The sequence below is a fragment of the Rosa chinensis genome, chromosome 6 (assembly GCF_002994745.2).
Source record: "Rosa chinensis cultivar Old Blush chromosome 6, RchiOBHm-V2, whole genome shotgun sequence".
Lineage (NCBI taxonomy): Eukaryota > Viridiplantae > Streptophyta > Magnoliopsida > Rosales > Rosaceae > Rosa > Rosa chinensis.
In genome coordinates, this window is record NC_037093.1 from 2,397,707 (window position 1) to 2,516,564 (window position 118,858).

The 118,858-nt window shown below is 39.0% G+C and overlaps 4 protein-coding genes, 4 long non-coding RNA genes and 1 pseudogene across 15 annotated transcripts; 6 read left to right on the forward strand and 3 right to left on the reverse strand.

The window, feature by feature from the left end:
• Positions 1-9,101: 9,101 nt before the first annotated feature.
• LOC112169770 lies at positions 9,102-90,614 on the reverse strand (annotated as a pseudogene).
• On the forward strand, positions 24,273-28,890 carry LOC112170384 (TMV resistance protein N). 4 transcript variants are annotated; one of them, XM_024307646.2, is made up of 5 exons: positions 24,273-24,402; positions 24,703-25,201; positions 25,410-26,499; positions 26,611-26,889; positions 26,982-28,890. In XM_024307646.2, the coding sequence occupies exons 2-5, from the start codon at positions 24,726-24,728 to the stop codon at positions 28,737-28,739; spliced, it is 3,603 nt and encodes a 1,200-aa protein (XP_024163414.1). In that variant the 5' UTR covers positions 24,273-24,402; positions 24,703-24,725; the 3' UTR covers positions 28,740-28,890. The 4 variants fall into 4 exon arrangements, with proteins under 4 accessions (XP_024163414.1, XP_024163415.1, XP_040364253.1 ...); XM_024307647.2 differs by having other exon boundaries at positions 24,320-24,403; positions 24,707-25,201; XM_040508319.1 differs by having other exon boundaries at positions 24,345-24,402; positions 24,711-25,201.
• Positions 31,536-32,720, reverse strand: LOC121049908. Its single transcript, XR_005801612.1, has 2 exons — positions 32,144-32,720; positions 31,536-32,056 (listed from the first exon to the last, which is right to left on the reverse strand). It is a non-coding gene; the product is annotated as an uncharacterized LOC121049908 (long non-coding RNA).
• On the forward strand, positions 55,641-58,781 carry LOC112170387. Of its 2 annotated transcripts, none has more exons than XR_002925074.2 (5): positions 55,641-56,120; positions 56,243-56,335; positions 56,773-57,422; positions 57,901-58,123; positions 58,627-58,781. It is a non-coding gene; the product is annotated as an uncharacterized LOC112170387 (long non-coding RNA). The 2 variants fall into 2 exon arrangements; XR_005801609.1 differs by having other exon boundaries at positions 58,630-58,781.
• LOC112170385 (disease resistance protein RUN1-like) lies at positions 59,132-60,629 on the forward strand. Its single transcript, XM_024307648.2, has 2 exons — positions 59,132-59,271; positions 59,478-60,629. Exon 2 carries the CDS (start codon positions 59,549-59,551, stop codon positions 60,578-60,580), a length of 1,032 nt encoding a protein of 343 aa, XP_024163416.1. The 5' UTR covers positions 59,132-59,271; positions 59,478-59,548; the 3' UTR covers positions 60,581-60,629.
• On the forward strand, positions 66,321-71,414 carry LOC112170383 (TMV resistance protein N-like). Its single transcript, XM_024307645.2, has 5 exons — positions 66,321-66,419; positions 66,921-67,565; positions 67,772-68,861; positions 68,971-69,249; positions 69,364-71,414. Exons 2-5 carry the CDS (start codon positions 67,072-67,074, stop codon positions 71,314-71,316), a joined length of 3,816 nt encoding a protein of 1,271 aa, XP_024163413.1. The 5' UTR covers positions 66,321-66,419; positions 66,921-67,071; the 3' UTR covers positions 71,317-71,414.
• LOC112170388 lies at positions 80,652-82,621 on the forward strand. Of its 3 annotated transcripts, none has more exons than XR_005801610.1 (5): positions 80,652-80,903; positions 81,766-81,820; positions 81,910-82,026; positions 82,195-82,330; positions 82,457-82,621. It is a non-coding gene; the product is annotated as an uncharacterized LOC112170388 (long non-coding RNA). The 3 variants fall into 3 exon arrangements; XR_002925076.2 differs by having other exon boundaries at positions 82,195-82,326; positions 82,454-82,621; XR_005801611.1 differs by having other exon boundaries at positions 82,195-82,326.
• A 7,889-nt stretch (positions 90,615-98,503) lies between the features above and the next one.
• LOC112169774 lies at positions 98,504-99,100 on the forward strand. The gene has a single exon (XM_024306829.1). The coding sequence runs from the start codon at positions 98,504-98,506 to the stop codon at positions 99,098-99,100; it is 597 nt and encodes a 198-aa protein (XP_024162597.1).
• A 3,596-nt stretch (positions 99,101-102,696) lies between these two features.
• LOC112174675 lies at positions 102,697-104,627 on the reverse strand. Of its 2 annotated transcripts, XR_002926120.2 has the most exons (5): positions 104,466-104,627; positions 104,268-104,366; positions 103,422-103,510; positions 103,095-103,332; positions 102,697-102,943 (listed from the first exon to the last, which is right to left on the reverse strand). It is a non-coding gene; the product is annotated as an uncharacterized LOC112174675 (long non-coding RNA). The 2 variants fall into 2 exon arrangements; XR_002926119.2 differs by having other exon boundaries at positions 103,095-103,510.
• Between the last annotated feature and the right edge of the window lie 14,231 nt (positions 104,628-118,858).

A 118,858-nucleotide genomic window follows, 5' to 3' on the forward strand; every position in this document is an offset into this window, starting at 1 on the left:
CATCAGTTTGGCCGTTGTCCCCTGCATGGGCAGCTGCACTTGGTTTCTTACAAGAATGTCTTCTGCACCTTTTGTCTTTCTCAAGATAGTCGTGTGCCACATGTTTGAAATTATACATGCATGCATCAGATGAATACGGAGAGGGAAGAGAAAAATAATCAGCTTCCATTACTTTGTTTATCTTTCATGAAGGGTAATAAAGACATTCTATACTATCATTTGGTTATATTTCAACTCTTTTACAAAACAAGGCTATAAATCAAATTGATGACCAAAACTTGGTCATTTTTCAAAATTTCTCATAACTAAAAGGTCTTCAATTTGATTGATTTTTTATAGAGGTAATTTTTATATTACGTTATACAACATGAATGGTTGGATTAGAAAATTATAAAGTTATTATACGTTAATCGCAAGAGAGGGTGAATGAGCTCATTCACTCTAGGGGTGAACCTAAGAATTGTTCTATCAAGTTGGGTTCATGTTTGCCTATAGCAAATTGTGAGTTTAATTTGTGTTCCCTCTCTCCTCTATCATGTCTCTTAATTTCTTATGTATTGGATAATGTATTTGAGTATGGGTAGTGAGTAGTTCAATTTTGGGAGTTAGGGTTGTGAAGCCCTAACTCATCTTGTATAAATATTGATTCTTTAATTTTAATAAATGCAATTTCCATTGTGTATGCTTTAAATCCGAATTTATTGGTCCTTAGAAGCATGTTTCTAGGCTTTGTCACCCTTTGAAATTATGTTGTGGGCAATTGTGATGAATAAATTCATAAATTGACAACTTATTGGTCTTGTGGCATCTAGGATTTAAGTGTGGTGACCATTAGCTAGCTTAATTGTAGCTAAGCTGGTCTCTATTATCTTGCTCTCTAGGCCTCTAATTTTGGATATTGCGGCCTTAACCGGCATAATGCTCAAGTTAGAGAGTAGATTATGGCCTTAACCAGCATAATCAATACACCAAAAAAATAATTGGTTTAGTAGCCTTGACCGGTACTAAATACGGGACTCAACACATATAGGAAATGCATGCATTTGTGAAATTGGCATTGATATTTGCAAGGTAGTTAGTGTGAAACACCCGACACTCCCATGTTTCCATTAATTTGAAAATCCAAATTTAATTTCTTGCCTGATAATTAGTTGTTTGCTATTATTTTAGTTTGTATTTAATTTTGTTAATTCTCAATTCAAAACTTCCGAACAAAATTCTATCTTTCATTGTGCATAACTCATTTGGGCTACAAGTTAGTGGCTTTGATTAGGCTTAGGGTGAGCTAAGCCGAGCATTGCCGAGGTTTGGTGCCTTGTGAATATTATTTTGCTTTTAAGTTATTCTAGCACCAATTACCTCAGTTATGTCCAACACCTAATCCCAGAGGTACGATAATCAAGGTTCAAATACTTCCCTTACTTGACAACGATTCGTACGCTTGCGAGAGTATATGAGTTAAGTCAATGGCGCCGTTGCTGGGGATTAGGGTCTTCGGATCTTAATCCCTTGGTAATTAGCATTTAGGGTCACTTTTAGCATACTTTTGTTTTTATTTATTTTTATTTCTTGTTTCTTTGTTTAGTTGTTTAGCTTCTAATTTTAGTTTTCACTACTTGTTAAGTTTCCTTCTTTTCTCACCCTCTAATTAATTGTCAAATTTGTGGTTGGTAAACTTGGTGAATATTTTGTGTTTATTTGGTTATTGAGGTGCTTAATTTTCTAGTGGTTCTTTATAGGTGCATTAGCAACACGTTACTACCTATCAAGACTGGCCACATATGGCCAGCACCGCCCACCCTCTGCAGCTACAACATGGCATTGATGCCATGCACCCTAATTTATCTCCTTCTTTTACTTCTAAAGTCAATTGTGACTTCATGGCTTAACCAAAATCATCATTGGTTGCTTCTAAAGCCAATCTTTCATTCTGAAAAGCCAGCTCTTTAGCAAAACTAGGATCGAGACCATCCTATGAAAATGACCCAAAGGAAATAATTCTATTCCATTCTTACAAAGAGTCAAAGGGGATTCAGTGGACTGATTCAACCAACTTGCGGACTGTTTAGATGTTTTATGGTGTTGGTTGATGCATCGACACACTGGTCAAGTGTCGTGCTATTGTGCTCCTGCAATGCTACTAAAACTCCTGGCCCAAATCATATGGCTACTGGCTCACTACCCGGATCATCCCATTCAGTCAATTCGACTTGACAATGCTAGAGAGTTTCCATCAAAAACTTTCGATGATTATTGCATATCATTGGAGATTGATGTCGGACATCATTTTTCAATGTACACACCCAAATGGTCTCGCGGGAAAGCCACCATTAAATGACTACGATGGTAGCCCGGACATTGGTAATACGCACCAACATTTCCGCTTGGGGTTATGCAATATCGTATGCAGCTATGCTAATTCTTCCACGACCCATCGCCGCTCAACCTTTATTTCGTTACAGGTAGTGACTGGGTGCGAGTCCAATATCTCGTACTTATGCATATTTGAGTGGGCGGTTTATGTGCCAATCGCGTCGCCACAGAGCATCAAAATAGGTCGTTAGTAACGAATGCATATATATATATATATTTGTGTTTGGATATAAATCTCCAACTATAAGTCTGCTATGTAGAACCCTTGATAGACGCTTTCTTTACCACTAGATTTGCGGATTGTCACTTTAATGAGACAATCTTCTAGTTGTTAGAGGGAGATTAGAACGTCAACATTCAACAGGAACGACATGGATTGTTTTGGTCTGTCCCCACTATGTCTCATCTCGATCCCCAAAAGTGACGAGATCATATAGACCTGCTGTAAACATGCCTGCAAGGATAGACGTCCCCTCAAAAGGACACAGCGCTACCCAAAGGAGTTGGTTACGGCGCCGCCGCCATGGATGGTGGTATAGTGATGCCACAAGGTGGCATAATGGCTTCATAGGCCATGGGTTCCTCTAGAGGGCATAGGAGACCCATAGGTTCAATGGATTCTCGCCCTAGGAAGAGAGTGAGTTTGGCACAACTTGATCCATTATTGATCATTGATACTCAAAATTTGGCTCATGAGAATATTCTGGATTGTGGTCTTGTCCAAGAGACATTGTTGGGGGACGCCTCAATGTTAGAACCAATTCTTGTGAATATAGAGATCTCTACAAACTACACTAGTGTACATGAGGACGTGGGATTATTGAGACCAATGACATTGAACCTTGCTCTATTGAAGAATACCAACGTAGACAAAATTGGCCTAAATGGAAAGATGTGATCCAGGTTGAATTGGATTCACTAACAAAGAGGAAGGATTTCGGGCCTGAGATGCCAACACCTCATAACATAAAACTTGTTGACATTAATAAGTCTTCGTTAGATAGCGTGATGAGAAAAAGATATGGTGATCTCGCCTTATGGCACAAGGCTTCTCACAGAACGCCCTGGAATCTACTGCGAGAAGACATATGCTCTCGTAATGGATGTCATTGCACTCCACTACCTTGTCAGTTTAGTAGTTTCCGAATAACTGAACATGCAGCTTACGAATGTGGTCACTACGTATCTTTATAGGGATCTAGATACAGAATATAATAAAGGTTCTTGTGAACTTCATTTACCTAAGTAAAGTGGCTCTAGACCATGGAGCACGTTTGCAATGAGGTTGAAACGCTCACTAAAGTGACTACTTGATTAGGGAGGGATATGATAAGCTATGCCCACGCGTTTCCATGACAAGTTCCGCATTTGCAATTGTCGCGGTTTATGTTGATGAAAATAATTGGAACCCTAGATAAGTTAAGGGAAACCGCTGAATACCTGAAATCCGAGTTTGAGATGAAGGACCTTGGGAGAACACGGTTTTGTCTCAATTTAGACCTTGAATACTGTGTCAATGGATGCTTAGACATTTTTAATTAAGTCAAGAAGCACTCTTGTGGTCGTCCGTAGTCTTGCCCCTAAGAGGGATCTGCTTCATCCCAGGGGTGATAATGAAGATGTGTGTATGGCAGAAGTGCCCTACCTAAGTGCAATAGGTACATTATTGTACTTAACACAATACAAGACCGGACACCTCATTTGTTGTGAACTTGTTGGCTAGATATAGCCTTGTGCCAACGCAATGTCATTAGACTGGTGTAAAGACAATCTTTTGTTACTTAAAATGTACGATAGGTATAGGCTTGTTCTATCCCTGCAGAGAGAAAAGAATGATGGAAGAATGAGAACGGATCTCATTAGCCTTAGGTGCCATCCAAGACGCCGTGACCGGCAAAGCTGCCGCCGCCAAGGGTGGGCGGCGTCATCCTCCTCCTTACACCAAAACGATGGTGATGTTTGCTGATCCCGAGTATCTCTCTGACCCACACAAAGGTCGCTCCTGTAATACCCCGAAAAATCCAAATTAAATTCCGTGGATTTTTAGAATTGATTTTACGGTAATAGGAGCGAGTACGAAGCTTGGAGAAGTTGTGTAAGTAGTTCGAACGATTTTATTTTCGAAATCGAACGTTATTTTGGGGGGCATCAAAAAGTGACTTTTTATACGTACCGAATTTGGGAAAAATTCCTTCATGAAAGTTGTAGAGCTCGTCGATACGATCGCGTGCATATGTGGAACGTAATATTCGGAGTTCGTATGAATAAGTTATGAATATTTGAAATTTGGGATTTTTCTATAAATAGGTGGAAAACCTGATTTTTTCGGAAGGACGAAATTTTCTCAAAATTGCAATTTGGTCCCCCAAACTCTCCGTTCTCTCTCCTCCCTACGCAGCCGACCCGGTCGACCCGACCCGGCTGGAACTCGCTCTTCCGGCGTCCTCCGCCGCGGACCCGGCCCTCCCAGTGATCGATGCAAGCCGCCCAGTCGCCCTGTGACGTCGCCTTGCCCCGCCGCTGCCCACAGAGCTGGATCGAAGCCACCTCAGTCGTGCGAAACCCGACCCGGCCGGAAAACCTCGACGCCGGCGATGCACGGGCCGATCCTTCCCATTTTCGTGATCTTCTCCTCCCCCTGATCATCCCCATGGAAGTCTTTCATCACGATTTTGTGTGTAGAACGCTAGATCAAGGTTTGACTTTTTCGACGTCCCTGATTTGATCTAGGATCTGATCGTGCGGCCCAGATTAATCCAAACTTCAAAGCTTGATCTAGGACGATCTAGGCCGAACCAGACTTAGCTCCAGGTATGAAAGTTCATCAGCCCTTCATTTTGAAGAAGTTTGTAGTTGACAACTTTTGCATCGGAGGTGGTTGACCGCCGTGTTGACCGCCGCGTTGACCGCCGTCTGACCTCCGCTTGTGGCGGCGCGTCGGACCTTTTTTTGAGTTTTCATTATCTAGGCGATGATCTACGCATCCATACGAGCGTTTTGATATATTACAAGGTTATTTTTGAAAAAGTTGATAAATAGTGGATTTACGTTTTGACGTTACTATTTAACGTTTTTACGTTTTATCTTCGGTTTACGATCTGTGAAGATCAGACCATCGGTTTTACTTCAAATTTTAATATGTTGATCGTATGACTGTCCCGATGACTTTGTGTTGTCACGGGCGAAGATCCGACCGTTGGATCTTCGTATAATTGTGAAATAGTGATTCGGAAGGCGATTCGTGAGAATCCGACCGTCGGATTTTCATGAAATTTTGTGGAGATGTTTATAAGGACGATTCAGGAAGATCCGACCGTTGGATCTTCGTGATAATTTTGGAGGATGATCCTAAGGGCGATCCGTGAGGATCCGACCGTTGGATCATCATATAATTTCGATCCGACCGTTGGATCGTCTTTATTTTCTAATCCGACCGTTGGATCACCTTTATTTTTGAATCCGACCGTTGGATCATCTTTATTTTTGAATCCGACCGTTGGATCATCTTTATTTTTGAATCCGACCGTTGGTTCGTCTTTATTTTAGAATCCGACCGTTGGATCGTCGTTTAAGGTTATTTCGTGTTTCGTTTACTAAGCAAAGACCATACTTGATTAGGTACTTGACGGTTTGAGTTGACGAGCGTTCGGAATATTGATATATTCAACTTTTTAGAAGACGCAGCTGGATTAGAGGTGAGTAAACCTCACATGGTTCATATTACGAACCGAATAAATTTAATTACTTTATTTTTGTCTCAATTGTGTGAAAATATCTCAATTATGTGAAAATATTTATGGAATAAATATTTGTTTTAAATCATATGGACTTGATCAACTACGGTCCATAGGTAAGTAAAATGATTTCATTATACAAATGAATTTCACGGTTTTTATACTTGAACTATAGTTGGTATTAGTAGTCATTCCTGAGCGGATGATTACGTATATATATATTTACATGAAATATATATGTTGATTGGCGTGTGATTAGCATGATGAAATGATTGAGAATTGATTGGATATTATTCAAGCTATTAATCTCCCATTTAATTGTTGAATAATGAAATGTTGATCATGTGATGTGAAAGCTATTTTATATGGCCAATTGTGAATATGTGGAAATTATTTTAAGAAGTAAAGATCTGTCTTGAAATAATATGTCTCTTATGTGGGTGTACATATGCATAATTACAATCTAAAATTTATAAAGATTGTATGATGAGATTTTGATTATGTCTGAAAAGTACAATTGTGAAGCCGGGTGATTACAACAACCCCGTGCTTAAGTGAATTACTGGTAAAACTGTTTTGGGTGTTATGATGACGTTAAGCCTTGGGCCCTAGTCCCTACAGATAGTGCACTATTATACTCTTAGGAAGGGTGGTACTTTGAGTATACATACTTTGGAGAGTGGCCTTGGTATGCTGCGGCTTACCCATGCTTTGGTATTATGGATCCTAGCATGTGGTTTTCCCGTGCTTTGGGATTATGGCCCTAGCACGTGGATTTATGATTTGATACCAGTCAACCTGGTTTTCCCGTGCTTTGGGATTATGGCCCTAGCACGTGGATTTATGATTTGATACCAGTCAACCTGGTTTTCCCGTGTTTTGGTATTATGGACCCTAACACGTGGATTTATGATCTGATACCAGTTAATCTGAAAATTCACTAAAAAGAGAAATGTACTTATGTGAAATTGATCAAATATCTATCCATGATATATTTTGAATATGTGAAGGTGTTATGTGAAATTGATCAAATATCTATCCATGATATATTTTGAATATGTGAAGGTGTTTGTGAAAAGAAAATCAAGCATGTGTTGCTTTAATGTTATTTCACATATTAATGCTGCAATATTTGTTGATTGTTTACTTGAGTTATAAGAATTGTAATTTAATCAATCAACAGTTCTTTCTTGTTTACTCACGAGCTTTGCAAAAAGCTTACCGGGTTTTGTGTTGTTGCAATCCCGGTACACTATTCAAATTGTGTAGCGGGTAATCTCACAGGTCAGGAGAATCAGGGCAGTGATCGTGCGGTTTAGAGTATTAGTATTAGATTTACAACATTTGTTTCTGTGAGGAGAATTATACTCACTTTAGTTTTACAATTTAATTTGGTGAGAGTGTGCTGTAATAAGTAGCTTGAGGATTTGGTTTATGTAATATCAAGAGGTGTAACTAGTGGTTGTTTATGAGAGAAAAATTCAGAACGTTATTTGTATTGTTATTAGTCATGTTCCGGATTTGAATCCTTATTTCAAAATTCGGGGCGTGACAGCTCCCACATGAGTTATTTCTTTACCATGGGAAGCACTGCGATATCTTGGAGGTCTACAAAACAGATCCTTGTTGCTACTTCCTCGAATCATGTAGAGATTATTGCTCTACATGAAGCCGTGCTTGAATGCATATGGCTAAGGTATGTAATTAGACACATTCGAGGAACTTGTGGTTTGAAGTCTACCATAGATGAACCTACATGCATTTATGAAGATAATGCGGCTTGTATTGAGCAAATGAAATTAGATTTCATCAAGGGTGACAATACCAAGCACATATCGCTAAGTTCTTTTACAATCAGCAACAACAATCACTTCTAAAGATTGAAGTAAATCAAATCTGATTAGAGGATAATGTAGCGGACTTATTTACTAAGTCATTACCTAAATCCACCTTCGAGAAACATGTGAAGAGCATTGGATTCAAAAAGTTATCCGAACTCCCATGATTGTAGAAATTAGGGGGAGATGTCGACATCAGGGGGAGGCATGATGTCTACATGTTCGATCTCAAAGAGTGAATGACGTGTTGTGCTCTTTTTGTCCTTCGACCAGGGTTATTTTTGTCCCACTGGGTTTTTGTTACCTGGCAAGGTTTTTAGTGAGGCAACGATCAAAGCGTCATCACTAAGTTTGAGCGGCACAAGGGGCAGTGTTGAAGGATGTTGACATTTAGTATGCCTCTTCAAACTAGGGTTTAGTTTGAACAATTTGCACATGGGTTGTTTATCACAGAGATAATCAAAAGAACCTCCTTTCGAGCAATACACACTATCACTCACAGATCACAAAGTGAGAAATCGAACATGTAGTGGCTTTGTGGATGCAGCCGCAGAACAGTTGCATCAAAGTAATTTCAACATGTGTGTAATATATGAGATCTAGACAGTAGTGTAGTCGGAACCGTTTATCTACATACCACCCTATTTGTCTTGCATCATGGTTTGGTTTGGGCTAAAGTTGACAGCATAACATCAACAAAGAGGTATTATAACATACACAGGCTTGGCTTATTCAAAAATAATGTGAATAATAAGTGAGCACTTGGGAATACACACTTGTTCCTTTAGTAGAGAGAAGCGGAAGAAAGAACGTCAGCAAAAGCAGACCTTAATGTTTCCAAAGACCATAAACAAACAAAAATTGAGAATGTTAACAAGCAACTATATAAGCAATTGAAATTTAACTGATGCAATCCCCAGAAAAATGCATGACAAAATGCAAGCCAATAGTTTGCTAAAGGGTTTATGTCGTCGTACCTTTGAACATCATGTTTTGTATCAAAATTGTTGTTATCAGAACATCATGATCTTCTGAACAACTACATACCCTCCTTGTTATGTGCTCATGTAGCAAGCAATTCATAAGTGGCCCTACAATACAGAGTTAGTTATAAAAAAGCATGAATCTATTATCTACGAAAGATCATGAAGGGAATTTACGAACCATGTAGCTTCTTCCACCTTGCATACTCAAAAATAAGAAAGAAAACCAATACCAAAAATGCAGTAATACTTATAACAAAGAGCTGAAATATCCCTTTCTTTTCGTACAATACATAGGGAATGTTCATACCAAATATTCGAGAAATAAGTTCTCTACGGCTAGTGGAGGATCCAGGATTGAAAAATAGGGTGGGCTGGAATTTTTTTCTCTCTGACTACAGTGAAATAGATAATTTGGCACAACAGCAAGAAACTGAGCTGATAATTTGAAAACATTTAACTAAAATATATAGACGTATGTTGAAGAATGTTGACTTTTATTGTGCCTTGTCAAACTTAGTTTACTTTCTATCGTTGTAATAGGAGAGAAGGTTCTAGATTCCTAGTTCTAACTAGAATAGGTTTCCTTGTATCTCAAGACAATGTACTTTGTAATCCCTATATATAGGGCTCCTATTATCAATTATAGAACACATAATTCTCTCTACAATCTCTCTTGTATCGCATATTCTTAAACACATTATCAGCACGAGCCCTAACCTTGAAATCGAAAACCATTATTCTCCACCGGTTAGCCTAGCCACTAGCCTCGCCATTAGCCTCACTCCACTGCCCTACAGCCCCGCACCGTGCACCCCTGTGCCCATCAACTAGCCTCGCTAGCACGTTCCAGCAGCCAGGCCAACCTGGTGGCCAGCACCGGCCACAGATCAACCAGCCTTGGCCACGACTCAATGCAAACCTCCTACCAGACTTCCAACTGTCTCTGGCCATGCATAGCAAACTCCAGCCATCCTCCATTGCACGTGTGTGATCCAAGGTTTCAAGCTCCGATTAATCAAGTAAGTATTTACAATTAAAGTTCCTGCTTTCTACAATTTAAATCCCTCTTTCTTTTTCCTTGGGGACTTGCAACCTCCCTTCTTCTACATTCTCACATTTCTATAACGTAGGTTCGATTCTTTAAAGTGGAACCGTGGGGAGTTTCTACTACATACGAACTAAGAGCGTTCGTGAGCTAAGAACAAAGAGTGTTCGTTTAGCATTGATTTTGACCATATAAACATCATTGTTTCGATCTAATCCAAATATTCTTGGAAATCAATTTCTTGGTAGCATAGCTCAGAAATCTTAATATTAGTTGTCGTGGAAGCTTTGACTCTGAAACTAATTTATATCTCCTTTTGTTTTTTAGGATGTCAAATGATCAACAAAAGCTCGACTTTCCTAAGCTTGATTCGACAGGCAAAGGTTACCATAGTTGGGTAACGGACGTTGAGAACTATCTCACTGCAAAAGGGATCCTACCTATCATTTAAGCTCCGAATCCAGAAGTTTTGCTTGTGCGTTCGGCTACTAGAAAGGCCATAGCACTTATCTTGATGCGACGCCATATGGATGAATCACTCCGAATGGAGTACATGTCGATCAAGGATCCAAGAGATCTATGGGTAGTGCTAGAAGAGCATTTTGGCAACGTCTAAGATTCCCTCCTCCCTGATTTGAAAATACAATCGAACAATCTTTGATTAGCTGACTTCAAAACTGTCTTTGAACATAATTCAGAAGCTCTACGCCTCAAATCTATGTTGGAGTTCTGTGGAACAAACATCACAGACCAAGAGCTAATTTAGAAGACCCTCTCCACCTTCCCTGTCTCAGCACTTTTGGTATCCAAGCAATACAGAGGTAAGTACAATGCTGGACGGATCACGAGATTTCATCAGCTAATCAATGTTATGTCTGTAGCTGAGACATGACAGCATACTCGTGAAGAATTATAATTCAAGACCCGTTGGAACAAGGCCAATCTAGATTAGCTGCTAGAGACATCAATACTGGAACAATATTGATCTTTGCTACTGGAGCAAAGGTCTCCTCATAATCCACGCCATATGTTTGAGTATATCCCTTTGCAACAAGTCTTGCCTTATATATGTTCATTGAACCATCTGCATTGTGTTTGATAGTGAACACCCATCTACATCCAACAACTCTCTTTCCTTGGGGAGGTGGCACCAACTGCCAAGTATTATTCTTCTCCAATGCCTTCATCTCTTCATTCATCGCTTGAGACCATTTGGGATCCTTGAGATCATCCTGCACTTTACTGGGAACACATACAGAGGATATTTGATTCACAAAAGAAGCATGGGATTTGGATAACCGATGGGTGGATACAAAGTTAGCTATGGCATACTTAGACTTAACATCTAAATTTGGTTCATATTGACGAGGTGGTTTACCACGAGTGGACCTAGGAGGCAAAACATACACACTATCACCATTATCAGAGTTAGAAGAAACACCACTAGCCTCAAGATTGGGATGCTCCTCAGGGATTGGTTGACAAGGGTTATCTGTATCTAAGAAGGGTGGAGGAGCTACTAGAAGCTTCTGCCTCGCTGAACAATCGATCGCCAGGAATGGAACGATCGATCGTTTGCTACTATCTTTTTCGAACCTGTCTGGCGATCGGTCATTGGCATTTTGGCGATCGATTGTTGGACCTGAGATTACACGACCATCATCTTCAATTGGCTGAATTTTAATCCTACATGACTTATCTTCCAAAAAAGTGTGTTCCCCCCTGAAGTGAAGGATTGGTGAGAGAAAAATAACATGCATCCTCATAAAAGGTGACGTCCATGGTAACATAAACTTTCTGTGTAGGAGGATGAAAACACTTATAGCCCTTCTGATTAACACCATAGCCCACAAATACACACTTTAATGCCCTGGCATCGAGTTTGGACCTTTGATTCTTAGGGACATGGACGAACACAACACACCCAAAGACGCGAGTAGGAAGATTAGAAAATGAAGGGACATACACATGATTTGAAAGGGCAGCATAGGGGGTTTGACCATTGAGAACAGAGGAAGGTAGCCTATTGATGAGATGACAAGCAGTCAGAATTGCATCTCCCTAAAGATACTTGGGCATATGAGCACTAAATAGAAGAGACCGAGCTATGTCAAGAACAAGACGATTCTTTCTTCCTGACACCCTATTTTGTTCAGGGGTTTGAGGGCAAGTAGTTTGATGAATAATCCCATGGGAATGAAAGAATTGGTGAAACTGAGAATTGACAAACTCCCCCCCCCCTCCCTATTATCAGAACGAAAGACTTTAATATTAGCTCCAAATTGATTTTGAACAAGAGTGAAAAATTCTTGGAAAGCAGAGAAGACTTCATATTTGTGTTTCAATAAAGAAACCCAAGTAAGACGGGTATAATCATCAATAAACAAAACAAACCAATGTTTGCCAGACAGGGTTGACCCACGAGAATGTCCCCATACATCAGAATGAATAAGCTCAAAGGATAACTAATACAATGACTTTTAGCTAAGACACATGACTCACAATGCAACTTAGACTCATCAATGCCCAGAAACAAGGATGGCATAGATTTCTTCATAACACTAAAGGAAGGAAGTCACAATCTCCGATCCCATAGTCATAATTCTTCAACTTGATTAGTAACCCCAGTCGAAATCAAAGCCGCTTAGACTGCCTTCTCTGGCTTCATTCCGGCGAACATGCAATCCAGATGAAATAGTCAACCCCTCAGATAACCCCTGCTGATTATTTCCCTGGTGAGGAGGTCCTGAAAAATCACATACAAAGGAAAAAATGTTACAGAGCACCAAGATTGAGTATTAAGCTGAGGCACAGATATGAGATGATAAGAGAGATCAGGGACATAAAGAACATCATGTAGTGTCAAAGAAGGGGTGAGACAAACAGACCCTATGCCTAAAACAGGAAAATAATCACCATTGGCATTGACAACAGAGGAAATAGAGGGTGGATTGAGAAAAAGAAAGAAACTACGATCATAGGTCATATGGTCAGATGTTCCAGAATCAATTATCCAAGTATTGCCTCTAGTAAAGCTAGAAATTTTTAAAGCAACTCCAATCTTACCATCACCACCGTGACTTACTGATGCGGTATCCTTACTAGCAAAGTTGGTGTGATCTAATTCTATCACTGCATAGAAATCTTGGTCTTGAACAAGATGAATAGCAGCCTTTCCCTTGGGTTTGTTGTCTTGAGGTTGGGGCCTATCAAAGTAGCCTGATGGTAAACTAACCAACCTGTAACAACTTGCTTTGATGTGGCTTGGATTCTTGTAGTAGTTACAAGTCAGATTTGAGGAGAACCAGGGAGGAGGACCTTGAGGAGAGGGACGCAGAGAAGAAGGAGGCCGATTGCCTGAGAGTGACCAATTACTTGAGGGATTGGATGGCTTTGATTGTATTGCAAGGCCTGCAACTTCTGAAGTAACTGCTTTAGTTCCAGCCCTCTGGGTCTCATCTTTGCGAATATAAGTAAAGGCTTGCTGCAAGGTTGGTGTGGTAGTCCGGCGAAGAATTCGCTCGCATTCTCAAATATTGGATCTAGGCAAGCCAAAAAAACATGAACTCTCATGAGATCTTGCTCCTCCTTATAAATCTTGACATCATCCGGGCACTTCATGCGACATGGACGCATTTGATCAATTTCTTGCCAAAACCCCTTCAGTTTTGCAAAATACATGGCAAATGGTTTTCCATCTTATGTCATACGGGAGGCTTGAGTGCTCAACTCATAAACCTCTGCAAAATCTGTTCCATTAAAGTAGATCTCCTTGAGGCTTTCCCAGATTTCTTCAGCTGTATTACATCCCATAATCATCTGTGAAACATCCCATAAGCAAAAATTTAGTGATGATGAGACTTTGTTAGAAACAGATTTTGAGGAAACAACAGAATTTGGAGCTTTGGAAAACATTGATCTGCATACTTTGGAGCTTGATGGATTTGATGAAACTATGTATGAGTCTGTTGAATTATGAGATTGGGATAAGGGATCGTATCTTGGAAATAATGTCAGAAAAGCTGTTAAGAATGTGAATGAGAAAATGTCTGAAGCATTGGTTGGGATGGATCCTACGCTTCAATAACAACAAAAGAATGATAATGGTGATGGACTGGTTCATTTGGAATCTGACCAAAATGGGAAGATTGAACATAGTTTATCAGATACCAAAGATGTATGTATAATGCATTCAGGTACTGGAACTTGAATTGTGACGACGACTAAAAGTTCGTAAAAGAAAGCGACGAGAATCCTTATCAGGAATGTTGAATTGGGTAATCCATATGGCAACAGTACTACTCGGTGACGCTTCAATTAGAGTGATACCGGGGCCAGCTAAATGGAAGAAGCATGAGGGCAACGAGTTCTGGTTCCAGGAAATTAAAGCAAGGGAGGCATTGATGCAAATGAGTGATATTAATCCAAAGACTGAAGAGTTACTCTAGCAGAAGAAACTAAGGATGCATCTTGTGATGCATGAAGCTAATATTGCTGCTGGTCACCACTCCCCAAGGAGGTTAAGATGCATAAGAAGGCTTCCTCGTAAATCTGAGAATCCAAACACTTTGAATTCTGTGGTCAGTGATTAAGATTTGGCAGCTTATATTCTGAGAACCCAAACACATTGGAGGCATTGAGGGAACATCAAGAATTAGAACAATTGACAATGGAGCTCAAGAAAGTCAGAATTATGAGTAATTGTAGGAAAGCTTGTTAACCTATGGAGTTATGGCCATCACTTCCTCTTCTTCCTCCTGGTTGAAACAAACATTACTACCTGTCCAATTGTTAAGCTGAGGAGGGTAATTACAAATTATCTTTGCTACAGCTTGAAGAGCTTGTAAAAATCTAATTTTAATTACCCATACTCTTTTGGTCACCTTGCCATGACCCCATGACAGTATCTCGGCAAGATCTTAAGCCCTTCCGTACGAGATGCATGGCTTCTTGACATAATTTTGGTGCCTCCTTTACGGGATCGGTGCCTCATCGACGAGCCTCAGGCCCTCTCGTACTTGATACGTGGCCTCCTTGACATGATCTAGGTGCCTCTTCTATAGGATCGGTGCATCCTCTTCGAGATTCAAGCCCTTTAGCTCGAGATGCATAGCCTCCTTGGCATGATCTCGGTGCCTCCTCTACGGGATCGATGCTTCCTTTAAGAGATTCAGGCCCATGCATGGCTTCCTTGACATGATCCTAATGCCTCCTCTATGGGATCGGTTCCTCCTCTAAGGGATCGGTGCTTCCCTTACGAGATGAATGACTTATTTAACATGATCTCGGTATCTCCTCTACGAGATCCAAGCCCTCCCGCCTAAGATGCATGACCTCCTTGACATATCTCAGTGCCTCCTTTACGAGATTGGTGCCTCCTTTACGAGATTCAGGCCTATGCATGGCCTCCTTGACATATCTTAGTGCCTCATTTACGAGGTTCAGGCCTATGCATGGTCTCCTTGACATGATTCTGATACCTTCTCTATGAGATCTTATGGCCTTCTCACGGTGCCTCCTCTACGAGATCTTATGGCCAACTCTCGGTGCTTCCTTTCTGAGATCTTATGGCCTTTTCTCGATGCCTCCTCTACAAGATTTTTGGCCACCTCTCAGAGACTCCTCAACGAGATTATGTCCTCCTCTCGGTGTCTCCTCTACAGGATTCACCTTTACCTAATCCCGGTACATCTCTATCGGATCTATGGCCTCTTTTACGTTATCTCGATACCTCCTCTAGAAATATTTGCATTGGATATCATAAGTCCTTCGGGAACTTTCACATATATCTATGTATCAAGATCCCTATAGAGTTAAGTTGTGATCGTATCCATAAGCTGCATATTCATTTATTTTTCCTTTGAAACTACCAAACTAATGAAGTAGCAGAACATTTTGACGTCCATTATGGGAGAATACGTCTCCTCATAATCAATGCCAAGGTGTTAAGAAAATCCTTGCACTAGTATATGAGTCTTGTATCTCACAATCTCATTTGTCTTATTACGTACGTTTAATTCTACTAGTTAACATGGAGAATTTGAAAACAACAAGCCCAAACACCTTTTCCTTCGTCAAGGAGTCAAATTTGACCTAGATTGCTTCTTTCCATTTTGGCAAGTTGTCTCTGTTTACGCCAGAAATTCGCCTACTTTATCGACTTCTTTACCTGCACAATAAGAAAAGACAATCGAAACCCTTTGTGAGAAAGGACCGGTGTGGTACAGGTCAAAGAGACTCCGACGGTTGAATCAGTAAGAGTGTTTAGCGTTTTTGTATTTTGAATGCTTGTGTGATTTTGGACTGCTATCGCCTATGACTTAGGTGGGCCTGCAAACTATCCCACATCGGGTTGAAGGGAAACTAAACTCGCAGACTGTACTACAAAAGGGTCAGATACTTCCAAATCAAGTAAGTCCAACACTGTACCAATTCCGTACCGTTACTCTATCAATTTATCTCACTGGTATTGACTTAGGCATCGGAGGGTTTGAGACCGGCACCCCACAGTCTCCCTTCTGACCTATTCCTTTTGTGTACAGGTCTACAGAGCGAGGTACCAGTGATTCAGTCAACCATTCCTATTGCTGGGAGTATACTGAAACACTTGTTCTGAAGTCTTCTAATCCTGAATATATGGACGGATTCAAATGGGATTAGCTTATCCCGCATTGAGTGTTGGGTCTTAAAGTTGGGCTTATGTTAGTCCATATATGATGCGGCGTGCATTTGTTGGACTGGGTCCATATCCATTGCAGATTGGGCTTGAGCCGAAGCCCATATCTCTTGGAGATTGTTCCGGGGTGCTTCAATTCCCAGACTATCCGAACATGGCTTGGTGCCGTCACCTCGCTACCCTCTCACTAGAGCCTTGTTGATGCTTAGGCTGGGGAATGTACGTTTGCCATGACCAACGTGCAGAACCCTAGGTTTTGCTCTACAAGGTCGCTCCTTTTATTACTTTTTTTTTTTTTTTAATATATGCATTTAGGGTGTCTAGTACAAATGGTTCTCCTTCTCTCTAGATTCTGCTCTTTCTGGGTTGCCACTGTTGAGAGTCAGTAACTTGCTCCTCCAATCACTAGGGATTCCATCCAATGACTAAAATATTGAGTATCGAGGAAATATCGATGGTCCAAAAATGGAAATTTCGATATCGATAAATATTAAAAAAAAATGATGAAAATTGAGAGAAGATCATTGAAATTTTAAGTGAACTACTTATTTGATCAATTATCTATTATATTGGAAAAACAAAATGGTGAACAAGCTTCATTTCATAGTAAATTATAGTAATTTAGAGTAAATGTTGGATGTCACCTGTATAATATTTGGTATTTTCAATATAAATAATTCTAATTAGAGATTGTATAAAGTTGTAGAACTATTCAATCAAAAACAAACAATTTTTTGTTTTGAAGAAAGGAGAAAATTTTATTACTAGATACGAATAGAATCATACATGAAGGCATCCGAGATGAACTTTGGAGCATTAACAAACCAATCAACATGGACATTGGTCTCATAACTAAAACTAGCGAGTCTATGTGCGACAATATTAGCCTGTCTAGGGACAAAACATAGCTTAAACTCCGTACTTGCAGCTAGTAGAGACTTGAGGTCTGTGATCAAGGCACTCAAAGGAGAGAGGTCCACAACTATTGATCTTATAGCCTGCACTGTAAACAAACAGTCACTCTCCACGACAGCTCGTGTGATCTGCATAGCCTGTAGCAACTCCAATCCATTCTTCAAGGCAAGTAACTCGACGTGGAGCGGGGAGCTAACAAACTCCATTCTACGTGAGAAGCTAGCAATAAACTGACCATGCATGAGAGTTTCTAATTACACCTCCCGTACCACCATACTGAACCGAAGGCAGGAAAGAGCCATCCACATTCAATTTTACAAAACCATCATCTGGAGGACTCCACTGTTTTTAATTAGGTTTTGAACGGTCGTGTTGGGAAGTGACAGCAGACCGGTTAGCTTGCATATACTCATCATGCCATGCCATAGTAGTGGCCACTAGATTGGCACTAGTACTATTATGCTCTTTCCATAATATGTCGTTCCTATGCTTCCACATACTCTAGAGGAGGATCAAGAGTTGATCAAAAGATGTAGTTGCCAAAAAAGTTACCCGAGCTAGTATCCATTCTTTCCAACATAGAGTAGACGTAGGAATAGAGAACGGAGGAGCTCCAAGAATCTCTCTCGCAAAGCTGCACTCATAAAATAGATGTTCTAAGGTTTCCATACCTCTAGAGCAAACCACACACTATAGTGGACCGGAATATCCTTTGGAGGTTAAAGCAGCTCGAGTTGGGAGGAGATTGTGAACAGCTCTCCACCCAAAGATCGCCACTTTTCTAGGGACTTTAGCCCTCCATAAGGCTTTCCAAATGGGATCATTTGGGTCCCTAGTAGATGTAGAAGCTTAGATATTGCCAATAGAGAAATCACAAGTAACCCTATAAGTAGACTTGACAGAGAAGTGCCCTCTTTTCTCAAGCTTCCACGACAGTCGATCATTGCCAAAACGATGACTCAATGGAATAGAAAGAACTTGGTCTACCACCTAAGGCTCAAAGCAAGCATGAACAGCTGCATGGTCCCAAGTCAAGGAATCACCATTAATCAAATCAGAAACTCTAACAAAAATACAGTCTTCCGGTCGAGATAAAGAATGATGAGGGACATTTGGGATCCACTCATCATCCCAAATGTTAACTAGCTACCCATCACCAACCCTCTATGACAACCCTGCTTGTAAAACCGGTTGAGCCTCCATTAAACTCCTCCATGAATATGAAGGGCGCTCACCCATATATGCTGTGAGAAAGGATCCAAATGGATAGTAAACTGCTTTAAACACTCTGGCCACAAGTGACTCAGGTTTAGAGAGCATCCTCCAACCCTGTTTTGAAAGCATGGCCAAGTTATGAGCATGTAGATGTTTGAATCCCATGCCTCCCTGAGTTTTAGGTAGGCACATTCTTTCCCATGATCTACAATGTATTCTTTTTTTCTCTTCTATACTACCCCAAAAGAATTGGCAACACAGCTGTTCTAGCTCATCACACATAGACTTAGCCAGAGCATAATAGTTCATGACATAATTAGGTAAAGTTTGAGCAACCGCCTTAATCAACAATTCGTTACCTCCAGAACTCAGAATCTTGGATCGCCAACTAATGTGCTTCTTTGACAGTCTCTCTTTCAGATAAGCAAAGATAGCTTTCTTGTTGTGCCCAACATGAATAGGCAAGCCAAGGTATAAACCATGTTCTTTAACACACTGCACCCCAAGAATAGCTGCAATATTATTCTTGTTTTGCAAACTAACATTACCACTAAACACCACACTAGATTTCTGCAAATTAATATGTTGTCCAGAGGCTCGAGCATACACTGAGAGTATCTGTTTAAAAGCTTGACATTCCTGGACTGAGGCTTCCCCAAAGAGAAAAATATCATCTGCAAAAAGTAGATGGTGAATGGTGGGAGCACTAGGGGCCATGGTTAAGCCTCTGATAGTGCCATTCTTAAAAGAAGATGAAATCAAGGCTAAGAGTCCTTCTGCGCACAAAATAAACAAGTATGGAGATAGGGGGTCTCCCTGTCGGATACCCCTGGTGGGCAATATAAAACCTGTGGGAGCACCATTTATCAAAATAGAGTAACTGACAAATTTCACAGTGGCTAATACAATAGATACCCAACTTCTACAAAAACCCAACCTGAGAAGGACAGCTTCAAGATACTGCCACTCTAAACGATCATACGCTTTTGAAATGTCCAGTTTTAGAGGAAAAAAACACTCAGCCTGCCTACGAAGCTTTTCATAAAGTGAGCAATCTCCGTAGCAACCAAAGTATTATCCGAAATTAATCTACCTAGAACAAAAGCACTCTGTAACGGGAAAATACTGTGAGGCAGCATGGTCTTAGAGTCTGTTGGCCAAGACCTTGGAAGCTATCTTATACACCACGTTACATAACGCAATCGGTCTCAAATCATAAGGAAGTTTCAGTTCCTTGATCTTCGATATATGAGTAAGATGTGTAAAATTTGATTCCTGGGAGATATTACCGTAGTCAATACTTCCCTAACTGCACAACAGAAGTCATGTCCTACCACGTTCCAAAATTTCTGGAAGAAACATGGGGACATCCCGTCAGGACCTGGTGATTTTGAGGGATGCATTTGAAACAAAGCCTTCTTGATCTCATCATCAGAGTATGGGGCTATAAGACTAGAGTTCATCTCTTCTGATACTTTGGGTTGCAAGCAATCCAACACAACTTTAAGTGCTTCCGGTTCTGAGGTATCTGCCCTAAATATAGATTCATAGTAGTGGAGCAATATCTCCGAGACCTCTCCTGATGTAGAAGTCCATTACCCCGATGCATTAGTGAGACCCTTAATACAGTTTCTGCATTTGCAATTCGAAGCCCGTCGATGAAAAAAACCAGTATTACGGTCGCCTTCCTTTAACCATTGAATCCTGGAACGTTGTCTCCAATAAGTTTCATTAGCAGTAAGTAATTCATTCAACCTGAATTGGAGAGCTCTTTGCTCATCAAAATGACTCGACTCAAAATTCTTCCTCATCAAGTCATCTAACTTGCCTTGAATCAATCGCATCTCGGTCTGTCTCTGTTGGTAGACTCCAGAATGCCATTTCACGAATAGTTGTCCTGGCTTGATTAGAGCATGGGATCCCCAATAGTTAGGAGCATCCAACCCTATTCAACAATGTTAGTACAATCTGCATGAGCCAACCACATCTCCTCAGAACAAAAAGCCTTAGGGTTTCGGTTCAATAAGGCTGGTTCAAGATTCACCTCGATCAAGATAAGGCAGTGATCAGATTGACTGAGAGGAAGGGTGATAACTCGGGAGAAAGGATAGAGGTCTCTCCATTCCACTGTTTGGCAGGCCCGATCAAGCCTCTCCTTAGTGAAACGATTAGACCACGTAAAACGTGATCCAACAAACCCCATATCGATCAAAATACTATCAACCAGTACTTGTCTAAATCTGTATATTTGTGCTACAGGCCTAGGAGGACCTCCTGACTTATCTGCATGACATAGTATCTCATTGAAATCGTTGGTAACCAACCAAGGCAGATGGGACTGAGAAGCTAACAACCGGAGGAGATTCCATGTGATGTCCCTATTCGCTGTAGTAGCAACTCCATAAATACTAGTGAATCGAAAGACTCCTGCAGAACCTACAACATCGACCTCAGCATCAATATGGTTGGCTAAAGAGGTTCTGAAATGGACCGAGATCTCATTGCGCCAGAAGAGAGCCAGGCCACAACAATCATCCTCCTTAGCGGCACAAACGAAACCATCAAAGCCTATCCGGTGTTGAACAGCCGTCAACAGATCCGGAGAAGCCAATGTTTCGGAGAGGAAGATAAGACTAGGGTTTTGTTGTCGAACAATATTGACAAGAGCATCTTGTGTTTCTGTGTTGTTGAGGCCCCTATAGTTCCAAGCCAGAACTTTGAAGCGCTGCATAAGACCGGGGAAGGTGAGTTCCAGCCGCCGGCTGATCTAGAGTATCGCTAGGGATAAGAGGGTTGCCTCCTAGGTTTTTTTTTTTTTTTTTCCGAATATCAAAAACAAACAAATTAATATTACTATAACGTGGCAAAAGTAATTAGGAATGTTAGAGTAAAAAAAACTAAAAGTTATAATGGCTAGAAATTGTATCTTAGAAGGAAGTTAAAGGGATAATTAATATATTGTCTAAAAAAATTAGTAACCAATTTCATGAAAAAACATTTTACTAATAGAAAAAAAAAAACTAGAACCAAAATCAACTAACTTGATTTTGAAAGCGAACAGGTTCAAATCCTGATTCTGTCAAGTTCTTCCTTGCATTTTATTTAAGGAATATTCTCTAAAATTTTGGAAATAGGTTTGAATCCTGATTCTGTCAAGTTCTTCATTGCATTTCATTTAAGGTGTATTCCCTAAAATTTTGGAAATATCGCACATTTTTGAAAATATCGAAATAACGCACGAAATATTGTTGGTAGGCATCGAAAATTTTCAAGTCTTGAAAAAAGAAAATTTCACCTAAATATCGATATTTTAATTATTGGCTTCATCCACCCTCTCACGGGGTCGTCCGTTCTCTTAACGACTCCATCTGTCTTATTGGTGGGAGACCTGCCTTTCTCTTTGTTTTTCATTTTTTTCTCTTCATCTCTCCAGATATGTCCTCAATCTATCTTCTTGAAAACCTCTTAATCAAGCTTTTTACATGTCTCAGCATACTTCTTCGTCCCCATCATTAAATCTACACTATTTTTCATCAGTAAAAATACACTCGAGAACTAATGGCCCACAAAAAAGAGAAAAGAAAAAAAAAGAGTTATTCCTTTCCGTGCTTGGACCTCGTGTATAACCGTATAAAGAAAAAGATGCACAAAGAAAATATAAGCTTTAACTTTGATTCATAAATGCACTGCTTGCAGAAAACAAAGATAGCCCAAAAATAACTCACTCCAATTTATAGATAAGGATCAACAAGACACCATAGAGTCTTGTGAAAGATTCAATGAAGGAGAAACCATCAATATCAGTGGAATTATGCAAAAGTGGGTCATGTTAAAGAAATTGTTATCAAAAATCCACCAGGAGAATCGTGCAGAGGTGGATCATGTTGAAGTAATTGGTGTTGAAGACCCTATTATGATAATCATGGGAACGCGAATTACCTGAAGACAAGTGATGTAAATTCTCACATAGTAATGATGTTGGCGAATGTTGACAACGAGTGCAATAAATTTTTCCTTCCCGCACTCTGAATTAATGCGGAAGAAAAAAAAAGGAGTAGTGTGAGTGTAAAATATTGAAATGGGTTCCTAACCAATAGATGGACAAGAAGAGAAGTAGCCCGACCTATTCAAGAAATTCTCTCGAGGACGAATCCACTCGGAATCAATCCGGGTAAGGAAGAATTGATTAGCTTGACTAATTCTTAACAAGCGGGAGGACCTCCCCCACGTCATTTTAAGAGTGGCGTTATAGACTTACTAACAGGTGACTTGCAAAAATTGCACATCACTACGCACACTAACCAAGATATTTGCTCAGGCTCACCTATAAATACTTGGTATGGTGAACAATTACAGGAAGCAATTGATTTCTACTTCACTCATTACAACTTAAACACTCACTGACCTATGCATCAGAAAGTCTTTTGCAGGTACCTCATTTTCAAAATTTGACTTACTAATGCCAATCGAATCCAAAAGATATCTTTAAAAACAACTTCTTAACTAAGAAGTCTTCACTTTTACTACAGTCAGCAAAGTAGATGAGGAAATATTCCAACGAATTTTTTCATGCCAACATAATGTAAATAAACAATAATTATTCAAAATACTATTCACTAAAAAAAAAAAATCTTTTTCCATGACACTATTTATTTATTTTTATTAATTTATTTATTGTAAATGGGAAAGACATAATATAAATACTTCATAAAAAAAAAAAATATATATATATATATATAATATAAATATAATAATGAACATTTCAAAAACCTTATGTAAGCGATTGACATGGGTTCGAGCCTGCTTGCAACAACAAAACAAATGAGTGGGCCCCAGCTGACTTGGATCGCACTAACTGACTATTTATTTTTATTAATTTATTTATTGTAAATGGGAAAGATATAATATAAATACTTGATAAAAATATATATATATATATATATAATATAAATATAATAATGAACATTTCAAAAACCATATGTAAGCGATTGACATGGGTTCGAGCAACAACAGAACAAATGAGTGGGCCCCAGCTGACTTGGATCGCACTAACAGACTATTTATTTTTATTAATTTATTTATTGTAAATGGGAAAGATATAATATAAATACTTGATAAAAAAAATATATATATATATAATATAAATATAATAATGAACATTTCAAAAACCTTATGTAAGCGATTGACATGGGTTCGAGCCTGCTTGCAACAACAAAACAAATGAGTGGGCCCCAGCTGACTTGGATCGCATTAACTGACCATTTATTTTTATTAATTTATTTATTGTAAATGGGTAAGATATAATATAAATACTTGATAAAAAATATATATATATAATATAAATATAATAATGAACATTTCAAAAACCTTATGTAAGCGATTGACATGGGTTCGAGCCTGCTTGGAACAACAAAACAAATGAGTGGGCCCCAGCTGACTTGGATCGCACTAACTGACTGGTAAAGTCTGAAGACCCCGGAGTCTCACCCATTTCTTTCAACTAAATCTACACTAGTCGATCTCAGTCTCAGCTGACTTATATTTTCTGTTCAAGTACTGCTGCTACGTGATTCCCATATTTGAATACTGAACCGCAACTTCAAATTGACCCCAAACTCAGGTTAGAGCTCCATTAATCTCTCCTTATTTACGTTGTTTTGCTATATATCTATTATTCGTTTCAGTATAATATTTGGCGTTTAATTTTTTTTCCCTAGTATTTCTGCAGCTTTGTTTGCAAAAGAGGCTTTAATGCCGACTGTTTATGAATTGCTATTCAAAATTACTTGTGATCAAATTAGTTTCCCACCAAAAAGCAAAGCAACTAATGTTTACCGCTTCATACTCGATTCATTTATTAGAATGAACGTTTATACATAGTGGATTTACAAATCCATCATTATTTCTATTTTCTATGCAGCAAGACAGTAGGTTCAATTGGAAATGAGCACAGAGAGCTCTTCACCTCCTCGGTGGAAATATGATGTCTTTTTGAGTTTTAGAGGCGAGGATACTCGAAAGGCTTTTACAGACCATCTATACACTGCATTGGATGATAAAGGAATCACAACTTTCAAGGATGATCCTGAACTTCACAAAGGGGAAGCTATTTCTCCAGCACTTTTTGCTGCAATTGAAGAATCGAGATTTGCCCTCATTGTTCTCTCACAAAATTATGCATCTTCGACATGGTGCTTGGATGAACTTGTGAGAATTCTTAAATGCATGAAAGCAAGAAAAACTGTGCTGCCAATTTTTTATGATGTTGATCCCTCTGTTGTACGAAAGCAAACAGGGAGTTTTGGTGAAGCCTTTGCTAATCATGAAGAAAGGTTTAGCGATGACAAGGAGAAAGTGTGGAGGTGGAGATCTGCATTAACTGAAGTGGCTAGTTTTTCAGGGTGGAATTCAAAGGAATGGTATGCATATACTCTTTTGTCTAATTTACATGTACAAGTTAAGTATTGCGTTCATTATGTTATTCACAAATAATATAGGCAGATAATCATTTAGCTTATGAGGCTTTTTAAATACCATTACAAGAATATAAAAGAAATCAAGTCCAATGCAGAGACATTTTCAGAAACTAAATTCCTGATGATAAGTTTAGTCTATTCTATGTTGCAGGTATGAATCAAAGCTCATAAGAGATATTGTTGAAGTTATATGGACAAAATTGCAACCTATATTATTCAGTTTTGCAGAAAATCTAGTTGGAATTTACTCAAGATTGCAGCCAGTCAATTTCCTTTTAGATGTAGGGGTGGATGACGTCCGCTTCATTGGTATATGGGGAATGGGCGGGATTGGTAAGACTACTATGGTAAGAGCAGTGTATGAGAGAATCTCTTGTGAATTTGAATTTAGTTTCCTTGTTACCGATGTTAGAAACTCTGTTGAAAAAAGTGGTCTACTTAATTTACAAAAGCAACTTCTCTATGGGATCTTGAAAAAGAAGGCCAACATATCAGACCTTCATGAAGGAGCCACGATTATAAGGAGGTTGTTAGGTGACAAAAAAGTTCTTCTCATTCTTGATGATGTGAACCATTCAAGTCATTTAGAATATTTGGCTGGAAACCTAGAGTGGTTTGGTTCAGGAAGCAGAGTTCTAATCACAACTAGAAATGAGCATTTATTGATTAGACATGGAGTGGAGAGAAGATTGAAGGTTGAAGAATTAAATGATGTTGATTCTCTTCAGCTTTTTAGCTGGAAAGCATTCAAAAGAGGTCACCCTGAAGAAGATTTTCTTGGTTTGTCAGAATCTTTTATCAGTTATGCCAAAGGTCTTCCTTTAGCTCTAGAAGTACTGGGTTCATTTTTGCATGGAAGAGATCTTAGTGAATGGAACAGTGCACTGAGAAAACTGGGAAGAGTTTGTAACTTGGAAATTTTTGGCATACTTGAAATAAGTTACAATGATCTAGACTCTGAAGAGAAGAAAATTTTCCTAGACATTGCATGTTTCTTTAATGGAGAGGACAAAGATCGAGTGACAGGAGTACTAAACAGTTGCGATTTTTCTGCAATTATTGGAATAAAAGTTCTTATCGAAAGATCTCTCTTGACTGTTTTGCATGGAAGACTAAGGATGCACGATTTGCTCCAAGAAATGGGATGGGAAATTGTCCACCGGGAATCTCCTAACGAGCCGGGCAGGTGGAGTAGGTTGTGGCTTCTTAAAGATGTCGAAGATGTCATGACCAAAAATACTGTAAGAAATTTAGTACATGAATAATTTTAACTGTTATTATTTGCTTGTAAATTATATGACAAGGCAGTCTAATAATCTGCTTTTTATGGTATGATAAAATTTGGTTGATAGGGAACTGAAGCAGTAGAAGGCATATATGTGGACTCAACAGAGTCAGGAGTGGACATGGATGTGACTCCAAGATCATTTTCAATGATGAACAAATTGAGATACCTGAAGATTGAGAATGGGAACCTGCCGAAGGGGCTTGAATATCTTCCCAATAGTTTACGGATTCTTGATTGGACGAGGTATCCGTTAAAATCCCTGCCATCACATTTCAACCCTCAGAAGCTGCTCGAACTAAGCTTGTCTCATAGTTGTATTAAACATGTTCGGATAGGAACGGAGGTATACTATAATCACTATTATCGTTCTGTTATAATAATTGTTGAATATATCAAGGAACCTAATTTTTTCTTTGGTTTTTACTTGTCATGCAGCCTTTATGCAACTTGAAAACCATTAATCTGAGTCACTCTTTGAATCTTGTCAGCACCCCAAACTTTAAAGGTATGCCATATCTCGAGTTTTTGTATCTTGAAGGTTGTATAAGATTGTATGAGGTTGACCCGACAATTGAAGTGCTTGAAAGACTTACTGTGCTGAACTTGAAAGATTGCAAGAATCTTGTGCATTTTGTAAGCAGTGTAGGTGGATTCAAGTCTCTCAAAGTTCTTAATCTTTCTGGTTGTTCAAAGGTTAACAAACTACCTAATGACACGTGTCATTTGGAGTGTTTGGAGGAGCTTTATCTGAATGGCACTGGCATAAAAGAACTACCTACATCTACTGAAGTGCTTGAAAGACTTACTGTGCTGAACTTGAAAGACTGCAAGAATCTTGTGCGTCTTCCAAGCAGTGTAGATGGCTTAAAATCTCTCAAATCTCTCAATCTTTCTGGTTGCTCAAAGCTTGACAAATTGCCAGATGAGTTGGGCCATGTTGCTTGTTTGCAGAAGCTTGATGTGAGTGGAACTGGCATAAGAGAAGTGCCCTCCTCTATTGGTCTTTTAAAAAACCTCAAAGAATTATCGCTTGCTGGATGTAAAGCACGGTCACCTAAATCATGGAATATGATGTTCGACCCCTTTCAGTTATTGCGAAAAAGAAGTCACATTCCAGCGGGATTGTCGTTGCCTTGTTTGTCTGGTTTGCATTCATTAACTGAATTGGATCTAAGTGACTGCAATCTTTCTGAAGAAGCAATGCCCAGTGATTTTGGATGCTTGTCTTCATTAAAAAAATTCAATCTCAGCAGAAATCAATTTGTTAGACTACCTGAGAGCTTCGGCCAACTCTCTAGACTTCAATATCTTTACTTGAATTGGTGTTGCAAGCTTCAGACATTACCAGAGCTTCCATCTCATGTATTTGTAAGCGCTGGCGACTGCAGTTCATTAGATACATTGGCCAATCAAATAAGACAATACCATTCGGTGCTAAAAGGAAGGTTTGTTAACTGTTTCAAAATGGTGGAGAATGAGAGCTGTAAGAGTATAGCACTTCCATTGCTAACCCGCTACCTTGAGAGTAAAGCATTTTTTGATCGTGAAACATTTCAATTTGTTGGTCCTGGAAATGAAATTCCAGAGTGGTACAATCACCAAAGTGTGGGGTCTTCAATAACTATAGAGCTGCATCCAGGTTGGTTTAGTAACAAGTGGATGGGATTGGCCGGCTGTTTCGTTTTTAGACTCCTCAAACCACTCCCACCTTCTGTTCCGTGGTACATTCATTGCGAATTTAGGGCCAGTGGGGAACTACCCCAGTATTGCTGTAGTCCAGTGTTTGGGAAAGAATGGGGTCAACCTGTATTGGATCACATTTCGTTCTTCTATAAACCCCGTCATCAATTCTACTTAAAAAATAAGTGGTCAGATATCTACGGTCCGCTTGTATTCTCATTTCAACCTCGCTACTGTGATGGTAACAAAATAATGAGTGAGGAAACTGTGCAAGTGAAGAAGTGTGCGGTCCGTATGGTATATGAGGAAGATGTGGAGGAGCTTGGGGAAACACTACTGAAGCAGCACAATGTTCGCATTAATACCAAACGAGGCCTTCAACACTATGATGACGATGATGTTGCAGCATCTAGTAGTGCAAATTTGGCTCATCCAAAGAGAATTAAACATCACCACTTTGACGGCGCAGGACCCAGTGGAATCTCTTATATTGATGACCCGAAACATGGTTGATGCTTTTTATTTTTCCTTCTTCTTTTTTTCTTTTTTTTTTTGTGAAAAAAAAAAAAAAGAATTCTTGTATTTGCACGTGCATTTTCTTTCCCGGTAGTTGATTATGCCTATTGGTGGCTCAATGAAGCAGTAATATTTTGTAAATTTTGAATGTCTCTTTTATTTTATTGTCATATATCTTGAAAAACAAATTGGCACAGAATTTGTAATTACAATAAACGAAAAGTCCACTCATCTTGCTTTACGAGAAAAAGGAGGAGCGATCAAATTTCTAAGTGCATTGCACATTTTTTTATGTCTTCCGATCTTGGGAATCAAATTATCTACCTTGCTTGGAATTTGGTCAATTTTTGTTTTGTACTTATTAATGTTTGGTGGAAACATTTAAAATGTCGTTATGCTCCTTTGCCTCGTATGTATTCCATTAAAGTCAATGATTATTCTGATAGTCCAATTATTCCAGTTTCATGAACTAAAATCCCTTGCTGTTAATCCCATTCCAATTCTAGCTATTTACATATGTAAGTTGTCACAAGCAAGCAATCAACTGAGATCTTGCATTCCCAACTCAATATTACCAACTCAATATTAATGGTGTCCATAGCATCATTGTGTTTTGACCAATTATATTAAAATCCAAAGGAGCAACAATTCCAACATCATGTTTTATCACAGAATGGTTCCATGTCATAACATAACCGCTCAACAATTCTTCGCTCGATTCTCAAGTAGTCACACTCGGTCCTTAACTACAACTTATAGTTCGGTTCATTCTCCAATTAGTCAAAAACTAATTAACAAGCCATGATAAATTCTATACCCGTCACTTTACAACTACAAAGCTCATTTCACATACGACACAGGTCCTTGAACTTATTGTTACTTCGTCTTGTCCTTTAATTGAAGTCATGTCCGAAATTCTTTTAACAATCTGCTCATGAAATTAAGCATCCTCCCACTTTGATTTATTTCCGGTCTCACAATATAACTATGGATTGGATTAATTTCAGTTTATCTACTCTAACTTTGGATCAATCTTCATGTTAGTCTCTATTCTTCTAATTTCATCAAAGTTACTCTTGCACTCTCAATTTTAATCAGCTGTGTCCAATTCCCGAAACTCCATCCAATTCTTCCGTTAAGTAATGACACGGCAAGAGAGAGAATTATTAAATTCCTATAATACCCCTTAACAAACCTAAGTGGAAAAAAAAAAAAAAAAAAAAAACTAATCTTTTTCTTTTCAATTTTCTATGAGCTTCACCAAACCTGTCCAAGTTCCCTTGGGGGGCGGAGTGATGGAGGATCACTCGTACGACGTCGCGCCGTGCTCTTCCGATGCCGTTTATTCAATGGTTTGGGGTTTATGCTCCGCTCCCCACGATGCTCGTTTATTCAATGGAATAGATCGTGCTGGTTGTGGCAAACTGGGTTGCGAGGTGTACCTTGCAATTTGCATTTATTGCATTTATTGCTACTTCTGCACACTGGAATTCAAAGATATCGAGGAAAGGATGATTGGGTGAATGGTTTGGTTTTTGGGGCAATGGCAGGGGGAACCGCTGCTGCTCTATGAAAAATTGGAAACGGGTGATTCCTTCAGCTTGTCTGATTCTGCCTTGAAAATTGCCGCTGACTATGGTAGAAAAAAATCTGAATACTTCTTGATGGAAGACTAGAGGAGCAAGGTTGTTCATTCCCTAAATTTGTGTCCTAATTAGCATTCATGATCAGCAAGTGATCATTGTATGACAATTACGTTCTTTGTGATCTAGTTCTCATTCTCTTCATGAAAATAGTAGCTGGAACCAAAAAGATTAAAAAACAAAAAAAGAGTTTAAAGGTAAGGTGGGATTGGATTTGTATAGTCTTGGGATAGTTATAAAAAGTTGCTGCTGCGAAGGTGGTGAATTGGATAGGGGGTCTTGGGGTTTTTGATGAGTTGGAGGAAATGGGTTGGTCTCCGAATGTGGTTACATACACATATGGGTGTTGCAAGAATGGTAATTTAGAGAGGGCAACGAAGATGTTTTGTAAAATGGGGGAGCTGGGTTTTTTTTGCTAATCAGTATACATATGCTGTATTGATTGATGGGCTTTTCAAGAAATGTCGGAATAAAGAAGGATTTGAGTTGTATGAGAAGATGAAGATTAATGAGGTTGTTCCTAATATGCGTACTTATACTTGTTTGATCAGTGGCTGTTGCATGGATGGAAAAATAGTGCCTTGAACCTGTTCGATGAAATGCGTGAGAGAGGAATGGCCTGCAATGCGATCACAGACAACATCCTAATTGGTGGGTTGTGCCGAGAAATGAGGGTATGGGAAGCTGAGAAGTTTGTGAGAAATGAAGAGGGATGGTATTAGTCCAAGTATAGTAACTTTCAACACTCTGATTGAAGGGTTTTGTGCTCTTGGAAAGTTGGACAGGGCATTGAGTTTTCGTTTGATCAGTTGAAGTCGAGTGGACAATATCTCCGTCTCTGGTGGAATTACTGATTTGGTGAGAATGAAGGAGAACAGAGGTATGGCTCCTCTAAAGTGACGTATACACTTGTAATTGATGCCTTGGTTCGATCCGATGACACGGAAAGCTTTTCATGTGTTCTGTTCCTTTTTTTTTTTTTTTTTTGAAAGGGGCATGTTCTCTTCCTTTATATTGAGAAAATTGAAGAGATATATATATATTTTCATAATTCTGTCTCCTGCCACGTCATCATTTAACAGAAGAATTGAATAGAGATTCAAGAATTAGACACGATCGATTAAAATTGAGAAATTAGAAGAATAAGAACTAATATGAAGATGAAGATTGACCTAAAATTGAAATAAGTAACCTGAAATTAATCCTATAACTATCTACACCATTTCCAATTATCCAATCCACATTTAATTGAAGTCATGTCCGAAATTCTTTTAACAATTTGCTCATGAAATTAAGCATCCTTCCACTTTGATTTATTTAGTTCCAACAACCAAACTCTTATTCTTCTGATGATACGTTCACACATCCCAACTTACATCCATTCAATAATAAATCACTAGAATTTACCATCACCACATCAAAGCCAGCGGCTTGGTAGAGATCAACACCATTTCTTCTTTCCAAATTAGAGACCAATCTGTCCTCATTGCATTCCGCTACCATCCACCATTCGAAACCCCAGAATCATAGCAAAGACTAACAATCAACCCTCAACCAATTTGTATCCAATACAAAATTCTGTACATCATCCTTACCTTAGTCGATTGCAATCGAAACTGACTAAATAGCTTCCCCTTCTCCAAATCTCCAAAACGGAGAAGATCACCAATCCTCTCATTCCAAATTAAACACAATAGATTAGGTTTTCATTCCACATCAACTAGAAGCTCCAACAGAAGATAAAGGACGATAAGTTACCTAATAAAGGTTGTCTGGAAATCTGGCAACGGAGCCACGGTGCTCCACGCGCCAGCGGCGGCGCGTGCGGCATTTCTAGCCGGAATTGGAGGTCGGAACCAGAGGGTTTTGGTGAAAAGGGAGATGCTGATCCCATTAATGGTGGTTGTGTAGCACAGATATCGCCGGAGACGACGAATTGATCCTTGCAGAATCCCAGTTTCCGGCGACGGCGAGTACAGCCTCGCTCGGCATCAGTGGGTAACGGAACCTCTGGGTTTTGCTCCTCCTTGTCTGCTGAGTTGTTCCAAGGTGGCGGTGTGTTGAAAAGAAGGCCGGAAGCTGACGAAGATCGAAGAACAAGGCGGCGAAAATTGTGATGCTCGCGTCCAGTGGTTGCAGGCGGGCCCCGGCCACAGTGAGGTTCCGGTTTTGATCGGATTTGTGTTGTGGTTCAATTGGTGGTGGCGGTGTCAATAAATGGTGGCCGGATGGAGTCTTTTCCAGCAATAATAGGGATGACGAGAGGAAGGAGAGAAAGAAGAGAGAGAGGCCCGTGCGGCCGAGAATGAGAGAACTCAGAGAAGGGGAAAATAAGAAAAAGGCTAGGGTATTCTCCCTTTAATTACTAACGAAGTGAATTGTCAAATTTGCCCTTAGAAAAGTTTCCGAAATAAATTTCTGTAGACCGTAACCTATTCTTACGAATTCTGATTTCAGCTTGCCATATGTCCACGAACTTAGTTCAATGTACTCTACAACTGTCCAGAAGAAAGTTTCCTTAAAAACTGAACACAAAAAGTCAACTTTTGGTCCGGTAAATGATTTTAAACAGAAGTAAAAAGTAAGAAACTTAATTATTTACCATCCAAATGACTGATAAATGGATAAGTTTAGACAGGGGAGTAATAGTAAAGTATTGGAATAGGTTCCTAATCAATAAATGGACCGGAAGAGAAGCAGCCCAACCTATTTAAGAAATTTCCTCTAGGACGAATCCACTCGGAATCAACCTAGGTAAGAAAGAATTGTTTAGCTCAACTAATCTGCGATAAGCGAGAGGACCTCCCTCACGTCATTTTAAGAGTGACGTTATGGACCCACTAATAGGTGACTTGCGAAAATTGCATATCACTACACACATTAACCAAGATATCCGCTCATGCTCACATATAAATACTTAGTATGGTGAACAATTAAGGGAAGCAGTCAATTTCTACTTCACTCATTAAAACTTAAACACTCACTAACCTATGCATCAAAGAGTCAATTGCAGGTATCCCCTTATCAAAACTTGACTTGCTAATGCCAATCGAATCCAGAAGATATCTTTAAAAGCAACTTCTTGACTAAGAAATCTTCATTCTTACTACAGTCAGCAAAGTATGTGAAGAGATGTTCTATCAAATTTTTCCACACCAACATAATGTAAATAAACAATAATTATTTAAAATACTATTCACTCACTTTTTACATTTACTTCCACCCGTTAGATTAGGGTTTCTGTAGTATGACACCATTAACTAATTCTCTTTATTATTTTATTTATTATAAATTTGAAATATATAATGTAAATATAATAATGAAGATTAAAAAAAGCTGATTGACATGAGTATAATAATGAAGATTTAAAAAAACCTAATGTGAACAATTGACATGGGTTGCAAATATAATAATGAACCTGAAGATTTCAAAAACCTAACGTGAAACGATTAACATGGGTTGCAAACAAAATGATGAAGATTTTGGAAAACCTTTTTTTTTTTTGATCAAGAGAGAACTTCATTAATATAAACTGCTTACAACGATTTAAGGATCAATCACCTGTGCAAACAACCATGATGGTTGCAAAACACTAGATCAACCACACTATACTCCACACTGGAAATCTTTACTAATCGACTCATGGAGCCACAACAGCCCTGACTCCAAACAAAGCAAAGGAGAACTGACTTTTAAAGCATCCTTTGCCAAACGGTGGGCAACCTGATTGCCAACACGTTTCACAAAGTGACTACTACAAATAAATAAAGACTGAACTAAAGACTTAACTTCATCAATAATATGACCTTCAAAACTAAGAACCTCCAAATTATCATGCAACGTGTTGATGACTGAGAGAGCATCACCTTCGATTTCGATATTGGAGAAGCCAACATGATCAGCAAAACGAAGCCCGTGGAGAAGTGCTAGAGCTTCTACCGACCTAGGAGAGAGATTTCCTACTTGTGGGACAGCCAATGCACCTTTCAAACCACCTAGGTGGTCTCTGAAGACAACGCCCAGGCCACATATCCCATTCTTCTAGTCACAAGCTCCATCAAAATTCATCTTAATATGTCCCTGTTGTGGTGGGTTCCAGACAACTTTATTTTGGTCAGTCACAACTTTTCCCCCTGACTTGGTGCAACTCAAGCTTGCATACTCGTTTTGCCATTCAGACGCCAATTGTGCAACTTCAGCTGGTTTCATAATTTTCTCACCATGTCTACCAAGGTTTCTGTTACGCCAAATCCACCAAGCAGTAATGTAAAAGGACTCAAACTCTGTTTCATTTGCTGTAGTGTACACGTGGTGAACAAGGTCCAAGAAAGTAGGCATCTGCCACACCTTACACACCCCACTCAAAAAAGTCTTTTTCCATGTCTTCTTGGCTTTTGGGCAGTCCCACAAAACATGCAAAGCTGTTTCGAGAGGGCCCCTACAAAACCAACAGCTAGGGTCATCAAGAATCCTTCTTTGCTTTAAATTTGTTGCACATGGGAGAAAGCCATGTATTGCTCTCCACATGAATACCCTGATTTTTTGCGGTGCATTTATTCCCCAGATTTTCTCCCATATTCCTTTACTGCCATTGTAACTAGACCCAGCTCCATAACCACTCTGACGCATCTGAAGATCTCTAGCTACCCAATAACCAGACTTCACGCTATAAACTCCATTCTTTGTGTAGTGCCAAACCAATTTGTCAGGGACGCTTCTAAGTCCCAGTGGCATTCCTAGTATCATATCAGCTTCATGTGTGAGAAACAGAGACTTTACTAGTGGTACATTCAAAGCTCCTGAGTCTGTGAATAACGATTCTACCTTCTGCTGAGCTGGTATTTGCAAGGGAGTCACAACCTTGAAATTAACCGGGCATGGCAACCATTTATCCGACATGATACTCACTCTCCTACCATCTCCGATTCTCCATCTAGTTCCCAACTCAATCACCTGTCTACCCTACAATATGCCTCTCCAAATAGCCGAAGGGGTTCGTCCTAGACTTGCATTAAGAAAACAAGTATCCGGGAAATACTTGGCTTGGAGTAAAGAGCTGACTAAAGAACGTTTCCCCCAGAAGATCCTCCACACAGTTTTAGCCAACATAGCTTGATTAAAAGCTTGCAAGTCTCGAAACCCAAGTCCTCCCTCATCTTTTCTTTTACAGAGCTTATCCCAACTACAGCAATGAATGCCTCATTTCCCCCACCAAAACCTGCTAACCTTGGATTGAAATTTCTTGCACACCCCGACAGGTAGCTGCAAAACACTTATAGAATAAGTGGGAATTGCTTGAGCAACCTCTTTGATCAACACAAGTTTACCCGCTTTTGAGAGGAACTTTCCTTGCCATCCCTGTAAGCGTACATCAAGCCTTTCGTTCAACTTCTTGAAGGCATCAATCTTGTTTCTTCCAATTGTTGTTAGCAAACAAAGATATTTTTCATGGAAATCAACCACTGGCACATCCAAAATAACTTTGACGTCATCTTTCAACCGTTCAGGAACATTCGGGCCAAAGGAAAGGGAAGGTTTCTGAAAGTTTATGCGCTGTCCAGCCGCACACTCATAGAGGAGGAGACATTGTTTCAAAGACACACATTCTTCTACAGTTGCATTCACAAATAAAAGACTATCATCGGCGAAAAGTAGGTGGGAAATTGAAGGTGCAGTAGGAGCAACCCGCACTCCATGAATCAGACCTGAGTAATCAGCATGGTGAAGTAGACCTGAAAGCCCTTTAGAGACAAACAAAAATAGATACGGAGACAAAGGATCCCCCTGACGAATGCCTTTGGTTAGCCTGAATTGTCCAACCGGTTGTCCTCTCCATAAAACCGAAAAGGAAGTGGAATTGACACACTTCATGATTAATTCAATCCATCTCTCCCCAAACCCAAGCTTCCGCATGACATTTTCCAGAAACCCTCACTCTACCCTATCATAAGCTTTGCTGATATCTAACTTGAGAACCATCTTTGGTGATGCCGTGGTCTTCTGTACTAGGATTGTATGGACAGTTTCAAAAGCCGCAATCACATTATCTTGAATATTTCTTCCTGGTACAAATGCACTCTGAGTACAGGAAATGATGTCGGGAAGATACTTCTTTAGTCTATTTGCCACAGTCTTCGAAATTAGCTTGTAGATAATGGAACGTAAGCTGATTGGTCGAAACTCAGATACATTTTTGGGACTCAGACATTTAGGAATAAGAGAATGAGAATATGGTTGAAATCCTCAATAGCTTGCCCATCGTTGAGGACCCCAAGACAAAAATCACAAACCGAATCACCCACAATAGGCCAATAAGTTTTAAAGAATAATGCAGGCATACCATCGAATCCCGGCGATTTTTGTGCTGCCATATGCTTCAAAGAAAACTCAATCTCCCATCTTTCAAACTTCTTCAATAGTTTCACATTTACCTCATTAGAGACCCGGCGAGGGATTTTATCCAAAATCAGATCAAGGTTGGCACATCCCTCCGTAGCGTAAAGATTGGAGAAATATGAAACAAAAGCATCCTGAACTTCTTGCAGATCTTCGCACCACTTACCATGTTCATCAAAGATTTTGGTGACTTTATTTTGCTTTCCACGACCCTTTGCATATGCATGAAAAAATTTAGTATTTTTATCCCCCTCCTGTAGCCAATAGATCCTGGATTTTTGCTTCCACATGACTTCTTCAAACTCTACAAACTTTTCCAACTCAGATTTAATTAAAGCACGTTGTGTTCTGTCTTCAGCATTTTGGACATCAATCGGGTACTTCTGCGGAGAATCTTTCAAAGCTGCAATCTACTTTGGCACATGGCCTATGACATTCCTATTCCACCTAGAAAGCTCCTCAGCACACTTATTAAGCTTTGTGACTAGATTAGTGTGCACATTTGCTTCGTCCTCCCAAATCTCTTTGACAATTTCCCCACACCTTTGTTCTTTAATCCAAAACCCTTAAAAAAGAAATCGTCTTTGTCCCATATTCTTCTTTGGAAGCCCGCGCCCAACTAAATCAAAGATTAGTGGCAAATGATCACTAGCTCCAACTTCCAAATGATATTCATGCACCTTTGGGAAATCATCAGCAGCTTTATTATTCATCAACGCTCGATCCAACCTCTCATGCACACTACCATTACTCCAGGTAAACAAAGGCCTTGAAAAATCAACACCTTGTAAAAGGCAATCATCAATGACCTGGTTAAATCTGTCAATTTGAGATGCTGGTCGCAGCCTACCCCCACTCTTCTCCTCATTGTTAATAATCTCATTAAAGTCACCGAAAACGAACTAAGCAACATGAGGGTATAAGTGTGACAAGCGACGTAAAGCTTCCCAAGAGTGATGTCTCTCCCCAGTTTCTGGGTTACCATAAAAACCCGTCAATCTCACTTGATTTCCTTCAATTAACACCAGAACATCAATAAAACTTATCGTAACGTCAATCACATGAACTGTCCAGTTGTCCTTCCAGCAAAACACCAAACCCCCTCCTTGTTTCCCCGTTCTTTCTACCACTTTATAATTCACATACCCTAGTGACCCACAAATCTTCTCCATTGCAGCCTTCTTCTTTTTTGTCTCCATAAGGAAGACAAAATTGGGATCTTGTACCCTCAAAAGTTTCTTAAGGGCGTTGAATGTGGACGGGTTCCCAAGCCCGTGCACATTCCAACTTAGTTGACTCATTGTTTGTGGTGGGTCCGAGTGTCGGAACCCACCACTTTCGTCCCCATCCCGGAACTAGAGCTCTTAGTAATTCCATTCTTTTTCTTCAAAAGTTTTTTCGGAGAACCAAGTACAAGCCTCTTACTTGGGGAACAGGAAAGTGCAAAGCCTTTACCTTTCTTTCCTTTCCCTGGGGAAGAAGTTCATGCTCTTTTTAAAGTCTACAGGATCTTCCGATATCTTCTTACCCTTCCCTCGGCCTTTCTTCTTTGGGGATGAACCAAGGTGCTCCCCATCTTGAATATTTTCCCCACCTCTAACACCCTTCTCTCCAGTAGTAGACTTGCTAATACTATTCAACCCAAAGCGACAGGTCGAGATTGGAACATTAAACAAAAAATTGTCTGCCAGATTCTTTTCTGAACTCCTACCAACCTCCTCACCATCTTTCTGTGAGTTCTCCAAAGTGGTATCAATCATTGTCACTTCCTCTACATGATTCTCCCATATAAGTTTCCGATGCTTCTTGATATAACAAGACTCCCTTGGCTTCGTACCCCGCTTTCATCCACCTCATCCACCCCATCTTCTGCTTCCTCCCTAACACGTACTGACCCACTCATAGTGATCTCAAGGGCTCTTACTAACCACCCCTTATTGCTTGGTAGTAGGCCAAAGGATCGCCCATGTAGCTGACCATACAAATCAATTGAGTAGACATCTTTAGACAGCGTCTTCCACCTACCGTATTTTTCCTCAGTTATCCTTCCCTCTATTCTTGCATTGCACGTAGCACCCACATGATCCAATAGTCCACAAAATAGACAGAAGTGAGGCAGGTGCTCATATTCGAATGTGAGCTTGCTTAACTGTGTATGTCTCGGGTTCAACTGAAGACGCATGCCTTTCCTCAGAGGATCAGAAAGACGAAGTTTCACCCTCAACCGTAGAAAGCTCCCACTTCCATCTCCAGTAACAGTAGAATCCGCCAACACAAAGTTCCCAATACTACTGCCAATTTTCCTTCCCATGTTATCTGTCAACAGCGCAGAAGGCAACCCTTTTACTCTTATCCAAAAGTCTTGGCTTGTTAGGTCAACAACCCCCGGATCGACCATTGCATCTAAAGATACCAAAGCCAGCAAAGAATTATCAAACGACCATGGACTTCCTTGTAAAACTCGGAGTCGATCCCCATCAGACTTGAAGGAGAAGACAAATAGCTCCGAGCTCTCCCACTCCAAAATGGAAAACTCCTCATTCGTCAACCAAATCTTCCTAATAATCCGTTTGAATGATTCCACGTTAATCTTCTTGCTAGTGAGGACATTCCCCAGAAGCCAAAATCTCTCAGCAATCAAAGATTTGGGATCATCCACTGTTATGACTTCCAGATCGTCGTCGTCCTGAATGGCAAGGCACCTAGAAAAGTCACCCACTACTTCCTCCATTCTGAGCAAAACTATCCCAAAAGCCGATCACACCCACTGCAGAACGAGAAGGAACCCCCACATGCACCGTGGTTGACCTGAGATTCTATGTTATGCAGATGCGGCGGAACTTTGTGATCGAACTTCAACAAAACCCCCGTGTACTCTCAAATCCTAACTCTGAAAGAGAAGGGACTCAAGATTTCAGAAAACCAAATGTGAATGATTGACATATGTTGCAAATATAATAATGAACCTGAAGATTTTTTTTTTTTTTTGACAACGGTAACCTTATAGGAAAGAAGAAAATTAAAAGAAAATAGAAAACAGAGCTAAACAATGCTCTCAAGGTGGAGCTGCCACCGCATCTGATTGAAGTACATGAAGCAAGGAAGGAGGTGGGTATGCTACAAATATAATATGCAATCCTTTACATTTTTCTTAGCTATTTTCTTTAAAAAGTCAGTTTTAACTTTGTTTTCTTTTTAGGTAGTTCGTGGAGTGATTTAAGAGAAATAAGAGCTGAAAGGGAGCAACGAAGCCATGGATCATGAAATACTGATGCAAAGGGCCAAGTTTGATCAACCTTTTGGCCAGAAATTACAAGGGAATTCCACGGAATTCATTGTGAAAAACAGTTGCTGCAAAGCATAAACTGCAGTTTCAGAATCAGCTTTCTGGGAACGGTTTTGAGGAGCAATTCTTGCACTCTTCTAGATGCAACTTTGCAGAAAGGGCCAGGGATCCTTGAATACATGATGTTATACTTCAACTAAAAATAAATAACTGGTCATAAGGGTCAATGAGATAGCAGGAAATCAAAGTCAAAGTAGGCTTCCCGATAAGGCAGAAACTGTTAGCTTTTCACGAAGCTTTTTGGGAGATCTTTTCCAGCGATTTTCTTGGAGTTTTTCCAGAATGTTGTTGATAAATATAGAATATGGGATTCATAGAACACGTGGGAGTCAAGAACTATCCAGAAAAATGGCGAGACGAAGTCGTTCCTTGTCCAACAATGAAGCTTCAGAGTCAGAAATTGAATCCTAGTCAAAACAGGACAGTTTGGCTGAAATCTTCTTTGGACGGATTTTGGGTGAATTTTTGGAAGGTTATTGCTGCTGCAAATATGAAGGAGAGTCCTAGAATGATTCCTCAAGATTTTGGGAAGATTACTAAGGCTTGAAAATCATATAATTGTGCACCAATTCGAGTAATCCTCAAGCAACTAGGGGAGGTTTTCGAAGCAGAATTGGAAAAGGAAACTTGGGCTGTGTATTCTACATATATAAAGGCTCTGAACACGTTGAAAATCAGGATGCTACAGCGCCATCTTCTGCTCCCAAACCCTAGTACACAAAGTCTAAAATTCCCAAGTCTTTAAGAAGGAAAACCGTGCAATCCATCATCCATCTTCCATCAAGCTTAGCCGTGACCCATCTTGAAGGAGTTCTTGCATCTAAGGCTGCCTAAAAGTGAATTCGTGGCTCTCATACTCTCCCTTTTACGGTTTTTATCATCTTGTAATCTAATACTTATGTTATTTTTTGTTGAATTTCAGACGATGTGTAGCTAGTCAATTTTTGTTAGGGCCTAGGTTTGAAGCCCCAATTATGTAGAACATATGTTTGTTTAAATTTAGTTTCTTGATCTTTGGTGTGAATTGGTTGTTTATTTCTGCTTGATTGAAAATTTTTATGTGTTTATGTTCTTTGGTCGACACTTAGCATGTAATTGGAGCTAGGATTTAGAAAATAATTCATCTAATCGTCTTGTTTTCTAATCCACAAGTACGCAAGGCTTTGGACAAAAGCTGATGTTTAATCAACTAGAAGAGCATGCTAGGTAGGCGTTCCACACTAGACTGCAACTCTATAATCAATCGTTTCCATGAGATCTTAATGCTTCAAATGTGTTGACACTATATGTGTTGTTGATAGGATAGCGTTCTATACCTTGATTGCATGTTTGATAGGCTTAGCTATTGTGCGTTCACGTAGACTAAGTATTTAGGGAAACATTAATAAGGGACATGATCTGCTCCGACTTGTTTCTTGATTGGTTTCTGTTCACACCTTGGTAATTGAATCTAGGTTAACTTAACATTGTTTGAAAGTAATTGGTGGTGGATTTCCAAGTCTCTAACATGTTCTCCATCTTATTTTCTCAAAACCTAAAATCAAAATCGCTTTCCTTTTGTATTTTCTTTTATTTTCGTTAAAAACCAAAAACCCCAAAATATTGTTCTTGTTTAGGATTGCAGACCACCTTTCTATCCCCTTCTGTTTCCTGCCATATTTTTCTCTCTTTTCTAGTATTTGACTTTTTTGTTTTGTTATTTGTTTTGTGCTTTAGTTAGTTTAGTTTAGTTTTTTTTTTGTGTGAATTATAAAGTTACCCTCAATCCCCGGCTTGAACGATCCCTGCTTACTCTATATTGCTAACGACAACATCTTGCAGGGTTAAGTTGAGCGTCTATTTTGGGCATATCAATCTAATTGAAGTACATGAAGCAAGGAAGGAGGTGGGTTCAGAAACCAATCCAACACACTCTCCAGCCGTGTTGCAAGGTGAGCAGCAACATCTGCTGCCACATTTGCTTCCCTACTGATCTAAGACCAGTTTACAGAAGAGAAAGAATCAGCTACATCCGATATTTCTTGGATAGCATTGATTGACCGCTAAAACTTTTAAAGTCTGAAGAGCGGAGTCTCCTCCTGTTGAAGCAATGGTGGAGCTAGGATTTTAAAATAGGGTGGGCTAAAAAAATTTTTTAATAAAAGTTTACTAATGCTTTAATTTATTTATTTTCCTAAGTTTTACTAATAACATGTTTTATTCTTTCCTTACATTAAACCACACCATATATTAATTACATATTAATATAATCAAATAGCTAACTGATAAAAAAAAAATCAACATTATAACGTTTGATAGAAATTCGATAACAAAAGTCTAAGACAAAAGAACATATCTACTCAAGTTGTGCTCTTGAATAGAACCAAAAATCTTTAATTATTGAATTTGTATCATAACTCTCAGCCAACTCTTATTCTGACCTAATTTACCTAAAAAAAACAAACTTTTTATGCGAATATGTCTCTTAAAGTAGAATAGAAAATAAAACACAATCAAATACTTCAAGCAAAGAAATTACATAGATATGACCCTAAAAAAATTAACATATGGGCTAACTTTAGAAATTTGAAGTGGGCTACTTTTTAATATTTAGTTTTTTTTTTTAATATTAAGCTATAAATTAATGTTTTTTCAAATTTGGGGTGGGCTGTAGCCCAACGGAGCCCATGTGTAGCTACGCCTTTGTGCTGAAATCTTCACGGTCTATATCTACTTCTCTCTAGAGTCAAGTTCCTCACCACATTACTCCTATTCATTCTTGATATTTTATTTTGAAGTCGATTTTCATCCCAACTTCAAATTCCCACGAAACCCAGGTTAAGCTCCAATTGATTCTAACTCCTATTTTTGTGTTTGTTTTTACAATTTTAATTTGCTTGCATGTGTTGCTATGTTTCTGTTATCTGTTTCAACATCAACTTTTTTTTTGTCATCTTTTTCTCTGGTTAGTATTTCTGCAGCTATGCTCATGATTTATTATTGTAAAAGAGGCACCAGTTCCTAATTGATCATGGATTTATATTCAGAAGTTCTTATGTAATTTTGGAACATATATACTTGCATAACTTAGGCACTCACTAATTTTAATCATAACTTTTAGTCAAATAAAGTGTATGGAGAAGTGTTATGGAATAGTATATGCATTTGCAGCTGCTTCTAGAGTGTTTCACTGTTTTGTGTCTCTGTTTATTTAGATACCTGAACAAGAGAAAGCAGAGGAATAAACAACCACTTAAACCAAACCAGTTAATGTTTGCTGCTTCCCTAGTTAATTATACAACTCTTTTGGAATGAATATTTATTTATAGTGGATTGACTAGGAAATTATTCATCTCTTCTATGTTTTATGCAGTAGGGAAGGGAAACCAAGAAACACAATTGCATGTTTTCCATGATAGTTAATTCCAAGCCTTGAAATTGTGTTGAAAGCTTCTCGGGTTACTCCTCTATAAGTCCTTGGACATGTACTCTTCCACAAGTAAGAAAGTAGGTTTTATCGGAAATGAGTGCAGAAAGAACCTCTTCATCTTCCCCCCTTCAACTCCTCAGTTGAAATATGATGTTTTTCTGAGCTTTAGAGGTGATGACACTTGCAAGGCTTTTACAGACCACTTATACACTACATTGGAACATCAAGGAATCAACACTTTCAGGGATGATCCTGAACTTCGAAAAGGGGAGGCTATTTCTCCGGCACTTTTTGTTGCAATTGGAGAATCAAGATTTGCCCTCATTGTTCTCTCACAAAATTATGCATCGTCAACATGGTGCATGGATGAACTTGTAAAAATTCTTGAGTGCATGAAAGCAAGAGGAACTGTGCTGCCAATTTTTTATGACGTTGTTCCCTCTGTTGTACGAAAGCAAACAGGGAGTTTTGGAGAAGCCTTCACTAATCATGAAGAAGGGTTTAGCGATGACAAAGAGAAAGTGCAGAGGTGGAGATCTGCATTAACTGAAGTGGCAAGTTTCTCAGGGTGGAATTCAAAGGAATGGTATGCATATACTCTTTTCTCTAATTTACACATAGTTAAGTTTTGCGCTCTTCATTATGTTATTCACAAATAATATAGGCAGATAATCATTTAGCTTATGAGGCTTTTTAAATGTCATTACAAGTATATACAGAAATCAAGTCCAATGCAGAGACATTTTCATAAACTAAATTCCTGATATGTTTGGTCTATTCTATGTTGTAGGTATGAATCAAAGCTCATAAGAGATATTGTTGAAGTTATATGGACAAAATCGCAACCTACATCTTTCAGTTATGCAGAAAATCTAGTTGGAATTTACTCAATTGCAGCCAGTCAATTTCCTTTTAGATGTAGGGGTGGATGACGTTTGCTTCATTGGTATATGGGGAATGGGCGGGATTGGTAAGACTTCTATGGTAAGAGCAGTGTATGAGAGAATCTCTCGTGAATTCGAATTCAGTTTCCTTCTTACCGATGTTAGAAACTCTGTTGAAAAAAGTGGTCTACTTAATTTACAAAAGCAACTTCTCTCTGTGATTTGGACAAAGGATGGCAACATATCAGACCTTCATGAAGGAGCCACGATTATAAGGAGGTTGTTAGGCCACAAAAAAGTTCTTCTCATTCTTGATGATGTGAATGATTCAAGTCATTTAAAATATTTGGTAGGAAATGGCGAGTGGTTTGGTTCAGGCAGTAGAGTTCTTATCACAACTAGAAATGAGCATTTGTTAATTGAACATGGAGTGGAGAGAAGATTGAAGGTTGAAGAATTAAATGATGATGATTCTCTTCAGCTTTTTAGCTGGAAAGCATTCAAAAGTGGTTACCCTGAAGAAGATTTTCTTATTTTGTCAGAATCTTTTATAAGTTATATGCCAAAGGTCTTCCTTTAGCTCTTGAAGTACTGGGTTCGTTTTTGCATGGAAGAGATCTTAGTGAATGGAACAGTGCACTGAGAAAATTGGGAAGAGTTTGTCATTTGAAAATTTTGGGTTATTATCACAAATGGTACCTGAACTTATCCTCTATTTTATCGATGGTACCTAAACTTCAATTTTGATCACCACCGGTACCTGAACTTTTCTATTTCATTTTAAATGGTACCTAAGACCACCTTCGGTCACTATTCCGGCCAAAAAAGCCAAATCTAAGAGAAAAAAATAATAATAATAAAACAAGTTCAAGGCAAGTCTATTACCAAAAAATCATCACTATATATGATCGCAACCCTTGAAATCATCAAAAATCATCACTATGATCACCTCCCATGTCGTTTTTAGTCAGAATAGTGACCGGAGGTGACTCTAGGTACCATTTAAAATGAAATCGAAAAGTTCAGGTACTAGTTGTGATCAAAATTGAAGCTCAGGTACCATCGATAAAATTGAGGTATAGTTCAGGTACCATTTGTGATAATAACCCGAAAATGTTTGACATACTTAAAATAAGTTACAATGACCTAGATTCCAAAGAGAAGAAAATATTCCTAGACATTGCATGTTTTTTTTAACGGACAGGACAAGGATCGAGTAACAAAAATTCTAAATAGTTGCGATTTTTCTGCAATTATTGGAATAAAAGTGCTCATGGAAAGTCCTCTCTTGACTGTTTCGCATGGAACACTAAGTGTAAGGAAATTAATCCCCTGTCACGCAAGTACTACTAGTAGAGATGGAAAGAAGAAATAAGCAAGCCAAGAAGACAACAAGTTTTAACGAGGTTTGACCAAAATCCATGCCTACGTCCTCAGAGAGTTTTCATCTTCACTATGAGAGAATAACACAAGTACAAGATACAGCACTCAAGTTTATACACAACTAGAGCACTCAAGTTTATACCCAACCCAAGCCTTGTATCCAATCGGATACCCTTTGTACACCCTCTCTCAATCCTAGAAGATTACTCTACCCCAAGAGCTATACACACCCTTGAACACAACTCACTTTGCTTCTATACATGAAGACCCTTAGAGTTGCTCTTTTCTCTCCCTATCTGGAGTTTGGGCTTTCTGCCTTCTCTCTCTTCTTGCTGCAACCTTTCATGCCAATATATAGGCAGTGCACTTCATGCACATGCAGCACATCACATGCAAGTGGAAGCAAAGTCAAGCTTGTAGGTATGAACACATGAAAAGCAAAGTCATGCTTTTCCATTTCTTACGGTGTGTTTGCATGCCACAATGTTTGCATGTTTCCTTTATCAATTAATGACAAAGACTTCAACCACCATACTATTTGTTCCTTCCTACCGACAAGGTGTTTCAGCATAACCAAATCAACAAACCATGGTTTCTCACCTCCACTTTTCCTTCTTTTATGCTTTCACTTTCCTTGTCTTCTACATGTTTTCCAGCCACTTTGTCTTCCACATGCATTCATCTTTCTTCTTTCTTTATCTCCTCCATTTAAGGAGGGATTTGCCCAACACTAAGGATGCATGATTTGCTCCAAGAAATGGGATGGGAAATTGTCCACCGGGAATCTCCTAACGAGCCGGGGAAGTGCAGTAGGTTATGGCTTCTTGAAGACATCAAACATGTCTTGACCAAAAATACTGTAAGAAATTTAGTACAAGAATAATTTTAACTGGTATTTGCCAATACATTATATGACAATTCAGTCTACTAAATCTGCTTTTTATGGTATGATAAAATTTGGTTGATAGGGAACTGAAGCAATAGAAGGCATAGTTGTGGAGTAAGCCAAATCAGGAATCGAGGTGGAAATGACTCCGAAATCATTTTCTATGATGAACAAATTGAGATACCTGAAGATTAAGAATGGGAACCTGCCTAAAGGGCTTGAATATCTTCCCAATAGTTTACGGATTCTTGATTGGATAAGGTATCCGTCAAAATCTCTACCATCACATTTCAACCCTCAGAAGCTGCTTAAACTTAGCTTCTGTCATAGTTGTATTAAACATGTTCAGATAGGAACTGAGGTACACTATATCATTCTTTTATTACTTATACTAATTGTGGAATATATCATGGAAGCTAATTTTTTTCTATGCTTTTTACTTGACATGCAGCCTTTATACAATTTGAAAACCATGAATCTGAGTCACTCTCTGAATCTTGTCAACACAACAAACTTCAAAGGTATGCCATATCTCGAGTTTCTGTTTCTTGAAGGTTGTATAAGATTGAATGAGGTTGACCCGACAATCGAAGTGCTTGAAAGACTTACTGTGCTGAACTTGAAAGATTGCAAGAATCTTGTGTGTCTTCCAAGCAGTGTAGGTGGCTTAAAATCTCTCAAAGATCTCAATCTTTCTGGTTGCTCAAAGGTTAACAAATTGCCGGATGAGTTGGGTCATGCTGACTGTTGGGAGAAGCTTGATGCGAGTGGAACTGGCATAAGAGATGTGTCGTCCTCTATTGGTCTTTTGAAAAACCTCAAAGTATTATCTCTTGGTGGATGTAAAGGACAATCGCCTAAATCATGGAATATGATCTTCCATCTTTTTCAGGTATTGCGAAGAAATCGCATTCCGACAGGATTGTCGTTGGCTTGTTTGCCTGGTTTACATTCATTAACCAAACTGGATCTGAGTGACTGCAATCTTTATGAAGAAACAATGCCCAATAATTTAGGATGCTTGTCTTTATTAAGAGAATTAATTCTCAGCAGAAATCAATTCATTAGACTACTCGAGAGCATCAGCCAACTCTCTAGACTTGAAGTACTTGAGTTGAATTGGTGCGTCAAACTTCAGACATTACCAGAGCTTCCATCTCATGTATGGGTAAACGCTGACAACTACATTTCATTAGATACATTGGCTAATCAAATAGGACATGATGTAATTCGGTGCTAGTAGGAAGATTTGTTAACTGTTTCCAAATGGGGGAGAATGAAAGCTATAAGAGTATAACACTTTCATTGCTAACACGCTACCTTAAAAGTGAAGCATTTTTAGACCATAAAGGATTTCAATTTATTGTCCCTGGGAATGAAATTCCAGAGTCGTACAATCACCAAAGTGTGGGGTCTTTGACAAATGTAGAGCTGCAGCCAGGTTGGTTTAGTGAAAAGTTGATGGGATTCACCTTCTGTTTCGTTTTTAGATTCCTCCAACCAGACCCGCCTTTGAATGTCATTGGCATTTTTTGCGAAATGACGACCAACAGAATACCCTTCGGTGGCGGGGTACATTTGTTTGATAGGAACGGGGGTTAACCAATGTCGGATCACATTTGGTTCTTCTATGTGCCCCCCTCCACCCCCCCCCCCCCCCCCACCCCCAACAACATGAGTGGCAGGCAAGATATCTACTATCAGCTTGTATTCTCATTTGTACCCATCAACATTTTGTCTGGTGAAGTAGTGGAAAATGTGCAAGTGAAGAAGTGTGGGGTCTGTGTGGTATATGAGGAAGATGTGGAGGAGCTTTGGGAAACATTATTGAAGCAGAGCAATACCAAGCGAGGTCTTCAACACTCTAATGATGAATATGATGATACAGCATCTAGTAGTGCAAGTCAGGCTCATCCAAAAAGAATTAAACAAAGTCCACCTTCATGGCGCAGGACCTAGTGGAAGCCCTTTTATTCATGACCAAAATGGTCCAGAAACATGGTTAATGCTTTTTTTTTTCTTCCCTTTTTTGTGAAAAATAATTATTGTCTTCGAATGAACACATGTGTCTTGTGTCCTGATAGTTAATTATGCCTACTGGTGGCTCGATGAAGCAGCAATATTTATTTTATTGCAATATATTTGAAAAACAAATTAGCATATAGATGGCAATTACAATAAATGAAAATGTCACTCATCTTCAAGAAGGATAATACTTAGCTGACTATTCTTAACCAACCTCTCTCATTGTGCAACACGTGTACTTTTTGGTTTTTGTTTTTTTTTTTGTTTTTTGTTTTAACTTAAGCATCTGATAAATGTACTCTTCTTCTCTCTATCAGTTCCACTTCTACGATGTAGTTCCACAATCCAATTAAACCTTCAATTGAAGAACCGATCAATTGAAGCAACACAAACCAAAAAAAGCTCTAGGCTTCGTCTCTCTCAAGCAACACTGAAACTGCCTTCATTGGCGAGGGTGTAGAAAGATAGGTATCTGCCTTCTTCGGCGACGAGGAGGAGCTCTTTGTCTTCACCTGTAGTGGGTCATCAGGGAGGTCCACATATATTGAAGGATCAATGGAAAAGAGGCATGGCTTCTAAGAAATTGAAGAATTGGAAGTAGTTGATGGGAAAGAAAGGAACACAATGAGATGTTTAGAAAAGAGAAGGAAAAAAAAAATAGACACGTGTTGAGCGGTTGGAAAGACACGATAGGGTTGGATACGAATTGCTAACCATATATGGTCAGTTAAGTATTATCCCTCCAAGAAAATGAGGGCCAAAAAAATTTCTACGACATTTTACATTTTCCAACGTCTTACAATCCTGGAAATCAAATTTTCCACCTGGCTTGGAATTTGATCAGTTTATGTGATAAGCAATGAATATGATTCACCTTGATTTCTTTTACTATATTGATTGTACATTGATCTTTGATTGTATTGATTGTACATTGCTTGATCCTTAAGGTTTAATTGCAAATCTCCAGGATCTATACTGATCAGCAATCCTTTATTGTATTTATTGTAATAGCTGATCTCCAGGATCGAAACTGATCAGCAATCTTGTATATAAGATTGAAATACATCAATGAGGAAGTGTGAAAAACACTTTACTCAAATATGCTTTATGGTATCAAAGGCCTCTGTCTAAACGACAACCTCTTTCCTTATCTCTTTCTTGTTTCTTCCCCTCCCATGGCTACCCCCACCAACACCACCACCACCACCACATCAAACTTTCTCACCATCAAACTAGAATGAAACAACTATTCCTTATGGTTTGCTCAGATAACTCCTCTCCTGAAAAGCCGAAATCTCATGGGTTTTGTTGACGGAACAAAGCCTTGTCCTTCGGGCTTTCTTTGGAATGAGGCTGGTGAGCTAACTAACACCGTGAACCCAGCAGATGAGGAATGGATAGCTACTAATCAAATGATCCTAGGATGGATCAATGGCTCCCTCACACCTTTTGTCCTAGTCACCGTTTCTCGGTCCATTGATTCACACACCACCTGGACCTCTCTTACATGGCGATATGCTTCCTAGAATCACAATTGTATTCTCCAACTTCGTGGCAACCTCCTCCGTACTACTAGAGGTGATCTTTCCATCTCTGATTGCTTGGATAAAGTTAATCAGATTGCTGGTACACTTGCTTTATTTGGGCACCCGGTTGATGACTCCGACTTGATTTCTATCATTATGAACAATGTTGGCCCTCTATATGAGAACACTATTAGCTCTGCCCAAGCTCGTGACATACCAATTACTTATGATGCTCTTGAAGTATTGCTTTTGGGAGCTGAAGGTTGTCTGAAAAATTAGGCTTTTGTTGGTCTGGAGTCAACTCCCATTGCACTTCTAACTCACAAACATCAGATTAGTGGCTCTTGTGGATGTGGCACATTCTTTGGATCTCAAAGAGGCCACCGAAACACCTATGGTTGTGGATCCTTTTCTGGTCCCTCCACCTATAGCCGTGGTTCCAGCTCTCGGTTTCCATATCATGGACGTTCTATTCTTAGTTCAGCTCTATCTACTCAACCTCCTTCTACCTGTGGCCCATGCCAAATCTGCAAACGCAATGGTCATACGACAATTGATTGCTTCCATAGACTCAACATGGCTTATGAAGGTCGAACACCAAGCACCCGTTTGTCTGCCTGTTGATACCCAAAAAAGCATAAAGCATGCCCTACGCACATTTCAACCTTGATAAGGAAATACACATGCAAACCGCATTCGAAAATACAAAAATTACATATCTTCTCTAACCATCATGCCACGCATGTGGACCCAAGCCACAACTACTCTCTTGGGGCTTGCAGAAGTGGGTGTGGTGTGGAAGGTTACGGAAATACATAATGCTCATCTATTGATTTAGCGTTGTTGGTGATCTCGATCTTGGACCTGAGATCGAAGCCCAATGACTTAAATTGATAGCGAATTGGTGTATATGAGATTTGGGCCAACCTTTCTCCTAAACAGAAATCCCAAGACAGAAAGCCTAGCTTTCTTCCTCTTTATTCTAATATTGCCTTCTTCCCCCGCAGCAATTGCCTATACATAGATCGAACTAAAATCCTCAAGAACAACCAATTCCTTCTGCTAGGTAGTGAAAGGCAAACCTTGTGACCAGTTAAAGAATATTATCTTCTTCCTTAAACCATGAGGGCACAATTCTCAAACTTCCTCATCAGCCTCGTTCCAGGTTTTGTGCCACCGCAGCTGTTTTTGCTGCAATCTTTGTCGACGGCGACAATGTCCTTCTCCCTCTCCTAAAGCTTCATCTCTCAAGTAAGCTTTCTTTTCCCAGATTTTAAGGCATAAATCGTGTCTAGGTTGAAGAAGAAATGCTTTATCCAGAAATCATGTGTTCCCAATAAAGCCTATATAAAGGGAGATTTGGGACTGTAATGAGGAAGAGAGGTTTGCCAATGTAAAGAAACAATCCTGCATAATCGAGCAATACCCAAAATACTTAGAAACACAAAATAAAGCTCTCAAGCCTTTAAGAACACCCAACTCTTAGCCATTTTCTCCCAAAAACCACCTTCAAACCCATCTTCCAGAAACCCAAATCCAGAAAACCCCCAAATTCTCTCACCGTAGTGTGTTTCTAGCTCCCACACCATGCTTCATGCTACCAAGCCCCATTCATTATCTGAATCGGATTATTGGGTCAATTTTGGCCTAGTCAATGTTTAATTCAAAAAGGACCCTCACACTGCCATGGCTGCTGCCACAACTTCTTGCCATGATCCCTCTGCTTGGCTTCTTGACACCGGCTCCAACACCCACATCACCAATGATCCTCATACATTAACCGATCCTAGAGAATACCATGGTTCCAACATAATTGGCGGTGTTGTCTCAGGTCAAGGTTGGCATATTTCAAAAATTAGAAATACATCCTTACCTTCTTCCCACTCTCCTATCACTCTTTATGATATTCTTTATTGCCCACACATGCTTCTGCCAATATCTTATCTACTCATAAATTACTTTTTGATAACTCCTGCTATATTCTAATGTTTCCCAATGCTTTTTATGTCAAGGATCTGAGCTCAGGGAGGACGCTTTTGGAGGCTCGAAGTAAAAATGGATTTTATCCCGTCAATAATGGTCCATCATCATCCAATAAATCGAGTCTTTTTCATACTTTATCAGCAGATAAAGTTGCTGCGGATGTGTGGCACTCTCGCTTGGGGCATCCATCGACACAAATTCTTTGTTGTCTTGCATCTAGGATTTCTTTGTTAGACACTCATCATTCATGACACTGTCATTCGTGTCCATTAGGCAAGTCCACTAAATTGCCCTTTAATTTGTCTAAGTCTGTTACTACATTTCCTTTTGAATTAATTCATAGTGATGTATGGTCCTCTCCCACTCATCTTGAATTGATATTCAAATATTATGTTGTGTTTGTAGATGATTTTACATGATATGCGTGGTTGTTTCCCATGAAAACCAAATATGAAGTACTTACCACTAGAGGTGGCAAACAGGCCACAAAGCACGAGCACGGCACGGGCCCGACACGCTTAAAAGAGGCCCGGCACGGCCCAAGCCCGTTAGTGGCCCGGCACGACCCGAGCACGTTAGAATAACGGGTCGGGCTGGGCCTAAGAATATTGGCCCATTGGCCCGGCCCGGCCCGAGCCCATAATGGGCCCGGCACGGCCCGAGCACGACATATTGTGGGCCGGCCCGTTACAAACACAAAATTTCATTTTAAAAAAAAAAAATATATTAAAAAACTATAATGATGAGATTTGAGTATGAGATTTTTTATTTAAAATCTCATGACAATTCCACCAATACTTTCTTTTATATTGTCAAAATAATGAAACAAAACATTATATCATTGTTTTGACATAAGTATTTTTTCTAAATATTAAATATATGTTTATTAATAAAGACTAATATCATAATAATACAACTATAGAATGAAGGAAAAAATAATATATACTAAATCTTCATTATATTAATAAAGATTAATCTCACAATAATATACTAAAAACAATATATTTTGAGTTTTTTTTTCTTTCTTTCTTATAGTGAAATATAAAAATTATTAGAAATCTAATCTTAAATAGCTAAGATTAAGAAAAACGTTGTAGAACTTAATTTATTTTAATTTTCTAAATAGTTAAATAAAATTAATTTTTATTTGTTCAAATTAAGATTTTAAAATCGTGCTTTATAGTGGGTAGGCACGAGCCCGGCCCGTTATTGACCCGGCACGAGCACGGCCCGACATGATATGGGCTTGGGCCATGGGCCGGGCCGGGCTTAATGTTTAAGTAAATGGGCCGGCACGAGCCCGGCACGATAATAAATGGGCCGGCCCAAGCACGGCACGAAGCACGACTAGGCCCGCTTAAAATGGGCCGGGCCGGCCCGTTTGCCACCTCTACTTACCACCTTTGGCGCATTTATCACCTACATTGAAAATCAATTCTCCACAAAAATAAAAACTATCCAAACAGACGCTGGAGGTGAATACACTAGTCGTGCCTTCAAATAATTTTGGGATTTTGTCCATTTACCCCATTTCTAGGGATTTTTTTCCCACTTACCCCATTAAGTTTTTTTAATTCTCTCTTACCCAATACACTCTAAGGGAGTCTTCCCTAATACCTTTTTTTTTGTTTTTAATTTTTTTTTAATACCATTTTACCCTCACTCCCTTGTTACTTAGAGAGAGAGAGAGAGAAAAAATAGAAGAGAGAGAAACCATGGGAGACTTCGCCGGAGCCCGTCACCGGCCGCCGGAATCCGGTCACCGGCCGCCGGATTCCGGTCACCGGCCGCCGGATTCCGGCCAACGTTCGCCGGATTCCGGCCAACTTTCGCCGGATTCCGGCCAACTTTCGCCGGATTCCGGTCACCGGTCGCCGGATTTCGGTCACCTACTGCCGCCCACCGGAATTTGCTGAAAATCTCACCGGAAAGTTTTTTTGGCCCCAATAGACATCTATTGCCCCTAGTAGATGGGCAATAAACCTCTATTGCCCCCCAATAGACGTCTATTGCCCCCTAATAGACGTCTATTACCCTCCAATAGACGACTATCAGCCATGTATTGCCCCCCAATAGACGACCATCAGCCATGTATTGCCCCCCAATAGACGTCTATTACCCCCCAATAGGACTTTCAGTTGCTAAAATGAGAACTAATCTCCAAAAATTTAGACAAATAAAACTTTGATTACAGAAAAAAACAAGGAGATTACATAAATTCAAAACGTCTATTGCCCCCCAATAGCCGTCTATTGCCCTCCAATAGATGTGTAATAGACGTCAATTAGAGAGCAATAGACATTCAAAACGTCTATTGCCCCTCAATAGACGTCTATTGCCCCCCAATACAACTTTCGATCGCCGGAATGAAAACTAATTTTTCTACATTAAACAAATAAAACTTCTATTGCCTCCCAATAGACGTCTATTGGGAGGCAATAGACCAACAACTCAGCCATTTTTGTTAAATTTGCATTATCATCATCAATGTACCATTCGTGCAAAACAAACCTCCATGTACCATTAACTCTTTCTAATTATGACAAGAAACACCCAGTTTAGTTCTAGATTATATCACCAATGTCAACATAGTTGAGGCACATCCGATAGTGCTACAGCAGATGTGGCGAAGTTCCAATCAACATTATTATAATGAACTACTACCACTAAATGCATTGCTCTTTTAAAATTTGATTCGTCAGATGGAGAGAACTTGGTCAATGCTTCCCATGATAGATACACAGAGCCCAGGCTCTGCCCAATCATAGTCAATCTAGGGTACGTTGCTTCCTCGATCCATTTCCGCTTGTACAGATAGACCACCTAATCAATTGGATTAGGTATCAATGGAAATTGAATTAGGGATATTGATAGAGTATGAAAGAGAGCACTGTACCTTTGGTGGGTGAAGTAGTTTGACTCCAAAGAGATCGACGGCTCGGGAAGTGAGTGAATCAGGGGAGGAGTCGTGGTCACCGGTGAAGACGACGCAGTCAAGGTTGGGGTTTTCATCCTGGATGGCTTTGACGGCGCACTAGAGCACTCTCTTGCTCCGCCGCCGTCGTTGGTGTAGGGGTGGAAGAATGCGACGGCAGTTGTTTCCGGCGGTGGAAGAGAGAGAGCGTTGCCGGAGTGAAGAGAGAGATCTGAGAGAGCGTTGCCGGAGTGAAGAGAGAGATCTGAGAGAGCGCTGCCGGAGTGAAGAGAGAGAGGGAGGAAAGAGAAGATGCATCATGCGGCTGGAGAGAGGAGTTGAGTGGCAATGCTGTAGTTTGTTAATTAAGTTGAGGGTAAAGTTATCATTTTACTTTAAATGGGGTTACTGGGAATAAAATCTGTTGCTGGGGTAAGTGGGATAACTTTGGTTTATTTTGGGGCTTTTGGTCAAAGACCCAATAATTTTTGCTTCAAAAAGTCATTCATCGTAGACTCTCTTATACACACCATCCTGAGCAGAATGGTTTAGCAGAACGTAAATATCGCCATCCTGTTGAAACAACATTCACTCTTCTTGCCCAAACATTAGCAGCAGCACCACTTCAACCAAACCCAAATCCTCTTTCACCCGATCTCTCCAATACGGCCATCTCGTCATCTTCACAACCCTTGCCGCCGCCGGCTCTCTCACCAAATGACGCTCCCCAAATGCCCCCCCCCCTCCAGCTCGCCAACTCCCAACCCCATTCTTCCTCCTCTCAACTGGTTTGGTTCGGTGGAGCGGTACAATGCTCGCCTAGTTGCCAAATTCTCTATCAAGAGTCGAGTCTCTCACCGCTATACTTTTATTCATTCTTGATCTTTTTTGTTACTGGCACGAATGACATGAACATCCATTGATCAAAAACTGCTATATTTGAAGTCGATCCGATCCCAACTTCAAATTCCCACGAACCCCAGGTTAAGCTCCAGCTGATTTCTATCTCATTTTTGTTCTTGTTTTTACAATTTTAATTTGCTTACATATGTTGCTCTGTTTCTATTCTCTGTTTTTCTTTTTTTTTTGGTTGTCTTTTTTTTAGGTTAGTATTTTTGCAGCTCTGCTCATGATTTATTCTAAAAGAGGCATCACTCCCTAATTGATCATGGATTTATATGCCGAATTTCTTATGAAGGTATGGAAGATACAGTATAGTTGGCACTCATTAGTTTTAATCATAACTTTTGGTCAAATAGGATGTATGGAGATCTGTTATGGAAGAGTATATGCATTTGCTGCTGCTGCTAATCTTTAACTGTCTATTGCTCTGTCGAGGGGTTTCAGCCAAAAATAAGAAAAAGAAGAATTTGTTTAACTGTCTGTCAATGAATCATTCTGACACCAATCGTTTTCTCAATTATATTTCTTTCTAGTTTAAAAGGAGCTAGTGTTTTGTGTCTCTGTATTTAGATACCTGAGCAACAGAAAACAAAGGAATAAAAATCGACCACAGAAACCAAACCAGCCAATTTTTTGTTGCTTCATAGTCAATTGCACAACTCCTGTTAGAATGAATATTTATTTATAGTCGATTGACTAGGAAATTATTAATCTTTTCTACGTTTTATGCAGTAGGGAAGAGAAACCAGAAAACACAAATGCATGTTTTCCATGATAGTTTATTCCAAGCCTTGAAATAGCAAGTGTTGAAAGCTTCTTGGGTTACTCATATCTGTTGTACTTGGACGCTTACTCTTCTATAAGTAGAATAAGTAGGTTTCATTGGAAATGAGCATACAAAGAATCTCTACATCTTTCCCCCCTTCAACTCCTCAGTGGAAATATGATGTTTTTCTGAGCTTTGGAGGCGATGACGCTCACTAGGCTTTTATAGACCACTTATACACTGCATTGGAACATCAAGGAATCATAACTTTCAAGGACGATCCTGAACTTCAAAAAGGGGAAGCTATTTCTCCAGCACTTTTTGCTGCAATTGAAGAATCGAGATTTGCTCTCATTGTTCTCTCATAAAATTATGCATCGTCAACATGGTGCTTGTATGAACTTGTGAGGATTCTTGAATGCATGAAAGCAAGAAAAACTGTGCTGCCAATTTTCTATGATGTTGATCCATCTGATGTTCGAAAGCAAACAGGGAGTTTTAGAGAAGCCTTTGCTAATCATGAAGAAAGGTTTAGGGATGACAAAGAGAAAGTGCGAAGGTGGAGATATGCTTTAACTGAAGTGGCAAGTTTCTCAGGGTGGAATTCAAAGCAATGGTATGCATATACTCTTTTTTTTTTCTCTTTCCATTGCTTTACAACAGTTAATTTTGCTCTAGCTCTTCATTATGTTATTCACAAATAATATAGGCAGCTAATAAATTGAGCATCTGATGCTTTTTAAATGACATTACAAGAAAATGAAAGAAATCGAGTGCAATGCAGAGACATTTCATAAACTAAAGCTCATTTTCCATAGCCAACTCCCAAGTTCATATGCCAACAGACCAATACGTCCATCATACCTGCCTAACCCCTAATCATCAGCTGATTTTAAGTAAAGAGTCTCATGCCCATCTCGCAAATCTTGGCCATGACCTATACCATCTACAGAACCAAAATCTTGGTTACTCCCACTGCCATCATCCTATGCAAGCCTCTCTGATCCCAAATAAGAAAACCCTCAAATGCGTGGCACCCAGCTAACATTGACTGGGCTCTTTTCAACTGCTGAAATTAACTTTTTTTTTTGTAGACTTTTAGGCAGGAATGGTGTGGCGGCCGGGCTGAAAAGGCAACGGTGGAGTTGCTCTTATAATTTTCCTCCTGCTAAAGTCTTCACCCACCAAATGATGAAAATTTATTTCCCTCTCAAGATTCAAGTCTCTCACCACTTTGCTTCTCTTCATTCTTGATCTTTTCAAACTGCTATATTTGAAGTTGATCTGATCCCAGCTTCAAATTCCCACAAAACCCAGGTTAGGCTCCAACTCATTTCTATCCCATTTTTGTGTTGCTATGTTTCTGTTCTCTGTTTCAACATCAACTTTCTTCTTCTTCTTTTTTTGGTCTTTTTCTCTAGTTAGTATTTCTGCAGCTTTGCTCATGATTTATTATTGTAAAAGAGGCACCAGTTTCTAATAGATATGGATTTAATTCACAATTTCTTATGAACTTTTGGAACATACATGCATAACTTGGCCACTCATCAATTTTGATCATTACTTTCGTCAAATAGGATATATGGATGTGTGTTATGGAATAGAATATGCATTTGCAGCTGCTGCTAGTGTTTCACTGTTTTGTGACTCTGTTTATTTAGATACCTGAACAAGAGAAAGCAGAGTAATAAACAACCACTGAAACCAAACCAGCTAATGTTTGCTGCTTCCCTAGTCAATTATACAACTATTTTTAGAATGCATATTTATTTATTGTGGATTGACTAGGAAAGTATTCATCTTTTCAATGTTTTATGTAGTAGGGAAGGCACACCAGGAAACACAATTGCATGTTTTCCATGATAGTAACTTCCAAGCCTTGAAATTGTGTTGAAAGCTTCTCGGGTTATTCATATCGATAGTCCTTGGACATGTACTCTTCTACAAGTAGGAAAGTAGGTTTCATCGGAAATGAGCATACAAAGAACCTCTACATCTTTGCCCCCTTTAACTCGTCAGTGGAAATATGATGTTTTTCTGAGCTTTAAAGGCGATGACACTCGCAAGGCTTTTACAGACCACTTATACACTGCATTGAAACATAAAGGAGTCATAACTTTTAGGGATGATCCTGAACTTCAAAAAGGGAAAGCTATTTCTCCAGAACTTTTTGCTGCAATTGAAGAATCGAGATTTGCTCTCATTGTTCTCTCACAAAATTATGCATCGTCAACATGGTGCTTGGAAGAACTTGTGAGAATTCTTGAATGCATGAAAGCAAGAAAAACTGTGCTGCCAATTTTCTATGATGTTGATCCCTCTGTTGTACGAAAGCAAACAGGGAGTTTTAGAGAAGTCTTTGCTAATCATGAAGAAAGGTTTAGGGATGACAAAGAGAAAGTGAGAAGGTGGAGATATGCTTTAACCGAAGTGGCAAGTTTCTCAGGGTGGAATTCAAAGGAATGGTATGCATGTACTCTTTTGTCTAATTTACACATAGTTAAGTTTTGCTCTCTTCATTATGTTATTCACAAATAATAAAAGTAGATAATCAATTGAGCTTATGAGGCTTTTTAAATGCCATTACAAGAATATAAAAGAAATCAAGTACAATGCAGAGACATTTTCATAAACTAAATGCCTGATAAGTTTAATCTATTCTATGTTGTAGGTACGAATCAAAGCTGATAAGATATATTATTGAAGTTATATGGACGAAATTGCAACCTGTATCATTCAGTTATGCAGAAAATCTACTCAAGATTGCAGCCAGTCAATTTGCTTTTAGATGTAGTGGTGGATGACGTCCGCTTCATTGGTATATGGGGAATGGGCGGGATTGGTAAGACTACTATGGTAAGAGCAGTGTATGAGAGAATCTCTCGTGAATTTGAATTTAGTTTCCTTCTTACTGATGTTAGAAACTTTGTTGAAAAAAGTGGTCTACTTAATTTACAAAAGCAACTTCTCTCTGGGATTTGGACAAAGAAGGCCAACATATCAGACCTTCATGAAGGAGCCATGATTATAAGGAGGTTGTTTGGTGACAAAAAAGTTCTTCTCATTCTTGATGATGTGAACCATTCAAGTCATTTAGAATATTTGGCAGGAAACCCAGAGTGGTTTGGTTCATGGAGTAGAGTTCTTATCACAACTAGAAATGAGCATTTGTTGATTGGACATGGAGTGGAGAGAAGATTGAAGGTCGAAGAATTAAATGATGCTGATTCTCTTCAGGTTTTTAGCCGGAAAGCATTCAAAAGAGTTTACCCTGAAGGAGATTTTCTTGGTTTGTCAGAATATGTTATAAGTTATGCAAAAGGTGTTCCTTTAGCTCTTGAAGTACTGGGTTCTTTTTTGCATGGAAGAGATCTAAGTGAATGGAGAACTACACTGAGAAAACTGGGAAGAGTTTGTAACTTGGAAATTTTTGACATACTTAAAATAAGTTACAATGATCTGGATTCTGAAGAGAAGAAAATATTCCTAGACATTGCATGTTTCTTTAATGGACAGGACAAAGATCGAGTAACAGAAGTACTAAACAGTTGCGATTTTTCTGTAATTATTGGAATAAAAGTTCTCATGGAAAGATCCCTCCTAAATCTTTCAGATGGAAGACTATGGATGCATGATTTCCTCAGGGAAATGGGTCACGAAATTGTCCGCCTGGAATCTCCTACTGAGCACGGCAGGTGCGGTAGGTTGTGGCTTCTTGAAGATGTCAAACATGTCTTGACCAAAAATACTGTAAGAAATTTAGTACAAGAATAATTTTAATTGTTATTTGCTAGTACATTATATGACAAGTCAGTCTACTAAATCTGCTTTTTATGGTATGATAAAATTTGGTTGATAGGGAACTGAAGCAATAGAAGACATATTTAAAAATTTAGGTATCATTTTGATCACTTTTAAAAATTTAAGTATCATTTTGATCACTTTTGAAAGTTGGTTATTATTTTGTCCGGTGGAGAAAATTTTTGACCCTAGCGGTGGGTTTAACTCTTCTATACATGATAGATTTGACTTTATTGCTCCTAGAAATGAAATACCAGAGTGGTACAATAACCAAAGTGAGGGATCTTTGATAACTGTAGAGCTGCATCCAGGTTGGTTTAGTAACAAGTTTATGGGATTTGCCTTCTGTGTAGTTTTTAGACTCCTCAAACCACTCCCGCCTGGGGTTGAGATTGATCTTAGTTGTGAACCAAGAGCCAATGGACAATACTTTGGTTCATCCCCTGTTCTATTGTTTAGGGAAAACATCACAAATGGTGTATGAACTTTAGGTATTTCTACACTTTGGTGTACCAACTTTCATAACTATCAGAATGATGTATCAAGTTTGCTCCAATATTTCATTTTTGTGTACGCCGTTAAATTTTCAGTTATATTTCCGTTATCTTTACAAAAAAAAAAAAAAAAAACTGATAAAGCTAAAGGAAAGATAACGAATTTTTTTTTTTTTTTGCAAAGATAACGGAAAATTTAACGGCGTACACCAAAATGAAAGATTGGAGCAAACTTGATACACCATTCTGATAGTTATGAAAGTTGGTACACCAAAATGTAGAAATGCCTAAAGTTCATACACTATTTGTGAAGATATCCTTATTGTTTAATAAAAAGTGGGGTCAATCACATTTGGTTCTTCTATGTGGGGTCAACCTGGGGGTAGAGTCTCTGAAGAATGGCAGGACATCTACTATGAGCTTGTATTCTCATTTGAATCATATGGAATCGATGAGGAAATTTTGCTAGTGAAGAAGTGTGGGGTCCGTTTGGTATATGATGAAGATGCAAAGGAGCTTTGGGAAACATTGTTGAAGCAGAGCAATGTTAGCATTAATACCAAGCGCGGCCTTCAACATTATGATGATGATGATGCATCATCTAGTAGTACAAGTCAGGCTCATACAAAAAGAATTAAACAACTCCACCTTGACGGTGTAGGACCTAGTAGAACCCCTTATTCATAACCAGAAACATGGTTAATGCTTTTTTTTTTGGTTATAAAGAACGGAAACCTAATTGTAAATTCATGGTTTATGCCTGCTGGTGGCTCGATGAAGTAGCAATATTGTTTTTTGAATAAAAAGTAGCAATATTTAGTTAGTTCAAACTTTGAATGCCTCTTTTATTTTATTGCTATATATCATGAAAAATAAATTGGTATAGAATTAGTAATTACGATAAACAAAAAACCTACTCATTTTGCTTTGCAAGAAAATAAGGGCTACTCAAATTTCTGAGTACATTTACATTTTTAGATGTCTTCCGATCTTGGGAATCAAATTATCTACCCAACTTGGAATTTAGCCGATTTTTTTTTTTGTACTTGTTAACTTTTGGTGGAACGTTTAAAATCTCATTAAGCTCATACGCTTCGTATGTGTTTCCATAAAGTCAATAATTATTCCGCCAATCCAATTATTCCAGTTTCATGAACCAGAATCCCTTCCACAGTGTTAATCCCATTGCAGTTCTAGCTATTTACATATATAAATTGTTATAAGCAAGCAATCAATTGAGGTCTTGCATTCCCAACTCAATTTTTATGGTGTCCATAGCATCATGGTATATTGACCTATTGTATTAAAATCCAAAGGAGCAATTCCAACATCCTATTTTATGACAGAATGAAATATGGTTCCATGTCATAACATAATGGTATTTTAAAGTACTATATTTAAAATCCAAAAGAAATAATATTCTTTGACTAGCTTATTTTAATTGGAAAGGAAAAACACATCAACAATGATGCCTATTTACACGACATACTACCATAACTGCATTATCTCACTATTATGTTTTGTAATATCCAATAAAATGAAAAACCCTAGCGAGAGCAAAAACTCTTGACTTCTAAGCGCCGCCGGCACCAGGCGTCACCAATGGGATTCCCTAGCACCTTCCCACCATAGGTCGCTCCAGCGGCCGACCACGGTGGAGGCTGCTATCCGGCCTACCAGTTTCGAGCCATTTTCAAGCCTTAATCAATCTGTTCTCCGATGCGGGGATTTTTTGCTGCAGTGGTTGAAGATGATGATTGGGCTGGGTGACTTCTGGCCACGGCCTAAGCGTGGACGTCTCCGGCGGCGTCCTCGTTTTCTGGTGAGTTTGTTCTGGATCGGGTGGATCTTGGCCTCAGTTTTGGGACTGCTGGCATTGCTCACAGCTATGGGGATGAGCGGCGTTAGTCTCCTACCGCTGGGGCTGGCGAAGGTGTTTCAGGGAGGTGGTGGATCTCTGAGTTGGCGGTCTGGAAGATCGAAGACCGCGCCGTGCGGGAGGCTGCCGCGATGGGTGTCTAGATCTTTCTGGGCTACCTGGCTTTCAGACTATCTTCAGGCCCATCTCAGTGATTTGGTAGGCCAGCTCTATCCATGGGTGTGGATTTGGGACCCAAGGGACCTTTTACTGGGTCTTTTGCTGAACTGTGCCATTTTCATTCCTCTGGGTGTGCCTGTTATTACTCGCAGGTAGACTGTTCATTCCTAAATTCTACAAGAAGTCTCAGTATAATTACATTGTGAGTACCACAATTGAGTGCCTTGGCGAGCAATGTTCTTTATGCTGGGATGAGTCTAGTATTGATTGGTCTGCCGATCCTTTACATGACCAGATTGCGGATTCTGATGCTTGGATCTACAGATCTCAAGGTCGTGACAATAGTTTTGTTGTTGGTAATTATCTTGAGGAGGCTGGAGAGATTTACCTTCAGTTTATGCTAGGTTCTCTAGGAAAGTTTTAGAGCATTGTTTTATTGTACAAGGACAATTGGTTGGTGTAGTACACTTTCTGGTTTGTCCTACCTTAGCTCTGGGGTCAAGCAATTTCTGGCCTTTGTATGCTCCCTATTGGGATGCCCTCATGAGCGATTTCAATTGCTAATTCAATGAATTTTCCTTCCTTAAAAAAAAAAAAAAAGTGCATTATCTCACTAAAAAGCACAAAGTGCAAGGTTCTACACCAAAGCTCATTTTCCATAGCTAACTCCCCAAGTTCATATGCCAACAGACCAGTATGTCCATCATACTTACCCGCCTCATAATCATTAGCTGATTTCAAGTGAAGAGTCTCAACCCCATCTCGCAAATGCAGAACCAATATCTTTAGGAAAGGAAAAACACATCAACAATGATACCTATTTACACGACAAACTACAATAACTGCATTATCTCACTAAAAAGCACAAAGTGCAAGGTTCTACACCAAAACTAATTTTCCGTAACTAACTCCCCAAGTTCATATGCCAACAAACCAATATGTCCATCATACTTACCTGGCTCTCATAATCATTAGCTGATTTCAAGTGAAGTGTCTCAACCCCATCTCGCAAATCATCGCCATGGCTTCTAGGACTCCCGCTCAACCATCAGCAGAACCAATATCTTTAGGAAAGAAAAAACACATCAACAATGATACCTATTTACACAACATACTACCATAACTGCATTATCTCACTAAAAAGCACAAAGGGCAAGGTTCTACACCAAAGCTCATTTTCGGTAGCTAACTCCCCAAGTTCATATGCCAACAGACGAGTATGTCCATCATACTTACCTGGCTCATAATCATTAGCTGATTTCAAGTGAAGAGTCTCAACCCCATCTCGCAAATCATCGCCATGGCTCGTAGGACTCCCGCTCAACCATCAGTAGAACCAATAACCTGCTTACTTCCATTGCCATCAACCTATGAAAGCCTCACCAATCCAAAATAAGAAAACCCTCCGGCCTCAAGTTGCGCATTGCCTCTGCATTGTTTGCCTCATTCGATGTGGAGCATCAGACTAGGAGATCCACTTGATTATTGTGATACTTTCACATCTGTAACATTAATAGTATCAAAATTGGATACTTGGAGCCTCTATGTAGTCCACAACAACATTTCACTGATTTTCAAAACAGCCACATCTCTATCAGATCCTAGTCCTTTTCTGCGGCAGACAGGTCAAGATTTATAAATGCCCATGATGCTGACCTTAACAGAATTTGAAACTGATATATGATCCGCATCACTTTCTATAAATGTCCTTCCGGATCATGATGGAGCAATGGTTTCGTCTTGGCCTTATTTTTATTTCAAGTTATATACTTACATTTGGTTGATCTTCACAAGATTCAACACCAGCAATGGATTAAACATGCAAAAATCCTAGAGTGGGAAAGAACAGAAGATGACTGTCCATGCCAATACTCAAGCAAGTCTCTTTCAACAGGAGGAATCTTTGCATACATCATTTCTGAGTTGCTTAGGCTCCTTACTTATCGTGACTATTGAGGCAAAGTCAGAGAAGAGGCATACAATTTTTTGAAAGTTAGAAGCACTTAACTTGTAAGTTTGTTCCAGTAGATTACATCACTTATGGTTCGGACCTCTAATCACTGCTGAAATATTCTTTAGGCCAGAAGTTGAGAGCAGTTTCATTCCCTGGACTTGAAAGAGAGCATGATGAAGCATATTCACTTGTGATTTGTCTATTCAAGGCTTCAATTGGTTGCTTTTCACCCTCTCTAATTCACCCCATGCTTGCTTCAACTCAGATCTTAGGTCAGCTATGGTTTCCTCCATGACTTGAAGGTATTGATTTTTAAAAGCTATTCCATCTTTATTTCTTGTTTCAAGGATATCAACTGTGCTTCACTTGTCTGTATCAATTGAAATCTCCATCAGTTACATATAAAGACCAAAGCTTTTGCCACGACCCTATGCTTTGGCACGGCAACATTTTTGGGTTTGGAATTATCCGGACTTCACTCCTCCGATGTTCAAGTCATAGTGAACATCATAGCAAAGCAAAGTGGAAGCCATCTTTTAGAGAAGCGTGGATGGGAAATGATCAATACCTCCAGAATGGGGAGCGAAGTCCCCTTTTATAGGCGTCAACGATCACTAAGGTCTAGACTCTAGATCAGCTGTCAAACCAACTTGACTAGGATAATCACATCCGTCTACGTCTACAGATGCGCGCTATTCTCTCTGGGATCGTTATCTTTCTTACGTGGGGGACACTCAGAGCCTCCGCACGAGCGCAAGCCCGCACGCTTGGTAAGTGGACCCACCAACAACAACGGGTGCAAGAACTTTTCCTTATCGTACTGAATTCATGAGGAAAGGGAAAACCGGGCATTGTGAGGGTGTAAAATATTGGAATGGGTTCCTAATAAAAAAATAGGCTAGAAGAGAAGCAGCCTAAACTATTCAAGAAATTCCCTCAAGGACGAATCCACTCGGAGTCAATCTGAGTAAGGACGAATTGATAAGCTCGAATAATCCGTAACAAGTAAGAAGACCTCACCTCCCTCTCCCACGTTATTTTAAGAGTGGCATTAGAGATCCACTAATAGGTGACTTGCTGAAATTGCATAGCACTACAAAAGTTGCACGAGGATTCCTGTGGTCAATTTTTTCAACAACTCATCACTAAGGAGAGGTTTTTTTTTTTTGTTGGTAAAGAGAGTTATTTTAAATTAGAACTTTAGAAGCATCTATTTTGTGGATACTTCTGGATTGGAATGATGTGGCGGCCGGAATAAACTCATTTATAAACTCATCTATATTTGAAGTTGATCTGATCCCAGCTTCAAATTCCCACGAAACCCAGGTTAAGCTCCAACTCATTTCTATCCCATTTTTGTGTTGCTATGTTTCTGTTCTCTGTTTCAACATCAACTTTCTTCTTCTTCTTTTGGTCTTATTCTCTAGTTAGTATTTCTGCAGCTTTGCTCATGATTTATTATTGTAAAAGAGGCACCAGTTTCTAATTGATATGGATTTAATTCACAATTTCTTATGAAATTTTGGAACATACATGCATAACTTGGCCACTCATCAATTTTGATCATTACTTTTCGTCAAATAGGATATTTGGAGATGTGTTATGGAATAGAATATGCATTTGCAGCTGCTGCTAGTGTTTCACTGTTTTGTGTCTCTGTTTATTTAGATACCTGAACAAGAGAAAGCAGAGTAATAAACAAACACTGAAACCAAACCAGCTAATGTTTGCTGCTTCCCTAGTCAATTATACAACTATTTTTAGAATGCATATTTATTTATAGTGGATTGACTAGGAAATTATTCATCTTTTCAATGTTTTATGCAGTAGGGAAGGCAAACCAGGAAACACAATTGCATGTTTTCCATGATAGTATCTTCCACGCCTTGAAATTGTGTTGAAAGCTTCTCAGGTTATTCATATAGATAGTCCTTGGACACGTACTCTTCTACAAGTAGGAAAGTAGGTTTCATCGGAAATGAGCATACAAAGAACCTCTACATCTTTGCTCCCTTTAACTCGTCAGTGGAAATATGATGTTTTTCTGAGCTTTAAAGGCAATGACACTCGCAAGGCTTTTACAGACCACTTATACACAGCATTGAAACATCAAGGAGTCATAACTTTTAGGGATGATCCTGAACTTCAAAAAGGGAAAGCTATTTCTCCAGAACTTTTTGCTGCAATTGAAGAATCGAGATTTGCTCTCATTGTTCTCTCACAAAATTATGCATCGTCAACATGGTGCTTGGATGAACTTGTGAGAATTCTTGAATGCATGAAAGCAAGAAAAACTGTGCTGCCAATTTTCTATGATGTTGATCCCTCTGTTGTACGAAAGCAAGCAGGGAGTTTTAGAGAAGTCTTTGCTAATCATGAAGAAAGGTTTAGGGATGACAAAGAGAAAGTGAGAAGGTGGAGATATGCTTTAACCGAAGTGGCAAGTTTCTCAGGGTGGAATTCAAAGGAATGGTATGCATGTACTCTTTTGTCTAATTTACACATAGTTAAGTTTTGCGCTCTTCATTATGTTATTCACAAATAATATAAGTAGATAATCAATTGAGCTTATGAGGCTTTTTAAATGCCATTACAAGAATATAAAAGAAATCAAGTACAGTGCAGAGACATTTTCATAAACTAAATGCCTGATAAGTTTAATCTATTCTATGTTGTAGGTACGAATCAAAGCTGATAAGAGATATTATTGAAGTTATATGGACAAAATTGCAACCTACATCATTCAGTTATGCAGAAAATCTAGTTGGAATTTACTCAAGATTGCAGCCAGTCAATTTGCTTTTAGATGTAGGGGTGGATGACGTCCGCTTCATTGGTATATGGGGAATGGGCGGGATTGGTAAGACTACTATGGTAAGAGCAGTGTATGAGAGAATCTCTCGTGAATTTGAATTTAGTTTCCTTCTTACTGATGTTAGAAACTTTGTTGAAAAAAGTGGTCTACTTAATTTACAAAAGCAACTTCTCTCTGGGATTTGGACAAAGAAGGCCAACATATCAGACCTCCATGAAGGAGCCATGATTATAAGGAGGTTGTTTGGTGACAAAAAAGTTCTTCTCATTCTTGATGATGTGAACCATTCAAGTCATTTAGAATATTTGGCAGGAAACCCAGAGTGGTTTGGTTCAGGGAGTAGAGTTCTTATCACAACTAGAAATGAGCATTTGTTGATTGGACATGGAGTGGAGAGAAGATTGAAGGTTGAAGAATTAAATGATGCTGATTCTCTTCAGGTTTTTAGCCGGAAAGCATTCAAAAGAGTTTACCCTGAAGGAGATTTTCTTGGTTTGTCAGAATATGTTATAAGTTATGCAAAAGGTGTTCCTTTAGCTCTTGAAGTACTGGGTTCTTTTTTGCATGGAAGAGATCTAAGTGAATGGAAAAGTGCACTGAGAAAACTGGGAAGAGTTTGTAACTTGGAAATTTTTGACATACTTAAAATAAGTTACAACGATCTAGATTCTGAAGAGAAGAAAATATTCCTAGACATTGCATGTTTCTTTAATGGACAGGACAAAGATCGAGTAACAGAAATACTAAATAGTTGCGGTTTTTCTGCAATTATTGGAATCAAAGTTCTCATGGAAAGATCCCTCCTAACTCTTTCAGATGGAAGACTATGGATGCATGATTTGCTCAGAGAAATGGGCCACGAAATTGTCCGCCTGGAATCTCCTACTAAGCAGGGCAGGTGCAGTAGGTTGTGGCTTCTTGAAGATGTCAAACATGTCTTGACCAAAAATACTGTAAGAAATTTAGTACAAGATTAATTTTAATTGTTATTTGCTAGTACATTATATGGCAAGTCAGTCTACTAAATCTGCTTTTTATGGTATGATAAAATTTGGTTGATAGGGAACTGAAGCAATAGAAGGCATATTTGTGGACTCAGCCGAATCAGGAATGGAGGTGGACGTGGCTCCAAAATCATTTTCAATGATGAACAAATTGAGATACCTGAAGATTAAGAATGGGAACCTGCCTAAGGGGCTTGAATATCTTCCCAATAGTTTACGGATTCTTGATTGGATGAGGTATCCGTCAAAATATCTGCCATCACATTTCAACCCTCAGAAGCTGCTCGAACTTAGCTTGTGTCATAGTTGTATTAAACATGTTCAGATAGGAACTGAGGTACACTATAATCACCATATCATTCTTTTATTACTTATACTAATTGTTAAATATATGGGCCCTAAATATATCATGGAAGCTAATTTTTTTCTTTGCTTTTTACTTGTCATGCAGCCTTTATACAATTTGAAAACCATTAATCTGAGTCACTCTCTGAATCTTGTCAACACCCCAAACTTTGAAGGTATGCCACATCTCAAGTTTCTGTTTCTTGCGGGTTGTATAAGATTGTATGAGGTTGACCGGACAATTGAAGTGCTTGAAAGACTTACTGTGCTGAACTTGAAAGATTGCAAGAATCTTGTGCTTTTTGCAAGCAGTGTGGGTGGCTTAAAATCTCTCAAAGTTCTTAATCTTTCTGGTTGCTCAAAGCTTAAAAAACTACCGAATGACATGGGTCATTTAGAAAGTTTGGAGGAGCTTCATGTGAACGGCACCGCCATAAGAGAACTACCTTCCTCTATTGGAATGCTCGAAAGACTTCCTCTGCTGAAAATGAAAGATTGCAGAGATCTTGTGTCTCTTCCAATTAGTGTCCGTGGCTTAAAATCTCTCAAAGTTGTTAATATTTCTGGTTGCTCAAAGCTTGACACGTTGCCAGAGGATTTGGGCCACATAGAGTGTTTGGTAGAGGTTGATGTGAGTGGAACTTCTATACAAGAACTACCTTGCTCTATTGGGATGCTTGAAAGACTTGTTTCTATGTCCTTGAGAGATTGCAAACATCTTGTGTGTCTTCCAAGCAGTGTGGGTGGCTTAAAATCTCTCAAAGATCTCAATCTTTCTGGTTGCTCAAAGCTTGACAAATTGCCGGATGAGTTGGGTCATGTTGCATGTTTGGAGAAGCTTGATGTGAGTGGAAGTGGCATGAGAGAACTCCCCTCCTCTATTGGTCTTTTGAAGAACCTTAAACACTTATCTCTTGCTAGATGTAAAGCGCAGGCCCCTAAATCATGGAATATGATGTTCAACCCCTTTCAGTTATTGCGAAAAAGAAGTCACATTCCGGCAGGATTGTCGTTGCCTTGTTTATCTGGTTTGCATTCATTAACCGAACTGGATCTAAGTGACTGCAATCTTTCTCAAGAAGCAATGCCTAGTGATTTTGGATGCTTGTCTTCATTAAGAGAATTAAATCTCAGCAGAAATCAATTCATTAGACTACCCGAGAGCATCGGCCAACTCTCTAGACTTGAAGTACTTGAGTTGAATTTGTGCGGCAAACTTCAGACATTACCAGAGTTTCTCCAAGAGAACAATGTATGGGTAGAGGCTAGCAACTGCATTTCATTAGATACATTGGCCAATCAAAGAGAGCATTGCAATTCGGTACTAGAAGGATATTTTGTCAACTGTTTCAAAATGGTGGAGAATGAAAGCTGTCAGAGGATAGCAATTTCATTGCTAACACGCTTCCTGAAGTTTCAACATTCTATACATGATAGATTTGACTTTATTGCTCCTGGAAATGAAATACCAGAGTGGTACAATAACCAAAGTGAGGGGTCTGTGATAACTGTAGAGCTGCATCCAGGTTGGTTTAGTAACAAGTTTATGGGATTTGCCTTTTGTGTCATTTTTAGACTCCTCAAACCACTCCCACCTGGGGTTGAGATTGACATTAGTTTGGAACCAAGGGCCAATGGACAATACTTTGGTTCATCCCCTGTTCTATTGTTTAATAAAAAGTGGGGTCAACCTGTGTCAGATCACATTTGGTTCTTCTATGTGGGGTCAACCTGGGGTAGAGTCACTGAAGAATGGCAGGACATCTACTATCAACTTGTATTCTCATTTGAATCTTACGGAATCGATAAGGAAATTTTGCAAGTGAAGAAGTGTGGGGTCCGTATGGTATATGAGGAAGATGCAAAGGAACTTTGGGAAACATTGTTGAAGCAGAGCAATGTTAGCATTAATACCAAGCGAGGCCTTCAACACTATGATGGTGATGATGCATCATCTGGTAGTACAAGTCAGGCTCATCCAAAAAGAATGAAACAACTCCACCTTGATGGTGCAGGACCCAGTCGAACCCCTTATATTCATGACCAGAAACATGGTTAATGGTTTTTTTTTTTGTTATGATTTTTTTTGGTTATAAAGAATGGAAACCTGATTGTAAATTCATGGTTTATGCCTGCTGGTGGCTCGATGAAGCTAGTTAGTTCAAAATTTTGAATGTGTCTTTTATTTTATTGCTATATATCATGAAAAATAAGTTGGCACAGAATTAGTAATTACGATAAACAAAAAAGTTACTCATCTTGCTTTACAAGAAAAGAAGGGCCGATCAAATATTTAAGTACGCTGTACATTTTTTGGTGTCTTCTGATCTTGGGAGTATAGCACTTTCATTGTTAACATTGAAACATAAATAGGATTGTTAGTGGTTGATTCTGAGACCCTAGGTTTTATTATTATTTGTTTGTTTCTTTAATTCTCAAATTATTTGTTTATTGAAAAACCCAAAAATCAATATCTTCTTTTACTTGATTGTTTATGTAATTTTGTGTTTGGATTAATTGAGTTAAGGTTTAAATTATTTATCAATCCTCAGTTAGAACGACCTCGTACTTGCACACTATACTAACGACGATTCGTGCGCTTGCGAGTTTTAATTAAAATTTCACAACAAGTTTTTGGCGCCATTGCCGGGGATCGACGATTGATTTTGATTCTAACTTGATTACCATTTTTTTTTTGTTATATTATTTCTCTATTTTATGTGATTTTCAGTTTTGAATTTGCTAACATTAAATTTCTTTTTAACTTTTCAGGTTCTCTACCTGCCTTTTGACATAGATTTTGGACTGCTTCCTGCTCATTTTAATAGGCTTATTGCATATCACCGGAAAGCTATGCGAGTCTAGTTTCCAACGCACCAAGCAGATCATCATTCGGAGCTGTGAGCTAAGAGATATTTGAGAAATACCGAACAGTACTCAATCTGCGCGGAAATTTTTTTCCGATGAGTTGGGCGATCTTTTTGACTTCAACATCGGCTTTGTGCTATTCTTCAATAAATCCCAGGGAGCTCTAAACTCTTCCCTTTACTTTCTTGTTGTTATTTTTCACTTATCTCTTTTCCACGCTTTTATGTGCATTGCATGCTTTAATTCTTTCAACATTGAGGACAATGTTAGATTTAAGTGTGGGGAAGGGATTTTAATTTTTGTTTCTATTAGGTTGTTAGTTTAAAATTTTGTTTTCTGTGTTCTTTTTGTGTCTTTGTTTTTTTTTTTTTTTTTTTCTTGAGTCTTAAGATGCCTTTCAACAACTATGATGAGTATATATTTCAAAAATCATGGCTTAAGAGGATCATAAAATTGAGATGATGTTTGACTTTATTCTTTGGTTAATAAGGATGTATGATTGTCATATGTATGTGTAGTGGATGTGGTCTTGCTTACATGGTACAGAAAAGAGCATGTTAGGATAAGTTTTTGATTCATACATAACCTATGTGAGATATTTGAGCCTATATGCCTTTTCTTTGTTGAGTGTTAAATGAAAAAATATATGTCATCTTATTTTCTTGGCGATGATTTTGTTGATCTCATTATTCTTTCATCTTGATTGATTGCTTGCCATAGATTAAGTTTAATGGACCATAGAATGCTAGAATTCACTCTTATACTTGTTGAGACTTTTAGCAATATATGCTTGGACCTTGCTTGGACCTTGGAAAGGATAAAGACACCCTAGAAAATTACCACCATTGCCAAATAGCCATGTGTTCCTATTTGTGTGCACAAGATGTACAACCCCTAGATAAAACCATTTGAGCCTACATTAAGAGCATCTCCAATGGGTAAGTTAAAAACTTGTGTCAAATTTGAATTTGAAGGATGATGTGTTATGGTCATTTTTGGTCCAATGGATTAGTTATATTTAAATATTATTTTATTATTTTAAAAAAAAAATTATAACAAAAAAATTCTCTTTCTTCTCTCTCCTGTTCGTGTTCAGCACTTCAACCCAACCATTTTGGGTCTGGTTCAGAAGCTTCTCTCTCTCTGTCTTCCCACCCCCCCCCCCCCCCCCCCCCCCGAGCAAACCAACCCAAAACTAAAATTTTCCCCTTTTTATGCTCAGACCAACATCTGCAAAAAGCATCAAAACAAAGAAAGAAAGATCAAACCGAGAAAGAAAGATCAAAGTTTGAGTCTTGACCAGGAAAGAGCTTAGCTTGACTTTGCAATGAGGAGGGACACAAGCAAAGCCCAATTAATAGAAGATCTGCTTGCTTCTTATTCCCGTGTTCGATCTCTTCCATCTCTGCCCCGCTCGTTGTCACCTATGTTGAAGAAAGGCGATCTGCTTTTGGGTGTAAGATGTTCTTGATTTTGCTTAATCTCCATTAAATCACCAACCCCAAATCTCATATCTAAATTGGATTTTGCGAATATTTGCCATAATTATTTATGGTATGGTAGGAAGAAATTGAGAGATGAAAATCAGAGAATGATTCATGAAAGGTTTGTCATAAGTGGCTTTGTCCTGGGTAAGACGAAAGAGAGAGAGAGAGTGAGAACAAAGAAGCAAAGAGCGAGAAAAGAAAAAATTTGACAAAGTTGGGGAGAACTGTCAAATTTGACAGATTGGTTTGATATGACAAATCCACATAGGATTTGACAGATCTGTTGGAGTTAGGTTGCGATATCATTTCTTACCGTTGCCTTGTCCATCTGGCAAATGACCTCTCCGTTGGAGATGGTCTAAGCCTTTTGTTTCATCACCCTCATAATCCTTAACCCCTAAACCTTAGTATAGTTACAACTTTATCTCATGTTCTAAAGACTTAGTGGAGCTAACTTTTGAGACATACAAGAGGTTTTTTTTTTTGTGTCAAGAATGAAGATGGAGGAGAGAAGGAAGTTCAAGTGTGGAGGGAAGACTTGTCCGTAGAAAAAAAATTTGTATGTATGTGTCGTGAAAAGAAAACAAAGAAAAAAAATTGAAAAAAAAAGGGATAAATTTCAGTTTAGTACCCTGTGGTTTGGGGGTAACATCATGTCAGTCCGTGCTCTTTCAATTTGATCAGCAACACCCCTGTGCTTTCAATTTCAATCAGCCGTGCCCAAATTGTACTGTTCCGTCCAATTTGAACGTTAACTTTGACTGGATTGACAAAGTAAAATTTAGAGGGAATAGTAAAAATTGGGCACGGCTGATTGAAATTGAAAGCATAGGGGTGTTGCTGATCAAATTGAAAGAGCAGGGACTGACATGATGTTACCCTCAAACCACAGGGTACTAAACTGAAATTAATCCAAAAAAAAATTATATGTGACGGCAAAAGAAATGAAAAATATGATAAGTGTTTATGGATTTTTTATGGATTTTAGTCCCCCTATTGTGGATTTGGAGTTTGCTTTGAAGTGAAGGTCTATTCAAGAAAAATTTGGTCTTTGTCCAATTCACAAATGTTCAAAGGATGTTTAGAATGAAGCATGAGCCCAACAATGATGATATTTGACCGTTTATAAAGACTTTGAAAGAGTCTATGACGTTTCTATTGGGTGGAATTTCAAGATTGTCTCTCTACATCAACAAGAGCTCTTCTAGGTTTTTAGGATACTTTGTGATTTTTCTTTCCCTTCGTTTCTATAAACCCTAAGTCTTGGCCCCGTTACAACCTTAATTATAAAACCTCTTTGATCCTTGAAAAAATCAGCCTTTGATCTGTGGAGATGAGTTATAAGAGTTGAACTTATGGCTTGGGTCCATTTGTGCAAGTAGTTGATATCCTTCATGAGATCATACTTGAAAAATATTTTCAGAAAAAGCTTTTTCTTTCTATTATATGTGAGCTATTTCTATGTCTTATATATTATCTCTCTCACATATAACTTGAGTGAATATATGCTTATGCATGAGCCAATGAATTTGAGAGAAGAAAGAGGGTAAACCGGTGAGGATTTGAGTCATAACTTGTTTGAAGCATGCTGAGATTAATATCACCAATGTTGCCCCCGTGTCCTACATGTTTATATGTTTTTATTGACTCTTGAATAAATGTTGGATTGATTCTTGGTTGTTTGCTAATCTTGATGCCATGAAAGTATGAGATTTTTGAGAAAAATGTTGAAAGGGTTAGTGTGTTTTTGTTTGTTTTGTTTTGTGTCTTTGAGGTTTTAGTTTTCGTTGTTTTGCTCGAGGACTAGCAAAGTTTAAGTGTGGGGGTATTTGATGTGCTCATATTTTCCTATATTTCTATGTCTCGTAATCTTGTTTTTTTATGTTTAATCCTCCTTATGTATGATTCATTTACATCTTTTATTGTTTTTGTTGGTTTGTTACATAGAAAGTAGAAAAGAAGCCAAAATGAGCTAAGTAGGATTGATAGGCAATGTGCAATCTGAGGTCCTAGAATATGTCTGTGCAGGACACCCAACTTCGCCGAATCACTGGGAAATTCTAAGATCTAATCAGACAATGAGCCTTATATGCATGGAAAGCTACGAATGTCTATTTTCTGCAGAATTTTACAGATCTTGATTTCGATTCTTCTGGAGAAAGTTATGATTATTTGAGTGAAGATAGGTCTGACAGGAAACTTGCTCGGGAATTTACAACCATTCGTGGAGAACTCAAGTTCCATGGCACAAGATGGTCAATCCTAATGTTTCAAGGAAGTTAATTCAGATGAGGATTCAGTGAGGAACTTATTCCTACTTCTATAGTTACAAGGTTTTCCCATTCCAAATGAAGAAAGGAATCTAAACCCAAGTTTTACAAGGAAACTTGAAGCCAAAGATGAGCAGAAATCTTCCCTATATAAGGGAGCACGAATTTTACATGAGGAGAGTCTCAGGAGCACAATGTAGACGCCTAAGGAGCGGAGACGGCTCACCTATCTTCCCGTTCTTTTCCCTTTCCATTCTTTTTATGTTTATCCTATGTTTTACTTAGGTATCTTTTGTTAAACCTTTTCTAGGGTTAGGATGATGCCCTATCATGATTGTTTATGTACTTTGATATTTTATTGATGGATCTATAGTTTTTTTATATGATGAATGCTTAATCACTATTTGAATTGATTGATCACCTTAGGGCTTTGCATATAGTAATTGGAAGACAAATTTGAAGCAGAGATGCAACATAATTTGATTAGCTTCTTGTGATTAAGTGTGGTAAATTACATTATTACTTGAGAAAAACTAATGGTTTGCTTGATTCCCTTGTTTTCTAAAGCGTAATGAGTTTTGCATGTTAAATTTGTACATGAGAAGGACTCAGATACGGGAATTATCATCTAGAGGAACAAAAGAATCTGTTAATTACATTGAAACATAAATAGGATTGTTAGTGGTTGATTCTGAAACCCTAGGTTTTATCATTATTTGTTTGTTTCTTTAATTCTCAAATTATTTGTTTATTGAAAAACCCAAAAATCAATATCTTCTTTTGCTTGATTGTTTATGTGATTTTGTGTTTGGATTAATTGAGTTGGGGTTTAAATTGATTATCAATGCTTAGTTGGAACGACCTCGTACTTGCACACTATATTAACGACGATTAGTGCGCTTGCGTATTTTAATTAAAATTTCACAACAGCATGTTGACGCAGAACTGTGTCGAGCTTACAAGTTCACTGCAAATGAGATATTTGGTCTTGTGCATTGAGCTAAGTACAATAATGCGCCTATTGCACTTAGATAGGGCACTTCAGCCTCTAATAAGTCTTCGTCCTCATTCCTTGGAAGAAATGGATCTTTTCCAGGCTCAAGACTACGGCCGATCATGGGAGTACTCACAGGCTTCACTTTATCTTCATTAAAGAGCCTTAGTAATTTTTGAGTATATGCTGACTGATGGATCATAATCCCATCACTACTGTGCTCGAGTTCTAATCCGAGACAAAACCGTGTTTTCCCAAGATCTTTTATCTCAAATTCGGATTTCAAGTATTTAGCAGTTTCCTTTAACTCATCTAGAGTACCAATTAGGTTCATGTCATCGACATAAACTGCTAAAATTGCAAATCTAAAACTTGTCCTTTTTATAAACACGCATGAGCATATTTTATTGTTGACATATCCCTTCCCAATCAAGTAGTCACTTAGACGGTTATACCACATCCGTCCGGATTGTTTCAATCCATATAGTGAGCGTCTCAATCTTATTGAAAACGCGCTCCGTGGTTTAGAGCCACTTGATTTGGGTAATTGAAGTCCATCTGGAACCTTTATATATATATATATATATATATATATATCTCTGAATCTAGATCCCCATAGAGATATGCTGTAACCACATCCATAAGCTGCATGTCAAGTTTTTCATAAACTACCAAACTGACAAGGTAGCAGAATGTTATAACATGCATTACGGGAGAATATATCTCCTAGTAGTCGATTCCAGGGCGTTGTGAGAAACCTTGCGCCACAAGGCGGGCTTTGTATCTAACAACCTCATTTTTCTCATTACGCTTTCTAACAAAGACCCATTTATGGCCAACAGGCTTTATACTTGGAGGTGTCAGCGATATGGGCCCATATACCTATCTCTTTGTTAGTGAATCCAATTCAACCTGGATCACATCTTTCCATTTAGGCCAATTCGCTCTTCGTTGACATTTTTTAACGGAGCGAGGTTCGATATCATCGTGTTCTATAATTCCTTGAGCAATAGAATATGAAAACACATCATCAAGGATAATAGAATCTCTATTCAACGTTTCATGTACACTAGTGTAATTCATGGAGATCTCTCTATTCTCTGGAATTGGTTCTGACATTGGAGCGTCCCCCAATGATGTCTCTTGGACATAACCATAATCCGGAATATCTTCATGAGACGGGTTATTTATGTCGATGATTAATGGATCGTGCCAAACTCGCTTTCTTTCTCGGGTGAGAATCCATCGAACCTTTGGGCCTCCCATGTTTCCTTGCTGGGAGCCCGGCCTGAGCCACATTGCCATCACCATTAGTGGTGGCGACATGTCCATGATTTTTAGGGACATCAATCCTTACAGGCACTTTTGCAGCAGGTATATGTGATCTTGTCACTTTAGCGATATCAGAAAATGCATCAGGCATAGAGTCTGCTACATTATGAAGATCGAGAATTCTCTGCACCTCAGTTTCAGACTGTGCGGTTCGGGGATCAACATGAGACAAAGTGGGGACAGACCACGACAATTCCTATCGTTCCTGTTGAAGATTTTTGTTCTTATCTCCCCCTAACAACGGGAAGACTGTCTCATCAAAGTGACAATCCGCAAATCTTGCGGTAAATAGATCTCCTGTCAAGGGTTCTAAGTAGCGGAAAATGGTTGGAGAGTCATATCCAACATGAATGCCTAATCGTCTTTGAGGACCCATTTTGGTGAGCTATGGCGGCGCAATTGGCACATAAACTGCGCACCCAAATATGCGTAAGTGTGAGACATCGGGCTCATATCCAGTAACCAGCTGGGACGCAGAAAAAGGTTGAGTGGCAGTAGGCCTCAGACGAATGAGCACAGCTGCATGCAATATTGCATAGCCCCAAGCAGAAACAGGGAGATGGGTGCGCATAACCAATGCTCTAGCGACCATTTGAAGTCTTTTAATGGCAGCTTCTGCGAGACCATTTTGGGTGTGAACATATGGAACAGGGTGTTCAACCTCAATCCCAATGGACATGTAATAGTCATCAAACGTTTTTGATGTAAACTCTCCAGCATTGTCAAGACGAATTGACTTAATGGGATGATCAGAGTGGTGAGCCCTTAATTTAATGATTTGTGCTAGGAGTTTAGCAAATGCAGCATTTCTTGTGGACAAGAGCATGACATGTGACCAGCGTGTCGATGCATCAACCAACACCATAAAATATCTAAATGGTCCGCAAGTTGGTTGAATAGGTCCACAAATATCACCTTGGATTCTTTGCAAGAATGGAATATTTTCCTCTGTGTCCTTTACATAGGATGGTCTAGATCCTAATTTTGCTAAAGAGCAGGCTTTGCAAAACAAAAGATGGGTTTTAGAAGTAACCAGGGAAGAATCCGGTTGAGCCACGAAGTCACAATTGACTTTAGAAGTAGAAAAAGGAACCAATGAGGCATTAGTTGCGTCAATACCACTTTTGGGCCGCAGGGGGTAGGTGGCACCAGCCCTACCTTGGACCGGATATCGGTTCTGACTTCTTTTTGTTTTGAAAAATGGATGTCCGTGTGAAGTCTTTAATATACGGATCATCATATCACGACCTGGATGTCCCAAACGGTCATGCCAAAGCCTATATGTGTCAGAATCCCATAAGTCATCTCTCATGACATGGTTGGATTCAATAATTTGAATAGTGGTTGCATACAACCCACTAGAGCGACACATATGTTTCTCTAATACTCGTTTATGTCTGTAGTCATTAGAGGTGATGCAAAGGAACTCTTGTCCATTCTCACAATGTGTTTCCACATGAAAACCATTGGCTCTTATATCTTTAAAGCTCAATAGGGTTCTTCGAGCATGAATCAATTGTGATGGTCCAGCCATCGTAGTCACAGAAGATCGACTAGGCGTCATCCATATAAATAGTTGCCTATGTCGCAATATAGTATGTGTGGTGCCACTATCAACAAGGCATTCCAACTCTCCAGGAAACATACTGAAAAATAATAAAGTTCGAAATTAAAACATGTCCATGACATCGAATAATAATACGATACTTTATTAATAAAAGTAGCCAATGATAACATCAAAGCTTCCAAAAAGTCTAATCCAGAATAAACAAAATCAAACGGAGACACATTGTAGTCACTCTATCCGTTTGGTAACTCTAATCAAATATGACCAGGAAACTAGAGAGATGTTGGTGGAGCGAGGCTCTCTTAAGTACTAATGATCTCAATGACTTTCCTAGACATCATATTTTATTGGGTGCGCCACATGAGAAAGAGTTAATACAATTGTCACTTATTGACTAAGGCATATTGCCATTACAAAATTCTTGGAAAATAAAAGGACTATTCTAATCAAAGTCTGCAGCATCCTTGTGCACTTCATTTTTAGCTTTGAAGTCCTCTATGGCACTACTGCAAAGATAGCCTTTAATGACAGTTTTTTTATGACATTTTGACAAAAACGTCATCAAAAAACGTTTTAATGACGTTTTCAGACTGAAACGTCATGAATAATTTGATAGTAAAAGATTTGTGATACTTTCGAAACGTCATAAAATTTTTTATACAACATGACGTTTCATAAACGCCATAAAAAAAAATACACGGCGTTTGTTAAACGCCATAATCATAGACTAATCCATGACGTTTATAAACGTCATACACTCATACTAACAAATAATAAACGGCGTCCGTTAGACGCCATAATTATAGGCTAATCCATGACGTTTGTAACGAAAATTAATTTTTTTTTAAATTGCCCGCCCGCACCCAGCCTATTTTCTTCTTCACACATTCCAATCAACTTTAATTTTCTTCTCTGTTCTCTCTCCGTCCCTCCCTCCCTTGACCCTTTTCTTCTCGATCTGGAGCAAGAAGCAGAAACAACTCGAGTTTCATCCTCGGTCTCAATCCATCGTCTCTTGCTTCCTGAAGATGTTTCGGCGAGGCCGATCCCCATATCAAGTCACTGTTCTCTTGCATCAAGCAACCAGAAGAAGAAGAGGCTGACTAGCTCTCTGTCAAAATTTCACAGGTTAAATCTGAAATATCTCTTGGGTTTTATTCCTATTGAGTATTTTCTGTGATTGGGTCTATTTGATTGAAGATTTCTCACATTTTCTTCACATTGAAAATCCCTATGTGATTGTGTCTATTTGATATCTCGTTTGGTATTTTCGAACTGTGATTCTATTAAGGATTTCGATGGGTTCCAGGTTCAGACAATTTTCAGGTTGTAGAGGTTTTGATTTGGAGTATAATTGGTTTTGGGTATACCATATTTTAAGGTAATTTTGTCCAGTGACTCCATTAGGATGATTAGGACTGGGAAGGATCAAGTTCAATTACTGCACACCATGTGTTTGAAGTTATGCCTCAAAGACAGCACCCAAGCTGAACCAGTGGGCTATTCCATGATTTTCGAAAACCCTATACTTCTTGTTTTACTCTCAGTTTTTGATAGCTTAAAATAGACTCTTCAATGATCATTTTGAGCTAGGTTTCATGAAAAACGGAGTTAAAATGAAATACTTATGCCATTTTGAAATTGCTGCACTGTTTCAGAATTTCTGCAGAAATCAGTCTTTTCTGCTACTTTGGATTCTTGTTTGACCACTCATTTGAACTGCGAATGACCTGAAATTTTGCAAAATAATAGCTTTACATGTCTACTTCAAATCTGGAGAGTTTTGCATGAAATAACTGAAGAGTAGTTGTTGGTGAATTTTTCTTTCTTGCTACCAGTCTTATGAAATTTTCTCAAATTTGCAGCAACCTTGTTACGAAACAATCTGTTTGACAGGCCTTCACACCTTTGTCAGTCCTTGAATTTTAGTATATTAAAATAGACTGAATATTAACATTCTTATCTGGATTTCTTGTTAACACTTGAGCAGGTTTGTAGAGAAAACAACAACCATGGGTCTAGAAGAATGCTATTCACATCGATATGTAAGTCTAATATCACGAAGATATGGCTTATTCTTTTTTCCCTTGTGGTTTATTTCTGCTCTTTATTCTAGTTTTGTTGCTTGCTGCAGTTACTTTAAAGTCAGTGCAAGAGAATGATAACTATATATGCTGCAATGAGAGAAAAGCCCAAAGATTTTGCAAGTGAAAGCATAGCAAGAGCTTAAGTTGGTTTGGGTCAAACTGAGGTAAAACATCTTTACTGTTGATTACAATGAAGTTAGAATGACAATTACATTGTATATCATATTTCCAAGTTATATATGCAGTCTCGTATTTATTAAAATATTGATTTGCCCTATGTGAATTCAAATGATGCATTGGTTTTTACTAAAATATAACTTTTCAAATGTCAGATTTAAGTTGAAATTTGCTTTGAATGTGGTAGGCACATATGTGCGCCATGATTGAACTATTGTTGCCATTGCTGAAGAAAGCTACCCCTGATACACCAGAGTAACAAGCCTCCACAAAGAAGGTTGAACATGGTATGTTTTATGAGTAAAGTTACTGTGGAAGTAGGTTGTATGAGTAAAATTACCACAAAGTGAAGACAGTCTTATATGTTGAGTTCTGATTACTATTTTTTTTTTCTTTCCTATTTCTATCTTAAAGTAGATGCAAAAGTATGGAACAACTGCAAGTTGGAGACCAGTGGAGTGGAGCGGGTCAGCCTAGTTTTTCAACTTTTGGTCTTCCTTTTGGGTACTCTTATGATGTAGTGGAACTAAATGATGAAACAATTGTGATGATTTCTTAATGAAACTAGCAGTATTATGTCTCCATTGTGATATGTGTAAATAAAAAGATAATTGATTTCTGAATTTAACCAGAAATCAAATTTTTTTTTTTAAAAATATGAAATAAATTTAATGGCGTTTGGAAAACGTCATGAAAGATCTTTCAATGACGTTTCACAAATGCAGTTAATCTTCTTCTATGACATTTCAAAAATGTCATGGAAGAATCTTTCCATGACGTCTTGAAAACGTCATTGAAACACTTTCTATGGCGTTTTTCAAACGTCATTAAAGATTTTTAATGACGTTTATCAAACGTCATCGAAGCAGTTTGGAAAAGATGGCACCAGTAGAGACGACGTTCGTTATAGCGTTTGAAAAACGTCATTGAATCTTTTTCATGACGTTTTTCAAACGTCATAAAAAGTATTCTGTGTAGTAGTGTGGTGAGATTGACATCTCCACCATCTTCTTCTTCTTCTGCAAGGTACACTTCTTGCTCCCTCAGGTCCCTGTATGCCCTGTATCTAGCAGCTAGTTGCTCGCTCTCCTTGCATTGCTTGAACCAATTCTCACTTGATCCACATCGATGACACACATCATTGTGGTTGCCTCCCTTCAATTGAGGTGCACGTTGTGGGCATTCCCTAGGAGGGTTGGTGCCACCACCACGACCCATGGGGCCTCCACCACGAGCCATGGCGCCACCACCACGGCCAGGGATACCACGACCACCTCTCCCACGTGTGGCATTGCCACCACATGTATCCGCACCAAACTTGCTGTTTCTTTCCTTGTTAGGGCGGTTATATGGACTCATACGTCCCTCATGCCCCTTATTAGGGTTCTGCTCCTTGCGCCCTCCTTTGGGTGCATTATAATTCGCCTCATGAACGCTCTTAGTTCTAATGGGCCTTGAATTATAATTCCTCACGAGTATGTTATCATGTTTCTCAACTATAGATATGATATTGATAAGCTGATGAAACCTCGTGATCCGTCCAATATTGACCTCAGTACGATATTGCTTTGATACCACAATGGCTGAAACGGGGAAGGTGGAGAGAGTTTTCTCAATTAGCTCTTGCTCTGTGACAGGTTGTCCACAAAATCTCAACATGGATTGTAAGCAAAGAGCTTCTAAATTATATTCAGCAACAGACTTGAAGTCAGCAAAGCGCAGATTGTTCCATTGAATCTTCAAGTCAGGGAGGAGGGAATCTTGGACATTTCCAAAGCGCTCTTCTAGCGCTACCCATAGCTCTCTTGCATCCTTGATCGACATATACTCCAACCTAAGTGCTTTGTCCATATGACGTCGCACCAAGATAACTGCTTGAGCATGCTTTGTAGGTGTTCGGACAAACACAAGATCCGGGTTAGGTGCCTGGATTATGGGTAATATTCCCTTTGAAGTGAAATGGTTCTCAACATCAGTTACCCAACTATGGTAATCCGAGCCTGTTGAGTCAAGCATGGGAAAGTCGAGTCTAGGTTCATTCGACATCCTGAAAATAAGAAGAGAAGATATATTAGTTTCGGAGCTAAACTTCCACGAAAACTAAAATAATAAGATTTTCGAGCTATATATGCACCAAGAAATCAATTTCCAAGAAATTTGGATTAGACCAAACAATGATGTTTTAATATGGTCACAAATTTGATGCTTGCGGATGCTCTTAGTCCGATTGAACACTCTTAGTTCATTGATTACGAACGCTCTTAGTTCGTTAATTATGAACACTCTTAGTTCATTTGTTACGAATGCTCTTAGTTCGTTAAGCGTGAATCCCCACAATTCCGCTTATTAAATATTCAAAACCATATTCATATATTTCAAAATTCTGCAGCAAATAAAAGAATTTAAAATACATGAAAGCAGCAACTTTAATTCACAAAAACTTACGTGATGGTTTGGGGCTTGAGAACACGAGCGTGTTGAAGCAGGCGTGTTTTGGGGCAGCAGCAACAAGTGGCAACAACAGCAAGCAGGGACGCAGGCAGCAGCAGGGATGTAGGTAGCAGCGCGCAGGAAAGCCTGCGGATTGGTGTGCAGGTTGCAGTGGGGGAGGCTAGGGCTTGCACGAGCTGTAGGCTGCAGCTTGGGCTGCAGGGGTGCGCGTAGATGTGCAGGCTACAGTGCGGGCTGCTGTAGGTTGGCAGGCTGCGGTGCTTGCAGCGGCTGTTTGCAGGGGGCTGCGGTGCTTGGGCTACAGGTAAGTTTTGCGGCTAGGGCTGCAGGAAGGGTTTGCGGCAGATGGCGAGCAGTAGCAGGGACTTGGTGAGAAGGTAGGTTGGAGGACTAGCAGGTGCGCAGCAGGGGTAGGAGGGGCTGTAGAGCTTGCGGCAGGAGGCTTGCGGCTAGGGTTGCAGCTATGGTTTTCAGCAAGTTGAGGGAAGCTTTTAGGGTTTTGGTTTTAAGGTTTTTTCTTTTCGGCTAGGGTTAAAGCTCGTGCTGATAACGTGTTATAGAGAATTCTAATTGTGTGTTTATTATTGATAATAGGAGCCCTTTATATAGGGAGTTACAAAGTACACAAAAGGTAATAGAATCCGAATACATTGAATACCTAGAACCTTCTCCTATTACAACTCTAAACCCTAGTTTGTAGAGGCACACATGATGTCGACATCCTTCAACATTTTAAAATGTCGTTAAGCTCCTATGCCTTGTATGTGTCTCCATAAAGTCAATAATTATTCCAGCAGTCCAATTGTTCCAGTTTCATGAACCAGAATCCTTTGTACAGTGTTAATCCCATTGCAATTCTAGCTACATTTATAAGTTGTTATAAGCAAGAAATCAACTGAGGTCTTGCATTCCCAACTCAACGTTTATGGTGTCCGTAGCATCATGGTGTATTGATCAATTGTATTAAAATCCAAATGAGCAATTCCAACATCATATTTTATCACAGAATGGTTCCATGTCATAAAATAATGGTCTTTTAAAGTACTATATTTAAAATCCAAAAGAAATAATATTCTTCGACTAGCTTATTTTAAATGGAAAGGAAAAGCACATCAACAATGATACCTATTTATACGACATAGTACATACTACCATAATTGCATTATCTCACTAAAAAGCACAAAGTGCAAGGTTCTGCACCAAAGCTCATTTTGGATAGGTGACTCCCCAAGTTCATATGTCAACCGACCAGTATGTCAATCATACATAACCAGCTCATAATCATTAGATGATTTCAAGTGAAGAGTCTCAACCCGTGTCATCACCATGGCTCCTAGGACTCCCGCTTAACCATCAGCATAACCAATATCTTGCTTACTCCCAATGCCATCATCCTATGCAAGCCTCACCTATCCAAAATAAGAAAACCCTCAGGCCTTAAGTTGCGCCCTGCCTCTACCTTGTTTGCCTCATTCAATTCGGACCATTCGACTAGGAGATCCACTTGATTATTGTGATACTTTCACATCTGTAACATTAACAGTATCAAGATTGGATGCTTGGAGCCTCTATGTAGTCTGCAACATCATTTCCTTGATTTTCAAAACAGCTACATCTATTTCAGCTCCATGTCTTTTTATGCGGCAGACAGGTCTAGATTTATTAATCCGCATGATGCTAACCTTTACAGAAGTTGAAACTGATATAGGATCCACATCACTTTCTATAAATGTCCTTCCCGATCCAGATGGAGAGATGGTTTCATCTTGACCTTATTTTTATTTTCAGTTATACACTTACATTTGGTCATTCTTCACAAGATTCAACCCACCACCAGTGATTAAACATGCGAAAATCATGGAGTGGGAAAGAACAGAAGATGATTGTCCAGTACTCAAGCAAGTCTCTTTCAACAGCAGGAATCTCTATGTACATCATTTCTGAGTTGCTCAGGGTACTTACTTATCATGACTATTGAGGCAAAGTCAGAGAAAGGGACATACAATTTGTTGAAAGCAGAAGCACTTAACTTGAAAGTTTGTTTCAGTAGATTACAACACTTATGGTTTGGACCTCTAATCACTACTGGGATATTCTTCAGGCCAGAAGTTGAGAGCAGTTTCATTCCCTAGACCTGAAAGAGAGCATGAGGAAGCATATTCACTTGTGATTTGTCTATTCAAGGCTGCACTTGGTTGCTTTTCACTCTCTCCAATTCACCCCTTGCTTGCTTCAACTCAGATCTTAGGTCAGCAATGATTTCCTTCAGGACTTGAAGCTACTTATTTAAAAGCTATTCCATCTTCATTTCCTGTTTCAAGGATGTCAATTGTGCTTCACTTGTCTGTATCGATTGAAATCTCCATCAGTTACATTTAAATATAAAATTATACGAAAGAAGGTACTGATAGTAAATACAACGAGTTACTCAAAATGTGGCACAAGAATGAGTAAACCAGTTTTTCAGGATCTCCCAAAAACAGTTTTAGTTGTTAACTAGATTTATCCATTCAAAGCAACGAACTGCATAACCAATATTCCATAGAGAGAAGGGGCCAGAATTCAACAGATTTTTTTTTACGGAAAATGAAACAAGGAACAGTTTCAGACGAAGGTTTATTGAAATTCAAATAAACTTTGACACTACTTTAATAACTAGAAATTCCATAGACCATGGATATGTAAGTTAAGTTATCTATCATCAAATTGTAGTATTATAGTATCATACAATTTGCACATGGGTAGTTTATCACAGAGAGAATCAAAAGAACCTTCTTTCTAGCAGACTAGCAGTACACACTATCACTCACACATCAGAAAGTGAGAAATCGAACGTGTAGTGGCTCTGTGGCTGCAGCCGCATAATAGTTGCATAAAAGTAAATTCAACATGCATGTGTCTAATATATGAGATGTAGACAGTAGTGTAGTTGGCAAACAGAACCCTTAATCTACAGAGACCACCCTATTTGTCTTGCATCATCGTTTGGTTTGGTCTAAAGTTGACAGCATAGCATCAACAAATTAAGAGGTATTATAACATACACAGGCTTGGCTTATTCAAAAGTAATGTTAACAATAAGTGAGCACTTGGGAATACACACTTTCTTCCTTCAATAGTGAGAAGCAGATGAAAGAACGTCAGCAAAAGGAGACCTTAATGTTTCCAAAGACCATAAACAAACAAAAATTGAGAATGTTAACAAGCAACTATATAAGCATTTTGAATCAGAGAAAATATATATCCATCACAAGCCATAATAAGACGTTACATACACTTCTGCTGTCATTTAAGGGCATAGACAGACAAAAAGCTAGTGGCAGTACCCATAAGTGGTACGTACATACAGTCCTACTCATTATACAATCAAATACACAGAGGTAGCGAAGACCCTCCTTTGGTACTACTCTAGAGGCGCTAATGATACATAGAGTGCACGTACACTGGTGCCTTACTTCCTAAATACAAGAAATTTATTGTAATTAGACAAACTAAAAACATAGGGATGGGCCTAGGGCAAACACCCCAGCCCACCATAGAAGCCCAAAAAACGCAACCCAGAGAGGAGTGACCCAACCAAGGCCTATCAAGGTAGCCTTGACTCGATCCGGCAACCGACGTCGTACCAGAAGCCATGATGCACCACCGCACTCCGCCTTGACGCTGTCACGACCGACATCACATGCCGCCATGACCAACAACGCACACCGTCACGACCCATCCCGCACGCCGCCTTGACGCTGCCACCGGATCGCTCTACCCAACAACACACGACCTCTGCCTTCATAGAAACCACAAGCCGATGCTGTCAAAAAGAGTTTCCTCTGTCCCGGGCAACACGGCTTCCCGAGTACAAAGTCAACCACCGGAATCACTGCCAAGAAACAGATCCTGCAAAAACCTTGATCCAAACCACTCCATCCCAAGAACCACATAGGCAGTCATTCAAATCCTGCTTGGAAGCAAAGCCATGCGGCTTCGGCTAAGCCAAGAGGCCAGGGCCGCGGCCGAACGAGAATGCTCACAGGTCTTGAAGCCACCTCCTTAGGGTTTTCTGAGAGAGAGAAAACGTCTTTCCTGATTTTTTCAATAGTCTATAAGCAATTTAAATTGAACTGATGCAATCCCTAGAAAAATGCATGACAAAATGCAAGCCACTAGTTTGCTAAAGGGTTTATGCCGTCATTCCTTTGAACATCATGTTTTATATCCAGATTATTATTATCAGAACATTAATGTCTTTTGAACAACTACATATCCTCTCTCTTATGTGCTCGTCTAGCAAGCAATTCATAACTGGCCCTACACTATAGAGTCGGTTATAAACAAGTTTGTGAATCTATTATATTTACGAAAGATCATGAAGGGGAATCAAGAACCAAGCAGCTTCTTCCAAGTTCCACCTTGCATACCCAAAAATAAGGAAGAATAGCAATATCGAAAATGCAGTAGTATTTCCAACAAAGAGCTCAAATATAATACACTACAGAAATCACAGTGAATGTTCATTCCAAATATTCCAAAAATCAAGTCTCTACGACTATAGCAAATGATGCAATGGTCAATGTTAGTTGGAGCTGAATGAGTTCATTTTGCTGGTTGATATGTTGAATGTTGACATAGTTCTCTGTGTCATCTATATACTCCCGCAGAGACAATATCTTGTTACGATCGAGTTCCATCAAGTTGCATAAAATAAGCCTCAAGCAACATTTCTAGATCCTCCACATCATCTTGACCCATGTTGTTGCTACTTACCAAACTAGCACTTGCATTAGAACTTAGCCAACGATGACTGGGGCAGTGGGCTGATGCTATTTGAGCCAGAACGCGCCAACAAAGCCTCAGATTGTTGATTCTGAATCCACTTTCTTGTCAAATATAAATGTGCCATGTCTTCATTGTCATCCAATAAATGTTCAATTTCATCCCTCACCTGTTGTACTCGTGCAAGCAAACGGGTGAGAGTGCTTTTCAAACTGCATGTGAACAAGTTCAAGATTCTTGGTGGTAACATTTCTGGCCAGTTCATCGAGCACATGGTAAGCTTCCATCTTAAGGTCTGCCACATTGGAATCAAAGTATGTGTTGAGAATATATACCATCCCACATGGGAAAAATGGGACTTTGCTTACGGGTTTATAAGGGTTTGGGCCACTTTATCCATTGCCAATTAGTTTTGGATGTGAACCCTACATTACTTTATCATGGTATCAGAGCCAGGTTACGCACATATGCATGCCTAATGGCCACACGGGCTCCACGTCACCCAAAAGTTGTCCACGTGTATGGCTTAAAAATTCGCCACACGTGCGGGGGCGTGTTGAGAATATATACATCCCACATGAGAAAAATGAGACCTTGCCTATGGGTTTATAAGGGTTTGGGCCACTCCATCCAGTTGCCAACATGTATGGCTTGAAAATTCACCACACGTGCGGGGGCATGTTGAGAATATATACATCCCATGTGGGAAAAATTGGACCTTGCATATGAGTTTATAAGGGTTTGGGCCACTCCATCCATTACCAATTGGTTTTGGATGTGAACCCCAGATTACTTTATCAGTATGTACAGACAACTTTTAGAGCAATCTCCAGAACCTGAAACTCAAATGGGAGATCACATTGCAAACCTTCAACGACCTCTGAAACAGGTAACCATTGCCCTGATTGGGTTTTATGTTCTAGAGCAATCTCCAGAACCTGAAACTCAAATGGGAGATCACATTGTAAACCTTCAACGACCTCTAGAACAGGTAACCATTGCCCTGATTGGGTTTTATGAGAAAGCAGTTGTTGTCTTAGCTGATCCGGAAATGGGAGAACCTCCTGCCGCAGAGGATCAAGCAATATAACCTCTTAGACCATAACTACAGCCTTTATAAACTCTAGATTGACCACCACGGCCTTCTCCCCGGGAAGAATGCTGGACGAATGGTTGAAAACAGGGCCAAAATTCTCAAGTCACAAGGGGAAATGGCAGCACATCGGATGATAGCATTCTTGTCACACTCGACTAGCTCGGAACGGCGACAGCAATCTAAGCGCATCCACAGCCTGGCTCCCCCAGCCTTCTTCTTGCCATTCACAGCCAAACTGTTGTTCCAAGGACCCTTCCCCATTCTCAATCCGCTCTTTGAGGAGGATTATGACTTTAGGGTGAGGATATCTCTTTATCAATCTCTTCTACTTGTTGTGACTGTGCCGCCTCCGAAATTAGTTGTTGTCTTGTTGTTGGGATCATTGATAGATTTCATCTGCAGCTTCTCTACATGTATGTATCATAAAATATTTATCGTTTCCTTTCTATATGAAGTGCATATTTATCTGCAAAAATGAGTGTACTGATATATCACTTTTTTTGAAATATATTGATATATCAATTTGTTGATGCTTTATAAGCTAGAGAAGCTAAGATACATACAATTGGTATTGACAGCTAGCCTCCCAAAACATGCATATGTGTCCATGATCAAGTAAAGGTGGAGCATGCGGCCAATAGACTAGCACTAAATGTAAGATATTTGGCTAGCATGTATATCCAACACCTAGCATATGAAGAAGTAAGTTGATTGACGACATATATAGATAGCATACTATTGTTTTGATAAATAGCATTTGACTACATTTATCAGAATAGCATTTGAGTACATTGACCTATATAGATTCGATATAGATATTATCAATTCTTAACTGCACTTTAACCCTTGTTAGCAGAAGGCTAAAACCCTAGGTTTCGGGCAGAAGTACGACGGCGGCTCTGAGGATCCTCCCGCTGTGACAAGGACGCTCCGACATCGAGGATCCAGTGACAACGACTTGTGTGGTGGTGTTGGTGGTAGTGATCGAACTCGGATTCGGATTTGGTTTTAGACTCAACTTCGGGTGAGAGATCGCCGAAGACCTTCTCTAAGAAGACCAGTTCCGATCGTCGTGTGGCGGTAGTGTTGAGAGCTGAGAGCTGTGCCGGTCTTCCCGAGGAGGCGAGCAGATCCTTGACTTGGAGGAGGTCGTCTACTTGTAGCGGTAGAATACCAGCACGTTGGTGCGCGGTATGGAGGCCATGGCTGTTCGGGTAGGGCGGCCACCAGACTGAGTCAGCGGCAGCGGCGAACCTGTTAGGGTTCTGGTTTCATACTGGTCTAGTGCTGGAACGAGGGTGGGGTAGTGGGTTGGGCTTTGTGTTTCAGCCCACTTCGCCTCTTTTTTTTTGTTTGGGCTGGACCTCTTGCTGTGTTTGGTATGGGCTGGCCTGTTTTTGTGTCTACCTTTGTTTTAGAGTCTGATGCGATGTAAGTTAGCTCCTCTACTCGTACACCAATTAAGGTCTTTAGGCGAGTAGAGTTGCTAAAGCAAGAGCCTAGATAGTCTTGGGTTTTTTCTCATTTGGTTAGACACTTTAATAAGTGTGCGTATTTTATAGTGAGGGTCACTTGTCCTTTGTTTGGCTGTTTGTGCCATATAGTACAGTTGGTATGAAACAACATGTGATGTATGTGCCTTCTAGCCATGGATAAATTAATGAAGTTATCTATTTCTCAAAAAAAAATTCTTAACTGCACTTTGGGAGAATAGCAAACCATAAATCGTTCAAATATAGTTTTGAAAATGAACATGATACTGCCATATATCATGCTTAACCATATGCTATTGGAAACAAGCAGTAATTATAGAGATATGGCATAAGCTGTTATGAACAAGCAATAATTATAGATACGGAGCCTGGCTCTCTGTCGCGACAATTGAAATTTGAAAACTTATCTTGCTGTTGACTTACCGAAAGCCCGGAGCAATTCGTTTGGCTCTCTGAAAGGACATGCTGGGTGTCCAGAAAAGATACACGGGTGCCCAAAGTAGATGATAGTAAGGCATGACCCAGACCAGGAATGACGGACCGCGTTAGCTTGTAACATGGTGATGGTGCTAGACGATGGATGGGAAGGAGTTTGTGTTGACGATCATTGACGGCCCAAGCAGGTGTTTGTTGTGTCATGAATGTTCGTTGTTCACTGCAATTGGATCCATTAAACATCAGGGTGACGACCAAGTGATCGATCTGACTCACAGGTGTGGTGAAGAGCTGATGAGCTGGGGACTTGCGTCAAGGAGAGAATTGAGCGTTAAGGAGAGCAACGTCAAGGAGAGGAGTTTTGACGAAGAAGGCTGCTGTGCAGGTGCAAGACTTGGCTTGATGCATTTAGCGGGTCTGCTGGTGTGCATGCGTTGCGCTTGACGCTTCATGCTAGACGTTCTGATCCTTGACGGACTGATCCCGACGGACCGATCCTTGACGGACGAGCTGATGATGATAAGAGGATGACCAGTGAGCTTGAGTTTGACGAACGTACAAATTGAGTGCTAGGCGGTCAGAGTTGTCATCATGGGTCTGCGGCAAGATCATTATGATGGTTCGTCAAGATAGCAATGTTCGACTGTTTGACGGAGCTTCTCATGGATGACTTGACGAACTCGATAGGTGCAGTTGATGGCGTGACCCCAGTGCTGGATTTAGCACTGACGTAATGACGTTGTTCATTGATACTTACATCCTGCCATGATTTTTCAAGAGATTAGCTGCAGAGATGGCCCCTGATTTTTTACCACAAGGATTTATTAAAGTGGATGAGTGTGCGAGCGCCGTTGGTGCGTCAAGATTCGTGTTTGACGGAAGGCTAGTGCATCAAGTGTAGTTGGGCCTTTGCTTGGCGGCAGAATGCACCAAAGAAGAAATCTGGGTGCAGAGGAAAAAAGAAGGCTGGTGCTAAGAGCACATTCCTGGGTGTCCAGAGTAAATAGGCAACCAATTTTTTTCTTTTTCTTTTTTTTGTTACCGCTGAGGATGGGATTGTGAAAGTGGTTTTAGATTCTTTTGTGTGTTACGGCCAAGGATGGGATGACATTAGGTGTGGTACTTGATGTAACGAAGGAAGCTACTGGGAGCTGATGATCATCCAAAACTGATGATCATCCAAAAAAAAGAAGAGAAGAGTAATGATGATGATCAAAGAAAGATGGGTACCAAGTGAGCTGATAATTCAAAGAAGAAAAGAAAAGAAATTTCTTTGAGCCCCGAGCCCCGTCAAGCTGTCTTAAATATTTTTAGGGAGAAGAATACAGTTGTTCATCACTTAGCTAGGTGGGCACTTCGTTCAAAAGCTTTTTCTTCTTTTACTTCTCCTCCAAGCTTCTTGGTGGACTTGTTATCAACTGATTGTACTTAAGTCTGATCAATAAGGTGTTTACGTTGCTTCTAAAAAAAAAAAAATTATAGGTATTGAATATAATGACAGATCACCGGAAACCCAAGAGGTACAAATATCTTTAGTTTATTGTTGTTTTACAACAAATGTATTGATTTTTTTTTTTGAAGAGAAAGGAATTTTATTAATGAGTATGATGAATATCATACATGAGGGCATCCAGAACTAAGTCTGGCGCATTTACAAACCATTCATAATGAACATTAGAATCAAAGCTATGACTGGCAAGCCTATGAGCTACTGTATTAGCTTGACGAGAGGCATACCCAATACGGACATCGTCACTAGACCGAACCAGATCTTTAACCTCTGCAATTAAAGCACTAAGAGGAGATAGGTCATCCACCTCATTGTTAATATCCCCCATTGCTACTAGACAGTCTCTTTCAACCACAACTTTTGTTACTTGCATGTCTTGCAGGAATGACAAACCGTGTTTTAAGGCCAGCAGCTCGGAGTGTAATGGAGGGCTAACAAAATTCACCCTGTGAAAGAAAGAAGCAATAAACAACCCTTGAGAATTCCTGAGAACACTACCAATGCCGCCATATGGAACATAGGGCATAAAAGCTCCATCTACGTTCAGTTTCAACGTGTCACCAACAAGAGGGGTCCATTTTTTATCTAGCCTCTATCTACCCGGAGAAGAACTCACAGACAAGTTAGCTTGCAAATGTTCCTCATACCAAGCCAAGGAAGAGGCCACCAGACTTGAGCTAGTTTGTGAGTGATTCCGCCACAACACATCATTTCGATTCCGCCAAATACTCCATAGGAGAATTAGCAACTTATCGAAAAAAGTTGAGGATAGAGAGTTGGTCCTCTCCAGGAACCATTCCTTACACAGTAAATTCAATGGCTGAATGGAGAAAGGTGGGGCACTCAATATAGCATGAGCAATAGGGTAATCATAGAACAAATGTTCAAGTGTTTCAGCTACCTGTGAACACACAATGCATTGCAACTCACCCATGTAGCCCTTTAAAGTTAGAGCCACCCTAGTGGGAAGAAGATTGTGAGCTGTTCGCCAACCAAAAATAGCCACCTTGTTTGGAACCTTAGCTTTCCACAGAGCCTTTCATAGTGGGGCATAAGGGTCCCCTATTGATGAAGAAGCAAAGATATTACCAATGACAAAATCTCGGGCGACCGTGCATGCTGACTTAACCGAGAAGAAACCTCTCTTGTCGAGCTTCCATGCAACCCTATCAGATGCAAAGCGCTACTCAAGGGAATACTCGTAGCTACATCATTGTCAAAACAAGCATGCATTGCAATAGGATCCCAAGACCATGAACTCATATCCAACAAGTCTGAAACTATCTCAAACACAGTGTCAGGCGGTCTATCTAGTGAGTGAGCCGCAACATTTGGAATCTACTCATTATCCCAAATCTTCAAAGAAGAACTATTACCAATTATCCAAAATAAGCCAGCTTGGAGTATTAGTCTAGCCTCCATTATACTACGCCAAGAATAAGAAGGCCTATCCCCCATATTAGTAGTAAGGAAGGACCCATTAGGATAGTAGATTGCTTTGAAAACCCTAGCTACAAGTGAATCAGGATGGGACAAAAGTCGCCTAGATTATGGGCAAAAAGATGTTTAAAACCCAAACCACCCTGTTCCTTGGGAAGGCACATTTTTTCCCAAAACCTCCAATGAATCTTCTTTTTTTCATCAGTACTTCCCCAAAAAAATTGAGAGCAAAGCTACTGAAGATCATCACAGAGAGATTTGGGAAGCAAATAACAATTCATAACATAATTAGGTAAAGCCTGAGCAACAACTTTAATGAGAAGTTCTTTACCTCCTGCACTTAGAATTTTTGATCTCCAACTAATCAGTTTCTTGGTGAGCCGTTCCATCAAATAGGCAAAAATGGCTGTTTTGTTATGTCCAACATGTATAGGAAGTCCCAAGTACAGACCATGCTCCTTAACACATTTGACACCAAGAAATGCGGCTAAGTGATTTCTAGTCTACAATACCACATTACCACTGAAAACCACACTAGATTTCTCCAGATTAATCTTTTGACCCGAAGCCCTACCATAGATAGAAAGAATATTCTTATAGGCTTGACATTCTCAAACTGAAGCTTCCCCAAACAGAAAGCTCTCATCTGCAAACAATAGATGATGTATAGTTGGAGCAGAAGGTGACATAGTAAGGTCTCTGCTGCTTCCATGCTGAACATATGAAGAAATCAAAGCAGAGAGACCCTTAGGCACAGAGAATAAAAAGGTAAGGGGATAAAGGGTCCCCTTGTCTGATACCCCTTGTTGGCAAAATAAGACCAGTAGGAGAACCATTGATTAGAATAAAGTAGCTTACAAACTTAACAGCTGCCGAGATCCCAACCACCCATGCTCTATAGAAGCCAAGCTTCACTAGAATAGCTTCCAAGTAATTCAAGATGTCCAACATCAAAGAGAAACAGCTGTCTACTTGTCTTCGAAGTTTCTTCATAAAATGTGCTACCTCAATAGCTATTAGAGTATTGTCAGAGATAAGTTGTCCTGGGACAAAAGCACTTTGTAAAGGAGAGATTATGTCAGGGAGTATCCTTTTCAACCTGTTAGCCAAAACCTTAGAGGCTATCTTATAGACTACATTGCATAAAGCAATGGGCCTTAAATCTGAAACTAATTTTGGCTCTTTTATTTTCTGAATCAGAGTCAAATGAGTAAAGTTTGATTCTTGGGAAATATGTCCTGTGCTGAGCACCTGTTGTGCTGCCCTACATACATTAAGCTCTACAACATTCTAAAACTTCTGAAAGAAACAAGGAGACATACCGTCCGGTCCAGGAGATTTTGAGGGATGCATTTGAAATAAGGCTCGTTTGATTTCTTCATTAGAGTAGGGAGCCAAGAGCTCATCATTCATACTACCTGTAACTCGAGCTGGTATACAATCAAGTATTATTTCTATAGCCAAAGGATCAGACTGTTCTGACTGAAAAATAGATTCATAATACCGGATTAAAACAGTAGCCACTCCAACTGGTTTACTAATCCATTGTCCATCTTCAGACATCCAACCCTTCACACGGTTACGACTTCTTCTGTTCGACACTCTCCTGTGAAAGAAGGCTGTATTGCGATCTCCCTCCCTGAGCCATTGAACTTTAGAGCATTGCCTCCAAGAAGTCTCATTCATGGAAAGCAGCTCATTTAGTCTATACTGCAATGCTTTTTGCTTATCAAAATGTGAGTCATGATGGTCTTTCTTCATCAAATCATCCAACTTACCTTGAATTAGTCACATCTCAACCTGCCTTTGCTGAAACACTCCTTCATGCCAATCAAAAATAGGTTTCCCATGTGTTTAATCTTTCTGCTGACCTGTAGCATGGAATCCCCAGTAGATGGCAACATCCAACCTTATTGCACGACATTATCACAGTCAGAATGGTGTAGCCACATATCTTCAATGTGAAAACGTCTGGAGTCACAATGAAATGCAGGTAACTCAGGATTAACCTCGATAAGTAGTGGACAATGATCGGACCTGCTTAGAGGTAAAGTGATAACGCAGGAGAAAGGGTACATCTCCCTCAATTATACATTCTGACAAGCTCTGTTAAGCCTTTCCTTTGTAAATCGATTGACCCAAGTAAAACGAGAACCAACAAAACCTATGTCCATCAGTTCACAATCAACCAGGGCTTGATGAAATCTAGTCATCTGGGCTACACACCTAGCCGGACCACCAGACTTGTTAGCCAGACACAAGATTTCATTAAAATCACCAGCGACTAACCAAGGGAGGTTGATCTGTGCTGCTAGGGTTCTTAGCAGATTCCACATAATATTCCGTTTTGAAGTTGTAGCCACCCCGTAGATCCCTGTGAATGGAAATACACCTTCAGAACCGATTGCTCCTACTTCTACATCAATATGATTTGCAGAATAATTCCGGAGATGCATCAGAATCTCGTTCTGCAAAAAGAGTTCCAAACCACTACAATCATCATCTCTCAGAGAACAGAGAACCCCATCAAACCCTATGCGACGACGAACATCATTTAGTAAGTCTGGTGTGGCTAGGGTTTCGGATAGGAAAACAATGCTAGGGTTTTGTTGTTGAACAATATTGGCAAGGGCATCTTGTGTCTCTATGTTATTAAGGCCACGACAGTTCCACATTAGGATTTTGAATCACTGCATGGAGTAACAAAGGGCGTTGTGAAATTCCGGAGATCGGAATCAAAGAACACTGATAAGGTTCTCGGATCTAGCTAGGGTTTCTAGGGTCAAGAGGGAGGCTCTCTCTCTTTTTACCTAAAAATATACAGTCGACAATTATTTGTTGAATGTACAACAAATGTATTGATAGGAGCATGAAATGTGACAAATATAGTGCAATCCTTTACACTTTTCTTAGTTATTTCCTTCAAGAAGTCAGTTTTAACTTTGTTTTCGTTTTTTTTAAAACCCTTCTCTTCGTAATCACCACAAGCGAGATTTTCTCTCGAAACCTAAGGGCTCTCTCCCAAAATCCTAGCTACCTAGTGGGCAAACTTTGCCGTCTTCTCTTCTACTTTCTCCATGGATTCAATCGACGCTGTCACTACCAACTTTGCTGCCTCTTTGGCTCTAGCTGAAGGAGGTAACGCCTCGGATTTGGGAAAGATTGGAGGAGGTCCTGTTCGTCGATCTTCTTAGTCTTTTCTTTTGGGGAAACCTCTTACTCGTAAACCTATTGACTCTAATGCCTTCAAATCGCATCTCTTCCGGACTTGGATGGTGGAGAAGGATTTCAGGATTCAAGAGAAGACTGACAACAGGTTTCTGATTTCCTTCGATTTAGTCCGTGATCGGTACAAGGTGCTTAGAGGCGGGGTGTGGTGTTTTAACAGATCCCCAATCTGTTTAGAGGAGTATGATGGTGTTCTTCCCATCGCTGAAGTGCCTATGAAGCATGTTAGGATGTGGGTTAGGGTTTCTGACATCCCTCCTCTCTACGAGGAACCCGGCAACTTCATCCTCATTGGAAACTTGCTGGGTGGTTATCTGGACTACGATAAGAGAGAGTTTCGTAAAGGTATTGTTCTAATTCTCTTCTCCCATGACATCTCTAAACCGATTATTCTTGAGCGAAGAGTTTTCTTGGCCCCTAGCATAGAGCCTATTTTGCAGTTCCAGTTTGAACATCTCAAAGGGAGATGCCCTCAGTGTGGATTGATTACACATTCTGGGGCTAAGTGTGAGGAGCCAAATACGGCCGTTTATGCTCCTAGGGTTTTGAAGTTTGTGGTGGCCCCTCTACCTCCGGTGGTGCCTTCTCCTTATCTGCTCAGACTACTCGAGATCTACCTATGCCTTCTTCCTCACTGCTGAAAAAGAAGAAGCCAGTTATCCGTCGGCTTTAGCGATCAACTTCAGGCATTGATTCTCAAGATCCTGTGCATACCACGCCAGAGATGGAAGGCATGGATCAAGAGGTTTCGGTGCAGGTCAAGGCTAATGGGTTGTCCTCGGTGGAACCTTCTGACTCGGGTTCTCAAGATCTTACTATTACTCCTGCCATGCAAACTGGTCAGAAGCAAACCTTGATTTACAAGAAAAGAGGTCAAGAAGAGGTAACTGTCCCTTCCCCTAAGAAATTCAAAACCATTTTGGGTGGTAAGCTTCTCACTCTCCATGTGGAAGCTCTTGGTTTGAATGAAGCTGAGGATGATTTCGCCTTGGTGACACTGAAGAATAGGTCGAGAAGACTGTTGGGAAGAAAGAACAAGGGTCCCCGGTCTCAAAAGAAGGTTGGTTTGACCCCTTTGCGTCTTACCTATCCTGCTACTACTACTGCTCAGGAGGTTGGCCCTAAAGCTAAGGGCAAGGGGAAACTCTAGGTTTTCCTGTTTCTGTGCCTACCTTTGTTTTAGAGTCTGATGCTATGTAAGTTAGCTCCTCTACCCGTACACCAATTGAGGTCTCTAGGCGAGTAGAGTTGCTAAAGCAAGAGCTTAGATAGTCTTGGGTTTTTTCTCATTTGGTTAGGCACTTTAATAAGTGTGTGTATTCTACAATGAGGGTCACTTGTCATTTGTTTGGCGGTTTATGCCATCTAGTACGGTTTGTATGAAACAACATGTGATGTATGTGCCTTCTGGCCATGGATAAATTAATGAAGTTATCTATTTCTCAAAAAAAACTTTGTTTTCATTTTAGGTAGTTCGTGAAGCAATTCAAGAGAAATAGGAGCTGAAAGGGAGGAATGGAGCCATGGATCATGAAGTATTGATGCAAATGACTAAGTTTGACCAACCTTTTGGCCGAAAATTACTAGGGAAGTCCACGAAAATCGTTGTGCAAAAAAGTTGCTGCAAAGCAGAAAACTGCAGTTTCAGAATCAGCTTTCTGGGAACAGTTTTAGGAGCAATTCTTGCATCCTTCCAGCTGCACCTATGAATAAAGAGCCAGCGGTCCTTAAAGACATGATGTTAGACTTCAATAAAGCCAAAGAACTGGTCAGAAGTGTCAACGAGGCAGCAAGAAATCAAGCTCAAAAGAGGCTTCCCGATAAGGTAGAAACTGTCAGCTTTTCACGAAGCTTTTGGGAGATCTTTTCCGGGGACATACTTGGAGTTTTTCCAGAAGGTTATTAATCAATATAGAAGATATAATGTCATAGAATACGTAGGAGTCAAGAACCATCCAGAAATGTAGCAAGAAGAAGGCGTTCCTTGTCCAAGAAATAAGCTTCAGAGACAGAAATTGAGTCTCAGTCAAAACAAGACAGTTTGGTGGAAATCGTCTATGGATGGATTTTGGGTACATTTTTGGAAGGTTATTGCTGCTAAAAATATCAAGGAGAGTCCTAGAATGATTCCTCAAGATTTTGGGAAGATTACTAAGACTTGATGGCAATTTAATTGTGCACCGATCAAAGGAATCCTCAAGCAACTAGGGAAAGTCTTTAAAGCAGAATTGGAGAAGGAAACTTGGGCTGTGTTCCTCATACATATAAGGCATCTGCAAACGTGAAAAAAAGAACACACCCTCTACCTTCTCTTCTATCTCTCTTTCTTATTCATCCGCCACCATCTTTTTCTCTATTTGTTTTATTTTGGTTTTCAAAACAATGTGTAACTAACATTCTTTTTGTTAGGGGCAAGGTTTGAAGCCCCAATTATGTAGAACATATGTTTTGTTTAATCTAGTTTCTTGAATTTTGGGGTGAATTGGTTGTTTAATTCTAATTGATTGAAAACTTTTGCATGTGTTTGTTTTGTGGTTGCGAACATAGGATTTATGCATGTAATTGGAGCTAGGATTTAGAAAATAATTCACCTAATCATCTTGTTTTCTAATCCACAAGTATGCAAGCTTTGGTGCTTTTGAACAACTAGAAGAGCATGCTACGTACGTAGGCGTTCCACACTAGACTGCAACTCTATAGCCAATCATTTCCATGAGATCTTAATGCTTCAAATGTTGACACTAAATGTGTTGTTGATAGGATAGCCTATTTAGCTCAATTGTGTGTTCACGTAGACTAAGTACTTAGGGAAACAATAATAAGGGACATGATCTGCTCCGACTTGTTTCTTGGTTGGTTTCTGTTCACACCTTAGTAATTGAAACTGGGTTAACTTAACATTGTTCGAAAGTAATTGGTGGTGGATTTCCGAGTCTCTAACATCTTCTCCATATTATCTTTCAACTCTAAAATTTATTTTGCTTCCTTATTTTTCCTTTTATTTTAGTAGAAATTTAAAATCCCAAATCAGTTTCAACTTAGGATTGCAACGCACCCTTCTATCCCCATCTTGTCCTGCCATCTCTTTCCCTCTTGACCTTTTTCTTTTTCTTATTTTTGTTATTTGTTTTGTGTACATGTTAGTTAGTTTAAATTAGTTAGTTTTTATTTTGTGTGATAAATTGGTTACCCTCAATCTCTGACATCGAACGATCTTTGCTTACTTTATGTTACTAATGACTACATTTTGTAGGGTTAAGTTGAACACTTGATTTTAGCGTATCATGTATATATGCTTGTAGTTTTTAATATACGGGGGTTGGTTTTATGTTCCCTCCGTTGTATGTTTTGATTGAAAATAATAAAGACGTGAGGATGAGCCTCCCATTGGGTTCCAAATCTCAAAAAAAAAAAAAAAATAATAAATAAATAAATAAATTAGTGTATTTCTTTTTCTTTTTTTGAAATAAAATTAGTGTATTTCTAATTAGCCTAGACAAGTCTCGGATCCTGGATCTGAATTGGATCCTAATCCCTCATCCTCATGAAAATTGCTAAAAAAACAAGTCTTATGAGCTTCATTTTAAAAACTAATATAAATGAGCTGTAGAGCAACAAATTCTAGGTCCATCATAAGTTCAAGTTTATTTATTTATCCATATAATGCATTCAAATGCATATGCTCTACTGTAGTTAGAACTTAGGTCTCTCTACTTTTTTCTTATTTTCAAGAAAAAAAGGTGATCATGTGTTTCCCGTCCTCCACATTTGCTGATATGCTACCAGGGATATTGGTAGAAGAAACATTCACGTAGCCAAAAAATATTTTTGGTCCCTTATATCTATGATGTACGTTATTGACTTGGCTTTTCTTGTTTGATTTAGGTTTTGTGGAATTTGCTTTCAAATTGAGAATTGATGGCTTTTATACTCCATATATGTAACACCCCAATTTGCACCACACCAAATTGGAAGTGTTACAGCGCCACAAATCTTTAAGAACACAAGCTAAGAGGGCTTAACTCATGTCATAAAGAAACGCAAGGCAATTTAGTTTAAAAATTTGAATGGTAAGATTTGGCGGAAAGCGTAAAGAAGTTCCAAGTGTGGTGATATTGACCACGTTAGGTCCGTTAGAATGGCAACTCAAGGAATACTAAAAATAATGGGTTTTAGTTCCAGCCATCACTTTTGTGAAAGAACATAATAACAAAGTTATCAATCTAGAACAATGGAGAATAAGACTCATGAAACTCAAGTTGGTCTCGAACACTTGGTACACCAAATAAAAATTAACGGAAGGAAATAAGCAAAGATTGAGGTCATTACAATCAAACTGTCACCTCAAAGAAACAATGACAATTAAAACAGAGGTGATTAAATATGTGAATGCAATTATACCGAAAGGTTTAAGGTGATAACACAACACCCAGCTCAGTCCCGAAGTCCTCCTCAATCCTCGTGCACAGTACCTACAAGACCAACTATAGTAGGGGTGAGCTTTTGTCCTCGCTGCTCAAACATCAACCCTAGCTAGGTTTGAAAACCAAATAGTAATTGGCGCCAGTTGAGTAAAATGAAATAAAATCGATAGAAGCTTTTCCAATGTAAAATAAAATGGAAATCCAAGAGTACCTTGGTAAAATTCAAACCTGATGACCGGTGTAATGCTAGCCAACTACATCCTCACAAAAGATACAAATCTTCAACCATTGGTGAAGAGTAGCGAGAGTGTCCATTTATGCCATACCACCTAGATCTAGTGTCACACCTCAAAGGATGTCAGACACTATCATGTCCGTACAGCCCCTTCGGAGGTTTAGGGGATTGAAACCCAAGGAAGTTGCTATGCCCCGCTCACTCTCAAGTCATCCTCATCAACTCAAACAAGAAAATTTTATAAAGCATTTACAAACAATTACAGAATTCAGAAAAGCTGCTAACTAGGGTGAACCTCCCTACCTCGATTGTTAATTCATGGTGACATATCGATGCACATGAACTTCCTTTATGGTCCTCCATTGATTTCAGTCCAAAGCTTGGCCAAAGTCCTAGTATAACAGAAATCACAGATTTTCAGTCTCATGCTCCATTTTATGTGCAACCTTTACGATATCTAAACTCTCAATTCACTCATAACTCATAAGGACAGTAGTGACATATCAAGAAGTAGGATGAAGATAAGGTTTGAAATGAATATCTTAAAACTATGTACATTTGGGAACTCAGTGGAAGGATTTAGACCAAGTGTACAAGAACAAAGGTTGGAATGAGAGGAACTACTCAGGTTTGGAAAATTATTAAAATTTCAATTTCAAACCAATGGCCATGAAACTTTCCAGATTTAAAGGTAACAGGTTAAGGTAGATCATACTAAAATTTCATGCCATTTAGAGTTTGGGAAGTGAGGAAAAGATGAATACAAACTGACTGAACTGTTAGACTTTATAAAAATCTCAGCAGCATAGTTTACTTTGAAAATCACCAAGAATTCAATCTAACTCCAACTGAAAAGAAATCCATCTTAAAAAGACAATTTAGGTGTCTATTTTGAAACAAGTTCAACTCAAAGGGTGAATCCAACAATATCAAGGACAATTTATAAAACAGTCTACAAGGCAGATTGTAAAAGATGATCTTGTCAAAAAATTGAAACAGAGTAAGCTAATATTTCACAAGAGAATGAGATAAGATTTTGAGTGAGCTTAGAGGCACATGATATCTAATGATCACTATGTTATTGAACTTGAAACAATATATAGAAATTGAACAAGAAGGAAGATATTCGATATACGTCATGAAACTTACCAATTAGCACTCTTGTAAGTTTCGAAGCAAGATTAAGGTGAAGATCTCATGGGTTAAACTAAACATCACTGTAGGAACATGACCCATTGCGAGGATGAACTGAATTTGGAAGAAAATAGGACATGCAAACACAAATTAGAACCAAAATGGCAACTATATATCAAAACAGGATTTTCCCTGAACAATACGCGGTTTTACCTTGATTGAGAACAATCCAACCGTTGCATTGTTATGATTTACGAGCACAGCATAGAAGACATGATTTTGAACAAGTTTCATCAAGAAATCTTGATGAAAAGAATCCCAGATGTAGTACTAATCATCCATCGAAGTCGACTGACAGCAATAGTAACGAAACAGGATGTCACCCATGCAGCTTCCTCAATTTTGGTTCAAAAGGTCAAAAGGAAACAGAACAATAAGGTAGGCACGAGCGAACTCGTGGCTAAAGTCTAGGCTTTTCCCTTCTTTGAATGCCCCAGAATAGGCCACGTGCCCTAGTAAATATATATACAATTCTAGCTCTTTCAATGTCCTTCAGAAGTGCAGTAAAACAGTTTAGGAGTACCGAAAAAGTAAAGGGTAAATTACCAATAACTAACATTTCATAGGAGTAGTTCCCATGCGATCAATATTTTCCTATAAAGACGAAAATGGTATTATCATGTGCTATTCCTTGGTTTTCCACTTACTTGTTAACCTTTTTAAAAAAAAAAAAAAAAAAAAAAACTTTATCTCAAGCTTTTGAAAAAAAAAAACAAAACTAGCAAGCCTTCAACATGCCCAAGTTTTTCACCTAACGGTTACTTTAACAGGCTGAATCACTGCTGCTTGTTTCTTAATTCTAGGCTTAAAACTGGTTTTTTTTTTTTTTTTTGGTAAACGGTAAATTTAAAACTTCAGAACTTAACAGGATAATACACTATTGGATACAAATATTTAAGTAGATAACAAATAGGTGGGAATCTGACTTTATTTCTTCAAACATAAATACATGCTAGAAATTCAGAGCCTCATTCTCAGGTAAACAGCAAAAGGCTGTTTAGCTATCCATAAGAATGGGAATAGATATTTACTTGAATTGAAAGCACACTGCTACTCTACTTGAGAGAAGACTCTTCTGCTCTGTATTCTAATTTTTCTAGAACTTCTATCGAATATTTTTCGAATTTAGAACTGCTCTCTCCTTATTCTAATCTAGAATGGATATGGGATTTTTTCAAATGCCTTCTAAGAGAAGCTAAAGCTCCTTATATAGGGAGCGGAACTCAAACTAGAATTCAAAATACAAAAATGTACAAAACAACTCCGTGACTCTCTGCTTTTCTGTGTGCTCCTGCTGGTGGAGGTCGTACGGGGAAAAGCAAAAAGCTTGTTGGGTGAGAAGTGAAGTGTTTCTTACTTGACCCTTTTCTTTTGTGAAAAGGAAAAAGCAAAAGTAGCTTTAGAAAAGTCCAAAAGTCTACAGTTGCTATTTTGGTGCTGATTCTTCACCTGTAGCTTCACATGTTCTCGTCTGTTTCAAAATGGTGGCCAAAGACAAAGGAGTTATTGTCTGCCTGGGCCATGCGAGTTGTTGTTGCATTGTCCTCGATGTCTGTATCAACATACATTTTGTAGTGGTTGTCATTTTCAAGTTTTTCCACCCAGTGCATGCATGCCATTGTCGAGTCTATCTCTTTTCTGGTGAGAGATAGGAATAGGTCACTGCTGACTACGTCAGGATGATCGTACGCAGTGATAATTGTCTTTTCTCCTGCAGCCAGGAAGGTATTGTTGACATCTTCAGAGATGATCTTCTTCATGTATTCTAGGGCCATGGCCTTCATCCAGGGAATGCTTGAATTTGTTTGACCATTGTACCCGACACAGGCTGGTTGAAGATATTTCCTTTGAATAATTCTCACATAATGATATGGAGAAATATACTCAACCTCACCGTTTGCCTTCTGGATCCATTCTGGAGGAGTGGATCTGAACTTCAGACGAAGCATACAGTCATTTTTCCTGATGTTCTTGACTGTGTTGACAATGATAGGCGGCAAACCTTTTAGATCATCATTAGTTTTAGTCCACAGATTATGAACAAAACCATTTTCAACAAGCCAAAGCTTGTGTTCTTGGGGATGTTCACTCTGAACATTTACCAGGTATCTTCCAACATATGGTCTTGAGACGATGAAGAGGGTTGGAGGAACTTGGTCTTCTGAATTGTGACTTCCTATCAGACTGTGGAATTCATGCCAGTCTGACTCATTGAGTGCCATGATTGGGACCCTAGCACTTTCTGGACTTTCAAGGAAGTAAATTTTTTCTTTTCTTACAGCACTCTGCTGTATATGAATTTCTTCAGATTGTGGTCTGGCATTCTCATAAAGTTCTTGTCACACCCCGAATTTTGAAATAAGGATTCAAATCCGGAACATGACTAATAACAATACAAATAACGTTCTGAATTTTTCTCTCAGAAACAACCACACCTTACACCTCTTAATATTACATAAACCAAATCCTCAAGCTACTTATTACAGCACACTCTCATCAAATCAAATTGTAAGCTCAAATGAGTATAATTCTCCTCACAAAACAAATGCTGTAAATCTAACACTAATACTCTAAACCGCACGATCACTGCCCTGATTCTCCTGACCTGTGAGATTACCCGCTACACAATTTGAATAGTGTACCGGGATTGCAACAACACCAAACCCGGTAAGCTTTTTGCAAAGCTCGTGAGTAACAAGAAAGAACTGTTGATTTATTTAATTACAATTATTATAACTCAAGTAAACAATCAACACACTCACAAGATAACTCCAAAAAAAAATCATATAAACATAAAAGTAGGTATTTTTCAATACTCTCTTTTAAAACTCAATCAGCAAATATTGCATCATTAATATGTGAAATAACATTAAAGCAATGCATGCTTGATTTTCTTTTTACCAACACCCACACATATTCAAAATATATCATGGATAGATATTTGATCAATTTCACATATTTCAAATATATCATGGATAGATATTTGATCAATTTCACATATTTCAAATATATCATGGATAGATATTTGATCAATTTCACATAACACCTTCACATATTTCAAATATATCATGGATAGATATTTGATCAACATAACATAAGTCTTTTTAGTGAATTTTCAGATTAACTGGTATCAGATCATAAATCCACGTGTTAGGGTCCATAATACCAAAACACGGGAAAACCAGGTTGACTGGTATCAAATCATAAATCCACGTGCTAGGGCCATAATCCCAAAGCACGGGTAAGCCGCAGCATACCAAGGCCACCACCAAGGCATGTATACTCAAAGTAAGCACCCTTCCTAAGAGTATAATAGTGCACTATCTGAAGGGACTAGAGCCCACAGCTTAACAACCACGCAGCACCCCCACGAAGCATAACCACGAAGCACATTTACCAGTAATTCACTTAAGCACGGGGTTGTTGTAATCACCCGGCTTCATAATTATATTTTTCAGACATAATCAATTTCACAACATACAATCTTTATAAATTTTAGATTGTAAATATGCATATGTACACCCACATAAGAGACATATTATTTCAAGACAAATCTTTACTTCTTAAAATAATTTCCACATATTCACAATTTGGCATATGAAATAGCTTTCACACCACATGATCAACATTTCATTATTCAACAATTAAATGGGAGATTAATAGCTTGAATAATATCCAATCAATTCTCAATCATTTCATCATGCCAATCACACATCAACCAAAATATATATTCCACGTAAATATATATATACGTAATCATCCGCTCAGGAATGACCACTAATACCAACTATAGTTCAAGTATAAAAACCGTGAAATTCATTTGTATAATAAAATCATTTTACTTACCTATGGACCGTAGTTGATCAAGTCCATATGATTTAAAACAAATATTTATTCCATAAATATTTTCACATAATTGCGATATTTTCACACAATTGCGACAAAAATAAAGTAATTAAATTTATTCGGTTCGTAATATGAACCATGTGAGGTTTACTCACCTCTAATCCAGCTGCGTCTTCTTAACAGCCAAATCAACGATTCACCATCGTCCGCCAAATCAATCCATCGATCACCTAATCCAATGCGATCTTAACTTAGCCAACAAATCAAAAACATAATTAAACGATAATCCAACGGTCGGATCCTAAAATAAAGACGATCCAACGGTCGGATCGAATTTATACGACTATCCGACGGTCAAATTGAATTTATACAACGATCCAACGGTCAGATCGTCGCCTGCGACCTCACAATGTCATCCGAATTGTCATACGTTCATCATACTAAGATTTGGAGTAAAACCGATGGTCTGATCTTCCAAAAATCAATATTTAAACAAAAGTCCACTCACTAACAAATTCCTCTCCACATCATTTTCAACCCTTCTTTACTTGTCAAATTCATCAGAACCACTAACTCCATAAATTTATCAATTTGACCACAACAAAAATAACAATTATAAGGTCACCGAACCTTGCCCTTACCAATTTTTCATTCCCTGCACAATAGGTGACTAATCCATCAAGTCTAATCTGCCATTCACCATCAATTTACAACCAACATCAATCATCAATCAAAGCCATCCCAACAGCCTCCATCTTCTCCAAAACTTTCAGTTCGCAAATTCCAGAAAACTCACACATTCCAAACAATAACATTAGTGGCTTCATTCCACTTAAACCAGAACTCCAATCAAAAGGAAGACACGAAGATTACCCAATAATGGTGATCCGAAGCTCCAGAAGTCGAGAGTGGTGGAGCTAGGGGCGTGTGTGGCACGAGGTAGCTCTGATCGGAGTTAGAGGTCGGGACAAGAGGCTTTGGTAGACGTTGGGGTGCTGATTCTAGTCTAGCGGTGGCATCACTCTGACGAGGCCGGAAACTATGAATCGATCCAACAGCGCTTGTATGGTGGCGTCCGGCACCGGGGAGCTACACGGCTTGGAAATCTTGACCATCAGCTCAGGCTAAGGACGCTGGGGACGGTGATGAGGTAGGGGAATGACCGGAGACCGGTAGTCTTAGAGGAGCAGCGGCGTCTCAGATTTGAGGAGAGCGTGTAGAGATCGGAGTTGATGCATGACGGTGCTGGGCTCGGGTTTTTATCGAAATCGAGAGCTGGTTTGACTGATGGTGGCAGTGACAAGAGATGGTGGCCGGAGATCGAAGACATGTGAATCCTGTGGAGCCACAGCTCCGACGATGTTGCTGCAGCGTCGTTCATCATCAATCGGCGACGATAGTGGATGAAGTGAGGTAACCACTGTCAGCTGGACTAGTTATGCGTTGCAGAGAGGACTGGAATGAGAGCTTTGACTAGACAACCCGGCGGTGAAGCTGTGTTGATTGCAAGTGGAGCTGACGGTGATGCATGGTGATGATCTTGGTTAGGCTCTGCTCGGATTTGGGAACTGGTTTGAGTGATTGTGGCGATGACATGAGATGGTGGCCGGAGGTCAAAATCTCCACTGGTAGGAGAGCAAACAGAGGGAAAGGGAAAATGGCTGGACCGGAGCGAAAGAGAAAAGGGAAGGAATAATTGTCCTTAAAGAAATGAAAACAGAAATTAAATTAAAAGAAATTCTATTTAAAAAGAAAAGAAATCCTAAATTTTCAAATAATCCAAACTTAATCATACGAGCTCCGAAAATTGCATTCCACATATGCACGAGATCGTATCGACGAGCCCTACAACTTTCATGAAGGAAATTTTCCTAAATTCGGTACGTATAAAAAGTCACTTTTTGATGCCCCCCTAAATAACGTTCGATTTCGAAATAAAACCGTTCGAACTATTTCCACAACTTCTCCAAGCTTCGTACTCGCTCCTAATACCGAGAAATCAAATATACAAATCCACGGAATTTAATTTGGATTTTTCGGGGTATTACAGTTCTTCAGCTAGAGCAAAGAGTGCCGGGAACATTAGACCACTGCTTTTTTCCTGAAAGGCAAATAAAAGATTGTCCAGAATTGCCTTCTGGTGACAAGGTAGTCTCCTGCTAGTTCTGAACACAGGATTATCAAAAGTTCTTAATTCATAATTAAAAACATTTATAACTCCTCTTGGAGTTGGTCTGCTTTTTAGCAAAGTAGTAGCCATCAACAGTCTTGATGAGCCTTTACCATCTGCCGTTTGAGACAGGCTAGCCAATCCTTTACCCTATGATTGATCAGTTGAGGCCAAGCCTTTTGAGCTTAGCAGAAATCTTCTAAGGATTTTTTCCTTAGTTTCTTTGGGATCCTTTTCAGGTTCCTGTTCTTTCCCAGTCCTTCTGCTTCTGGGATTACGACCTTCGTCGTCTTCTCTTTGGCTAAACATTGCCATTTCTCTGGTCAATGCGTCCGGAAGATAATTCTTGTTACCTGTAATTAATTCAACAGTATAATCATATTGGTTAAGAAATAATTGCCAGTTTACTAATCTTCCTCTATCAGCAGCTTTGTCAAGTTTAAAATTCTTAAAATTCTTTACTCTAGCCCAATCGGTGCGTACAGCAAAGGGTTTTCCAAGAAAAGCTGGAGAATTTAAAATCATTTTCTTGACAGCTAAAATTTCTTTTTCCCCTGTGGGATAATTCAGTTCTGCAGGGCTAAACTTGCCGCTACAAAATTTGCAGATCTTTTCAATGTTAGTTCTAGGCACTTTCGCCAGAACCACAACGGATCAGTAATTATCACTTGCATCTGTCTGGAGGATAATTTCATCATTCTCTTCTGGTTGCTGAAGAGGAGGGAGGTTTTTGCAGAGATTTTTTATCTGCTTCACGATCTTTTCATCATCTTCTGTGAAGTTCCATTTTCTTTTGGAACTTGTCTTAGGAGATAACATTGCTGTTAACCCTGAGATTTTAGGGATGAAATCTCTCCCATAATTTATGACACCAAGGAATCTCTCTAGACTCTTAGCATCAGGAATTCTATCTGGAAACTTCCAGATCTTCTCAAGGATATGAGGTTAGAGTTTTATGACTCCATTCTTGATGTTTATCCCTAGGAAATCAACTTCATCGAGGATAAAGAAGATTTTCTTCTCACCTAGGATAATTCCATGCTGAACTATCAGCTTTACTACCTCATGGAGGTGTTTCATGTGTTCTTCTCGGGTTTTGGAGAAGACAAAGATGTCATCTATGTAGACGACGCAGAACTCCGCCACATGCTTGAAGATGTTGTCCATCTTTCTTTGGAAGATTGAGGGAGCTTGCTTCAGGCCAAAAGGCATTACCAGCCATTCGTAATGACCTTGTGGTGTTCCAAATGCAGTGAGAGGAATACTCTCAGGATACATCTTGACCTGCCAGAAACCCGACTTTGCATCGGATTTCGAAAAGACTTTAGCTCCTCTGAGCTGGTTGATCAATACTCTTACTTGAGCAATTTGATAACCATCTTTGACAGTCTTCTTGTTGACGTCTCTGTAGTCAATCACCATTCTAGCTTTTCCTCGTAGATTCTCTGCATGATTTCTCACGTAGAATGCTGGAGCATGATGAGGGCTAGTGGAAGGTTGAATTAATCTCTTGTTCAGGAGATCTTCAATATCACTTCTGAATTCTTTTTGATCTTCCTCTTTGTACTGAGGAATGGCTTTGACATGACAGATGGCATTCATGTCATGTAATCTCAATTCATAGACCACTGGGTCTTTTTCCCAAAACTTCTGAGGATTTACATCGATATTCTGCTCGAGTAGTTTCTTGATTTTTTCAAGAGTGGGAATTTTCTGAGACTCAAGCTTGTTCTGAAAGTGCTTGAGGTTATGCTCATGGATGAAACTAGCTTCTTCATCTTAACTAGCTTCTTCTTCTTCTTCTTCTTCTTCCGAAGATTCTGCAACAAGTAATTCTTCTTGTTGTTTGATTTGGAGTATGGGCTCGAATTTGGGTTTGTAGGGGGTAAGATCACCACTATTCTGTTGCGATCTCTGATACTGATTAGTAAAACCAGAACCTACTACACTTTTTGCTTGTGTAAGTCGGTCTGCCCACAACACCCGTTCTCCTTTTCTGAAGCCTATCGCTTCTTCATCCTGAATGAATCTCTGTTGGAGAATAAAATCATTTCCCAACAAGAAATCAGATCCTTGGCCTTCAGATTGCCAAACATTCTGGATGATAAATGTTCCTCCACCAATGGTGATATGAACATTTTTTGCTACTTTCTTCATGGTGAGATGGCTTCCATCAAATGTAACACCAGTAGCAGATTTTTTCTTATCTTCTTTCCAGAGTTCATCTGGAATTGCAAATCTCTTTGCAACAGTAAATCCCAATCCATTATCTACAAAGGCATGTAGATGATATTTTTTATGATCAGGGAATTTCAGTCCAATCTCTATGTAGTTGCTGTATCTACTAATAGAGATGACCTTCTGTTGGTGAAGTTCATTTTCCTGAGCTTGTTCCTTTGGAATGAACGGTTTACATTCTTCCGGAACAATTTCTGGTGTTTCAACCAGTTCAATATCTTCATCGAATTTTTCTTAACCGATGATTTCTTCCTTCATTTCTGAGGAGGAAGGTTCCATGGTTTCATGGAATAGAGTTTCTTCTTCTTTCGCCTTTTGCTCAGCGAAATATTCTTCATATTCTTGTTCAACCAACTGGCTTACAAGGCCATTCTTGGTTTTTCTTCTGGCTTCAGCTATGAAGCATTCTTTGTGATAGGTCTTCTTAGACTCTTCACAAAACATAGGGAGACCATTCTTTTCGTGACATAGGCAGTAGTCACAAACGAATGTACCAGGGTTCACCTGATAAGAAGACATGAAGGATTCTGTCTTGCTTTCTTCCCAGTTTTTGATTCTCAAAACATTCATTTGTCTGGATTTGAAGTACTTTACTTCAGAATCTATCTCAGACTCAGATGATGAATCTTCTTCTTCAAACCAGGCAGAGTAAACTGACATGTCGTCTTCTTCATCATCAGAATAGGCTATTTCGTAGCCTTTCAAGTTTGCCACTTCTACTATTTGCTCATATTCTTCAAAAAGAGCTTTAGTAGATCTTTTACCCTTTTCCGAGCATTCATTAGCATAGTGCCCTTCAGCTTTACATAACCAGCACCTGCAAGCTTTCTTGCTTGGTTGTTTATTCTGATGGGTATTCTTCTTTTTCTTGAAGAATTTCTTTTTAGGATCTTCATCCTGCTGCTTCTTGTAATTGGAAGTCTTCTTGAATTTCCAATCCTTCTTCTGATTACTCTTTTTGAATTTTTTAGAGTAATATTTTTCTTTTTTCTTTCTGCGGAAATTGGAGTCATGGCATCCCCAATTTGTGGGCATATCCAATATTCCATAGCATAAATTCTCAACTCCTTTGAGTTGTTTCTTGGCCATCTTAGCTCTAAGATTGGCTTTGCATTGCTCTTTCAGTAATTGCCAGATTCTGTTGGCAATCCCTCCAACTGAAAATCTTTCAATTGGTTTTTCAGCTATGCTTTCTCTCACAACTGTTCTCCATGGTTCAGGGAGCTTTCTGTGCAACAGATTAACTAGATCAGTATTCTCTAGTTCACCGATTGTACAGTAATATTCTTGAAATTCATTCAAGTATTCTTCAAAATATCTCATGTCACAGATCTTGAGAGCATAGATATTCGACTTTACCGTTTCTTTGGCTTTCTCACTCAGATTTGAGAAATCTCCACAAAACTGATCGTACAGGGGTACTGCAAAATCATACGGAGACTTTGAATTTTTGATCTCTTCAAGCCTGTCTCTTCCTTTGGCAGTTTCTTTGAAGGATAGGTAGTACTTTTTTGCCACTCCAGTAAGAGTAGTTTCATAGTACACCTGCAAATCTGGTGCTTCAAATTTGCCAAGGGTAAGTGTAGAGGCCATCATCAGGCTGTCTACCCATTGGTCAATGGTTTTTCTTTTGTCTAGACTCTTGTCTAGATTCAACCAGATGCCATAGTTCGTGATCGGAACTCTTGGCAGATTGTCCTCTGGGACAAATCTTTGGGAATTTCTTTCCCCTTTTTTACCCGTGGGGGCTTTCTGAAATGGGAGTTTTGTTTCCCTTGTTTCTTTGCTGATGAAAGTTCTGGAGCTTTCTCCATCTTCCATTTCAAGATCTTGATAAGGAAAGACTTTTCTTGTCTTTCTGATTTTGAATTCTTTCATTTCTTCGATTAGTTTTTCTAATCGTTCAGGACTTTCGCAATTCTCAGCTTCTTCATAGAGTTAATAGAGCCTCTCAACTCTGAACACTTGGACTGGTCTGTTCAGATCAGCTTCCAGGTCTTCTTCGATGATGGACTCTGATAGTTCTTCAGAGTGTCTGGTACTGCTGACATTAGCTTCTCTAGTGCTGTAGCTTCTTCTCAGAAGACTGTTGTTTATCCTGAGGTTCTCAGGAAGGTCATCACTTTTTCTGTGATTGTTGAAGTTGAGGCTGATTTCTCCAGTTCTTCTACTCTCGTAGATTTTAGCTTTTGCACTTTCTGCTGGTAGCTTCGGACCGGATAATTTCCATTCAGTAAGAAAAGTTACTTTATTCCAAGCAACCTTGTGAATCTGCTGTGAATGGTACTTCTGGCTGGTGAGGAATCCAGTAGTGAGACCAGGGATGTTGGAGATCCGTGTCTTCGGTTCTACTGTGGTTCTCATCAGTTTATAGTATATTCGGTATACTATCGCCAATTCTTGCATATCAGTTTTCATTGATATGCCATCTGTCTTGACTCTCAGTCAGAGACAGTGGGCTGCATCCTTCAAGCTGGTGGTGAAGTTGGGGAAGCAGTTGAAATATGCCACTTGATTGCACAATGATGCTTCTAGGGTTCCCAACAGACTAGCTTATTGGAAGTCTGTCAGTCTGTTGTCTTGTAGGACACATAGGACTGAACAGTTGATGCCTTCTCTTGCCAAAAGCTTTATGCCTACTTGGACTGCTCCAATGTGCATAAATTGATACATCTTTGCTTGTGCTCTGGCAACTTCAGCTGGAGTGATCATCAAGAGGCCTGTCTCTCCTGCTGTTGAGGGGGTTGTGAATTCAAGTACTTTGAAATGATGGCTGTCCATCAGGTCAAATGTTCCCCTTCTGTAGATCTGTTTAAAATCTAGCTTTGGAATTGAGGCGTTTTTTACCTCTTGCTCGATTTCATTGTATTCAAATTCTTCAGAATTTAGGAGTTGTACTCCTTTCTTCTTTCCAAAGATGCTTAACATCTTCATTTCTCTTTTTTCTGGGTTTTCATACCGGATACTAGTCTGACTAGTAGATGGTTCCAGAAAAATCATGTTCGGAACACAATTTGAGTCTAGTTTCTCTAATGGTTTGAACCCATTAGTTTTCTTTTTTACTGTAGGCACTTTCTTGTCCTTCACTATAGAATCCAACGTTTTTTGCTGTTCATTGATTTTTCTACTAACTCTCGTTAGCTTTTCTTCTTCCGTTTTTGGAAGTTCCTTGATATAATCCAGTTTGTTTTCCAATCTTTCCAATTGGTGGATTATAGCAGGTAATTTTTCTAGATGATTTTGACATCTAGACAATTCTAGTAACAGTTTCTGATATTTCTCATCAGAAGATTTCAGTAGAGAATTTATTTTTTCTAATAATAATTCTGACATTGTCCCCATTAAGGAGGGGTTCTCCTTGAGCTATTTTACAAGCTCTGATACCAGTGATTTGCGAATCTAACCAATGCTCAAATAATCAAGAGGTTTTTGTTCCTCTTCCAGAACATATAGGAGATTATCAATCTCTTCTTCTATTTTATAGATTCTAGTTTGAAGTCTATAACTAATTTCCTAGTAGTTGGGAGATTCTCTATTAAGACTATCTCTATATGCTTTCAATTTTCTCAATTTTTCTCTCTCTTTCTGCAATTCTTTACTAGTATTTTTGCAGATAGCAACTAATTCAAGTCTATCAGCGATCGAAATTATGAATAGTAAAAAGTAACATAGAGGATGAATTCTAACAGATGCAGGTATATTTAAATAAATAAATTCAAGATGGGCCCATCACGTTTCAAAAAACAGACAAAGGAACAAAAACACATATTGTAAAACAGTTCCTAAGAGGAAACTTCTTAAGAAGGGAGAGGGTAGAACGGTCTCTTCATGACAAAGAGTGAGTTGGTGGTAAATAGTTTTCAGAAAATGTAGTGGGTGGTAATTGGCTAAAAAGTAAATGAAGGGTACAACAAACTCCTTCTCTTGGAAATGCACACTTAAGTTTAAGAAGTTATGAAGTATACGTCCCACAATTATCGGGGTCTCACAATATTGACATTTTCATTGTCATTGTCATTTGCTGCCATTGTTGACAGAAATTAATAGAAGATAAAAAAAACTTGCTGTCATTGTCACTTTCTTTGCCGTTTCCATAACTTAATTAGATGCATAACAAATTGAGAAGAAAGTTTATCACATGCATGCATCAATATTTTAGTATTTTACGCATGCAATCATTGCTTTTTAAAAGACCGATCCAAAAGAAAACAAGATTATATCTTCCATATCAAATTATTAACATGAAACAATTTCAACATATCAAAATTAACAACAATGTGCATGTTTGGACGCAAAATATTACTTGTTTATCTATAACAATTAATGGAGTACGTTATTGTGGTTAATATAATAGAAAGGACTATGAGAGTTTACTTAACCTAGCTATCTTGTAGTGGTCGGTTTAACTATCTGAAAAAGACAAACACAAACCCAAATAGAAAAAAGAGTCAAGCAGGTATAATAAATATCTAATCTGATAATGATCGAGGACTTTGACAAGGTATTGCTCCATCGCGATGACGACTTGACCCAACCTCCACGCTGCTTCTTACTCCTCAGTTTCTCACTCCATGCCACAAGTCTGGCTCTTCCATCGTTTGTTTTCTAAATTTAAAATATAAGAGCTCCGTATATTTTTTTTAGGGAGAATTCTACAAATGGTCACTCAACTATGACTCATTCGATACTTTAGTCACTGAAGTTTCACATATATCACTTTGATCACTCAACTATTACATGGTCAATCACTTAAGTCACTTTGTTAATTTTTTTCATAAAAAAAAATTATAAAAAATACTCTTTGGGTGACTTAAGTGATTGACAATGTAATAGTTGAGTGACCAAAGTGATATATTTGAAACTTCAGTGACCAAAGTGTCAAATGAGTCATAATTGAGTGACCATTTGTGAAATTTTCCTTTTTTAGTAAATTTTGAAGTTGTTTATAGTATTCCGAAATAATGCAATTTAAAGTTTCAGAACATAAAAACGTTAATTTAACTTAAAATATAGTCCTCCATGGCTCCATCTTTTGTTTCTCAGCTTAAAATATAAGAGCTTCGTATTTATTTATAAATTTCTGATTCTTCGTAATTTAAAGGTTTTCCCTACCTGATTACTTCGATTCCCACGGTTTTTCAAAACCTGGAAAAAGAATGCCCTAGTTGGTTGGTATGGACGACTTGCTTGGAAATGGAATGACCACGTATGCAGGGAAAGCTTGTTTGACCAAAATTAGTCGCAAATGGAGAGCTGGTGAGCCCTAGCTGGCTAAGCTTCAGGGGCAGCAGCGCAGCTCTTTTGACTGGAATTTTAAATACGTTGGCATGGGTACGTAGACACATCACTCTTACCATGCACTCATCACTACTATTAAAATTATAACAGAAAAACACAGGGACGTATGGTTCATGCTCCTCGTCCTCGAAGACCCTATTTTTATCATTGAAATGGTAACTTTTCTTTTTCATAAGAAAACAAGGATAGCAACGGAAAGTCTCTAGATCATGTACTTGGCATAAGTAGTTTGTAACAGTGAACTAACTGATATAGTTTATATACGTCGACCTGTTTAGAAACTACTAACGTACACATCATATATGTCACTTGTTTTATCATAATCAATGTTTCACGACGTACAATGACTATAACTAGCTGAAGTTGTTAGTTTTTTAATATTAAAATAGCGATTTCTACACATATTACTTATTGTAGGTTTCCAAATCCCTTTCAAAAAAAACTTATTGTAGGTTAGTTATTTTGTAGCACTTGTATGTGTAGAGCTACCTCCACGTACAATTCTTATAGTGTTATTTAACCAGAGCCTACCCAACTTTGACTTTTGACAGCTCTTGCCTTCTTCATGATCAAAAACTTCTTTGACACAGCGTTCTTCACACTTAGCTTTGCAGTCATAAACATACAATTTAAAAAGCCACTATTCGGTCTTTATTAATATAACATGTTAAATTATTTAATATAATAAAAAATATACACAGAACATGTACACACCTAAAACCTAAAAGAAAGACCATCAACATGACCTCAAATCTTTACTCAATCTATAATTCACAATCCCAACTAATATGCCCCCAATCTTCGCTTAATCACTCAACTAACAAGATTCTTGTCTTCAAAATCCCCTCTTGCATCAAAGAAAATCAAACCACCATTAAAAAAAACAAAACTGAAATAATGATGATGATGATGATGATTTTGTGTACGAGATTTTGTGTACGAGAGACCATAGTTACACAATACTCCAACAATCGCCGACGTCGATTGCCTTTCT

Coding starts and splice junctions, on each gene's coding strand:
- LOC112170384 (XM_024307646.2), top strand. CDS start 24,726: ATGAGCACAGAGAGCTCTTCACCTCCTCGGTGGAAATATGATGTCTTT. Junction 25,202..25,409: donor GGGTGGAATTCAAAGGAATG/GTATGCATATAC, acceptor TCTATGTTGCAG/GTATGAATCAAAGCTCATAA. Junction 26,500..26,610: donor ATGTCATGACCAAAAATACT/GTAAGAAATTTA, acceptor TTTGGTTGATAG/GGAACTGAAGCAGTAGAAGG.
- LOC112170385 (XM_024307648.2), top strand. CDS start 59,549: ATGCAGAAAATCTACTCAAGATTGCAGCCAGTCAATTTGCTTTTAGAT.
- LOC112170383 (XM_024307645.2), top strand. CDS start 67,072: ATGAGCATACAAAGAACCTCTACATCTTTGCTCCCTTTAACTCGTCAG. Junction 67,566..67,771: donor GGGTGGAATTCAAAGGAATG/GTATGCATGTAC, acceptor TCTATGTTGTAG/GTACGAATCAAAGCTGATAA. Junction 68,862..68,970: donor ATGTCTTGACCAAAAATACT/GTAAGAAATTTA, acceptor TTTGGTTGATAG/GGAACTGAAGCAATAGAAGG.
- LOC112169774 (XM_024306829.1), top strand. CDS start 98,504: ATGGTGGAGAAGGATTTCAGGATTCAAGAGAAGACTGACAACAGGTTT.